The sequence below is a fragment of the Lepidochelys kempii genome, chromosome 9 (assembly GCF_965140285.1).
Source record: "Lepidochelys kempii isolate rLepKem1 chromosome 9, rLepKem1.hap1, whole genome shotgun sequence".
NCBI lineage: Eukaryota > Metazoa > Chordata > Testudines > Cheloniidae > Lepidochelys > Lepidochelys kempii.
The window spans coordinates 30,113,698-30,253,067 of record NC_136388.1 but is presented as its reverse complement, the minus strand read 5'-3'; the positions used below and the strand labels follow the sequence as shown (position 1 = coordinate 30,253,067).

At 42.3% G+C, this 139,370-nt stretch overlaps 2 protein-coding genes and 1 long non-coding RNA gene across 5 annotated transcripts; 1 reads left to right on the top strand and 2 right to left on the bottom strand.

The window, feature by feature from the left end:
• Positions 1–29,937: 29,937 nt before the first annotated feature.
• Positions 29,938–85,625, bottom strand: LOC140917284 (phospholipid scramblase 1). Of its 3 annotated transcripts, none has more exons than XM_073359740.1 (9): positions 85,576–85,625; positions 67,301–67,330; positions 66,365–66,466; positions 57,751–57,920; positions 56,782–56,824; positions 55,075–55,295; positions 47,219–47,380; positions 45,829–45,990; positions 29,938–35,066 (listed from the first exon to the last, which is right to left on the bottom strand). In XM_073359740.1, exons 2-9 carry the CDS (start codon positions 67,308–67,310, stop codon positions 35,007–35,009), a joined length of 930 nt encoding a protein of 309 aa, XP_073215841.1. In that variant the 5' UTR covers positions 67,311–67,330; positions 85,576–85,625; the 3' UTR covers positions 29,938–35,006. The 3 variants fall into 3 exon arrangements, with proteins under 3 accessions (XP_073215841.1, XP_073215840.1, XP_073215842.1); XM_073359739.2 differs by lacking the exon at positions 85,576–85,625 and adding an exon at positions 85,254–85,535; XM_073359741.1 differs by lacking the exons at positions 47,219–47,380; positions 85,576–85,625 and adding an exon at positions 85,254–85,544.
• A 106-nt stretch (positions 85,626–85,731) lies between these two features.
• LOC140917287 (uncharacterized) lies at positions 85,732–106,056 on the top strand. The gene is made up of 3 exons (XR_012160782.1): positions 85,732–85,889; positions 100,730–100,928; positions 104,910–106,056. It is a non-coding gene; the product is annotated as an uncharacterized LOC140917287 (long non-coding RNA).
• A 586-nt stretch (positions 106,057–106,642) lies between these two features.
• Positions 106,643–138,539, bottom strand: LOC140917286 (phospholipid scramblase family member 5; the record flags this gene model as incomplete). The annotated part of the gene is made up of 7 exons (XM_078854419.1): positions 106,643–107,156; positions 121,393–121,445; positions 125,242–125,324; positions 126,514–126,675; positions 129,907–130,068; positions 131,477–131,697; positions 138,470–138,539. Coding segments are annotated over 5 exons (654 nt in total), but the record flags the coding sequence as incomplete, so codon positions are not given.
• Positions 138,540–139,370: the final 831 nt, after the last annotated feature.

Here is a 139,370-nt window from a genome sequence, read left to right as displayed (position 1 = left end):
CTCTAGGAATTTTTTTCCTGATACAGATAGATCATATATAAAAGTGAAAAGCAGTGCCATAATCACAAAGGGTTGTTATCTGACAAGCATCATTTTATAGCTGCTATTTAGAATAATCGACATTGTCCATCTTTTCTGACGGAACGAACATGCATTGATGGACTGATATTTGGTAGTAAAGCCGGAGTAGAATCATCCTCTTGCTTTCATTGCCCTCTGGTGTACTGATAGCACAGGGGTCACCAGGGGATTTTAGGCACCTAACTGCCACTTCTCGGAGCAGAGGAAATGGAATGTGGGTCTCCCAGCAAAGTGCCCTACTCCTTGAGCTGTAGCCTCATCTTCACTTGCTCTGGCCCCCTGAATATTTAACTGTTTATACACAGTGGAACAGGAGAGACCTGCCCCAGAATATCCCAGAGCTAGGGCCCTCCTGGGAGACCCTACAAATCCCTTCTCCACATCATTTGGGGGAAATTGATCACAGGTTTCCCACATCCTGGGTGAGTGCCCTAACTGCTGGGCTAAAAGAGAGAGAATGGTGCACCACTTCCTCCTCCACCCTTCGTTAACAAGGACTGAATTGGTTTAGGTGCCTGCGGCCAGAAGGTTCATGGTGGTGGTAAAACTAGAGAGCAGATATGGCACACCCTTTCGTACTATCTAATTTGGGTGGCTCTCAACTCAGTGTGCTGCCTTTTATGAATTCCATTCTTACACACCTAACTCTTCCCCTGCATTGTATGGGGGGGAGAGGGCTGACACATCACTGAGGGGTGTGAATGCAGCTAGGCAGTAAAGGACCTAAAAGTTAGGTGCTGCGATGCTGAGCATTGCAGCACTTAAGGGTGGGATTTACAAAGGGACTTAAGACTCATTTTTTCTTTTTGAGCCAGGGTGGATTTGATTTAAATCACTAGTCAGGAAGACTCAATTTAATCATGGATTTCTACATAAAAGTGAATTCTTGTTGGTTGCTATAACCTTAATACATATTTTTCACAATGCAGAGATAGATGTGGGTTTCATTTTTGGAAGGTATACACTATACATTTTTAAAGTGATTTATTTTGAAAACTTTTCAGATTAGTCTTACAGCTGTATCAGAAAATGAATGATTGTTTTGTTATTTCAATTGAAGCAGATATTTATGAAGTCATTGGGTAGTGAACTATCTCCAATTCAACAGGTTAATCAATATTTGGAGGATTTTCTTGCCATGCTGTACTAGGAAGAGAACGTCATCAGACAGACATTTAAATTCTTTTTTTAGTTAAATAAAACAATGCTATGTATTCTGGATTTTTTTCTTCAACAGCAAACATATTAACAAAACAAGCATATGAATTTTTGAATGTAATTAAACATTAGGTCAGACCTAGGTACCACATCTCGGGGAGGTAGATTTACTACAGCAATGGGAGAATAGCCTCTATTAAAAGCTCTCAAAGATTGTAACTGAAGTCCCTATTGTTTGCTTGTGTTCTGTTTAATGTTTTATTTTACTTAATAAAAAAAGAAAGTTAATTGTGATTATTTTGCTTATTTTTAGTTGTGGTGTCCCTTAAGGCATGGCAAGGAACCCCAAAAGACAAAAATAATGGGAGCCATGTCCCTGAATTGGCATTAACAGAGACCGTTGTTGAGATTTGGCCCTGCCAATGATCATTTCTTGTTTTTTCTAGACTACACAATTTTAGTATAAAATTACATGGTACCCGCTCCCTTGACATTTTATTGACCCTTAAAGACGCTTTTATACTTAAAACATTCCCTTTCCCCTCTTCCTTTTGGAGGGAAATTCCTCCCCTTCCTCTGCACTGTGGAGAGTCGTTCATACATCAGAACCAATGCAGTTCTGCTGTGCAAAGGCATCAGACTGGAGAGGGGCAATGCAGGGATGCAGACTACCTTATCACATCAAGCCTTGTTCTATAGGATGCCACAAGCAGCCACACACGAGAGGGTTTAGGACCATAGCAAAAGAGAGGATGCAATGTGAGAACCAGTCATTATGAGGATCCTCCAGAAATTGTCCTCCAGGGATATGTGGGGCAAAGGCAGCAAGAGGGGGGGTCTTTGCAACTGTTGTAACAGTAACTGTGCAGTTGGGTGAAAGAATTTCTCTTAGCGGTTCAAAGCCTTCCACTCAACCAGAGTGCCAGTTCCCAGGATTGCAGGTGTAAGACTTTTTTTTTTTTAAGTGTTTTGCACAAACGTCACTAGTGATATTTAGAACTCAAATGTCAAACATTCAGGCCAAGCTCTGTTCCTTTCCCTCTCCTGCAGGACCATAACAGGATCCTCCTGCCCTTCCCGCAGCCCCCATTGGCCTAGAGCGGCAAACGGCAGCCAGTGGGAGCTGTGATCGGCCAAACCTGCAGACGTGGCAGGTAAACAAACTAGCCCGGCCTGCCAGGGGCTTTCCCTGAACAAGCAGTGCCTCTAGTTTGGGAACCACTGCTCTAAGGGAACTGCGTTCTTGACTTTTGGGTAACCAGGAAGGTATTATAGAAGCTGTTTTGTGCTGGCTTGGTAAATTGGAATATCCTATTGGAATATCCACCAGCTTTGGGGATTGTGTGCCCCATTCTTTGCAGTTTGCTCTAATTTAGTAGCCTCAGTGTGGTTCCCCTGGGACTCTGCTTACAGAGGTATATAAAGTGAGTTACTGATCCTTTACCCACTTTTTCCCCTTTTATAAAAAAAAAGTCAAAGGATATGTTGCAGGCTAAACTAGAGAGCCATACACAAGAAGTGTTTTTTTGTTTTTTTTTTACAAATCCCCATCAAAGACTTTCCTTGGTGTTTCTGATATTAGCACAGCCCCTCCCCAGAGAGAGCTGATGCAAAGCCTCTCTTTTCAATGTATGCTCTGTAGTTAGTATGGTTCTCCCACTCATACTCACTCAGAGGTCCATCTCAGTCCTTTCCTACAGGGAAAGGAACTAGACAACAGTGTGTGGGGGCTGGTTGCTCCTTTTTTGCAGGAGAGGCTTCTCAGTTCCTGCAGCTTCCCCCTACCTCTTTGGGAGGGGTGACAGAATTTATACAGTCCCTTCTGCCAGAATGCCTTGCCTACCTTGGGACTGCACGTGGCTGCCAGAGCACTACTGTTACCAGAAACTCCATCACACTGAAGGAAGTGGAGGAGAGTTACAGCTCATCTTACATTGTGATTGAAGTCTACAGGGCCCTAACCGTCAGTCTGCATGTCTCCTGCAAATCTTCAATTACCACTTCAAAAACCTCTTGTACTAACGAAGCCCATGTCCCACAGATGCATCTTTTCCAGAAACCCCTGAAATGGGATAGTGCTGGCCCCAGAAGCTTCCCTCACTAGCCGTGAAGGACTGATGCACCCCATTACACAGTAATAAAGCACAGGAGAAGGGGGAAATAATAAGCCTGTGGAAAACAGAGTTATAAAGTGTCGTCATCAGTTCACCAACAGCATTGTCGAAAGAACAGAAAACATCTCATGATGACAAGCTACTTTAAAACCTACACATCACCCAAGTGCTAGGAAGATTCTTCTAGCAGATGACAAATTTGTCATGTTTGGCAGAAGGCAATAGGTCTGTTTTGTCTGCGGGTGCGTGAATCATTCCTCATGCACCTTCAGCAGCAATCATAGTGGCTTTATAGATGACCAATCATTCTTCTCCTCTTCCACACCCCTTCAGTTTCTTCTCCCCATGAGAGAAAAACATTTTGAATGTTATTAATATTATGGTCCTATGAAATCACTGGTTGGCTCCAAGTCACTGAAAGTCTAGAATTATGGCTGAATTTTGTCCACAGCCAGTTACGTACTTGATCTAGTTTATTACAGAAGTGTTACAACTTAGTATACGTTTATTTTTGGATATTTTATTAGTAATGCTACTTGGAGTTAGTCATGTCTGTTCTCCCAGTTTACAAATCGCTTTCCCTGTGTAATACCTGAAAATAAGACAAGCTTGTTTTAAATTATATATTAATTGGTGCATCTTAAGACTTAGATGGGCCAGAAGAAGTGCAGTAAGAGCTGAAACTACCAAGTATGTTTTTTTTTTTAACAAAGCAAATAAAGAGTAATGGTCGTATATAATGGAAAGTTTAAAAAATCCTTCTTCAGTCCAAAAGGAAAAATACATGTTTTTCAAAAAAATATTTCATTCAGGTGCTGACATTTTTAGCCAATTTCTCCATAAGCCTGCGAAACACATTATGGCCTGTATTAAAGAAACGGAAAGCATTTATTTGGAAAAAAAAACCACACTAAAAATAGTGCCAATATGATTTCAAAGGCACAGCAAACAGAACACAGCATTAGAAGACACAGTATATTTGCATGCCTCAGTAACCGAGAATTAGAGGCTCAATGGTACATATCAAATAAGTATTTGATATTTCAGTCCTAACAGTAAATTATGTGCTAAACATCTCATTTTAAAGGAGTCACTTTAACCACTGCCATAATTGTACTCTGGTTTCTGAATATAATTTCTTTGGTTACCTCCCTTCAATTTTATCTTTAACCTCAATCAGAATTTCTCCTAATTGTTGCCAGATATGATCCTGCCAGGTGCTGAGCATCTCCCAAGAGGTGCTGAGCATCCTCACCCGCTACTGAAGTCAAGTCTCATTGAAGGTGGAGGTCTGTGGGAACTCACAGGATCTGAATCTTAGTGTACTTCTTGGACTACGTTTATAGCTTCTCTGCAAACCTCCTTATAAGTATTTACTTTGTTTCTCATTATTATCTGTAATCATAGTTATAACATCCAGTCTTTAGGAACAAAAGATTGATGGTGTTGGCAAGCAGTACCAGGGTATAATCAGCTATATTACCCATAATTACTCAAAAGAATGGCTTCCAAAATTACAAGGAGAGAGATTTTCCCTTACTCCACAGGCTCCAGAATGGAGTAAGATGTTGGTGGCTGTAAGCGTAATGTTAGGTTTTCCTTGATGGTCCTCCCCTGGGTATGAAACACATGATGTCTCATCTATAGCCCCAGACCTGCAACACTGAAGTCATAGGAAAGGTTTGCCAGTAACGTCAAAGAGTGAAGGATCAAGCCTGAAAAGGACAAATTCTAATGCCCACAGTGCTGTTTTGGCCTGAAGTCAGAACCCCTTACCTCTTTCCTAAGCTAAATCCAGATCCAAATAACCTTCCTTACCTGCATCTGTTCAACACAAAAGCCTGAGCACCTTGTTTTGTGCCCATAAGAAACATTCATGCTATTGGGATTTACATAGGTGTAGACAACTGATAATTGAACTGTGGGGTCCTGCTCCTGGAAAGTGCTGAATACTTTCAACTCCACTGTGCTGTAAGAGGTTTTGAGATCCTCAAATACAAGGTGTTAAAGCAGATTATTATTAATTCAAAGCTTTTCCTCTGCATAGTTTAGGGATGGCAGAAAGGAGTATAGTGGAAAATGAGCAGATTCAGAGAAGTGGATTAAAAGCCCAGGTTTCCTGGACTCTTACTGGGGAATTAATAGGAGCTCGTGGGCAAAGCTGTTTACCTAGAAGTCTGAAACTAGGAGTCTGTTTGGTTTTGTACGTCTGTCAATAAACCATCCTAACAAAAAATGTTCCTCTGACATAAATGCATGTTACTAAGCAGACAGAGATGTCACATATATTTAACCAATGGAGAGGAGTGGGTAAATGCAGGGCCATCTGGGGGTGGGGCAAGTGGGGCAATTTGTCCCATGCCCCCGGGCTCCACAGAATACTGTAGTATTGCACTTTTTTTAAATGGAAGGGGCCTCCGAAACTGCTTTGCCCCAGTCCCCCTGAATCCTCTGGGCAACACTGGGTAAATGTGATTTTACAGCTGTTCAAGCTCAAGCAAGAGATAATGCCTACTTCTTAGTCATCCCAGAAAGCTGGCAGAGTTGGAGGAAAACCACTGAGAATAGGGAACCTTCCTCCTACAGGCCTTGCCCCAGGACAAGGCATCCTCTTTCACATTCTCTAGCCGTGGAATGTCGCTCCCAGACTAAATTTCTTTCCCTGCCCCAGCTCTAAAATTTTTATAGCCAGATTGCTCATCCATGATGACCTCATTCCCTCCAGCTTATTTAGACAAAACACATCTGGGCTGCTGTCTGACAATTAGGGAATGTGCTAGCTGGTTCTTGCTAGAGCATGAGAAGCTCTAACTTGTTCACAGTGAGGGGGAGCTCACACCGGTCCCACTGCCTATTTACCCTGTTACCTAAAGAGGCATCCCAGTTTGCCTTTGAACCATCTGTTTCCAGCATTAATAGAGCAAGTAAACCTAGACAAAAGTGAGACATTGCAAGAAGGTTTCTTCTCTATCACACGAAGTCCAGCAAGGCAATTTGAATAAACTTTTCTCCAGGCCTCCAGCAAGCATTTTGGATCTCTGTAACTGAAGATGACCACGGGAAAGGTGAGGAAGAACGACAAGAGCCACTAGTAGTCTAGTTTGATGCCTGTGTGACAGGGCAGAGTCCTGCTCTTGTCTTTTCAAGTTACAAACAGCTCAGAGGCTATTTTCTGGTAAGCACCTCATGTGGTTTATTTCACATTGTCCTTCCCCACACACCTTTACAGACTTGTGCAACTCCTTATTTACACTAGGACCCAATCCTTAGCCAATGAGGGAAAGGGAAGGGAGCTTTCCCCTGGGAGATCTCTGTAAGGCTAGGCTCGGACTCTGAACTTTTACATTTCTTTCCTACCTTCTGCCTGATGGTCTAATTAGCCCCTTAAGTGGGGATGGGCTGAGGAGGGCTATCAGGTAGGCACAGCTCTTCTGAACCACGTCTACTCTAATTAAAGTTACAGTGACAAGAGTGCTGGATCAACTACTGTTGCTCAGCACTCTGTCACAGCCTCTGACCCGTGGGCCAATATTACATCCTGACCAGCCTGTTTTTCCACAAGGAAGTGTTTACAGTGTGGGATTTGGCATGCAAAGCCAATCACAGGGAGTCTAAACTAGGGAGGGAAATGGAGTTAAAATAGATTTTTAATTATGTTTGCTCAAGGCAATATGAATCTTAGTAAAGGGGACCATGACTGAGACTCAGTCAGTGGTTTTTATGACTGAATCAGTCAGAGAACATTTTTTACCCTTAGGGACTTTAGGAGTTGAACTGCTCCTTTTGTTGCCATGGTAAAAAACATACATGAAGCAACCACCACTAGGTTACCATCATGGGGAGAGAACTTTAAAAAAAGGTATTATTTTTCACTTGGGCATATGTGAATGCTCAGAACTATACTCAGATCCATTTTAGGTAGGAAGTCTCCTTTGCAAACCAGCCCTCTTAGATCATGTAAATCAATAGTACAGGAGAAACTACAGTGGAGAAACTTCAGTGTAGGAGTGGGATGAGAGCAGAATCAAGCCTCATAACTTTTACATCTTTGATACCAACCATGTGATATGGCCTGGACAGGGAGTTCTAAACCATTGTAATGGTCTTAGATTTCAGATAGGGCAGTAGCCTCAGCACATCTGGAGACTGTACATGTGGAGTTTGTTCAGATATCCTGAATGTTTCTTTTCAGTCCCACTTCTAAAGCTGGTGAATAAAAAAAAATATGAAAAATATTTCCTCCTTCAGGACCAGGTAGGTAGCTTGAACTCTGCTTATTTGGGAGGGGGTACAGATGGTGCATGGTTTGAACAGAACACTAGTTCCAATCATGCTGATGCCCACCTAAGTCAGAACAGGAAGGGAGCATTTTAGTGCTTCCCAGACAGTAACTGAGCCTGCCAGCTGCTGCAGTACATGAGGGGGAAGACTGAGAACTGCAACAAATGCCTGCAAAGGTTTCAGAGTAACAACCGTGTTAGTCTGTATTCGCAAAAAGAAAAGGAGTACTTGTGGCACCTTAGAGACTAACCAATTTATTTGAGCATAAGCTTTCGTGAGCTACAGCTCATTTTTTCGGATGCATACTGTGGAAAGTGTAGAAGATCTTTTTGTACACACAAAGCATGAAAAAATACCTCCCCCCACCCCACTCTCCTGCTGGTAATAGCTTATCTAAAGTGATCACTCTCCTTACAATATGTATGATAATCAAGTTGGGCCATTTCCAGCACAAATCCAGGTTCTCTCTCCTTCCCCCCCCACCCATAAACCCACTCTCCTGTTGGTAAAGCTATCACTTTAGATAAGCTATTACCAACAGCTTGGGTTTATGTGTGTGTGGGGAGGGGGGAGGGGTGGGACGGGACCTGGATTTGTGCTGGATATGGCCCAACTTGATTATCATACATATTGTAAGGAGTGTGATCACTTTAGATAAGCTATTACCAGCAGGAGAGTGGGGTGGGGGGGAGGTATTTTTTCATGCTTTGTGTGTATAAAAAGATCTTCTACACTTTCCACAGTATGCATCCAATGAAGTGAGCTGTAGCTCACGAAAGCTTATGCTCAAATAAATTGGTTAGTCTCTAAGGTGCCACAAATGTCTGCAAAGTGGCTGCTTTCAGAGGGTTGGAACAGTTGTAGGGTTTTTTTGTTTTGTTTTGTTTTTTTAAAGTCACCCAGCATCAAAGTGTGCTTTACCTTTGCCAGGACACCAAAGCAGGGAAGTAGGTGAGATGAGAGAGCAATAACTACGCAGAGAGTAGGAATCTGCTTTTCAGCTTGAAATTGAAGTTCTCAGCCACAGACTTCAGTAATCTGCTCCCTCTTTCACTTCACCTTTTCAGGAAGGGGAGGTCTCCAGGGTAGATAACTCGGATGGGCTTTTCCAGTTCTGCCAACTGAAGTGCCTAGGCCAGTTTAGCAGCATGCCCATTACTGGTGACCTTTCAGCTCACATTCCAAAGCCCTTTTGTCTAGATATCAGAGGGAGAGTGCCAAACAATAATTGCTTGGTGCTATCCCAGACAGCCCAACACGGAGAAAAGTAAGCCAAAGTTGTCAGACACCAGAATTCTGTCACATCGTCCAGGCTTGAAGTGAATCCTTTCCTTTAGATTTCTACGTATACCAAATTCAACAAAAATATCTTCTGGACTGGAGGTATGTAGTCAGGGATCCTCACTACCCCTCTGAGATCTCTCTCATGATGCTCTATTTTAAGATTATGAAGCATAGGAAACTGGAGTTTAAGACGGAGCTAGCAGCCTTCCCATTATATTATATTGGCTCATAGCCAATATAGATCTGTGATCAAGAAGACTGTGTAATTTTAGAAGCTCTCTTCCATTCTCTTCGCAGAAAGCTTTGTGCTCACATTCAGAACCCATCAAATACAGATATGCAATTTCCTTGGGTTTCTTATTAAATAAATTAGAAGATTAAATAAAGGGGTGGGAGAAAGGGCTGGTTTCTGTCACCTGTCATGGCAAATTTCAGCCCTAAGCCTCATTCAGTGGGATAAGTCATCATGAGTATTGCCAGTCTCATGAGATTGTTTCAATGAATCTATTAGGATTTTAAAATCAACATGAGATTTAAAAATATGTATTGATCCCAAACTTTTGATTTTAGACCTCTGAGCAGAAGTGTTTGCTGACTCCCATTTGCATATGTGAGCATTTCAGGTTGAAAATTCATCCTGAAACAAGACAGGAGATGGAAATAGCTGTCTGTCTCTAACCCTGTTTGTGATAGCCTTTCCTCATCTTCTCCAGCAGTCTCATGCTCCCTTTTCCCTAGCACAGAAAATAGAGGATTTTACAAACAAGAAGCCCTTATGCTTTCACCCACATTCAGACTGGTGTTAGCTCTTAAGTCACATTCCTTTCCCCTTGTCCTCCCACCAAGCAATCTTCTGTAGCTGGATGGGGGAGGAGGTATATCTTTCCCTTGCTCCCTTATTTCCTAAGGTCCTACTTGGATAGCCTCTCTTCTCACACTCTCCTCCTTTCAGGGGAATTGAAACCATTGTTGCCATCCTTGGCATTCTCCCTTCATGGTGCTTTTTCCAAGACTCTCCCAAGCTGCAATTACTGGTGACACACAGGAACTGCAGGGCAGCAATCAGTTCCAGTAGAGAGAATAGCAGACCATAGTGGAATTGCAGCCAACCCATCCAGAATTCCCAAGCCACAAGCAAGTACTTGTGAGATCAAAAGCAGACTGAAGTACATGGCCAAAATTATGGCATTCATGGTACTCCAGTGTTGGTAAACTTGGGTCACAGGGTGGAAGTTGCAGGGTATTTCTCCTGTTCCCCTGATTCTCAGTTTCTTATGTGGTCAAGAGGATATACTCAGGATGGGGATACTCAAAGTCATTTACATTTTGTTTCTCAGAAGAAAAAAGTATGCCTAGTGACCACTTTATGCCAACTAGGCTGGCACAAAAGGATCCTCACATAAATATCCCTGGAGAATAACCCTAGAGTAAAGGTCTCTACAATTGGCCAATTGAAGCAGAGGAAAAATTTGTTAGGGGCAGGAGAAGGCATTACTGGGCAATTTTGTGCCTCAGTAGCGGGCAAATTAAGGTAGCCCGCTTTCCTGTGCATAACTGTTCCCTGTAGCCAAGGAATAAAGACACAATCCACATGCCTCAGTACCTGAGCCAACATAAGGATTAATCTTGCCCTGAACAGTGTTATGACTTGGTTAAACCTCATTAAAGATGGTGGGTATAACAGCTGCCCTTCACACAAGATAATTGTTATTTACATTTAAGTTCCTTTATGGAACCAGGTAGCTAGTAGTAGCTTCACCCAAAACACAGGTACATGTTATGGTCCAAAAAAAGCACATGAGAGGCTGCTCAGGAATCTGAACTTATCGGCTAGTGAAAACCCTCTGCCTGCAGATTGATGGAGCTGTGTGTCTGTTGGGTGTCAGAAGCAGCAGAAACACCACAGAAGGACTGAGAGAGAAATGGCAGAAAGCCAAGAACATAACCAGAACAAGCACAAGGAACATGGCCCTTAGGTAAAAGCCTACAGAGGGAGCTTTTAGGCTAAGTACTGGCTGGAAAGGGGCTTGGAAGTTGGAACTCTGAGCAAAGAAATTGTCTTCTTCTGTTTGACTTCTGCAGTGTTCAGGGAAAGAACTTTGTACATTCTTTGTAAATAAACTGCACTGTGTCAAAGAAATACCTGACTGCAATATCAGTTTCTCCTCCTAACCAAAACAACCTTCCAGACCAGGGGTGGGCAAACTTTTTGACCTGAGGGCCAAATCAGGGTTCCAAAACTGTATAGAGGGCCGGGTAGGGAAGGCTGTGCCTCCCCAAACAGCCTGGCTCCCACCCTCATCTGCCCTCTCCCACTTCCCGCCCCCTGACTGCCCCCCTCAGAACCACCGACGCATCCAACCTCCATTGCTCCTTGTCCCCTGACCGCCCCCCTCCTGGGGCTCCCCACCCCTAACCACTGCCCTGGGACCCCACCCTCTCTCCAATCCCTCCTGCTCCCTGACTGTCCTGCCCCCTATCCATACACCCGCCCCCTGACAGGCCCTCCAGAACCCACACCCGATACAACCACTCCCTGTCCCCTGACTGCCCCCTGGAATGCCCTGCCCCTTATCTAACCCCCCCGCTCCCCACCCCCTTACCATGCCGCTCAGAGTGCCAGGACTGGCAGCCATGCTGCCCAGCCAAAGCCAGCCACGCCATTGCACAGTCTAGAGCATCGGGGCAAGCAGGCAGCTCTTGCAGCCACACTGCCCAGAGCGCTGGTGGTACGGCAAGCTGAGGCTGCAGGGGTGGGGGTACAGCAGGGGAGGGGCTGGGAGCTAGCCTCCCCAGCTGGGAGCTCAAGGGCCAGATGTGGCCTGCGGGCTGTAGTTTTCCCACCTCTGTTCTAGACACCTAATTCTGGCCACCTGTTTTGGTCAAAAAGGGGTAATGCTGGTGTAGTGTTACATTTTAATGCAGTTCTCCAATATACATGGAAATAAATTAGGGGGAAAATTCTTTTGCTTTTATCTGACTCTGGCATACAGTGGCTTAGTACATCATCACTTCTGTAAATCCCTCAATTATGGGAAAGTCTGTTTATTACATTGGTTCACAGTAAGTAGTTATATCCTAATTTTAAAGGACAATATCCCTGAAATCAGAATTCTCTTGCTGTATTCCATTGTGTATTCATGGTAGTGACCAATATGGTGGTTCTGTAATTTTTCTCCATTTAGAAGGAAATGTATTTTTTTGCTATAATTTTGGCTCCCAAAGTTACATATCCCAGTTTAAGGGGAAAAAAAAGTTCCCTGAGACTAGAGCAAGGATAAATATGTATGTTGTATATTGGTCCTCTACTAGTGCTTAGAAAGGTTTCTTAGTCCTTAAAAGATTTCCTCTGAAGTATTTCTAGCCCTGATAGGTCATGGGACAGCCAACCTTAAAAACGAAAGACAAAAATCAGCTAAGTCTTGAATTATACTCTTGATATTTTCCCCGATTCTCCCTTCAGTTTTAAGATAATTTTGAAAGCTTGTTATTTCATGAACCACTAGAATAGGGTCCCAATCCTGCAAAGCAGTTAATCACTTAAATACTTTAATGCTTAATTAAATTAACATACAAGACAATTGAACATACTTAGACATATGTTTAAATGCATTGTCGGATCCAGGCCCTTGAGATTAATGCCTACAGAAAGATTTCAAGCCTTCAGATAAGGTAAGAGTAATCGTTTCCAGTTCTAGAAATTGTGGCCATTAAAGCCATTTTGGACTCGTAATATGTGGGAGAAACAAGGAAATACCAAGGACATCAATACTTCCTAGTCCCAAACCACAACTCTCTGACCTTGTTGTGCAAAACACCATGTAGCACATCAATAATAATATTTTAATTCATCATGCACACCACCATGGAATGAGATCCTAAAAATAGATATAGAAAGTAAAATGATAATCTGAATTATGAAATTCTAATGTAAGATATAGTCTGAGCTACCAGGGATCCCAGAATTACAGTGATGTGATATAAAGCAGTCATAAAATATTGGAACTTAAATTTGTCACAGGTCACTCATTATAGCAATGACATTTTAGCAGCAATTCAGTAGTCAATGGAGTTCCAAAAGGCCAACCTATACCTCAGGGCTCTGTGCTCTGGAGTAAAGCATCCTGAACTGCAAATATTCTACCCTTTCCTGTCTGTATGAAGGGACAGCTTTAAATCTGTACTCCCTAATAAGGCCAGTTCCCACTCCTGTTGTCACAACCCTTCCCTATTTTACCAGCTCAAGGCAGGAATTTGAAAGGAGTGAAACCAATAGACCCAAAGTTACAACACAACAGAACCCCCTAATGGCATGGCACCCACCTCCCACAAACACCCCTTTCTGGTCAGGTGTGTCTGCATTCTTTAAACCCGCCCTGCTATTCAGCCATACCCCCACAGCTTCCTCCCTGGAGGCAATGGTTTCACATTCTTAGTCTGTTCTGACCCCAGCTGGGCCTCCTGATAATTCAGTCCCCTTCTAGGGGTGGAGGATTTACTGTTGTCCAGCTGTAGGCCCTTCCCCAGTGGCCTATGGTGGGTGGGACCAGGAACCCCAAGAAGAACAGACATGAACTGCTGTGTCCACTTAGAAAAACTGCCTTCAGTTCCCTGGTCCACTTCCCCACAGCCCCAACCTTCACTGATACCTTACCCTTAGCTCAGGGCTCTTCTAAGGTGAGGCCCAGCAGCCAGTCAGGAGCTCCTCCTCACTCCCCCAGTCCTTACTAGCACTGACTTGCCCATTATGCTGCAATTCCATTCAGCCAGCCAAAAACACCAGCTGCACTCTTTTAACACCAACAATGAACTGCCTGTCTCTGGCTTTCCAGCTCCTTTTTATAGGCCATCTCCTGGGCCCTGATTGGATGCTTCCCTTGTAGCCATTCTAGCCTCATTGAGGATCTCTCCATTGCTCCTTTCTTGGGCGAGTGTGGCAGGGGCCTCTGGGACTAGTCCACCCCTCACAAACCCCTAATTGGGCTATGTCTCAAGTAATTATGAAATCCAATCTCAGCACAGTTTTGTGATTTCCAGAGGAAGATAATAATCCCTCTGAAGATAAAACCAATCTACCACAGGAGAAAATTCTGTCCTGAATCCTAAATATGATGATCAATAGAACCCTGTGCAACCAAACAAAAGTCATACACAATCCAAGCCAACACTCCACAAATGCCGAACCACAGCCTATGGGCCCATTTCATGTCCAGGTGGCAAACCCAAAACTTGTTGATGGGTGATCTTACAAGTTAGGGTGGGAGAATGGGAAGATTCTTATTGGTCTAACAAGGTGAAGCTGATGAGTGCTACTCTTCATTCTTTCATCTCCTTTCCTCATGCCAATCCCAGTACATGGTGTTCAAACTATCCAATGGTGGAACCACTTGCATTGCAGTGTACCAAAATAAGCCCATTCTGTTGAGCAATTAGGGAAGGTCCTCCTGTCTTCTTTGGCACCAGGATGGAAGACGTGGTAAATCACGTGCCTATGGCAAGTAAGGAGGCACGATTTTTTGTGGCTAATCAGAATAAATAAATAAATAAATCAGTCCAGGCAACCAGAAAAATAAATTACAAATATAAAGAACGAGTTGTTGATCTTCCAATGCCGTAGGGTTAAACATTTGTCTGTAGAGTTGAATATAAAACTACCATAAACAAATGCTATTCATCTGAACCCTACTGCATGTAGGCCATCCAGACACTTTTTTCCATTTCAGCTGCTTCCCCCTGCATCCAGTTGGGGTTGTCATTCTGGACCAGACTCAGTTTACATTACTTAAATTTTCAGTCTCAGAGTGATGAAAAAACTGCTGGTTAAGAAGCAAACTTATTTTCAGCCAGGATTCCAGGTATCTCAAAAGGGCATGTTCATTTTTTAAAAAAGAATCTGTACTTCTTGTTTAGTCTTCTGAGTAGGGTTTTTTTTTAAATAAGAATGTGCATTCTCTTCATCTCTTGAAGAGAGTGAACTTTTTGCTGCCCTAGTAATTTTACTGGTTCTCTTTAGCAGATTGCTTTTGATGTGGTGTAGGCATGAATTTGCTTTACAATTACCTTTCAAGTTGTTTTTCCTTTTTTCTTTCAGCCCCAGAGAAACCCAAGCTTTGTCCTGTGGAATTTCTTTAGAGAAGGGTCACATGAAACACTTGTTGCTCAGTCACTTTCAGGGAAGACAGATTCTGATTTTGTTTATATTTCTAGTAAGCCTCTAGAGTCACAGCATATGTCTGGATGACTACATTGGATCATCCCCTCCTTGTTTTTTCCCACCAAGTGGATGAAGCCCCATGTGAATTGTCAGTTTGTTAATAGGAGGGGGATTGAGTGTAGGTCAATCGCCCTCCCTCCAGCTCCACACAAGCCGCAGTCTGTGATCTCCAGAGGTTTGGAATGCCATGACTGGGTAAGAAAGAGGGCTTTGGTACATGGGTGATAAGCAGCTTTGAAACAACTAACGTTGGTAATATAAAGATGAATGGGTAGACGATAATTAGATGGATGCAAGGGTGGGGACAGAGGCTGGGGATGGCCATTCCCCATGGCATCCTTCTCCTCCAAACCCAGAGAGGAATACTGTTGGAATTAGTGCTGACCCTGCCAACATTAATAAGCTCGGACTGCTCCTCCATGTATGCAAACACTCACTGAAGCGGGACCTTGTGACGCGCCACTTGGTGGAAAAGCCATGCTGGCACAGAGGGCTCTGGAAGTCTTGTGAAGGCAACAACTTCTGCACAACCATCCTGGCCTTCAGTAGACGATGGATGTTGGGACTTCCATGAGTTAGGAGGGCTACCTTTTGTCCACTCCATAGTTGACAGGGTAAGTATATTCTGCCTTTGATGGATGATTCCAAGAAACATTTGGAGTTTCCTTGCCCTTCCACAGGCTTTTTCTAGTTTGGGGCATATGATTTGGCTCTTCCATTGCATACTCCTCAGATCTGAAAAGTGATAGTGCCCCATGTGTACACTGATCTGCAAACTAGAGAAAGTCTTTTGTTGCTTTTGATATTTGTCTGTTTTCTGACAGTTGCTAACAGAAGCTCATCAAAACCAGCATTAGCTTCAGCTTCCCACAAAGAGGAATCTCCATGAGAACAAAATTTCTATTTTAAATTAATAAAATACCTCAGTTAATTCAGGTATGTTGTTTATATATTGTATGATAAATCAAGAAAAGGAAAAAAACACTTTCACAGATAAAGCTCTAAAAGTTTTTGATTTTATAGGAATTTAACATCTTCACAACTTGTTTTTTTCCCTTCCGTTTCCTTAGCTTAAATTATCCTCTAAAACATAATGTGCCAATGAATTTTGACCAGTGTATTAGATAATCAATAAAACGTAACAAAGGATGTGGTTATGACACATATCCATATGCCTTGGGTGCATTGTGAGATATATGATCCCCAATGCAGGTTGCCTGCAACCACGTGAGAAGCATGAGTATCATGTAATCCAAACTTACAAAACTCTACTCACCTGGGGCAGGTAATTTTTTTTAAATGGGCAAGTTAATTTTAAATTATCGCTATGGTGGAAGAGGGGCCAGTAGATTTTGTGCCAAAGATGATAAATTTATGAAAATTTTGCAAAACTGGTGTAATCAGATTGCTTTTGTGATGTATATTTTAACCCTTCTTATCTTGATGCTTAAACATAGTTGGTTTTAAAATATAAGGCCATACCCATAGATATATGAAATTGGTAGCTGGAGACTTTAACAGGTAAGACCCAATTCTGTGAGGCATTGAATGCCACCTGCAAGGTGCTAAGTCTCAATGGTGCTAAACCACCATTCTGCATCTTACAGGAGGTGCTCAGCCCATTGCAGAATTGGGCCTACAATAACAGTGTTCATTCATTCCTCCCTCTCCTTCCCCACCTTCCCGCCCCAAACAACAGTTTTCTTGGGAACAGCGTTCAGAACAAAAGCATTGTTTTAAAAGCCTTAATCCAATTCCCCCTGACTTCAGTGGGCTTTGGGTCAGACTCTTAAAGTCAATTATATATTTCATAAACCTTAACTTTATTTTCACCCTTCTGACAGAGCTAGACAAATAATTTTAGTGAAAGATTTGACCAATTTAACTTGTTTTCGGTTTGAAACTTGTCCATTAACAAATTATTATTTTTCTCAACTCTACTTGGTATTCAAAATCATTGGTGAATAAACTTATTTTTTAAATAGTTACTGAGTTGTAGGTTCCTGTGCAAGTAGCTTGTTGGAAGAATTAGATATTAACAATTGATTAATTTTGATTGTACATTTTGGTTACATAGCATTGTTCTGCTCTTGGAGTGAAACATCATAACTCTTATAAGCACATTACTGAGTGAATATGTACATTTATGGTTTCGAAATTTGCTTTTCATTAGTTTTCTCCAATATTTGCTTATTGTGTAAACATTCCTCTGTTAAACTTATTGATAAGAATATAACTGGAAGGTGAATGCTAAAATGGAGCATATACAGTACAAACAAATTTAGTGGATTTATATCAAGGAATATTCTCTCTCCCCACTCACCTCCCGCCCCTTCCAAAAAATTTAGCTATTTGATCAACTCATCTCTCCATGGAAAAATAAAAAACAGAAATCTAAAATGTGAGGTCTTGTTTATTTCAGCTGCTGGATTCCAGTTCCAGTACTTATACATTTTTGTGTTAGTTCACCGCTGCTCTCTGTCTTTCTACAGGTTGTTTACTGGAAAAGGAGGATTGGACACAGTGAGCCCTTGTCTGTGTTCAACAACTTTGCTAGACTTGCTTTCCTGCATCCCCTCCTCTCTGGTTTGGCAGTCTACAGAATATGAACATAAACTCAATGATTGTAGGCTGAGCTCCAGTCTACTGTAAGGCTCACACTTCCATGTATCCACTAATCCTGGATGCTGAAGAGTGGGACAATACTTCTTGGTGAAGCAGGAAAATGTTGCATCTTACTTATTACATAGCATTCCTGTGTTTATTACAATAAGAGAAAGGCAATGAGGTAAAGTCTTCCCTGTTATTCTTGTACAACTCCATTTATAATCAGTTCTTAGAAATGGAGCTGGTTGCATGCGTTAACAGAGGCCAGAGCTGACTTTAACTGTTAGCTTGCAGTTCTGTTGTGAGTTTTCATCAAATTTAGAGCATTTAGAATTCACTTTGTTCAAACTCTATAGGCAAAATGCTGCTATTATCTACGCTGGTGTAAATCCAGAATATCCCAGTTGAAATCAAATTAGCTATTCCACATTTACACAAGTGTCCCTGATGCCAGAGTTTGACCTGAAAAACTGAGATAAATGAAGCGGAAACAGAGTACAGATTCTGAGCTGAAATCTGTCCTACTGAAGTCAACAGCATTTCAGTGGAACTGGGATTTCTCACTGATAACTGAAGAAAATACAAAAAGATGTCAAGAAAGTGGGCCAATTTCAGCAGTGATCTAGTCAGTATGCAGTTTCCATATTTTGGCGTAAATGAGCCAGAAAATAGGCTAGATTCATAAGTAGTAGTGCAAGGTAATACAAGTTATAAGGCATATGAAAGGTTGGTACACCATTCAAACTGTAAATAGTCACTATTTGCAATGTTGCTGTAGCCATGTTGGTCCCAGGATGTGAAGGAGACAGGGTGGGTGAGGTATTATCTTTGTTGGTCCAATAAAAGATATTACAGTTCCCAACTTGTCTCTCTCTAAATAATCATAGCTATGTAGTGCAGCAGTATGTACATCAGAGGTTGAATTGCAATCTGCTGTCTACATGATAGACAGATATATATACCCTCATGATACCAGTAAAATACTGATGTAGGGCCACGCCTTAGGGCCCTAAAGTAGTTAGTCTCTGCCAATGGCACCAGCGGGTCAGGAAATTATATTTAGGTCGTTTAAATTTGTGCACTGCTTTGTTTTTTTCCTAGTTCTCAAGGACAGTTTTAATTGTAGCTTTAGACCATAAACCTCAGCTTCTATAGTTTGTTTGCGAGTTTCCATGTACAGCATATGCCACCCACTGCTTGCTGCAGTCCTGTAATGAACATTTGCATGGATGTTATAGTTTTTGTGCCTAACATCCTCTCATTTTTATACACCATGCTGTGGCAGTTTAACAGCATTTGCCCACTTACCTATGAAATATGCCTTTTTTGTTGCCCCTTACCCTATGTCTCTGCCCTACAGCCTTCCTGAACCAAGAATAAGGGGGTACAGGGCAATCCTCTAGTGACTAGTGGAATGCAGTGGCTCATGTGAATTATGAACAGCTTTTACAAGTTGAAGTAAACTATGATAACACTGCCCCCTATTGTACATTGAATGTGCAGACACAGTTTGACTTCAAGTGAATGAAAATGTTGCCTGAAGAGGCTTTATAGACACTATCATTATTAGTCACTAATTGCTTTGGTCTCTCTTCCCATTATGGTTTACCCTTGTTTCTGTGCATTTCTCTTTGCTTTAGTATAGAATGCTGGAAGAAAAATAAGTGTAATTGGGATTAGGATAAAAGTCACCTGTGGAACAAAGATCAAGGCTTTCAAACAGTTAAGCCATGTTTTGGGGCTATATGTATTTGGGGGAGAGGGGTGGCAGAAGCCAGCTGTAAAAATTTGACCTCTGTATTGCCTACATGACAGGGAAGAGCTTCCCATAGCAGTCTCAGCAATCCAGGACGGGAACAAGCCCAGGAAAGGTCATGGGATCTTCATTTACATATATCCAGTAGCCCTAGCCCATGTACAAGTCATACAAAGGTGCCTCAATTGTTTTTGCAGCCCAAAGACTGAAATTATCCATATCAGGTAGGGGAACTGTGCTGCAGACATATGTCCCAGCTCTGCGATGGGTGGATGGATTTCCCCATCTCCAATCCTCTCCTCTATTCTGCACCCACATAAAACCTGGGTATTTAGGCTATATGCAAATGAAGTTAAATTCTCCCTCTAATCCAGACAGCCTAAATAAGTGCATCACTGAAGGTTTTTATGAAAGATTTTAGTGATATTCTCAGGTACCCTGGTGCAGGCCCTCTGCACTGGGATGGATTTCATACTTGGAGTCATTGGAGTTAGTTAAAGGTTAACGACAAAATAATCTTCAAACAAAAGACCACCTCAGTGCATACTATCGTTAAATGCTTTTCCTAAAACTCCACTAATTTATTATTTTTTCTGGTTGTATCTCTTCCAAACAACCTTTTTTATTACATCATAATGAGTTGTGGTAAGTATTAGTTTCATCTCATCACTAGGTCGTGCAGAACCCGTTTGAAGTTAATAGTAGCATAACAAACTCAGAGCAACCACTATCATTTACACTGTCAAATCAAAAGGAAAAAATAAATGGTGACATTATAGCACCTGCTGCTGTGGTGACTGGGAGAAGGTTTTGTATGCAAGTTGTATCTTATATTGATTTGGGGAGACAAAAGCCAAATGCAAAAAAACTGATCAAATACCATTAATGGGAATTTTATTTTCACTTAATTTATTCTATAATGGTATTAATGTGTCTTAGTAGTTCTAAAAAGTGAAGTTTAAAAAGACAAGTAACTTATTTCATGATTCTCTAAAAATAAGGGCATTTAGACCTTAATCTGTAATACTTTTGTCCTAAAATAGAATCTGCCTGGATGTAGCTTCTAACAGAGCTTTCGCTACAGTCTGGCCTTTTCTTAGTTATACTAGAACATCAGCACTGTAAGACTGGAATAGCCCAATGCTCCATCTGTTCTGGTATCTTGTGCCTGATAATGGAATCATATAAAAAGCGAGATCCATCGATGTAGCATTACACAGCTTGGTGTAAGAATTTTTTCTTCACCACTGCTGGTGGGCAGTTTATGTACAGAAACACGAGAGCTGATCACATTGGAAATTTTATCCTGCCAGTATCTGTGCAGATACTATTCTTGTTTATAAAATGCCTAGTCATTTCCAAATATTAATAGTCTATTTGCTTCAGTATCTTCAAGCAGCAAATCATACAGTCTTGCAATATAGTATATTAAAATATATTTAACTTTACCTCTCATACATTTGTTGTCTAATTTCATTAAGTGCTCTCTGATAAACATATACATTACATTAGTGCCCGTGGGTCCCAGTGAGGCAGGGACTCCATAGTATTAGGTGCTGTACAAAGATAGATAATAGTCCCTGCTGTGGTCATTTTACAATTAAGACCTCAATCCTGCGAACACTTACACTTACTCAGCTTTAACCACACAAGTAGTCCCACTGAGCTGAGCACCTGGATAAGATTTTGCAGAATTAGGGACAAAAAGACAAAACACAGACAAAAGGTTGTGAAGACAGCTGGGGAGCAAATGAGTTTCCTGTCCCACAAAACTATGTAAGACTCCAAAAATTTTTCTGTTCTGCACTGGGACAAAACGGACACCTTTTAATTTTTTTAAACTAGGGAGAAAAAGACCCATCCCAGAACAGCTAATTGGTTAGAACGCTCACTTGGGAGACCCAGGTTCAAGTCCCTACTCTGCCATTCTCCCAGGTGAATGCCCCAACCACCAGGCAATTGGCTATGCTGGGCTGGGTCTCTCAAGCTTGCCTGTTGAAGCTGTTCCACTTGTAAAATTAAACATTCATTGGAGCAGAAACTTCAGCCTGGGCCTCGGCCTGCCAGGTGAGGGCCCTAACCATTGGGATATAAAGTCAGTCTCTCTCTGGCCCAGTGCACAGTTAATTATTTATACAGTATAACAGCTCCAACAGGACACCTTAAGGTGAAAACAGACTCAATAGCCTGGTAGGTAGAACGCACAGCTAGGAAAACAAGGTTCAAGTCCCTGCTATGCCCAATTCAGAGCAGAAACCTGAAACTGTGTCTCCCACATCCCTGCTGATTATCTTGACCAGTGGGTATTCAGCAGTCCCTCTCTCCTCTTGCCAAGCCCCCCTGTTCCATTCTTGAGCTGAGGGGACCTTTCCTGACAAGAGTTTTGTTGAAACTGGCACACTCCCAAAAAAGTTTTGGTGTCAATGAACTGGCATTTTCTGACAAGTTTTGTGAAAAACTTCTCAGCTAGGGAACAGAGAATAATATGCAAATCAATGAACCTGGTGACTGGCGTTATGCTGTTAGCTATGTGTTTTGTTGTTGTTTTTAAACTGGGGTTAGAGGCAGGGTGAAGCTTCTATGAGGCAAAAGGTATTTCCAGGAGCAGTTAGCCTTCTCAACTGCACCAGTCATTATTTTAGATCTTTTATGACAAAATTAAGTGGTGGGAGGCAGGGTTTCTCCCCTCCACTGCAGCTGGCTGGGGGAGAATTCCCCATGTGCAGGCATGATGTAGGAGTGCTACACCATCTAGGGTTGCCAGGTGAACGTCAAGTCAAAAGGGAAACTGGCAGCGTCCGATGCCAAAAGTCCAGTTACGTGCAGTGACCAGTCCCCGCCACTACGGGGCGGGAAAGAGCAGCTGCTAGAGCCTGGAGAAACTGCTCTGCTTAGCAGCTGCTGCTCTTCCTGCCCCACAGCCTGACTGAGAACTGGCTGGCTCCTGGGCCCAGCTCCGGTTGTGTGCTGCCTACCTGCCCCACGCTGCCCCGCTAGACCCTGATTTTCTCCAGCCCCTAGCTCCAAGGACCGACACACCCCACTTCAACTGCGCTGTGGCACCCTTCCCCTACCTAGCCCCTCGCTCTGGGGACCATATTAGTCTTTCTGAGTAGAGCCAGATTTATGCGCAACTTTATGATCTTTAGAAGCCTCCAGAAAAAATGGAACAAAACCATAACTTTTTTCCCATTCTGGAGAAGGGATCTTTAGAAAATATTTAGGGATGTTAGGAAGTATGTTAAGTATGTTAGGAAATTAAATTGCTGAGCAAAAATCATTTAAAGTTTTACCCTTTTACATAGACTGAGCTTTAAATTTTTCCATCTTCCACTATTAACTCATATTTGTCTAACAGGGATCCAACTGCATCCAAGTTTGCTGTTTAAACCTGCATTTTACTATATATGAACCACATCCTGGAAGATACTGAGTACCAGCAGCTCCCCTTGAGGGCTTGATCCTGCAAAAGCTACTGGTATTAGAGTTTACTACTGTGACTAGTCCATAGAAGTCAACTGGGCTACTAATGGTACTAGCTCTACATACCCTGTGAACGTTTTGAATTTCTGCCATACAAGATAAAGGTATGTATATTAAATTTAGTGGTGGAGTTTACAGGTGTGCATTTTACATGCAGGTGCTCTTGTTGTATATGTTCAAAATTTGAGGATCTTATTCTATGTATATGCCATTAAACTCAATTGGGATTTTGTCTGAGTTAAAGATTGGTTACAAATTAAGTAAGGAACTCAGATTTGACTCTCCGTATTGTGCATATTGTACTAAGGGCGTAGGGGAGGGGCTTTACTTTTGCAATTGGTGCTCATTTGGATACTTCCTCTCCTCATCTTAACAGAGAAAAGCTTCAAGTCTGATGTGGGGGGTTGAAGGCGTCAGACCATTTCCCCCCCTTTTATGCAGCCAGGCCCACACAAATCATACCAGTCCTAGCCTCAGGGTAGCCTTCTTTAAGAGGCCTTCCCTCATACACCCTCATATTCAGAGTTGCTGTGTACCAATCACTCCCCTTGAAATCAATGGGAGTTTCAGGTGCTCAATCTATTTGAAAATTGGACCTTTATTGTTTAGGGATCAACAAAATCAAACCTCATTTGTCAGAATCCTGAACTTCACAGTCACCTTAAGCCTTTCAGTTGGCTAATCAAAAGAAAACAGAAATAAGTTCAGTTTTCTAATCCCAAGCAATCAAAAATAATGAGATACCTTCCCTCCCCCTGCACACACACAAATCATGACTGGCTTAAAAATTGTGTGGTTTTTTTTAAGATACATTTTGGGTTCTGTGGTATATTTACCACTTGGGTTTTGCACCTTTAGGTCACACACAAGTCACATTTTGAAGTTTTTCTTCATACTTTTAAAATTTGAGAGTTGAGATGCTTATAATTCCAAGAGGTGAGGCTTTAAGAAACACCGCCCCCCCCAATGTTACAGTAGTCACAATAAAATCACAAGTATTAGCAACACTGCATGTTCTAGATATTTGTCTACCACTGACAGCAGGATTCTTCTCTCAGATACTTCCTCTTCCCTTGGGCTGAGCATTCATTTCTTGATAACTCCAATGATTCATAGAATATCAGGGTTGGAAGGAACCTCATGAGGTCATCTAGTCTAACCCCCTGCTCAAAGCAGGACCAATCCCCAATTTTTGCCCCAGATCCCTCAATGGCCTCCTCAAGGATTGAACTCACAACCCTGGGTTTAGCAGGCCAATGCTCAAACCCCCGTGAGCTATCCCTCCCCTACATCAGCTCTGTCTTTCCATGTACTTTACAGAGACTGTGGTTCCATTAAATGATTGTATTTTGGCCTATACAGCTGGAGATAAAAGTTTACACTCATGATACAGCTGGAGAGGTCATTAAAAGATCTAGAGAAATCCATCTGTGACTCTCACTCTATAAAGGTTTTATGTAACAGTTTTATCTAACCAAGATGGAATTGAATAACACATTGCAAGCTGAAAATCTTATAATGCTTTCCAAAGCCTGGATTTATGAACAGGGAGATAAAATAGATTGCTTTATGGTCTGGCTGATAAGAAAGAGAAGAGCTCTAGATTTGCTGGTGATATATTAAAGCTGGATGTGGTTAAAGGTTTTCCCCCCAAATTAAGTTTGTAAAGCATGATAGTGTGATACCTGGGATGAATTTGACCTATTACTTTCACTGGAGTTATGTCAAGGATGAATTTGGCCCTTTTTGCTACCAAAAAGCTCTGTAAGAATTTAAGGAATGAATATGTTTTAACAAAATTATTGGAGACCAAAGGGTGATTAAGAAATAAGCATTGTGGAGAACTGTCATTTCTGCCTCTGAGAGTCTTCACACAGGGAAAACCCAAATACTGATTTGTCATTTGGCTAAAGATCTGTTCTTTGTCTATTTGCGATATACAGGAAATAAGTAGAGACTCATGTCTTAGGTAATTTAGTAGTCTCTTAGAACAGCTTTGATTATGCCACTTGTGCTTACACATAGGCTTCAAAGCTAAGGCTACTATAATCCAGTTGAAGTCAAGAGAGTTACACCAGAGATAACTTTTACCTCTGATATCTTCCAGGAATGTTGGGGAGTAATAAATGTATCAATCATTTGTATTATAATGGTATGCATAAATGTATTCCTGTCCGTATATTTATGAGTTCAATAAATGTTCTTGATATTAGTCTAATATAGATACAGTGGTCTAGCTAGGAACTTGGATATTTGGGCCCTTTATTCTCCTTATATGGAAAAGCCATTGCCTACCTTCTGTGTGAGAGGATATTCTGCTGCCCGCTGCATGCCCCATATAGAATAAGGAATATTCTAACAACATAAGCACCCTGAGCAAGTGTTTCTCAGAAGTAGCAGGGCTGCAGAATAGGGTCCTTAGTTTGCTGTTACTTAGGGTCTGATTGTAATGCCCTTATTTATATGGAGTAGCACTTCACTCCACAAGTGGTCCAGTAGGGCTAGTCATGAGGTAAGGTGTTACCCTTTCTTGTGTTGACTATCACAGTCTGATCCTTAGCAAACTGTTATTTAGCCAATGTTCTAGCAGGCATAACAGAGAGAATTCAGGTGAATGGAACTAAGAATATAGCAGCAGAACAAATTTAGAAGACAGTAAAGGATTTAATTAGATAATGGAGGGGATTTTCAAAGGAGCCTAAGGGAGTTAGGTACCAACCCTTGGTTCCTCTGAAAATCCTAGCCCTTGACTACTTTCTTGGGCTATAAAAGGAACTGAAACAGTTGGATATGAGCATCTGTGGGACAACACTGATGTATTTAGCACATGAATCCCCATAAGTCTGTCTGTATGTACATGACCTAGTTCAGGCTGTCATAGGGATTGTGCCTACTTCCACTGAAGGAACTGAAATTTTTGCCATTAATTTCAATGCAAACAAGATTGAACCTTTAATGTCCTTTTAATTTCCTGTTGCCAATTCACATAATACTTACAAAATATAACATCCCCTAAAACCAGTAACTTACAACAGAGTGAAAATATATCTCCGACAATATTATGTACAGATAAAACTACAGTATTATAGTATCACACCTGAATTTGCCTCCCACCAAAAAAGTAACTAACTTTAGACGATATACTTCTCAGGATTTAAAGTTCAAGCTACACAAGATACTCAGCGAGAGACACTTGCCCATAAAATGAGAACCTAAGTTTTCATGGTAGTGCATAGGGAGTATGTTTAACTTGGTAACTTTTGCTGATAGTCGTACCACTACATCTCTGTGCATTGCTTTGAAAATGTAACCTATTATAAAATTCAACATCACACCTTTTGTGCCATAATGTTACTTTATCAAAATAGAAGATTTTGTTATTTTATCACCATCTTGGGGTAGATAGCTCCCAGCATCCGATGACTGCACAGGATAGCTGTATTATCACCAGTCTCAAGAATGTTCAAAAAACATCACGTCCTAGAAGGAAACATACATTAGAAAAATGCCATTAGATGTGTTTAGATATACACTATAGGTCCTTTCCCTGAACAGTTATATTATCATTTTAGCCATTGCCACATAGTGCTACTCCCAGTTTGACTGGCCATTGTTGGTATGTGTATTTGTAGTGATCATAGTTATTACATAATGTTTGTACTGCTATTAGCCACCATAAGTAAGTGGCAGTGGCATTCTGAACTCTCATGCAGGGCACAATTTTGCACAAGTTTGTGATTGCAGCACAGGCTAGTGGAGATACTAAAGTGGTTGATCCTACATTCAGATATTTTACACCATGGAGGGCAATATATGTTCCAAGATTGGAAAGGCAGAACCAACATAGCATCTGAAACCTTTATTAAATGACTGAGTTCAGACTGTAAGATTTTTGGGGCAGGGACTGCCTTCTGTGATGTGTTTGTATAGTTCCTAGCATATTGGTGCCCCGATACACAACTGGCATTCTGAGGCACTACAAATATATAAATAAATAATAATGGGAGATAATTATTAGGGTGAATTTTCTGATGTAATGGAGTCATTTGCATTGCACTGACAACATAAACCAGCCCTGACACCAGCTTAACCAACCCAGGGACAATCACCCCACTGTAAGAGCCAACACAGAGCTTCATATACCTCTCAATTTTGCTACTGCTGGCATAGCAGGGAAAGAGGAGAAAGGCTGGCACTCCCTGTGCTACACTGAAACTCATTGGCGTTTTGGTTCCTGTGGCTCTTGCAGCCAGCATAAAGTGATGTAGTGGACAGGGCCAGGCAATGCAAAGGTAAGCTTAAAGCCACTTTTGCATACACAACCCATGGCCCTCTACGCAGCTTAGACACACTTCAGCATCGAGCTCTGTTGTTTTGAGTGTGTGTGTGTGGGGTGACGTTCCCCTCTGGTGTTGTCTGGACCGGTGATTGTTGGGTCGCCCTCAAAGTTATATAAGTATGATAGAATTATAATTATGTAGTGGTAGAAATAAAGATAGTCAAAAGAGTATATAGGTATTGTAAAAAGCTATGAACATCAGTTCCATGCTGTTGAATTTCACTCTGTAACAAATGCAAGGCCAAAGTGCTAATTATTTCAGGCCGGTACAGGACAAAGAGTCTGTGCTGGAAAGTGATAAGTACTTTGAGGAAACAATGCTGTTCTTTAAAACTATACTCTTCCCCCGTGGGGGCCCCTTGTCATGCCTATGTAAATCTTGGTATCCAAAGAGGGAAAAATAGATAGTGGGATAAAACTTGTTAAATGAATCAAGAGTCACAGATTGTGTTGTTAAGTAAAAGAATGAATGATGCATGGAATTGAGAGCCTGAAGCAGGGAAATAATTGGTTAGTAAATGGTGCCAGCCTAATGCTAAGAATTTCAACCTTGATATCGATGGGCCGAAGAATATGCAAAGTGGAGATAACCGGATGACCCCCGGAGGGCTAACCGGAATCCACCCAAAACGCATCAAGGAAGAACAAGAAGATAACACCTAGCCATCATGGAGCCGTCATGGATGTACCACCTGCTGATTTAGCTGATGGATGGTCATGTCAATTGTAAATTCAGCATGATGAAGCAACTTCCATAGACTTGTATTGAACCAGAGACCTATAAAAATTGGGTCCAGGGACTGTGTTCTTTGAGTCTGGTTCTACGACCACCCTCCAGGAGCATCGGATGCGCATCTGACAACGACTCAGCTCCACTCTCGTGTCCAGGCCACCTGGCCAGTGACTTGGCACGAGCAACATCTAGGCTAGTAACTATAACAACCTTTATGTAGAACCTGTGTGTGAATGGATCTATATAGAAATTGCATATAGGAATATTTTGTTGTATTTACAATAAACGTGGCAATTTGCCTTGTCCCTCTTACAAGATGTCATGGTTCCTCCCCCACTCTGAACTCTAGGGTACAGATGTGGGGACCTGCATGAAAACCTCCTAAGCTTACTTTTACCAGCTTAGGTTAAAACTTCCCCAAGGTACAAATTAATTTTATCCTTTGTCCTTGGAATATCCACTGCCACCACCAAACTCTAACTGGGTTTACTGGGAAACGTAGTTTGGACACGTCTTTCCCCCCAAAATCCTCCAAACCCTTGCACCCCACTTCCTGGGAAAGGTTTGGTAAAAATCCTCACCAATTTGCATAGGTGACCACAGACCCAAACCCTTGGATCTGAAAACAATGAAAAAGCATTCAGTTTTCTTACAAGAAGACTTTTAATAGAAATAGAAGTAAATAGAAGTAAAGAAATCACCTCTGTAAAATCAGGATGGTAGATACCTTACAGGGTAATTAGAGTTTGTGTGTGTGTGTGTGTGTGTGTGTCCCCGGGAAAAGGGGGGGGGTGAGAAAGCCTGGATTTGTGCTGGACATGGCCCACCTTGATTACCATGCACATTGTAGGGAGAGTGGTCACTTTGGATGAGCTTACCAGCAGGAGAGTGAGTTTGTGTGTGTATGGGGGTTGGGGGGGGTGAGAACCTGGATTTGTGCTGGAAATGGCCCAACTTGATGATCATTTTAGATAAGCTATTACCAGCAGGACAGTGGGGTGGGAGGAGGTATTGTTTCATGATCTCTGTGTGTATATAAAGTCTGCTGCAGTTTCCATGGTATGCATCCGATGAAGTGAGCTGTAGCTCACGAAAGCTTATGCTCAAATAAATTGGTTAGTCTCTAAGGTGCCACAAGTACTCCTTTTCTTTTTTCAAAACACAGAGAATCCCTCCAGGCAAAACCTTAAGTTACAAAAAAGACACAGACAGAAATAGTCATTCTATTCAGCACAGTTCTTTTCTCAGCCATTTAAAGAAATCATAATCTAACACATACCTAGCTAGATTACTTACTAAAAGTTCTAAGACTCCATTACTGTTCTATTCCCAGCAAAAGCAGCATATAGACAGACAGAGACCCTTTGTTTCTCTCCCTCCTCCCAGCTTTTGAAAGTATCTTGTCTCCTCATTGGTCATTTTGGTCACGTGCCAGCGAGGTTACCTTTAGTTTCTTAACCCTTTACAGGTGAGAGGATTTTTCCTCTGGCCAGGAGGGATTTTAAAGGGGTTTACCCTTCCCCTTATATTTATGGCACAAGATCCTGTTGGTATCATTTTTATTAGTGTACCATGATCTGCTAGGCCACTCCAATCCTTGACTCTAGGAGCCAGCCTTACCCTGCTCTGCCGCGAGAACCCCCACTCCTGGGTGTTCACACACAGCCTCTGGCATGTAAGCTGCTCCCAGCTACTTGCAAGCGAATGACACTCGCCAATATCTCCGGTCCCAGGAACAACCCTACGAACCTCCGTCTTTCAATGTCCAGTTATGCCCACTGGATGCTGCAAGATTATATAAATTCATCAATTTAACAAAGAAATCAATATGTACCAGGCTTGTTCTCCCAAGGGAGTCTCTGACACACTGCAAACCAAATGCACTGCTTCAGGTAGAATAAACAAACAGATTTATTAACTATAAAGGTAGATTTAAGTGATTACAAGTCAAAGCATAACAAATAAGATTTGGTCACATGAAATAAAAGCAAAACACATTCTAAGCTGATCTTAACACTTTAAATGTCCTTACAAACTTAGATGCTTCTCACCAGAGGTTGGCTCTTCAGCCAGGCTCTCCCCTTTGATCAGTGGTTCAGGCGCTTGGTGGTGGTGGTGTCTGTAGATGTAGGTGAAAGAGAGAGAGCATGGCAAAATGTCTCTCCCTTTTATCATGTCCTTTCTTTCCTCTTGGCTTTGCCCCCAGCCCCACCCTTCAGAGTCAGGTGAGCATTACCTCATCACAGTCCCAAACTGCCCAAAGGAAGGGGGTGACTCCCTGGAAGGTCTAACAGATTCTTTTGATGCTGCCTAAGCCAGTGTCCATTGTTCCTGTGAAGCTGGGCTGGGTTTGTCCTATCCATGCCCTTACGAGGTGTAAACTACCTCTCTGTTCTTGGAGAGTTTTTGCATGGGCTTGCTGTAAGCCATGAGGATACATTTTTCAGCCTCATAACTATATACATGAAATTATAACCTATAACATTACTATAACATTTCTATAATCACCATGCTCGGTGCATTATGAGCCTTCCGAAGACACCCAACATGACAAACTTTGCATTGGATACCACATAATCATTTTATAAAGATGAACATGGAGGTGTAGGGTGTTCCCCCAAGGTACAGAGCATCATGGGGGAGGGAGGGGAGGTTGTTTCCTTGGTTGTTTTTTGTTTTAAGTTTAAAGCCAAACAGAAATAGAAAAGTTGGGAATCATGAAAGGGTTATTTAAAAGGGACTAACACTGCTAAGGTAAAAAAAACTGAAGCGTAAAGGCTGTAAAAAGAAGTCAATTATATTGGGATGATAGCTGGCAGAGCTCAATAAAGATGTAATTCAGATTGAAATTGAAAACAATTAACTGGAGTTTGACTTTCATTTAACATAAAACAAATATTTATGAATATGATAAAATTGTAAAATTATTTGCTTTGGAGGTGCACTCAACTGGTGCTTCTCCACTTTATTTTATGGGAGCAAGTATCAACCCTTAGTTAAATAAAAAGGAACTAAATACCCTGTTAATTCAGAGAACCAGTGGAGGGAAAACAATACTGCATTCAGTAAACATTCTTTTCAATATTACAGATAATAGAAGTCACAATCAAGAGAAAAAAATGCTGCAGTTAACAGACGAATGTAACAAAAATGGATGAGCTACAGAAGAATATTATGAATAGTCCTACTAGTGAACATGCAATACAGGTATGATTCCAGAACTATCACACTGTAAAACCACCTCTCAGGGCTTGCCAAATAGCTAGTTAATTTTTAAAAAGATATTTAAAAGAAAATTTGCCACACCGATACTGGCACTAAATCAGAGATACATTAGGTTTTTTCCAGTTTGTTTTCCTCTCTCCCTCCTTCTCCTGAGATGAGCAAAATCATCATTTTTTCTAAAAGGAGGAGAAATCCAGCAGGATCTAAATCCTGTTGCCCACGTCTGTTACTACTGAATAATGAATAAGAACAATTGTACATAATACAAGCCAGGAACCTGGATCTTGCCTTTATATCCTCTGTGGATGGAGAGTTACATTTCAAGTACAGCTGGGGATGCTTTGATGTAGAGAAAATTCCCAGGTGATGTTGTCAGGGTTCCCTCCCCACTCTGATCTCTGGGGTACAGATGTGGGGACCTGCATGAAAGATCCCCTCAGCTTATTTCTACCAGCTTAGGTTAAAACTTCCCCAAGGCACAAATCCCTTCTTGTCCTTGGACGGTATTCGCTGCCACCACCAAGTGAGTTAGACAAAGATTCAAGGAAAAGAACTACTTGGAGTTTCTGTTCCCCAAAAATATTCCCCCCAAACTCCTTCACCCCCTTTCCTGGGGAGGCTTGAGAATAATATCCTCACCAATTGGTACAGGTGAGCACAGACCAAATCCCTGGGTTTTTAGGACACTAAAGCCAATCAGATTCTTAAAAAAATCAGAACTTTATTATAAAGAAAAAAAAGTAAAAGAAGCACCGCTGTAAAATCAGGATGGAAGGTAATTTTACTGGGCAATCAGATTCAAAACACAGAGGAGTCCCCTCTAGGCAAAACTTTAAAGTTACAAAAAAACAGGGATAAACCTCCCACTAAGCATAGGGATAATTCACAAGCTAAATCAAAAGATACTCTAACGCATTTCCCTGCTATTACTTACTATTCCTGTAATTTTAGATGTATCATTCAGAAGGAGCTGGATTACTTGCTTGGTCTCTCTCTTTGTCTCAGAAAGAGAACACACACAGAGCACAAAAACAAAGCTTTGCTCCCGCCCCCAGATTTGAAAGTATCTTCTTTCTCCATTGGTCCTTCTGGTCAGGTGCCAACTAGGTTAATTGAACTGATTAACCACTTACAGGTAAGGGGATTCTGTACCTCTGGCCAAGAGGGATTTTGTATTACTGCATACATAAAGGTTGTTACCCTTCCTTTTATATTTAGACAGATGTAAAGCTGGTGGTTCCTTCACTCCTGGGAAGAAATGAACTGAGATGGAAAGCAGTCCACTCAGGCAATCCTCACACAGCAGAATGATCCCAAGGGGAACACTCCATATGGAGTGATTTAGAACAGCCCTTAAGCTGCTAAAAATTATGAAGGGGAACATTTTGTCCTCCAGCTAACCCCAGAATTGAGAAAGCTTAAAGCCACATTTCCCCCAAACCTCTGTGGGTTGGCTGGACCCAAGTATCTGGTCCTATGATTTAAGCATCAGAATATATATTACCTTGGATAATATAGCAGTCATGCTTTGTTTTGGCACCATCAACAGCAATGCTGAAAGAGGTTATTACACATTTTTAATGTGACGATGTTTGAAGTGATGCTTGTGCAGCATCTTCACTCAAAGAGGAAAAGGGACTGGGGGAAGTTAGGTGTGGCTACCTGTTGGCTGTGTTAATCAGTAATGATTGCAGGGAATATTTTTATAAGTATATATTCTGGCTCTCATGCAGGAGTTAAAACAAATATACACTCATCAGATGTAAACATCTGCAAAACTACTTCAAACCTCTTCATCCTACTTCAAAATCCTTCTTGAAACTCTTATTTACCATGAAGCCTACAAAGAATGGCTAGGTTATGGATGTGCTGAGATCACAACCTATCATGCTGACAAGCGCATTCTCATGGTTTCCTTGTACTCCCACCTCAGTCTGTCTGCATCCTCTGTGCCTTGTCTTATATGTAGATTGTCAGCTCTTTGGGGTAGGGACTGTCTTTTTGTTTTCTGTTTGTATAGGACCCAGCACACTGGCATCCTGGTCCATGACTGAGACTCCAAGGCACAACGGTAATGCAAATAGTAAAAAATAATAATATGGGCATTATGCAGAGGAGTCCTATGGCTCATCGGCCTTTTGTTATTTCAGCGGAGTGATTGGCACATTTAAAAAAGGTTGAATAACTAAACAAAAGGAATGTATTTTGAGAAAAGTGAACAAGTAATTAGAATAGACTTGTCAACAATATCACACAGATGGAGGCACTCACACAAAAATGCCACCCTTAGCATGTAATAAGCATCTGGGACTGAGAAGCAAGTGTGTGCTTGTGAGAATAGGGGCTGGGAACTGACAAATGTATTCATTTGTTTACCCAGTTCAAATAAAAATGCTTATAAACCATAATCAAAAGGAGAAGACAAAACAGTTGAAAACTGATTATATAAAAATAGCGTCATGGGGTCTTATGTCTGTTTCTCCCTATTTCCATACTAATTTGCTGAGTTTACAAATAAATTAACCTACCAAGTCTTCTTAAATACCTCTGATAGCTAGTGCCTAGGCCAGTGGCCAGGAAGAGGAGTAATGATATTACCAGAGCAAAAAGAGAGGGAAATCATTAACTGTTCCGACTTTTTTCTTTTCTCTCTAAATATGTTTACCTAACTGCCTTGGTTCTACGATCAACTGTAATTACTGAGCAAGTGAAAGAGGATTCACTCTAAGGTACAAGCCGCCATACAGTTATGTTTCCATCATACTACAAAGAATCAAAAGTTCATAAAAAAAAAAGAGTTTAAAGGCCACTATATGATCCAGCTTTTAAAAGAGTTAAAAAGTGGCCTATCAATAACTGTAACAAATTTTAACCCAGAACACCAAAATCTCCCTCATGTTCTAGGTAAGTGGGACAAGTCTATTTTTAAAAAGGGTTTAGGTCTGCTTTAATCTTGCTTGGGTAAACTGTTAATTCTGAAAGACTACCAGCTGTATACAATGTCTTTAGGAATCACTTTTGCCAGTATCAGTTAACACATAGTTAAATTACAGTGAGGCACTCTACTTCTGTTGGGCAAATTTGCATCTGGATTGTGAGATGCGGATGAAGATAGTGGAAAAAACAGACCTTTCATTTACACCTCTGCTCTCATATAATATTTTCTTTTATATAGTTGAAATATATTATAAACATCAAAATATGAATGCTAATATCTATTTTATCATAATTAAACAAAATATAGGATTACAGTGTTTAATATACAATATATAGATATTACAGAGAGAACTGAATTTTTTATATATATATTTAAAAATAAAACATTGACAAAGTTAAAAAATCTGCCCTTGTTGTAGGATCAACTGTAGTTTTGTGCAAGTGACAGAGGATTACTCCCAGTCTTCCAGTACTATAAAAGATCTTCTACAAAGTGCTCACAAGAATAAAGAAATCATTTTTGCAGTTCATATTCTAGTCAGAGAAGATTCACAAACATTTCACATTATTTATACAGATCTAATCTATATTATATCAGAGGTATAGAATTGTATTTGCAATATCAAAACAATAAAATAGGGCAATAGAAACTAAGTTACAAAAGAAACTAGCAATAAGCAAAAGATCCATACATGTTCTATATATACTGGATTTTTTAAATATATTTTAGAAAAAGAGCACAAAGCCGTGTGAAACTTTTCTCTGTAAGCACGTTTTAAGCCCAACAATAGATTCTACTGCCACACTCCTGCTCGCTGGTTCTTATTCCCAGTTTGTTCAAAAAACATGAAATCCTAAACAGCAAAGAAAATGAACATAGAATTAGATAGTTCTAAGAGGCCAGGTATGTAGATCAGAGTCATCTTAATGCTTTTAGAGATTATTCTGAGAACTAAAACTTCATGGGGGTTTTAAATTCTATTTTGCAGAAAATACAAAATAATGCTCTCTTCCCCTTGGGTCATTTGATACAACCTTCAAAGTTTACTTTCCTAAGAACACATGCTGTGTCAGTGATAAAAGTACGAATAAGGATTTCTGAACAAACATTGTTGCTGTGTGCCAAATAAAAGTAGCCAAACATAAAAAAGTTTATTTTTAGTTTACCATTTAAAAAGTGAAAATTGACGATTTTTTTGTACTAAGAATAGGAAAAACGATCTGAGCTTACCTGAAAGTGTACTTTTTTTTAGGTAATATCCATATATCTGTTATTTACATACTCCAGCCTGCTTGCAGGTTGGGAACAGAGCCAGACCTGTCAGTCATTAGCGGAGTTGGGGGAGGTGGGGATGGGAATGCCCCACCTCTTAATTTCTTTCTTGTTGAGACAACTTTTACACAAGCATAATTCCATCTTTCTTTCCTAAATTACAGATGCTTTAATTATATTCTCCGTGTCGTGGTGGTGAGTTTCTCCTTGTAACAAGGTGTGTAGAGAGCCAGGCGGCCTAGTTGCTGGAGCGCCTGATGTCCGGCCCCTTATTTCCTTGGTTAAGGTACCTCAGTCTTTCAGGCAGTGGGGCTAGGAGGACCTGGGCACCCCCATTTCCACCGAGTCCCAGCCCAGGGCCCTGTGTGAGCGGACCACTGAACAGGGGGTTCTTTGAGGAGGGATTCTAAATCCACTGCTCTGGGCTACTTCCTACCAGAGTCCATTTAGTTTGGGGCATGGCCCCCTATAGTCCAATATGCTAGGGTGGCTTGCCACCCAGGTCACCCTCTTGCGGATCTTGGGTGGTGCCCTACTGCAGTTCCAAGCTCTTTCAAGAGGGGCAGCCATCAGTTTGGTACTGCCAAACTCCACAATGTCTCTGGGTTGCAGTCAGACAGATACTTCAGTCGCCATTACAGTTACTAAAGGCTCCTAGGTCTCCTCCGCTGTCTCTCTTGGCTGGGAGTCAGAACATGCTCCCTGTTGGCTGCCTTGGCCGGCAGGCTACTGCTCCTTCCTGTCTTTGCCAGTCAGCCCTGAACTACGCTAGACTCTCCCTTTTTACCCGCTCCAGGCCTGGCATTAGCTGCAGGTATAATAGGGTAGGGCTAGCAGGGCTCAAAGGTTCTCCTTAGCTCCTGCTGTGCTGGCAGGCAGTTTCTCTGCATTATCACACATTCCCCCATCCCCATAACCTCATCTGGAATCTGACCTCCCCAATCTGGTCTCCTCCACCTTGTGAAAAGAAGTCAGCATTCAGGTGTGCTCTGCTAGCCTGGTGTTGGATGTAGAAAGAAAAGGGCTGGAAGGAGAGGTACTAACGCATAATTCAGGGATATTATCCTTCATGGCCTGTAGTCATTGGAGAGGGGAATGGTCAGCGACTAGCATGATGTGAGCACCCCAAAGGTAGTAGCAGAGCTAGTTGATAGCCCGTTTTACTGCTAATGCTTCCTTTCCAATCATGGAGTAAGCCCTCTCTCTTGGGAACTGCTTCCAGCAGATATATAGGATGGGGTGCTCATCACCTTCCATTACTTGGGATAAAATGGTCCTTATGCCCACGTCTGAAGAATTGGTCTGCAGCAGGAACAACTTGGTGAAGTCGAGGCTGTAGAAGACGGGTTTTCAGCAAAGCTGGGCTTTCAGGGTTTGAGAAGCCTCCTCACAACCTTTGGTTCTTCTTTGGACTACCATTCTTGAGAAGATCGGTAAGAGGGGCCACAATGGTTGAGAACTCAGGAATAAAATCAGTGGTATCACCCAGTCCTAAAAGACGGCACACCTGTTTCCTCGAGGAAGGCATAGGGCATGTCTGGAGGGCTTGGATCTTATTGACCAAGGGTTGCACTTTCCCTTTTCCTAAAGTGTATGAAAGGTAGGTTATTTCATCCTTGCCCAGGTGACATTTCCTTCTTTACTACAATCCAAGAACGATCTAAAGCAAAAGGGAAGGAGGGTGGGTAGTGAAATACATATAGGGATCTCACATCATGAAGAACCTCTCTTTGTCTTTGAGTGTTGGTCCCTATGTGTACTCCACTGTGGGTGACAGACAAGCAGTACTCACGTAGGAGGAGGGTGCAAGGTTGCAGGTGGCAGAGCTGTCTGAATCCCCATCATCCCAAAAGATGTGTCAGTGGAGGAGTCCTGTACTAAAGCATATCACCTCACAAATGTGTGGTTGGAAATCCAAGTAGCTGCTCTGCAAATGGGACGCAGAGGTACTTCTAGAAGCAACAGCACCGATGTTGCTTGTGCTCTTGTAGAATAAGCCCACACCTCATGAGAAGGATGAATATTAGACAGCTTATAGCAGGGTAAGAAATAGACCAGGATCCATTTAAATATCCCCTGAGAAGACATAGCTTGACCTTGAACTCTTTCTGCTACAGCAATAAACAATCTGGGAGATATTCTGATTGGTTTTGTCTCTTGCAGGTAAAAGGACAAGGGCTGGTCTACACAGAGTTTACATCAGCATAACCACTTCTCTCAGAGGTGTAAAAAATTCACACCCTTAAGAGACACAGTTATACCAACCTAACCCCCGGCGTAGACAGCGCTAAGTCGATAGAAGAATTCTTCTGTCAATCTAGCCACTGCTTCTCGGGGAGGTGGATCAACTACAGCAATGGGTGAACCCCTCCTGTTGCTATAGTGAGTGTCTACGCTGAAGTGCTACATAGGCGCAGCTGCATCACTGTTGCATTTTAAGCCTAGACATACCCTAAGGCTCATCACGTATCGAGGGAATGAAGTCTCTTCTCTTCTTCAAAGGCATGTGGTTTGGGGGGAAAAAAGAACAACCACAGGTAAGCGAACTGACTAGTTCAGATGAAACTCTGAAACTACTCTGGGGGTGAACTTGGGATGTAAATGCAATGGGACTTTGTCTTTAGGGAATATAGTGTAAGGCAGATCTGCCATCAGTGCTCTGAGCTCAGCCACCCTCCTGGCTGAAGTGATGGCTACCACAAATGCAATCTTCTTCTATCCATGAGACATGGAACACATATCTAGTGGTTCAAAGGGATAGCGAGCACTGAAAGAACAAGATTTAAAGTCCATTGAGGAGTAAGTTTCCTTATTGGCAGAAAGACTCTGAGCAGACCCTTCCAAAAACTGGTAGTCAATGCAGGAGCAAAAATTAAGTAACCATGTGAAGGTGGGTGGTACACAGTGATTGCTGCCAGGTGGTTCGTAAAGAGTTGCTGGAAAGACCCACTGTTTTGAAGAGGGGGCGGCGGGGGGGAGTCCAAAATAAGGGGAATACCTGTAATCTCTGGGGATATATGTTTTTGTTGCTCCCACGAGAGAAATGCTTCCATTTGTCAGTGTAGCATTTTCTAGTGCAATCTTTTTTACTGGTAATAAGAATGCTTTGCATAGCTTCAGAACACAAATGCTGTATTATTTACACCTATCCAAAAACCAAGCCCTGAGATGGAGTGCTTGGGAGATGGGATGCTTGATGTTGCCTTTCCCCGGGTCAGGAGATTGGAAGAAGACTGAATGTTGATCAGCGACAGAGACAACATGCATCAGAGACTTGGGAACCAAAACAGTCTGGGTCACTGGAGGCTGATGATGATGACTTGTGCGTTGTCTTGACAAAATATTCCATAAGACCTGAGGTGGGAGTGGTAAGGGAGGGAAGGCATAGATGGTTTGACCATGGAAAGAGGAGATTGTTGCCCTGAGAGAAGATGACTATGGCTTCTCTGGAGCAGTATGTTGCAATTTGTTCATTTGAGAGGCAAACAGGTCCCTTGCAGGGGTTCCCCACAGAGCAAAAATACTGTCTACCATGGAGCCATGTAATTCTCATTTGTGATTCATAGCAAAGTGTCTGTTGAGGGAGTCCACCGGCGCATTCTGATCCCCTGGAAGGTAAGTTGCCAACAGGGTGATTTGATTGCTGTTGCGATATTTCCATAGGGTGACTGCTTCTGCACACAGGGGAAAGGATCTCACTTGTCCTTTCTTGTTGATGTAAAAATCAGTTGTCATATTGTCCGACATGATGAGGATATGGATATCTTGAATGAACGGGAAAAAGGCTTTGCAAGCTTCCTGGACTCTCACTTTCAGATTGCTGATGTGAATCCTGGTCTCTTGTGAAGTCCAAGTGCCCTGCGCTGCAAGCCCCCCAGCCTAAGAGATGCATCCATAATGATATCCCATCTAGTGAGGGGGAAAGGAATGGCACACTCATGCATACCTGCTGGGGATTCCTCCATCATAGCAGAGATGATGTAAAGAAATAAGAAGCGATGGATGGAAATGGACAGAACAGAGTCTGTCTGGGCAAAAATTACATTGGGGAAGAAAACTATTAGAGCCTCCCCGGGATAGTGCTTGGGGTGTGCTATAGACCGCTGGGATTTAATTTGGATATGGATAGAGTCCTTTTTAATGTTTTTAATAAAGTAAATACTAATGGAAAATGTGTGATCACGGGAGACTTTAACTTCCCAGATATAGACTGGAGGACGAGTGCTAATAATAATAATAGGTCTCAGATTTTCCTAGATGTGATAGCTGATGGATTCCTTCATCAAGTAGTTGCTGAACCGACTAGAGGGATGCCATTTTAGATTTGGTTTTGGTGAGTAGTGAGGACCTCATAGAAGAAATGGTTGTAGGGGATAATCTTGGCTCAAGTGATCATGAGCTAATTCAGTTCAAAGTGAACGGAAGGATTAACAAAAATAAATCTGCAACTAGGGTTTTTGATTTCAAAAGGGCTGACTTTCAAAAATTAAGGAAATTAGTTAGGGAAGTGGATTGGACTGAAGAATTTATGGATCTACAGGTAGAGGAGGCCTGGGATTATTTTAAATCAAAGCTGCAGAAGCTATCGGAAGCCTGCATCCCAAGAAAGGGGAAAAAATTCATAGGCAGGAGTTGTAGACCAAGCTGGATGAACAAGCATCTCAGAGAGGTGATTAAGAAAAAGCAGAAAGCATACAGGGAGTGGAAGATGGGAGGGATTAGCAAGGAAAGGTACCTTATTGAGGTCAGAACATGTAGGGATAAAGTGAGACAGGCTAAATGTCAAGTAGAGTTGGACTTTGCAAAGGGAATTAAAACCAATAGTAAAAGGTTCTATAGCCATATAAATAAGAAGAAAACAAAGAAAGAAGAAGTGGGAGCGCTAAACACTGAGGATGGAGTGGAGGTCAAGGATAATCTAGGCATGGTCCAATATCTAAACAAATACTTTGCCTCAGAATTTAATAAGACTAAAGAGGATCTTCGGGATAATGGTAGCATGACAAATGGGAATGAGGATATGGAGGAAGACATTACCATATCTGAGGTAGAAGAGAAACTCGAACAGCTTACTGGGACTAAATCGGGGGGCCCAGATAATCTTCATCCAAAAATATTAAAGGAATTGGCACATGAAATTGCAAGCCCATTAGCAAGAATTTGTAATGAATCTGTAAACTCAGGGGTTGTACTGTATGATTGGAGAATTGCTAACATAGTTCCTATTTTTAAGAAAGGGAAAAAAAGTGATCTGGGTAACTATAAGCCTGTTAGTTTGACATCTGTAGTACGCAAGGTCTTGGAAAAAATTTTGAAGGAGAAGGTAGTTAAGGACATTGAAGTCAATGGTAAATGGGACAAAATACAACATGGTTTTACAAAAGGTAGATTGTGCCAAACCAACCTGATCTCATTCTTTGAGAAAGTAATAGATTTTTTAGACAAAGGAAACGCAGTGGATCTAATTTACCTAGATTTCAGTAAGGTGTTTGATACCGTGCCACATGGGGAATTATTAGTTAAATTGGGTAAGATGGGGATCAATAGGAAAATTGAAAGGTGGATAAGGAATTGGTTAAAGGGGAGACTACAACAGGTCCTACTGAAAGGTGAACTGTCAGGCTGGAGGGAGGTTACCAGTGGAGCTCCTCAAAGATCAGTTTTGGGACCAATCTTATTTAATCTTTTTGTTACTGACCTCGGCACAAAAAGTGGGAGTGTGCTAATAAAGTTTGCGGATGATACAAAGCTGGGAGGTATTGCCAATTTAGAGAAGGACAGGGATATCCTACAGGAGGATCTGGATGACCTTGTAAACTGGAGTAATAGTAATAGGATGAAATTTAATAGTGAGAAGTGTAAGGTCATGCATTTAGGGATTAATAACAAGAATTTTAGTTATAAGCTGGGGATGCATCAATTAGAAGTAACGGAGGAGGAGAAGGACCTTGGAGTATTGGTTGATCATAGGATGACTATGAGCTGCCAATGTAATATGGACGTGAAAAAAGCTAATGCGGTCTTGGGATGCATCAGGAGAGGTATTTCCAGTAGGGATACGGAGGTTTTAGTACCGTTATACAAGGCACTGATGAGACCTCACCTGGAATACTGTGTGCAGTTCTGGTCTCCCATGTTTAAGAAGGACAAATTCAAACTGGAACAGGTAAAGAGAAGGGCTACTAGGATGATCCGAGGAATGGAAAACTTGTCTTATGAAAGGAGACTCAAGGAGCTTGGCTTGTTTAGCCTAACTAAAAGAAGGTTGAGGGGAGATATGATTGCTCTCTATAAAAATATCAGAGGGATAAATACCGGAGAGGGAGGGGAATTATTTAAGCTCAGTACCAATGTGGACACAAGAACAAATGGATATAAACTGGTCATTGGGAAGTTTAGACTTAAAATTAGACGAAGGTTTCTAACCATCAGAGGAGTGAAGTTTTGCAACAGCCTTCCAAGGGAAGCAGTGGGGACGAAAGATCTATCTGGCTTTAAGATTAAACTCAATAAGTTTATGGAGGAGATGGTATGATGGGATAACATGGTTTTGGTAATTAAATATTCATGGTAAATAGGCCCAATGGCCTGTGATGGGATATTAGATGAGGTGTGATCCGAGTTACCCAGGAAAGAATTTTCTGTAGTATCTGGCTGGTGAATCTTGCCCATATGCTCAGGGCTTAGCTGATCGCCATATTTGGGGTCGGGAAGGAATTTTCCTCCAGGGCAGATTGGAAGAGGCCCTGGAGGTTTTTCGCCTTCCTCTGTAGCATGGGGCACGGGTCACTTGCTGGAGGATTCGCTGCTCCTTGAAGTCTTTAAACCATGATTTGAGGACTTCAATAGCACAGACATAGGTGAGAGGTTTTTTGCAGGAGTGGTGGATGAAATTCTGCGGCCTGCGTTGTGCAGGAGGTCAGACTAGATTATCATAATGGTACCTTCTGACCTAAATATCTATGAAAAAAAAACCTTGGTGGACGCAGTTATATGGCATTCATGGACTGTTTGTTTGGTGAGTACAGTTTGAAGCCACGCTTGCAAGAGGGATTCTACTTCTTGTTTGAGAATCTCCTTATGAAAATGGCCCCTGAAAAGGGGTGGGGATGGAGTGTTTGGAGGAGGCAGGGAGGTAAATTCGATAGTATAGCCAGAATGGATAATGTTTAGTACCCCCACTTGCCTGTTGTTTTTGCAATCCAGATGTGGAAAGAGTCCTAGAAAAATTCCCGCAGAGTGTGGGGGAATCGGCAGGTGTTGGCATCACTGGTTTGCAGCTCTCGAACTCCCATCAAAAATATCATTTCAATGGAGGCTGGCATGGGACCGATGTTGTTGCCACAGAAGGTCTAGGGAGATGGGACTTCTGAACCTTTTGCTTTTTACACGTTAGTTCATAAGATTGTTGGTTGTAAAACTGTTGCGCTATTGGTCTAGGCTTGTATGACTGCCTGAGCAACTCTATGGCCTTAAAGTTGAGGCCAGGGAGGCTAGAAATAAGTTAACGGTGGGCCAACCATTTGTTTGTTCACATCTGGACTGTTCTTTCTTTTGTCACTCCACCATCAGCCGCAGGGGAAGCGGAAATGGCAGCTGTGGTAGGGTATTGTAACTCAGTGACAGTTGGGAATGACAGCTCAGCACTTTCCTAAACTTCTAGGTGTGGCTGAAAGCACTTCTCACATTCTTATGATATCGTCCCAATAAGTACAAGAAGAAAGATACAGCTATCATTTGTTTAGAGTAGCCACAGACCTCCTGAGCACAGTTTCACAGCACTGTTCCTCAAAGACTGTTAGGATTATTTAACATATATGTTTTATTACTTTGATCATTTTTAGTGTGTATAGAGGAATCTGCTCAGGTCTGCGGCTTGGTCTTTATTGGGTTTAATCTGCCATTCTGTACTCCTAAGGTAAGCAGGGGTACCAGATGTAGATTTTATTTATTTCCCCTTTGGAAGATTGTCCCTATGATTCTGCTTCAGAAGGAAGAGTGAAGTTGTGCTAAGAAAGATTTCAGATTGTCCCAAAAACATTTCAGATGATTAGGGCTCTCCCTACCATCAAAGGGAGACACTGTCAGCCTTCGAGCACTGGGGCACTTTCTCAGCCTCTCCGGAGGGAGTGAGATTTGAGAACAGATTTCCCAGAAGTCAGAAATTTCACACTTCTCTTCCGCAAAGCAATCAGAAGAGTCTGCATTTCTCTTGGAGGTGCCAGCTTAGGATATCCATTGGAAAATCTTCGGAGGCTTGTTACAGAGCTGGTAGCATGGGAAGTGGTCTAGGCTTGAAGTCCCCTTACCACAATCCAGCATCAGCAGCATCTATGTTGTGTACAAAGCCCTCCATCTGTGGTCCAAGGAGAGGTGGAGCGGGAGAAAGTGGCTGACCTCCACAGACAGGGGTGTGGCTGCTGGTGCAAGTTCTAGAGATCATCCCTTTTATTTGTCTTGGGCCTGTTGATTTGTCCAACCCCTGATACACTGAGTTCTAAAGCAGAAGGGAGGGGCAGCTGCAGCTCTAAACTACTACTCTGGGTATCCACAGGCCTGAGCGTTTTTGTACCTTTGTCAGCTTTTTCAATCTTGCCTCTCTCTTTAGCCTGGGGGATAGAAGCAGAGGGGTCTTCAGCCAGAGTGGGCAGCTGAGACCAGTGCCTTCATTATGTCCAGCATAACCAGGTTCCCTAATCCTTCCTGGCTCCTCTCCTGCCCAGGTAAGTTGCACTGTGATTCCACATATAATGGGGCTAAGGGGAAAATTCACTTCTGGCCACAGATGTGGCTAAACTTCCCAAAGAGAAACTTGATAAAGGAGGCACTGGGAGAGAAGAGACCGTGGGTTAAAGCACCAGACTGACTTTTTTCTTTTTCGCCTTTAAGATTCCTTGGTCTAGTTTTCTCTCTGGAGCCTGCAGGTGCACCAATCAATGTAGCATCTCAGAAGGGGAAGTGAAGCTGAGGGGGAAAATTCACCAAAAGATAGAACAGTCCTAGGACATAGCTTGGAATTAAACTGAATTGTTAAGCAGAAATTTGAAATAAAATGTTGTTGCCATTTTCTCCAGGAAGGAAATCTAGTTAATCTTGCCTGTCACTGAGGAGATAGAGAAAATTGGAGGAACTACAGGGACAGGACATCACAGCTGTCATTTTGCCCGCAAACTAAAGTGCCCACAATGAAGAAAAACAGCTTTTTTTATTGGAGGGGGGAAGGTCAGTGTCTGTGTTGGAGGGGAATTTAGTAGCTAAACAATAGCTGAGCAACAACTCTAAGAAGCATGTGGATGAGGTATTGGAGTGGGCACTTCCTTAACTTTCCCTCACTTCACAGAAATCTGAAACCTCGTTCTTTGACATGGCCTGGAATTTAAACATTGATTCCCATTCTTTAACTTCCACCAACCCTTTTTTTTTTTTTTGCCCACCCACAATCAGAGAAATCGACTAGCTACACACATGCAAAACATAAAAACCCAACAAAAAGACACAGCACACACACGCAAACAATTTATTTGTGCTTTATAATGCCTTGTGCATTTTGGGCCCATTCAGCAAAACACATAAGCATATGATTAATTCCATCCCTGTACCAATCATTTGATTAAGTTCCATTAAAATCAATGGGACTTAAAATACATGCTTGCGTGCTTTGCCAAATTGTTGTCTCTAAGCAGGGCTGTTTCCCGTATTTTTATCTGCATGACAAAGTCACACAAAACAACATAGCCAAGTAAGAAAAGGCTCTGGTTAATCAATAATGGTCTGATAAAGATTGCTGCTACAGAGCAAGGTGGATTGTTGACGTTTCCATCCCTGAGCTGATGCATATGCCTCTCTCCTTCCTTCTAGTTTTCTTCCCCATTTTCAGAAAACTCAAGCTTGACAGTAAACATCTAGCAGAAACCAGACGTGTCATGGTTACAGTAGTCTTCAAGGGAAGGGACAAGTTGCTCTGCTCTTTGTTTAGTAAATGTCAGCTAATTAATGGAATGGCTCCTACAGCAGCTTCAGAGAAGCCATGCAGTGATAACTGGTTCCTTATGGCATAGAAATGGTGTGAAACTTTACAAGAGCGGGCATATCAGCAATAAATAAGTGTATTCCTAAATGTAATTTTATACTTCCAATTGCACCAAATGTAATTCCATTATCTGAAATAATTCATTTGTCATGCCTCCTAGGAACCTGATCCTGCACCCTCAAAGTCACTGGGAGCTTTGTTGTTAACTTCAATAAGCCCAGGATCAAGTCATATCCCAGTACAATTTTAACATATAGATGAACAGAAATGAGCATATATTCATTGTTTAAAGTTAGTGGATTGGCAGACTTACAATGAGGAAGCAGGCACCAATCATGACAGCTTTCATCTTAACATCAAGATCCAGTGGAAACTGGATTCCAAAATTATCAGCATCTGTAAATGCCTCTCTCACAAATCCACTCCACTGCTTAGAAATTCTTCCGACTACAGAACTTTCATCCATCGACTTCACCTAGTTTGAAATAAAACAAAGAAAGTCTGCCACTCATAATTAAAAAGATTTTGTGTGATCATTTTAAATGCTCATTCAAAAACTTCAGGATATTCACATTTATATTGGTTGTTATATGTACTACAGCATGTGGTATTCAATATTGTGGTAATCTCAACTCTACATCAGTAAATCATGGGCGCAAATCCTAGGCTAGAACTTGGGCTCATATCAGTGCTAACTACACAGTACAGCACAGTAATGGAGAAGGTTGCAGGGCAGCACTGTTAGAAGTGCTGTAAATCAAGGTTCCTTCACCCAGTGACAGGTGTCTACGTGGATATTAAAAGATTACATGATAATTTTCCAAAGTAGGGGAGAAGACATATGTCAACATTATGTCTTTTGAAAACTGGTTTCAGTGTTCAAAGCCATGTAAAATGGCTATTCTGAAGAACATAGTGGCTACTAAGCCTGCTTAGAATGATCTTGCAAACCCTTGCTTATGATTACTATACATTGTTTTAGAATAAACTAGTATCTGGAATATGAAAATAGGATTCATTAACTCTTCATTAGTTTAAGAATTAATTAATTACAGAATTAAATAATGTACAATAAAATTACATGATCCACTTATGCTGATCCATTTTGATCATTTACATCAAGTACTGAACAATTAAGTCAGTGGCTCTAGAAAGTTGTCATTTAATTAATATACTTAAAAATACAGTACTAAGGGAAAATTATGTATTGAATCTATTCAAAAGTGTATACTGAATCTATTTTTACTACCTAAAGTAAGATAATGTAATGATATTTTCCACTGTTAATTCAATAAACATTAAAGAGATTTCAACACCACCACAGTAAAACAACTGCAATATATGCAAGGTACACTCTAATTGGCGCTAAAAGCTTCACTCCAACAGGAAGAAAGGGAAAAAAAAGGATGAAATATTATCTAAACATTCAATATCTCATGGTTTGGTAATCTGAAAGTTGATTTATCATGACAATGTTTGAAACCTGGGTTATTTACTAAGATAACTGTTTTCAAAGATTTTCATATGCAAACAGTTGGACTATCTAAACACCAAATGTTATTACTGAATGCATTACAACTTAGTTTTGTGGGAAATGGTCCATTAGTAACAATAAGACCAGTTTGAGATATTAAACTATTAGGAAAACCAACTAATTAAAAATAGAAGAGAGGAATACAAACACTTTAAACAATGTTACCTACCTCAAAATTAATATCCTCACAACAGCTGCATACAACGCATGGGCCAATGATTTTAAATACATCAATTTTTGCTTCATTTTGAATAGTAAATTTAGGCAGACAGGGATGCCAGTTTTGTTTTATGTAGCCAACTGGTGTACCTGGAGGGGCCTGAACTTCAAGCTTCAAAAGAAAAAAAAACCACAACACAGAAGTGGTATAAAAGTTAAGTATCTGCATAATTATTCCAATTTGTTTTAAATGCTTGTAAAATAATCTTCAGCATAGAGAAATACTGTAATGCAGAGAACGGGTTATATATCCTACAGGAACTGTAGTACTTTAAGATGTCAACACAGATTACATTCTTGGTGTGCATGCGCCCACATGCTCACAAAATCAAATTCTTTTGAATAGCAGTGTCCATTGTGGCAGATAGATTCCAAGTTGGCAAAATCGTAACACTGTTCCTATAAATTTTATGCTCTGTCTCAGAGTCAGTGTTGCTTTATCCTTGTTGATGATGAGTAAGGCTATAATTTAGCCAGAGGTATTTTTAGTAGAAGTCATGGGCTGCCTGAGCAACAGCCAGTGTGGCTGGCCCCAGGGACTGCCTGAGCAGCGGCTGGTATGACTGGCTGCAGGGCTGCCCCACTGGCTGGCTGCAGAGCTGCTCCAGCAGCAAAGCTGCTCCAGCAGCGGCCAGTATGGCTGTCTCCGGGACCACCTGAGCTGCTGTCTCTGGAGCCAGCTGCTTGGGTGGCCCTTGGGTCAGCAAAACTGGCTGCTGCGAAGTCATAAAGGTCACGGAAAGTCATGGAATCCGTGACGTTCACGACCTCCGTGACAAACACAGAGCCCTAATCATGAGGCAGAGGGAGGCAAAGTGGTTTAAGGTGTTCTGCCTAGAGTTTGACTTGTGGAGAAGAGCCTCGTGTCAGCCAAATTATCCAAATACACCAGGACTTCTTGTCTCCTTAAATATACTGTCACCACTACAGCGAGGACTTAGTAAAATCTTGTGGCTATGGACAAACCAAAGGATAGGACCCTGTACTGATAATAGGATGTTTCTATTATAAACACCATTAATTTTCTGTATGCCGGGAGTATTGAGATATGGAAGCAAGCATTGTGTAGATTGAAAGCCATGAACCAGTTCATGGGATCAAATACAGGAATGATGAAAGCTAGGATGACCACCCTGATCTTCTTTGGGATCAAGTAGTAATGGGAGTAGAAGCCCCGCTCTGAATTTGAGGAACCTCCTCTATCACTCCCAACTGTAGCAGGGAGTTTACTTCTTGTTGTAGAAGTATCCTGTGAGAAGGGTACCTGAAGAGCAGTGGGAAGGGAATTAGAACAGCCCCAAAACCTTCCTTATGGTCTCAAGGACCCGTCACAGGTGATCCCAGCCCAAGCTTATTTAAAATAATAAAGGTGGTTGTCAAACAGAAAAGTGGATTGATTCAGAGATGGTCCAGGTGGGCTCTTGACTGTCCTGTCAAAGCTACTTCCTTCACACTTGTCCCTGCTGTGGGGACAGCCAGAGTGAGGTTGATGAGCACCACTGGTGGAACTGTAGGCCTTTCCTCAGTGGTTCTGATGGACACAGTGGGAACTGTTGCTGGGATCTGTAGCAGAATGAGGACTGAGGCCTCAGTTTCTAATGCTGTTTGTGCCTGGGCTCTGTTTTTTTAATGAGTGCAAAGCCTTGTTGGTACCAGTGCTGAACATGTCTTTCCATTGAAATGGAAGATATTCAGTGGTCACTTGTACTTCTTGGGGAATGCTTGACATCTGCAGACAGGAGGAGTGTCTTATTGTGTGACCATGGACACCATAGTTCGTGCTACTGTGTCTTACATATCCAGTGCAGCCTGGCATGCTGTTCTCACAATGAGCCACCCTTCAGCCAAGGTAGATGTTAGTTTTTCCTGATATTTGTTGGGAAGCGTATCCATCAATTAACAGAATCAGTCCCAAAAAGAGAGAATTGTATTTAGAGAGGAGCACCTGTTAGTTCACAACTCTACTTTGTAAATTCACTGATAAATACACTTTGCATCTGCGGAGATCCAGTTTGTTTGGATCCTTTTCTCTCAGAGTTCCTCTGATCTGATCTTTAGACTGGGGTGGGCAAACCTTTTGGCTCGAGGGCCACATTGGAGTTGCAAAACTATATGGAGGGCTGGGTACGGAAGGCTGTGTTTCCCCAAACAGTCTGACCCCCACCCCCTATTCCCCCCTCCCACTTCCCACCCCCGACGACCCATCCAACCCCCCCTGCTCCTTGTCCCCTGACTGCCCCCTCCCGGGAGCCCCTATCCAACCTCCCTGCTCCTTGTCCCCTGACTGCCCCGCCCCCTGACAGGCCCCTCAGGAGTCCCACACCTATCCAGCCCCCTGTTCCTCATTCCCTGACTGCCCCCCCCAGAACCGCTGTCCCATCCAACCGTCCCATGCTCCCTGTCCCTTGACTGCCCCCTGGAACCCCCACTCCCCGCCCCCTTATCATGCCAAAGCCAGTCACGCTGCCGTGCTGCCCGGCCAGGAGCTCAGGGGCCAGGCAGGATGGTCCCGCAGTCCGGATGGGGCCCGCAGGCCATAGTTGCCCACCTCTGATTTAGACTGTTCTTGTGCAACTTGGATGATCAAAGATCCCAGAGTGGGATGTTGGAAAGAATAGCCTAAACCCCTTTGTTGTTATCTGATACTTTCTGTCCACTTGCTAGCAGGTGACAGTGAGCCAAATGATCTCAGCAGGCTCTAGAAACGATTTATCCTTTCATTAATGGGCAATTGCCCGACTCAGAGGGCTAAAGAATGCCTGAGAGCTTGTGCTGCTTCTCCTGAATGTTTTTGAGGAGTCTGTCAAGAGCACTGCCAGATGCCTCATCAGGTCCTGAAAGATCCTGAGCTCACCTATGGAGGGAATGGATGGAGAGGTTGATTGCTTCATCTGGAGGCAACGAAGATATGGCCAATAGTTGCTGGTGCTCTGAGGAGAGTTCCTCCCTGCTGAACTTTTCCTTTTCCTTTGCTACGGACAGTTGGGGAGTCTGTACTAGAGTTATTGTACATGCTGCCTCAGAGATGATTTGAAACTGTCTGGGCAGTTGGCTTTCTGCCATATGGGATGACTCCAAGGGGGCCAATATGTGCAAGGCTTAGATAGGACCATTTCCGCATGGCAAGGGAGATCTAAGTTTTCCCTAGTCCGTGGTATGAGTGTCCTTGTGGACTTTGTCTCACACCAATGTTGAAGCAGGAAAGGAACAGGATATGTAAGAGTGTGTCCCCAGAGCTCAGGTTGGCACAGCAGTTTACAGGAACACTTGAGAAAAGAGATTGACTGGTGGGAGGTGGCCTCTTAGCTGGCTTGCCTGGGTTGGATAACACACTGAAGTCTCCAAAAGATTCAACTTCAGTCTGCCCTCTTTGGATTTTTGCACGTACTTTGAAAAAGCCTTGCACTCCGAGCAATGCTTAGGCATACACCCCTCACCTAATCAAAGGAGGCATCTAGCATGACCATTAATGATGGACATTGCCAAGGCTCAGAAGGAACAGATCTTGACTCCTGGAGCTTTGCCTTCAACCAGGTTGGTCTTGTGTACAGAGGGAGAAGTGGGGAGCATTGGGTCCTAGATATGGAGGTTGGGAGGAAAACTATCAATGCCTTGTTTCCACCGGGGAAATTACACCCCCCCCCTTCAACAAAACAAAAAAAAAAAACAATGTTGAAGAGACTTGCAAACCACATAGTCCAGCCTGAAGGAACTGTGAAGCGGTTGAGACCACCTTGCCTCTCATACTCTAAGCCACAGTAATTGCAAGGGATCTCGCAACAGACACTGCTATTCAAAAGAATCTAATCGCATGCTCATGAGCACCAAGAGTGGAATCAGTGTGGAAAAAAATCACTTGAAGACTACAACTGTTTCTTAAATGATTCAAGGAGATTTGTCTGAACATTCTGTGAGAACTGTCACAGATGCTACCATCGTTTAATAAGAAAAAACACATGTTCCCATCCCCCCAAACCGCCAACCCCCAAAGTTGCTGGACCCATAATACTACAAAAAGCAGCGAGTTAAGTTAAGCCAGTGTAAGCTTTAACTTTGTCCTAGTAAGAGATTTAATAGTGTTTTAATTATAGGAATTTCAATATTGTTTTTATCTATCTGAACAGTATTAAAACTGAGATTTTGCTTAGTATAAAATAATTTTACATTCCAAACTCATGTAGTGTTTCACTTTATTTGCATATATATATAAAAATTTGTAGTGGAAATGAAGGGCAGATTGTGACTCTAAACAGAAGACACCATCCTACTGTGTAGCCCATAGAGCTAGCTTAGCTTTTTATTTTACTCAGCAGTAACACAAGAAACCTACAGGCCTGTATTCTATAAGACACTGGCTTAAGCAAGTTAGCATAAGTAAAGTAGGTCTTGTGATTCTGTGTATAAGAAAGGTGACCATTTATATCACTGTTACCACTATTTCAGAATTTCCATAAGTCTTGTACAAAGTATGTCATGTAAGATACCAATAGAAAAGTTATGAATTGGCAAGTATGATTATCTTGTTTATATTCATGTATCATCTGTGTAGCTGAAGTTCTGAATATGAGTGAGTACTTGTATCTTACACATGTGTTGTATTTCTGGGTGACACCCCGCAGATAGATTTGCATCAGACAGCTAGACTAGACAGATATGTGTTGATGGCCCATTAAGGACACTCAGCTCACAATGGGCCATTGAAGAAATTCATGCCATCCAGTAAGTTTTTCTTGTGGACACCTCAGAAAGAATACAGGCAATGTCTGCCCTTGTGAGTCAGTAAAGCATGTAAGGACTTGTGATAAGGACATGTGACCCTGGACTCCATCTTGGTCCGATAATTTTCCATGCACCTGGACTGTGGGCTTTGTTTGGGACAGTAAATTTCCATGCACATGGCAAAGGATATAAAAGACCTCTGAGACACCTCCATTTTGCTTCTTTCCTACTCTAATTCGCTGGACTGTGGATTTACAACAAAAAGGAGCATCTTGAACTACGGACTGAGGATCTTCCAATCTTTTGGAAGTTACCAGACTTTACAAGCAAACAGTCTATTCATTCACCGCTACAGACCTGACATAAGGACTTTGCAATCATTTGTATGCATATGATCTATTAACCATTTATCATTCTCTTTTTTATTATTATTAAATCTTTAGTTAGTTTACTAAGGATTGACTGACAGCATGATATTTGGGCAAGATCTGAGATACATATTGACTTGGGGTATGTGTCTGATCCTTTGGGATTAGAAAGAACCTCACATATGGTAAAATGAGTTTTCGATAACCTCTCACTATATTAGATTGGCTTGTCTGGATGGGAGCCAAGTGCTGGAATGCCTAACGGGGACTGTGTTTGGCTTCTGGTTAACCAGTGTGGTACTGGCAGAAGCTCTTTTGTTACTGGTTTGGTGAATTTGATTATAGAATAAACCACCAGTTTTGGGGGACTGTCTGTCCTATTTCTTGCAGTCTGCCCTGAGTGTTGCACTCTCATTGTGGTCTAACCCAGGCACGTGGTCACAGGTCCATGACCCTTAGCATAGATAAAATGGCCCAACAGTTATCCTAGATTTTGGGGAACTGGGAATAGCTTGCTCAAGAGAAGGAGTTGGTACATAATGATACCAGGCAACCATAGGAACACTGAACTGATACTGGGATTGGGTATTTTAGGATAGAATCATTGGTAGATGTTTAATCACAAACCTGCTTTAGCAATAGGTGACATATATGATAATGAGTTAGAAGGCATTAATATGTTAACCTATATGATAAGGGCACCCCAATATTAGGAGGGTAAGGAAGTTAGATTTGGATATGGAAGACTGGGCATCTGAATGAATATTCATGATAGTGCCCAGAGAATATAATAACTAAGCCACCATGTAGCTGGGGTAAGCTTTCCATCACCGATAACAGCGAAGAGCTGAAGGGTCAATCACCAACCTTTGGGGTTCTGGACCATCAGATTCATTTGGCATGCCAGGGACAGGGCTGATCCTTTGTCTCTCACCATGTTGGATCATATTAAAGAAGTTCTGTATTAAAATCACAAATGAGTTTGATTCCCCAGAGTTTAAATTCCAGGGTATTACTAATGAAGAGGTCTCTTGGTTTTTGGTACTGTTTCTCTCCCTCTATGTATGAAACTTGCAAGCTGCTAATTGTGTTAGTACATTCTAAGACAGAGTCTGTTCTCAAAGCAATTCACAGAGAGAGAGAGACTCAAAGCAATACTCTAACAACAGAAACAGCACCCAGAGACTCCCCGCCCTTTTGTTGTATTAACAATTGTGATTAAAATAGAGATAGAGGATGTATGTGGATGGATGCTTGGTGTGGATAATAACTGAATGATCAGGGAGGTGCCAGCCTAAGAATCCAGTGTCCATTGGCTGAAGAAGGTGTCAAGTGGAAATAACCAGAGGACCCCCCCCCCCCCCCCGGAGGGCAGACTGGAATCCACCCAACAGCCTCAAGAATGGGAGAACCAAAGAACAAGATAACATCTTGGAGCTGTCAGGAATGTGCTATCTGCTGATTGATTCAGCAACAGCATGATGAAGCAATTCCCATAGACTGGCATAGGAAGAAATTCCTATAAAAATAGACTCTAAAAAGTGAGAACTTTGGGGTCTGATTCTGCAAACCAACTTCCAGGAGCATCAGATGAGCATCTGACAAGGCCCTGCTCCCTCCTCATGTCCAGGCCACCTGGCCAGTGGCTTGGCATGAGCAACTCTAAGGCTGGTAACTATGATAACAACCTTGCAGAACCTCTGTGTGTGTGTGTGTGAATGAATGTGAGAATAAATTTGAGATTGAATGGAATGTTATAGCTATAACTAACTGCTTACTATGATTCTTTCTGTATTCACAATAAATGTGGTATTTTGCCTTTTTCCCTTTAATAAGATCCTGCTGGTTTTTATTTTATTGGTACAACAACCACAAGGTTCCCAAGGAAGGATGAGAATATATACGAAGGATGTACATGAGCAAATGCAGGGAATGATACCAAAGATATCCCTAATAATGTGTTACTACTACTTGTGTATGTGGTTTGGAGCTTTGTCTTTACGGATTGTTTTAATAAAAGTGGCTAAGGCTTTGCTTTGCCTTCAGTGTGCTTTGCCATACATCCTGGGGTTCCCTACAAGATACTGAACTTGTTAGTTTTAATTCTGTGGAGCCTAATTCTGGGATGAGAACCCTATTATCTCCAGCTCATTAAATCAGTATCAATTGGCAATCAATACAATTGTTATTAATCATTAAAAAGGATCAGGCAACAACTATACATCATTCAATTAGTAGTATCAGATTCCTACAATGAGGGTCAGGTCAAAGGTTTATGAACCTGGTACCTTTTTCTCCTCCTTTACTTATCAATATTCAGAAAGCTAAATTCTTTAATATTCTTATTCTTTAATAAGCTAAATATAATAATCAAAATTTTGAATTAAGTTGGTTCCTCATTTGGGTCCAGTCCTAAAAAAGTATTGAACACCCACTTTTCAGGGAAGCCACTGTTGTCTTGAGGAATTTATGTCACTTCCCGAAAGGAAGGATACAAGCATTAAGCCCATAGCAAAATGTCAAGAAATTCCATCAAACAGGAGACAAAAATCATGAAAGAAATTTTCAAAAACCCTCAAAGAACAAAAAACAAAACAAAAAAATCACAGATCCCCACAAAATTACAGATGAAGTTAACCTTGTCCCACCTGACCTCTTGACACAAAAGAAAATCTCTGAAAACTTTTAAAGGTGCAGGAAAGAGAAAGGAATATCTCACCTCTTGCAAGCAGCAAGGACAACAACATGCAGAGCATCTGAGAGGTCTCTGCAGTGTTATCACTTCTTGACCCATATTGTCAATGATCCTAATGGTGAAAGATCGTGATGGTCCACAACAATTTCGAGTACAACAGTCATTTTCCTCTGCTGCAAAATATACTCTTTGCCCCAAGCTGTTTTTGATTTCATATTTGTTGTTAGTTTCAAAACCAGTAAGAACTGAAAATTAACAACATTAAAAAGGTATTCAGTTGATACACTAAATAAAAATATTAATAGAAATAGCAGAGGCCCCAATCAGGGTCAGGAACCCACTGTACTAATCCCTACATAAACATATAGGAAAACATGTCCCTTTCCCTGAAGATCTTACAATCTAATAAGGTTACTAACATATGGGGGGGGGGGAGGGGGAGGGAATCATAGAAGAGATACATACATATTTGCAATGTATTATTTTATTGTATTATTTTTTCGTTATGAATAAGTTGCTAACTTTTCCCATTTGCCCTTCAAAACTAATTAATGTGAATGGTGAGTTCTTTTAGATATTATGGCACAGCTGAGACTTACGGTATCTCAGGATGGAGAAGGCCTTATGATCAGTTCAGAAAGGGCATTCCACGGGTGAGATGCAACAGAGGTGTTTGTGTGAGAAGTGACAAATGAGCAGACAAAACATGCACCACTGTCACAGTGGATGTGGCAGTGGGGAGGAATGCAAAAAAGTAAAAAACAAAAGTAGACAGCGAGGGAGGGGTAGAGTTGTGAAGGGCCCTGACAATAAGAAAAAGAAGCTTTAAGTTGATGTGAAACAGCTGGAGCCAGTGGAGGGATCTGGAAAGTAGCACAATACTGTCAGAGGTGTAAACCAGCAAGATTATTTTAGCAGATGTGTTTTGAATGGACTGGAGGGGGAAAACATGCGTGGAAGGGAAGCCAATGAGTAGGTGGTTACCATAATTGAGATAGGAAATGATAAGGACCTGAACAAAAAACAACAGATCAATCTTAGAAATGTTATGGGATGAAAAAGCAGCAAGATTTGGGTGTAGCCTAGTTGTAGAGGGTAAGAGAGAAGGTGTCAACAACATCATCAATATTAAGGGCCTGAGTAACATCAGGATCATGATGTTGCCAAACATGGCAAAGAACAAGCAGAGTGGAAGGGATTTGGGAGAAAAGATCAGTTAGCTAGCAGCAAGACTTCCAGGAGGAGATGTCAGAGAGATAGGCCGAGATATAGGATTAGATTGAATTAGACAGGTCAGATGTAGCAAAGGAGATCTGTACAAATGACAGTTTGAAAATCACATGAATGAGTGAGATTAGATGTAAAGATTATACTTTTAAATTAGAAATTGTCACTTTTAAAAAAAAAATACAAATTGAAATATAAAAAAGTTCACATAAATTATATTTTAAGTTTGAGATACTGAAAGTAACCAATATTTTAAGAATCAGTGTCACCCCCTCTCGGCTCTCCAAAATGTACTATGGTAGAGAATTGATTAAAGATATAAAAGACAAAAAACAAATCAATAAAGACCCCATCTTTAAAAGGCAATGAATAAATGAAGAATTTCTATCATTAAATAAGACTGGTGTTTAACAGTCATGTATAATTACTTGATATAGGACCAAAGTCATTTAAAATATCTCCAGCATAATGATCTTCCATTTAGCAGTATAGCAAGGTACACACCTTCCAGAAGCTCAATCTGCTGATGAACTAATATCTGGTCAATCTGTTACAGTGGTAAAAAATAGTTTAGAATAGAAGTTAATAAATAAAAGTTATAATTAAATTTCAAAAATAAAATCTACAAGTATGTCGGTTTTTATTTTTCAAAAATTAGATTTCAGGACACAAAATTATGGATCAATTCATAATTTTAACATTAGATCATCTACATTAATTGTGCTTTAGAAATGGTCTCTCTCTCACACACATAGATGATCAAAGAGATCATTCAAACACTAACATTCCAATTTTGCGAGCTGATCTGTTGTGCACTACATCTAATTGAATATACTTGGAGGTGGAGAAAGGGAATGAATACTAGTGCTCAGAAAGAGTACCACATTGAAAGTCATGACGTCTGATGTGCTACTGATGACCATATGGTCATATAAGCTTTTGCCACACCATACTGCCCTTACCTAGGGTCACTATTTCTGATACAACAACGTACAATAGAACAATACCCATTCTCATTTAATCTTAAATTCTTGGCTAAAATTGCCAAATTGGGTGTCAATTAATGGTGGACACTTGTCTGCTAAAACTGGAACTATGCAGTGTTGTTGCAGCCATGTTGGTCCCAGGATATTAGAGAGACAAGGTGGGTGAGGTAACGCTTGTCTCTCTCCCCAACAGAAGTCGGTCCAATAAAAGATATTATCTCAGCCACCTTGCCTCTGTAAAACTGGGACTGACAGTACTTTTTCAAAATGGGCCACTGAGCAGCCATAAAATGGTAATATGCTTCAATTATGATGGTCCTGAGATAGATTTTTAACCTCTGACCTAAATGTAAATGGCTCTGTATCCCCAATACCAATCATGTAAGCCACTTGATTTCCCAAAGTAGATAAAAAGGTACTTAAATGCACAGGTATCTATTAGTTTTGTATTTTCATGGGAGTTTAAAACGGAGAAGAATATAGGTACCTGACTTAGGTATTCTAATCCGGGTGAACAGTTGAGAGTGGGAGGAGGTGCTGGAATCCAAGCTGCCCCACTGGTCCCAGAAGGCTGATTTTGGACTGGAGGGACCCCAGGTCCATATGGAGCTCCTGCTGGGTAACCCTGGAAGGCATAATTAGCTTGTTCTGGAGCATCTAGTTTGTGGCAAGATAAACAAAACACACACAATTCTGAAAAATCAGATATTAAAAACATAGTTTCAACACACCAACAAATACACTTCTGAAGTTCTAGCATTTTTAACTATTGAGAGTTTCATACTGAAACTACATTAGATAATTAGGCTTGGCAGAAATCAACTTATTTTATAATTTCAACAATATTGACATTTATTTTAAGCATTTTTAAATTATTAATAATTTACATTTTCACAGTTGTGCAAAATTATGGGTTGTAAGCTTTTTTTATTTTTATCTATTTAAATTTTTGGCAGTTGTGGGAAGTTATGGGGAGGTTAGACACTTACTTAAATGACAATAGTTGTTGAGATTCAAAAGTTAAAGCTTTATAACCATTAAAACATAAATTGAAAAACTCATGTCAAAATATACAGAGTAAACATCCTTAAATCAAACTCCAATAAGTTCTCAAGGAGCATTTTTCTTATTCTGCCTATCTGCACATTTCTATTATTATAGATGGAAATATTTTGTCATCAGTTTGTGTGCATAGGGTAAAACTGATGTTTAATAATAAAAATCTAATACTTCCAAGCTCACCCATAATTCAGTTCAGTGATCCTCAAACTCTGAAAGCTGGAGAGCCACTACAACAGCAAAGTGAGTAGCCAGGAATCACAAAGCTGCAAACTGATGCCGTCACTCTGTTGTAACTTTCACATCATGATAATGAATCACATCAACAGGTCATTATTTACCACTGCAACTCCAGGGCTCAAACTTCACAGTAACGTCAAAGACACTGCTTAACTATTTTTTTGTGGCTCTTTGACTGACATAGTAGCTCCCCTCTCCCTATCTTCCTTCTGGCTGTTTGCAGCATAGACAGGTCACTATTCTCTCTCCTTTCTAAAAAGCTGATTCTCTCTCTCTCCGTCTTCCAGCACAGCAACAACCTGTATCGGTATAACTACATCTGTACAAGAGTCATTGTATGGCTTCAACTATATTGGTATACTTAAAGCAATATAACTTACGTGTAGACAAGGTCATAGAGTAAACAGGACTTACAGGGAAGCCACCAGAGGATAGAACACTGACAGGGACTCAACAGACCTAGCTTCTATTCCCAGCTCTGCCACTGGCCTGCCTGGGTGACCTTGGGCAAGTCACTTCACCTCCCTGTGCTTTAGGTTCCCCATCAGTAAAATGGGGATGATACTGACCTTCTTTGTAAAACAGTTTGACATCTACTGATGTAAAGTGCTACACAAGAGCTAGATATTTTTATTATAATAAGACAAAATATCTGGAACCAGATATTTTACACCCTTCACACTAATATGAAAAGAAACCCCTCTCCCACACATACAAATTTCATATAGTAAGATATCTATAAATAATCTACAAATTAAATGTAATAAAAATGAAGCTGCTCATTTGATCTCATCATTACAATTTAAAAGTAATATACAGCAAATGAAAATAGAGTATATTTGAACATGGAGAGGTATTTGATAAATGACTGTCATACTGCCATGTTGTGAATAGCAATTTGAGAACTTTTAGAAAAAGATTTTCTATAGTTACTTATTTTCACTTATTTTAGAGATAGTGTGTCTCTAGAAAAATCAGTCTGCAGCTTTCAAGCACGTACTATACTCTCTCTATATATTTAATTAATTTTGTCTAAATAAAGAGTGTCAAGAAGTTTGTCATACTGTTAATTCATACACAGAAATAATTAAATAACTGCATACTGATTTTAGCTATATTAAATGAACTATCTCCCATTTACTTTATTTGCCCACACAGAACTCAGTATAAAATTAGATTCAAGTCACGCTGTTTAACACTTAGCATTGTGATAGGCCCACTAGATGGCGTACACAGTATATATTTATGTTCATGGATTAAGATCTCTCTCTAAAAAAAAAAGGAGGACTTGTGGCACCTTAGCCCTGGTCTACACTAGGACTTTAGGTCGAATTTAGCAGCGTTAAATCGATGTAAACCTGCACCCGTCCACACAATGAAGCCCTTTATTTCGACTTAAAGGGCTCTTAAAATCGATTTCCTTACTCCACCCCTGACAAGTGGATTAGCGCTTAAATCGACGTTGCCGGCTCGAATTTGGGGTACTGTGGACACAATTCGATGGTATTGGCCTCCGGGAGCTATCCCAGAGTGCTCCATTATGACCGCTCTGGACAGCACTCTCAACTCAGATGCACTGGCCAGGTAGACAGGAAAAGAACCGCGAACTTTTGAATCTCATTTCCTGTTTGGCCAGCGTGGCAAGCTGCAGGTGACCATGCAGAGCTCATCAGCACAGGTGACCATGATGGAGTCCCAGAATCGCAAAAGAGCTCCAGCATGGACCGAACGGGAGGTACGGGATCTGATCGCTGTTTGGGGAGAGGAATCCGTGCTATCAGAACTCCGTTCCAGTTTTCGAAATGCCAAAACCTTTGTCAAAATCTCCCAGGGCATGAAGGACAGAGGCCATAACAGGGACCCGAAGCAGTGCCATGTGAAACTGAAGGAGCTGAGGCAAGCCTACCAGAAAACCAGAGAGGCGAACAGCCGCTCTGGGTCAGAGCCCCAAACATGCCGCTTCTATGATGAGCTGAATGCCATTTTAGGGGGTTCAGCCACCACTACCCCAGCCGTGTTGTTTGACTCCTTCAATGGAGATGGAGGCAATACGGAAGCAGGTTTTGGGGACGAAGAAGATGATGATGAGGAGGAGGTTGTAGATAGCTCACAGCAAGCAAGCGGAGAAACCGGTTTTCCTGACAGCCAGGAACTGTTTCTCACCCTAGACCTGGAGCCAGTACCCCCCGAACCCACCCAAGGCTGCCTCCTGGACCCAGCAGGCGGAGAAGGGACCTCTGGTGAGTGTACCTTTTAAAATACTATACATGGTTTAAAAGCAAGCATGTGAAAGGATTACTTTGCCCTGGCATTTGCGGTTCTCCTAGATGTAGTCCTAAAGCCTTTGCAAAAGGTTTCTGGGGAGGGCAGCCTTATTGCGTCCTTCATGGTAGGACACTACCACTCCAGGCCAGTAACACGTACTCGGGAATCATTGTAGAACAAAGCATTGCAGTGTATGTTTGCTGGCATTCAGACAACATCCGTTCTTTATCTCTCTGTGTTATCCTCAGGAGAGTGAGATATAATTCATGGTCACCTGGTTGAAATAGAGTGCTTTTCTTCAGGGGACACTCAGAGGAGCCCATTCCTGCTGGGCTGTTTGCCTGTGGCTAAACAGAAATGTTCCCCGCTGTTAGCCACAGGGAGGGGGGAAGGTTGAGGGGGTAGTCACGCGGTGGGAGGAGGCAAAATGCGACCTTGTAACGAAAGCACATGTGCTATGTATGTAATGTTAACAGCAAGGTTTACCGTGAAAGAGTGTAGCCACTGTTTTATAAAATGTGTCTTTTTAAATACCGCTGTCCCTTTTTTTTTCCTCCACCAGCTGCATGTGTTTCAATGATCACAGGATCTTCTCCTTCCCAGAGGCTAGTGAAGCTTAGAAAGAAAAAAAAATGCACTCGCGATGAAATGTTCTCCGAGCTGTCCTCCCACACTGACAGAGCACAGACGAATGCGTGGAGGCAAATAATGTCAGAGTGCAGGAAAGCACAAAATGACCGGGAGGAGAGGTGGCGGGCTGAAGAGAGGGCTGAAGCTCAAATGTGGCGGCAGCGTGATGAGAGGAGGCAGGATTCAATGCTGAGGCTGCTGCAGGACCAAACCAGTATGCTCCAGTGTATGGTTGAGCTGCAGCAAAGGCAGCTGGAGCACAGACTGCCACTGCAGCCCCTCTGTAACCAACCGCCCTCCTCCCCAAGTTCCATAGCCTCCACACCCAGACGCCCAAGAACGCGGTGGGGGGGCCTCCGGCCAACCAGCCACTCCACCACAGAGGATTGCCCAAAAAAAAGAAGGCTGTCATTCAATAAATTTTAAAGTTGTAAACTTTTAAAGTGCTGTGCTTAAAGTGCTGTGTGGCATTTTCCTTCCCTCCTCCACCACCCCTCCTGGGCTACCTTGGTAGTCATCCCCCTATTTGTGTGATGAATGAATAAAGAATGCATGAATGTGAAGCAACAATGACTTTATTGCCTCTGCAAGCGGTGATTGAAGGGAGGAGGGGCGGGTGGTTAGCTTACAGGGAAGTAGAGTGAACCAAGGGGCGGGGGGTTTCATCAAGGAGAAACAAACAGAACTTTCACACCGTAGCCTGGCCAGTCATGAAACTGGTTTTCAAAGCTTCTCTGATGCGTACTGCGCCCTCCTGTGCTCTTCTAACCGCCCTGGTGTCTGGCTGCGCGTAACCAGCAGCCAGGCGATTTGCCTCAACCTCCCACCCCGCCATAAACGTCTCCCCCTTACTCTCACAGATATTGTGGAGCACACAGCAAGCAGTAATAACAGTGGGAATATTGGTTTCGCTGAGGTCTAAGCGAGTCAGTAAACTGCGCCAGCGCGCCTTTAAACATCCAAATGCACATTCTACCACCATTCTGCACTTGCTCAGCCTGTAGTTGAACAGCTCCTGACTACTGTCCAGGCTGCCCGTGTACGGCTTCATGAGCCATGGCATTAAGGGGTAGGCTGGGTCCCCAAGGATACATATAGGCATTTCAACATCCCCAACAGTTATTTTCTGGTCTGGGAATAAAGTCCCTTCCTGCAGCTTTTGAAACAGACCAGAGTTCCTGAAGATGCAAGCATCATGCACCTTTCCCGGCCATCCCACGTTGATGTTGGTGAAACGTCCCTTGTGATCCACCAGAGCTTGCTGCACTATCGAAAAGTACCCCTTGCGGTTTATGTACTCGGCGGCTTGGTGCTCCGGTGCCAAGATGGGGCTATAGACGGAACCCATATCCCCACCACAGTTAGGGAATCCCATTGCAGCAAAGCCATCCACTATGACCTGAACATTTCCCAGGGTCACTACCCTTGATATCAGCAGATCTTTGATTGCGTGGGCTACTTGCATCACAGCAGCCCCCACAGTAGATTTGCCCACTCCAAATTGATTCCCAACTGACCAGTAGCTGTCTGGCGTTGCAAGTTTCCACAGGGCTATCGCCACTCGCTTCTCAACTGTGAGGGCTGCTCTCATCTTGGTATTCATGCGCCTCAGGGCAGGGGAAAGCAAGTCACAAAGTTCCATGAAAGTGCCCTTACGCATGCGAAAGTTTCGCAGCCACTGGGAATCGTCCCAGACCTGCAACACTATGCGGTCCCACCAGTCTGTGCTTGTTTCCCGAGCCCAGAATCGGCGTTCCACAGCATGAACCTGCCCCATTAGCACCATGATGCATGCATTGGCAGGGCCCATGCTTTCAGAGAAATCTGTGTCCATGTCCTGATCACTCACGTGACCGCGCTGACGTCGCTTCCTCGCCTGGTATCGCTTTGCCAGGTTCTGGTGCTGCATATACTGCTGGATAATGCGTGTGGTGGTTAATGTGCTCCTAATTGCCAAAGTGAGCTGAGCGGCCTCCATGCTTGCCTTGGTATGGCGTCCGCACAGAAAAAAGGCGCGGAACGATTGTCTGCCGTTGCTCTGACAGAGGGAGGAGCGACTGACGACACGGCTTACAGGGTTGGCTTCAGGGAGCTAAAATCAACAAAGTGGGTGTCTTTACATCAAGGAGTATTTCAGGCAGGACTTCACGGAGGGTTCCAATAAGAAATGGTGCACCTAAGTTATCGTTCTTATTGGAACAAGGAGGTTAGCCTGGCTAGATTTACATGGCTAGATTTACCTCGCTGCACCTTCTCTGTGAGTGACTGCAGTGTGACCTAGAGGAATGAGTCCCCTAGACAGGGGAGGAGGCAAATGAGTACAAAACAAATCTGGTCTATTTCTTGTTTTGACCCACTCCATCTATCTTTTACATCTTTGGCTGGCAGCAGACGGTGCAGAAGGACTGCATGCCATCCACATCTCATGGCTGCTCGGCAGAAGATGGTACAGTACGACTGCTAGCCATCCTCATCTCTTGCCTGCCTGGCAGAAGATGGTACAATACGACTACTAGCAATCCTCATCTCTTGCCTGCCTGGCAGAAGATGGTACAGTACGACTGCTAGCAGTCCATATCGCCTGCCCGCTCACCATAAGACGGTTCAATAGGACTGACTGCAGGACTAAAGAGAATGACCTGGTCAAGTCACTCCAAATTTAGTCCCTGCGCCCATGTCTGCCCAGGCGCTCCCAGCCGACGTGGCCAGGAGCACCTCGGACACGACGAGGACGACTACCAATCGTATTGCACCGTCTGCTGCCAGAAGGCAATGGGTTGCTGCTACTGTGCAGCAAAGCCGTACCGCGTCTGCCAGCACCCAGGAGACATAGGGTGACGGTTACCTGAGCGGGCTCCATGCTTGCCGTGGTATGGCGTCTGCACAGGTAACTCAGGAAAAAAGGCGCGAAACGATTGTCTGCCCTTGCTTTCATGGAGGGAGGGAGGGAACGGGGGCCTGACAATATGTACCCAGAACCACCCGCAACAATGTTTTAGCCCCATCAGGCATTGGGATCTCAACCCAGAATTCCAATGGGCAGCGGAGACTGCGGGAACTGTGGGATAGCTACCCACAGTGCAACGCTCCGGAAGTCGACTCTAGCCTCGGTACTGTGGAAGCACTCCGCCGAGTTAATGCACTTAGAGCATTTTCTGTGGGGACACACACACTCGAATATATAAAACCGATTTCTAAAAAACCGACTTCTATAAATTCGACCTTATTCCGTAGTGTAGACATACCCTTTGAGACTAACCAATTTATTTGAGCATAAGCTTTCGTGAGCTACAGCTCACTTCATCGGATGCATTCAGTGGAAAATACAGAGTGAGTGCATCCGATGAAGTGAGCTGTAGCTCACGAAAGCTTTTGCTCAAATAAATTGGTTAGTCTCTAAGGTGCCACAAGTACTACTTTTCTTTTTGCGGATACAGACTAACACGGCTGCTACTCTGAAACCTAAGATCTCTCTGTATCTGTAATATAAATTCTATACTACCAGAGGAATGTGTTATCTATAGCAGTGCTGGTAGTATATAAAATTTATTTATAAAGATTAAAATTGAACAAATGTGTACAATGTTCATGGAAGTTATATGTAAGAACTAAAGAAGATTCAAATTTAGCATGAATTCAACATCAAGCTGGTACAAGTTTCTCCACCTACAGAAAGTAAAAAGTTTAAGCTTCCTCCTCTACAATGAAGCAAGCATTATACTGAAACTATAAAGAATGTTCATGCAGTTATTCACGCACTCTAACATTTGCAAGAGATATTACCACAAACACAGCCTTAGTAATGGCTGGTCCACCCAAATGTTTTGCACAGCTTTTTATAGGATTTGAAAAGGGCATCTTTTCCAGTGAAACTGGATTACACTACAGCAAATAGCAAATAATTACAGTCTACAGAGAAGATTCTTAGCTAGTGTGACTATGACAATGTGTGTTTGTACTTAATATCAGGCTCAAACAGTGAAAGTGCAAACTACTTTGAGCTCAGAATTTAATCTTTCTTGTTCTGAAAAGAACAAACTTTTTTCAGTCTCCACAATGCATAATCATTATTGCCAAGTACTGACAGTGTTAACAGAATGTGAGAGTACAGTTGCACTCTGCCACAAAGTGCATAAAATCCAAAAGACAAGCAAGAAAGGCCAATACAGGACAAACATAACTCAATACTTAAGACATACACGATATCACTGAGTGTGAACGTTCAAGTCAGAGGCTTTCTTACATTTAAAAAAGCTAAATAAAAATGTCAAACATTCATATTTCAGCAAATTATTACTTAAAGGGTTATTTGAAGTGGTGTGTTCTGGAGGAAAGGCTTGAATGTAGAGAGGAAGGTCACTCAGCAAAGAGGGAGAGATAACAAGTTTTAAGTTTCTGTGACAGTGTGGAAGAAGGGGCAACAAAGTGGGAAAAATCATGAGGGTATTCAGATAGGAGGCTGGTAAGACAGAAACAGTACAGAGATGGAGACTATACCTTCTCCAGTTTTAACTCCAGTTCTAAATTGCTAGAAAAAATTAGTAAAATATTTTTATTTTAAAAGACACTATTGACTGAGATGTAGAGTTCAAAAGCAAAGAGCTGCCATGCATGAGCTACTTCTGCAACTGCACCAGCCTCCCTGCCTTCGCCCCTACAGGGTTTTCCTGCAGACAGGAGATTTTCTGACTATTTAATTTTCCTTTATAGGTAGCATGTTACCACAGTAATACCAAATAAACGAAAGAACAACCAATCTTTCCTACAAGTCTAAAGATTTCATCCTGGAAAATTAATAGCAGGGGAATTAGTTCACAGATGGCTGCCATTTTGGAACCCAAACTATTTTTTCTGGGGACAAAACAGATCAGTTAATTTGTACGGCATATCATAATCAAATAACTTACTTTGGAAAATTTGAGGTGCGTACTGAGGATATCCATGAGGAACTTGATTTCCTGCATAAGTTGGAGGGTAAGTGGGATTTGGAAATTCAGCAGCTTTATTTGCTGGAAGAAAGAAACAAATATTCATTTTTTTTTGTTTTGTCAAATTAAAAAACAAATCTATAAAATGAACTTATTTCATTGTAGATAAGATCTATATGAAAATTAGACATTATGACAAGTTTGCTGTATTTAAACAATATGAAATGCCCTTAAAAACAGAAGGCTTGTTTTAAAAAACGCTAATGGGAAATTTTACATTATGAAAGAATCAGAACAATTTAGATGCATTCAAATCCAAAAAGTGCTGAAAGTAAACAGGTACTGTAAACTGTATCTAATTAGGAGGTTAGTTCATGCTTACTCCATACCAGCACCTTCCTTTTCTATTTCTCTTGTAATACTCAAAATAGAAAGTTCTTGGTACCATTCTAATTCAAATAATTACTTGTGAACACAAGTCAACATTCTCCTCCATAGAGAAGGAGAATTAAATGATTCTCCTAATTAATTTTGGTATAATTTTTTCTCACTTAATTAACAAACAGCTTTACAGGTTCAAGATCCTTGAGATTTTTTTTAAATAGTTCCTGCTCCTGCGTTGTATCATTTCACTCACAAGGGACCAATTATCTGCATTTAAATCCCTATTAGCTCATCCTGATAATTTAGGCCTGGTAACTACTTATACTGATCAATGTAGTTGACATGTGGCGACATGTCATAAGGATGTTAAGAGCGATTTAAACATCTGTGTTGAAGCGCATTTATTCTAAGAAGCCCTCCCACTACTACTGTAGCAATATATATCACTAATTTAGCTGTTTAGTTTAGACTCCTGTAAGTGATCCACATTTAGAAGACATTTAACCAATGTTAATGAAATATTTTACTCACGTATTTCCATGGTCCCGTTTACAAGTGTATCTGCAAAAAAGACATTTGTTTCACGCTTTGAAAACAAAAAAAGCCCTCTGTTACACAAAACTCACATTTATGGTTTTCTATTTATAAGTAATTAGCCACGAATACCTTCAGACTATGTATTGAAAGGGAAAGGGTACAATTTTTTCCATTTTCTTAGCTTAATCGATTTAAGTATTAAGATGGTTTTTCAATCATGTTAAGACACAGACTGACAAGGCTGAAGCAGTGTTAGCTGGCTATTTTGTAGCAAGGAGTCAGCCTAAGTTACAACACAGCCAGCTAGCATGGCTTCACATGTGTCACCCTGAATCTTATACAATGCCTTCACTCAAGTTACCCTTGTGACACTGCAAAATAACAGCTCAAGTCAGCACAACTTGTCAGCTGCAGCCCACATCCCTCCACAGGCCAACCAACTTGAGTTAAAAACACCATCACATTTGAGTGAAGGATGTGTGGGGAGGGAGCAGGACTCAAGCTAGGAGCAATACTTTGGATTAACCCTGCAGTGAAGGCAAGCCCTTAAAAGGCATGTTTTTACCAGAATTAGCTGAGCCTAGCCAGGGTATAGCCCCTAAACCTTTCTCCATTCACATGGAAAGACCTCTAACCTGGGCTTGAGGGTGCCTGACGCTCAAACTAGCAGGCACAGATGAAGGTAGAGGCTTGAGGTCATGTTTGCTTTAGCCTGGGCTGGCAACCCACACTTTGCAGGGAGAATGCACCCTAATCAAGCCCAGGCACTGCTAGTTCTCCAGTGCTATCCCACAATTCCACCTGGGCTGTATTTTCTTGTTATCTTTGGACTTTTCTCATTATAGCTGACCCCTTAGGGTCACTAGGGAATGTCAACACTACACTCTAAACACAGCTCTGTGGGACCCACAGTTGTGGACTCTGTGTGTTGAAACCCATACTTGAGCACTCACACTGCATTGTAAACCTGGGTTTACAATTGCTAGAGTCGAGTCACACAACCATGATAATACATCCATACTGAACTATGCAAACCTTCTGACTCAGGACTAGGTTGAGCTGTGTCCACACTGCAAAATAACAGGGTTTGGACCTGAATTTCAGCAGGACCCAGGTTGGTCCTATGACCCAGTCCTGAGTGCTTGCTGACCCAAGTCAGATTTTTGGGGGGGAGGGAGGGGGAGGGTCTGGGCTCCAACCTGAGTCTGAGCCTGTGTTTACAGAGCAGTGTAGGCATACCCTGAGAGGGTGGAGGCAGAAATATCATTAATGTAAGGTTGGGTATTTGATCCAAAAATAACTGGTCAATTGATGAGTCAAATAATGTCAAAAATGGTCAGATATATTAAAGCACTAATTTATTAGAACAGTAAGAAAAAAAGAGTAAGGCTATATTGTCTCCATAAAGGCTTATCCTCAGATAGGTACTTATGCTCAGTCAGAAAAACCAAGTTACTTAACTGAGTTAAAATAACTCAGAAAAATGTGAAACACAAGGAAATGAAGTGCTAAAAAAATGAAAGAATGTCACCATGAGCCAATCAAAAAAATAGGCTGCCACCTACATCAGGGAATTGTTGCTGGAATATTTGACTGTAGTCAAATAATAGGCAATCAACTGAGTGGTCAATTGGTCGGCTGGCCAACCTCCGTTTAATCTTCATGGGTTTAGCTGGTGTAGAAGCATGTAAAGTGCATGTGCACACACTCCACATCCACCTTGCTGAATCTGACACAGTGTTTTGAGAGGTGACTTAGCATTGTAAGATGCACAGTGTAGAAAAACTAAAAATGAATAAATAAATAAAAAGCAACTAACTGGGATGTGTCCGTTTTACAGAGTTTGACTGCCATTCCTAGAATATGAACAGAGTGATACCACTAAAAGGAGCAGAGGTAGGCTCCCTTTATTTTGATACAAAGTGTAACACAAACATGTACAGTTCTGAGGGATTGGGGTGGAGGAAGAAGAAAGAAAGAAAGAAAGATATCCAGACATCTGTATCACCCTGCTGCTCCTATGACCAAATTTCAATAAAATTGCTAATGAGGAGGAGAGACTGGGAAATGAGTGGGCATGTTTGAAGTATGAATAAAATGGGGAAAAAAACCATTTATATTTGGTCCTGCCTCAGCATAGTGGGATGGACTAGTTGACCTCTCAAGGTTCCTTCCAGCCCTATATTTCTATGATTCTGTCTTTTTCAGATAATATACTATGAAGGAGGAAATTCCTGCCTGGCTGAATCCACGATAAAGAATCCATTCTAGAAAAAAGGGTGGAAACTTGCAAGTAATTTGTAAAACCCTTCTACTATTAGATAAGATATTACTGAATTTAATGGTAGTCCCTTTCATAAGTATAGGGAATACATACTCAAACAGGCAATAATTTACCTTCCTGTGAAGGACAATGGAAACTTTAATTACACCCACTGTAACTTGAAAGGGAGGTAAATATTATTTTTTGTAAAAAAGGAATTCCTTCAACAGAATTAATATAACAAAAAAGTTTCAGCAAATAGGATTCCACTAGTGAATGAACCTGGCTCCCACAAACACTTCACAATTTGTAATAGTACTGATACTAATCTTTCTATTACATAAGCCACTTCATGAACTTTGGACTTGTGATGTAAATTGTAATAGCGACTTTATTCCAGTATTTATATGTCCCTTATCATCATAGTATCCAAGATCCTAATAGTAAAGAGCATTATATAATCTTGATATCTTGGCACTGAGGTTCCCCAGGAAGTGGAGGCTGGTGGAGCAGGGTGGGTATTAGAATATAGATATTCAGGCCTGCCTGTTAAGGCCTATACTTTAAGAACGTAGGTGTATTTTTATCACTTAGCTAGTTACCAGGTGTAGCAGGGTGCTGGTGCAAAACCACCTAATTAGCCCCTGCCCAGTCAGCTCCAATCAGGGGAAGCCAATTGATGGAAAAGGCCTGTTGCTCCTGGCCTGACAGGGAGGGAGGGAGCCAGAAGGCTGGGGGGCAGCCAGGAAGAAGTCAGTCAGTCAGGGAGGAAACTGGAGGTCTCCTAGCTGAAGGCTGACTCTGCCTGTAAAGGAGGTGACTAATCCTGTCAAGCTTGTATATAGACACTGGTGGTGGGATAACTTTAAGTAAATAAAGGCATGGGTGTTGCACAACCCTGAAGCCTCTCTGAGCCTTATTGGGGGCAGCAAGCGGGCCCCTGGAAGAGGGGTGGGTTGTGAACCCTGTTACATGTGGGGGCTTGTCCGGGATACATTGCCAGTGACACAGTTTGGCGACCCAGAGATGGAGGGCACTCTGCAGTGGCTCATGGAGCAACACAGGGAGACACAAAAGACACTGCAGGCCTTTCAGCAGTCCCACCAGCTGGAGAGGCAAGCTTTACTAGCTTGGCAGGCCAAGCAACAATGGACTTTGCAGGACTTTATCAAAGATCAGGAGACAGTGCAGCAGCAGCTCCTGCAGAGGCTGGTAAGTCCTGCGGGGAGAGATAGCACCTGGCCCCTGGGCCTTAGTCTCTGTAAGATGGCCCCGATGGATGACCCTGATGCCTTTTTGGGTACCTTTGAGTGGGTGGCCCTGGGCATGGGATGGGACCAGGTAACCTGGGCTCTGCAGCTAGCCCCATATCTTGCTGGGGAGGTGTAAGTGGCATACATGGCCCTGACGGATGCCCAGGCTAGGGACTATGACACAGTGAAGGCAGCCATCTTGGACTGCCTGGGGCTTTCATCAGGGAAATACCGGCAAAAGTTTCGGGCAGCCCAGTGGGCAGGGGGTGTGCAGCCCCAGGCCTTCGTCCAGAGATTGACGGACTGGGCGACGTGGTGGTTGAGGCCCAATGCCCAAACAGTGGGGCAGATTATGGATCAGGGGATCCTCAAACAGTTTGTGCAGTGCCTCCCCGATACCATGCGGGTCTGGGTGTGGCGACATCAGCCTGGCACTATAAAAGCCGCTGCCAAAAGGACAGAGGAATATGCAGAGGCAGACTTCCCCGTGAGGGAGCACTGGACCCTGTGAGATACAGAGGGAGGCAAGAAACACCATGAGCACCCTGCTGGGAAGCTGGCAGACAAGCAACGGGAGGAGCACAAGGGAACCCCTAGCCATCCGGGACGGATTTTATGCTGGTGCTGTGGACAGCTGGGGCATAAGAGCCATGACTGCCCAGTGATGGACTGTGGGGTTGCTGAATTCTGTGGTTGGACCAAGGTTGGGGGGCTGAAGAAGTGGCGTGGAATAGCCACTATCCCCGTGTGGGTGGGGAGAAAGTCCCAGAGAGGTCTAGTCTAGATACAGCCTCAGCCCGCTCCCTCATACAGCAGCGCTTGGTAAAGCCGCATTGGCTTATCCCTGGAGAAAGGATGCTGGTGGAACACATCCACGGGGATGGGGAGTATTGTCCCGTGGCCCAGGTATCCCTGGAGGTGCAGGGAAGGTTTGCCTGGAAGCGGGTGGGGGTAATAAAGGGGTTGCCCTACCCCGTGGTCCTCGGGTTGGACTGGAACCCTTCCTAAAAAGGGAGAGAGGGTATGGGGAAGAGACCAACAGAGAAAGCAAGAGGGAGGACCCTGGAGGGTGGGGGCAAGGCCTGAGACCCTGAGAAGAGGGAGTCCCCACAACCTCAAGGGGAGAAAGATACAAACGCTAGACAACACAGCCAGGATAGGGACCCTACAAGAGGGACTGATGAAGGAACAAGTGTTCCAGAACGGGACCACCCAGGGGAAGGAATCTCTGTGATAGAGGCAGAGAAGCTAAAGAAAGATCAGAATGTAGAAACCCAAAAGGGAGAGGCCCAAACTCCAAGAGGCAGAGGGCCCAAACCAGAGACACGGAGCAGCCTCAGGGCAGTTGACGCCGAGCCGTCTCCCCCACCAGGGAAGGAAAGAGAACATCTAGGGCGACCTGCTCAAGGGTGCGACTGGTGTGACAACCTCTGGGTGGAGGTGGACTTGTGGGGTGGCCCACCCCCTACCCAATGCACCTTTTGTGGGTGGGGCATGCCAAAACCCTACAGGGTTGAGCCCAGGGACCACCCCGCTGGGCAGGGAGGCCGCCCCCAGAGTAAAACCCCAGGCCGAGAAAAGCGGCACCAAGGAAGATCAGGCCTGGCGTCGGCTTAAGGGGGGGAGGTGTGTAGCAGGGTGCTGGTGCAAAAGCACCTAATTAGCCCCTGCCCAGTAAGCTCCAATCAGGGGAAGCCGATTGGGGCTGATGGAAAAGGCCTGATGCCAGCCTGAGGATTGGCAACACCTGCTGGCCAGACAAGTCAAGGGCTATAAAGGCTGGGAGGGAGCCAGGGAGAGGTCAGTCAGGGAGAGAACTGGAGGTCTCCTAGATAGACACTGGTGATGGGATAACTTTAAGTAAATAAAGGCATGGGTGTTGCACAATCCTGAAGCCTCTCTGGGCCTTACTGGGAGCAGGCAGCGGGCTCCCGGAAGAGGAGTGGGTTGAGAACCCTGTTACACGGGGGGTATAAAAACAAAGAATCAAAATCACAGTCCACCTGTGTATGGGCCTTCTCTCACTAGGATAGTCCAAGGCCTTCTTCTTAGGCTAAGCCTTTTGGTTAAGCAGCAGGGGTAGCCATAAGCTGGGAAGCCTAAAGTCACATCCTCACATTCTAAACCAGTCACATTGAAATAAGGTGGTATTGGGCTGTTAGAATACAATCCTGTCCTGATAGTGCCTATCACCACCAGATAAAGATGGAAAGAGAAAACTTAGTTTGATGGCATCCTGTCTGGCAAGAAATCATTTATCATTGGTTGGTTGTGAAACCCTCATTTCTGTACTGTTTTCTCTTTACGGCCTCAACTTTTCCATTGTAAATCTGTCTGGTTCTCTAATTGTTTCTGTCTGCTGTATAATGAATTTTGCTAGGTGCAAGTTAATTAAGGTAGTGGGATATAACTGGTTAGCGAATTACGTTACAATATGTTCGGATTGGTTAGTTACATTTCAATAAAACGATTGGTTAAGGTATAGCTGAGACTATTACTGTATAAACTGGGGTCAAACAGGAAGTGGGGGGGAAGGCAAGTTGGAATCATGTTTGCTAAGGGGACACTGGGTAAATGCGCTGCGGCATCAGAGCTGGGAAGGGGGACACTGGGGAACAGACTATCAGAATATAGAGATAAGCCCGACTGGTTTGAAGGGCTTCAGAATACACTTGCTTGGAAACTAACCCCAATAAACATGGCATTGTCTGCGCTTCGGACTTCTGGTCTCTTGCTGCTTACTGTCTGCGTGACAAGAACCAGGGAAGTGGGAGGGTGAAGGGAAATCCCTCTAACAATGTGTATGGAAGAAAAGGAGTCCCAAAAGCATCTAGTCACTAACTAGACTCCTTCGAGAAAAACTCTGTTACTGAAGGAGGGGATTTGTGGCAATGCATCGCTCTCTCTTTCTCTCCAGGGTTCCATTTTGCTCAGAGAAGCAGTACCCATTCATTCAGACAAAGCACCAAGTGCTATTGTGTGAGCTGGAATCCAAGCAGAGGGCTTCAGTCCCCACTGCCTTGCACAGCATGTAGTCTTTGACACTTGTATAAAACAAGCGTAAAAGTGCTATCACTTTGCACAGGTGTAAAGGACTAGGCAACATGGAAGGCAGAGATTCAGAGCAAGCAGAGTGCTACTCAGTGAGATTTCCCATAGTCCTGGTGACAACAAGCACCAGATGAATAAATTAGATGATCCCCCTTTCCCCCCGTTTCAGAAGTCCCTCTGGTCTTTGTAGTTAACCACACTACCACTTCCTTCAATGACAATACTATTGTTCCTGTTAGCGTTGAACCATCGATTTAAGCAGATGATATAGATCCATGTAGTAACTTAGAACTACACATACATCTTGAGAAAATTTTACAGCTCATTTGTTTCTTCTCCTACAAAAATTAAATATCTCTAGACAGTCTGCACCTGGACGAAACTGAACCCAGGCAAAAAAGACAGTGTTGCTAGAAAGATGCCATTTTGCGTAGTGTTAGGCACATGTCACCACTGTTCTTGTGAGAAAACCGTTTAGGTGCCTGACTTCAGGAGAGGGTTCCTGAATGTGGACCCCAAGCTGAGACAGGATGCCTCCCTTCAACCTAGACTTCGGTACCTAACTCTGGGAGAGGAGTGGGACTTAGGTGATACCCCTCCAGTCAGCATCCACTATTGGCAAGCTTAGGTGGCTTTTATTCTTAGATGTCTATCTCTCCCCATTCATTGTATAGGGAGCTAGATGCCTAACTCAGGATTTGTGGATTCCACTGGGTGGCTATGCACCATGACTGAGAAAAACGCCAACTTCCACCTGAGGCTGCCTAGAAGACTACATCCAATCCTATCACAGACAAATCTGGCTATAGAACCCTATACTTTTGTGGCCTCCTGGCTGAACGTTGTAATTCAATCTGGGAATGAAGCCATATAACTTTAATAAAACAACCAACCAAATAAGAGTATTCAAAAAGCTTTAACGGGTACAAAGTGCAACAGACCATTTCCTTAAAAAAACAAAAAAAACCCCCCCAAAAACAGGTCATCATGAACACATGACCCTGGTACTCTATTTCCTACACTGGCTCCCAACAAAACAGAGTCCTCCCCATCATCTTAATATTCAAATCTCTCCATAGGATCGGCCCTAGCTGCCTAAAATATCATCTCCCTCTCCATATCCAGGGCCTCCATCTACAGCTGTTCACTTCCAGAGATGTAACTGTTTTGTGACTAGAGGATGTCAATTCATGGCTACTAAACATGTCAAATTTTGGATTTTATTTTGCCACTACCAGTTTATTAAGGAACCTGCAAACACTAATCTGGAACAGGTGAGTTAATCATAAATAACTATCCCATTTTCTTTGAATCTTAACATACTGCTTTGAGTCAACTAAGAGGACTGATACAATTTTCTAGATATTGAATGAGAGATTAGTATACATATTTGAAAAAAAAATATTTGAAGTGCAGTAAATATTGTAACATGAATGACACAGATAAATATGAAGCCAGTAACCTAGGATATGACCCCTCTTCTGTCCAAAGATACGAATCTTCTTAGTTCAGGCTCATGTGTGCTCATCATTCAAAATTAAAAAAGATAAGTCTGATGCACAAGTATTTAAATCCCACTGTCCAATAAAGTTCACTGGTTAGCCTCCAGCTGTGAATTTCTGCTTTCTACCATTATCCAGCTTGTCAGAAAGGTATTAGCAAATCTCCTCCTCTCCCTTAAAGTGTGTTTGTAGCTAGGGAGGGCCGTTGCTAAGAAACAGATTGGCTCTAATCAAGTCCTGCCTAACAAGCTGAACTGGCAGAACAACATGCCCTTCTGCTTCCCATTGCAAATTAAAACCTCAAGGCACCTGTTTAGTTCCATTGTCTTACTCAAGCAGAAACATTATTGATGTAACGGGCAGTATCAATTAGTACCAATATTGTTCTGCTACCATTGGAGGGATCCACACTTCCAGTACTTAACTATATGTCCAATAGACAGATTAGCCCAAATGCCTCGGAGACATTCAAAACATTTGTAAGAACAGTGGAGGAAACAACTGCTTTAAGAGAAATCAGAAGAATGGGATGGTGGTATTTTTAGTGTATTATGAAATTTATTAAACAGGGAAATAACACCCCCACATTCTTTTCCCCATTTCCTACTCATGAACTGCACTTGGGGAAAAAAAAAACTTTCAGCAAAACATTTTCATATATGTTTCCTCAGACCATTGTTTTATGATTATTATGTAGACAGATTCTGATTTCAGTTATCCTGGTTTAAGTCAGGAGATGCACTCTCTAGGTTGACAATAGCAAACATAGGATCAGAATCTAACCCTAGATGTATGCAGTCAGGTGCACTACAGGATTTTTCCATGGGCAGAGTGTCTAATAGGCAGGGGAAGGCTGTGCCTCCCCAAACAGCCCTATGTGGCCCCACCCATGCTCCATCCAGAGGCTCCCTCCCCTCTTGCTGCTAGTTGGCCCCAGGTCCCTGCCCACCAGGCAGGCTACTCCTCTTCCAGGAAGCGAAGCCTGCTGGGGCTGGGTCTAGTGCGGCTGGGACTTGGGGTAGCTGGGGCTGCCCAGTGCTGGGGGGGACGCCCGGCACTGGGACCGTACTGCCCAGTGCTCCAGGGCAGGGGGTGGGTGGGTGGGTGGGGAGCTGTGCGCCGCCTGCCACTCTGGGGCTGGGGCATGGCTGCACGCCTGGTGCTCCAAGGCTAGGGGATGTGCGCCCGACCAGCGCTCTGGGACTGGGAAGGGGGCGCATGCCTGCCCAGTGCTCCGGGGGGGGGTGGTCTGGGTTTGGGTGGGGGAAGCCTCAGGCAGAAGGAGTGGACTGGGTCGGGGGCTAGCCTCCCTGAGCCCGTGGTTCACCCACTGCCCATGGATTTTTCTATTTTGTTTTGAATATAATTTAAGGCAACTGTCATCTCTCTTCATGATGAGGTCTAAGCAGCTTTATCTCTTTCTGGTTATGTCACAGAAAATACTGACATGAACATATTTGCTTAGGGCCACAAAAGTAGTAACACTATGCTCAGCCTCATAGAAGAAGCAGGCATTAAAGCAGACCATTCCTTGGAAAGTTTACAGTGTAGAAAGCAGACTTACAAAGACAAGCTGCTCTGGGGGATCCAGAAGGAACTTTATCTTAGATATCTGGGAGTGACTTTTGTTTCTTTTTCCACACACATTATGTTAGATCAGTGGTTCTCAAAGTTTTGTATTGGTGACCCCTTTCACACAGCAAGCCTATGAGTACAACCCCCCCTTAAATATGAAAAAATGTGTTTTTAATTTATAACACTATTATAAATGCTGGAGGGGAAGCAGGGTTTGGGGTGGAGGCTGACAGCTCGTGACCCCACAAGTAGTAACCTTGTGACTCCCTGAGGGGACACGACCCCCAGTTTGAAAACCCCCATGTTAGATTGTTTATATAAATCCTAACCTTCAGCCTCTATTGCTGACAAGCCAGCACATTTCAGGAGGACTAAATTAACATGAAAATCAAAAGCATAATAATTAAATAATCAAAAGGGGCACCTCAAAAACCTCTGGTCCCTCCACAAGCAAGTGAACAACTATTAAAAAAAAATCTAGATACCCTCAAAAGAGTGAAACATCCAAAGGAAATATCTTATCACTCCATCAATGTCTCTGCATAGAAACCTGTGACGAGAGAAAGCTGAAATGCCAAACTGCCCAGCTTTACAGTGTAGCTGTAGCCATGCTGGTCCCAGGATTTTAGGGCAACAAGGTGGGTGGAGTAATATGGTCCAATAACAGATATTACCTCACCCTTCCTGTCTCAGCTTTACAGAGTAAAACTAAGACCAGATTTTTTGTAAATATATATTGTGACACTTTGTATCCCATGTGATACACTGTACCCCATATTCCTCACTTTCATATGGTTATGATATATGTTGTACAAAGTATATTTTCTGAAGAAGCATTTGAAAACTCATAATCTGCTGAATATTATCATCTTGTTGAAATGTGTGTAACACCACTGCATGTAAAATTGTGAGATTTTACTATATGATTGTTACTAAAATATGCTGTAGTTCTGGGTCACACCCACAAACCAGTTTCTCAACGACAAAGATACACTAGCACGCCAGCAAGGTACTAATGGGCCAGGAAGGTGTAAACAAGAAATTTACATTGCATCACAGGAACATTTCAACCCCCACATCTACGAGGGACTACATGTTGTCTACACCCCAACGGGGGGTAATCCTCCAAGAGGGGAGAAGGTATGAGAATGAGTGACCATGACCACCCATCTCTCTGCTTATGACATCAACAACTTTAAAAGAACTGAACAAAGGTTGGAGTGGTTCCAGGCTTGAAGAAGACCCAGTCTGCACTGCGAGGTTATGTTGAGAAAGACATTTTGCTTTTAATTTCATTAAGTATTAGCTTTTGTTTTTATCTTTTTATTTCTTTTGTAACCAATCCTGTCTTATATACATCTATACTTATAATCACTTAAAATCTATCTTCTGTAGTTAATAAACTTATCTTATTGTTTAATCTTAACTAGTATGAGTTTGGATTAAAGTGTGTGGGGAAACCCCATCTGAGATAGAAAGGCTGGTGCACATTTTATTTCCTTTGATGAAATTACAGATGTACCATGAGCTTGTACTGTCCAGGAGTGTACTAAGCAGTACAAGATGCACATTTCTGGGGAACAAGGCTGGGACTAAGAATTTGCAGGTATCACACTATATGTAGTTCATGAGTGGCTGGGAGAGCATTCATATATTTAGCTGGGAGTGAATTTACATGCTGCAGGCTGCATGTGAGCAGAACGGGGAGAGGTTGTTGTTCACCACTAAAGCATTGCAAAAGGCACCCCAGGCTAGAGAGTTCAGGGGACACCGTTATTCAACAGTCAAGATTTTACCCTAGGGACATCTTCCAGGTCAGAGCATGCATTTGATATGTTTCTTCACAGAATTTACATCTCCAACCTTTAAGATGAGTAAATAATTGAAAATGTCCCATAGAAGAGATAGATAACAGATTAAAGAAGTACATTAAACACATGGGGGTTTAGAGATAAAGAAAATAAACAAATTTGGAATTTGCAGATTTTAAGACCAGAAGGGGCCAATAGATCATCTAGACAGATCTCCTGTATAACACAGGCTATAGAGTTTCACCCAGTTATCCCTGCATTGAGCCTAATGACTTAGACTCATAGGCTTTAAGGACGAAAGGGACCATCATGATCTTCTAGTCTGACCTCCTATACGTTGCAGGCCACAGAACCTCACCCACCCACTCCTCTAATAGACCCAGAACCTCTGACTGAGTTACTGAAGGCCTCACATGATTTAAACACGTCAAATTACAGAAAAATCCGTCATTTATGCTAGTTTAGGCCTGCAAGTGACCAGTGCCCTATGCTGCAGAGGAAGGCAAAAAGCCTCAGGGTCTCTGCCAATCTGACCCATGGGAAAATTTCGTCCGGACCCTAAATATGGCAATCGGTTAGACCCTGAACTTGTGGGCAAGACCCAGCAGCTAGACACATGGGAAAGAACTCTCTGTAGTACCTCAGAGCTCTCCTCAGCTAGTGTCCCATCACTGGATGTTGGAGATGTTGGATATTAGCAGTTGCATACTGGCTACATATCATTGTAGGCAGTCTCATCATATCATCCCCTCCATAAATTTATCAAGCTCAGTCTTGAAACAAATAAGGCTTTTTGCCCCCACTGCTTCCCTTGGAAGGCTGTTCCAGAACTTTACTCCTGTGATGGTTAGAAACCTTCGTCTAATTTCAAGCCTAAACTTGTTGATGGCCAGTTTACATCCACTGGTTCTTGTGTCCACATTGGTGCTTAACTTAAATAACTCCTCTCCCTCTCTGGTATTTATCCCTCAGATGAATTTGTAGACAGCAATCACATCTCCCCATAGCCTTCTTTTGGTTAGGCTAAACAAGCCACACTCTGAGTCTCCTCTCATAAGGTAGGTTTTCCATTCCTCAGATCTTCCTAGTAGCCCTTTTCTGCCCCTGTTCCAGTTTGAATTCATCTTTCTTAAACTGTATACAGTATTCCAGATGAGGTCTCTCCAGTGCCTTGTATAATGGTACTAACCCTTCCTAGTCTCTACTGGAAATACCTCACCTGATTCATCCCAGGACTGCATTAGCCTTTTTCACGACCACATCACATTGGTGGCTCATAGTCATCCTGTGATCAACCAATACACCCAAAGTCTTTTTCGTTCTCTGTCACTTCTAACAGATAAGTCCCCATCTTATAGCAAAAAATCTTGTGATTAGTTCCTAAGTCAGTGTCCTTGCACTATTAAATTTCATCCCATTTCTATTACTCCAGTTTTCAAGGTCATCCAGATAATCTTCTATGATATTCCAGTCCTCCTCTGTATTGGCAATACCTCCCAACTTTGTGTGACCTGCAAATTTTATTAACACACTCCCACTTTTTGCGTCAAGATCATTAATAAAAATCTTAAATAAGATAGGTCCCAAGACCGGTCCCTAAGGAACTCCACTAGTAATTTCCCTTCAGTCTGACAGTTGACCTTTCCATATGACCCACTACAGTCTCCCCTTTAACTTATCTATCTTTCAATTCTCATATTAGTCCCAATCTTCTCAAATTTAACTAATAATTTCTCATTGGAACTGTGTCAAATGCCTTACTGAAATCCAGATAGATCAGATCTACTGCATTTCTTTTGACTAAAAAAATCAGTTATCTTCTCAAAGAAGGAAATCGGTTGGTCTGACATGATCTACCTTTGTAAAGCCATACTATATTTTACCCCAATTTCTGTTTACCTCTCTGTCCTTACTTACTTTTTCTTTCAAAATTTGTTCCAAGATTTTTCACACAATTGAGGTCAAACTAACAGGCCTGTAGTTTGCCAAATCACTTTTTTTCCTCTCTTAAAAATAGGTACTATATCAGCAATTTTCCATTCTTAGGGTACAACCCCCGAGTTTACAGATTCATTAAAAATCCTTGCTATTGGTTTGCAATTTCATGTGCCAGTTCCTTTAATATTCTTGAATGGAGATTATCAGGCCTCCCCTTTTACTGCCATTAAGTTGGTTGAGTTTGATTTCCACCTTGGATATGTTTCAGAGTAACAGCCGTATTAGTCTGTATCCGCAAAAAGAAAAGGAGGACTTGTGTCACCTTAGAGACTAACAAATTTATTTGAGCATAAGCTTTCGTGAGCTACAGCTCACTTCATCAAATGCATTCAGTGGAAAATCCACTGAATGCATCCGTTGAAGTGAGCTGTAGCTCACGAAAGCTTATGCTCAAATAAATTTGTTAGTCTCTAAGGTGACACAAGTCCTCCTTCACCTTGGATATGGTAATCTCTGCTTCCATATTATCATTTCCATTAGCCACCCTCCCACTATACCTAAGCTCCTCATTGTCCTGATTGAAAACTGAGGCAAAGTATTTGTTTAGGTGTTGGGCCATGCCTAGATTATCTTTAATCTTGACCCCATCCTCAGTGTGTAGCAGTCCCACTTCTTCTTTTCTTGTTTTCTTTTAATGAATAGGACTATAAAACCCTTTACTATTGGTTTTAATCTCCTTTTCAAGGTCCAACTCTGCTTGGCTTTTGGCAGTTCTCATTTTTTCCCCCTACACTTTCTGACCTACAAGAGGTAGCTTTCCTTGCTGATCTACCGCATCTTCCATTCCTTGTAGACTTTCTGCTTTCTCTTAATAATATGTTTGACATGCTTGCTCATCCATCTTGGTCGGCAGCCTTTCCCTACAATTTTTCCCCCCTTGCTTAGGATGCAGGCTTTGGACAATTTCTTCAACTTTAACTTGAAGTTGATTCCAAGCCTCCTCCACATTCAGATTCTTGAGTTTTTCAGTCCAGTCCACTTCCTTAACTAATTCCCTTAATTTTTAAAGTTTGCCCTTTTGAAATCAAGGACCTAGTTGCAGGTCTATTTTTGTTTATCTTTCCATTTATTTTAAACTAAATTAGCTCATAATCACTCAGACCAAGGTTTTCTCCTACAACCACTTCTTCTATGAGGTCCTCACTACTCACCAATACCAAATCTAACAATGGCAACACCTCTTGTTCGTTCAGCAACTAGTTGGTGAAGAAATCTGGAAGCAATCTCATCCAGGAAAATCTGGGCCCTACTGTTATTAGCAGAACTTGTCCTCCAGTCTAAATCTGGAAAGTTAAAGTCTCCCATAATCACACAATTCCCAGTAGTATTTATTTCATTAAAAACATTAAAGAGGTCTTCATGCATATCCAAATCAGATTCTGGGGTCTATAAGGTACACCAAGCACTATCCTAGGGGAAACTCTGGCAGCTTTCTTCCCCGAAGTGATTTTGACCCAGACAGACTCTGTTTTATCCATTCCATCACTTCTAATTCCTTTACAGTCTACCTCATCATTAATATACAATGCTATTCCACTACCTTTATCTTTATTTCTGCTTTTCCTGAACAGCACATGCCCTTCAATCTCATACTCCAGTCATGACTGCTATTCCACCATGTTCCTGTTATCCCTATAATTAGGGCCCTACCAAATTCACAGTCCATTTTGGTCAATTTCACAGTCATAGGATTTTAAAAATTGTAAATGTCATGATTTCAGCTATTTAAATCTGAAATTTCACAGTGTTGTAATTGTAGGGGTCCCGACCGAACATGGAGTTGTGGGAGGCGGTTGCAAGGTTATTGTAGCAGGGGTTGCGGTACTGCTACCCTTACTTCTGCACTGCTGCTGCTGGTGGCCCTGCCTTCAGAGCAGGGCAGCTGGAGCGTGGTGTCAGCTGGCTGGGATCCCAACTCTGAAGGCAGAGCTGCTGCGAGCAACAGCACAGAAAGATGGCATGGTACAGCATTGCCACCCTTACTTCTGCACTGCTGCTGGCGGGGCACTGCCTTCAGAGCTGGGCACCTGGCCAACAACCGCCGCTCTCCAGCCCCCCCCCGGCTCTGAAGGTAGCGCAAAAGTAAGGGTGGCAATACTGTGACCCCCCCCCTAAAATAACCTTGTTAATAAGGCCCAACAAAGAAAGTAACAGAACGCCACTAGCTGTCGCCTTCAGCCCCCAACTAAAACCTCTCCAGCGCTTCATCAAGGATCTACAACCTATTCTGAAGGACGATCCCTCACTCTCACAGATCTTGGGAGACAGGCAAGTCCTTGCTTACAGACAACCCCCCAACCTGAAGCAAACACTCACCAGCAACCACACACCACTAACCCAGGAACCTATCCTTGCAACAAAGCCCGTTGCCAACTGTGTCCACATATCTATTCAAGGGACACCATCATAGGACTTAATCACATCAGCCACACTATCAGAGGCTCATTCACTTGCACATCTACCAATGGGATATATGCCAGCATGTGCCAGCAATGTCCCTCTGCCATGTACATTGGCCAAACCAGACAGTCTCTACGCAAAAGAATAAATGGACACAAATCAGACGTCAAGAATTATAACATTCAAAAACCAGTCGGAGAACACTTCAGCCTCCCTGGACGCTCAATTACAGACCTAAAAGTCGCAATTCTTCAAAAAAACCTTCAAAAACAGACTCCAATGAGAAACTGCAGAACTGGAATTAATTTGCAAACTGGACACCATTAAATTAGACTTGAATAAAGACTGGGAGTGGATAAGTCTTTACACAAACTAAAAACTATTTCCCTGTGCTAATTTCCCCCCTACTGTTACTCACATCTTCTTGTCAACAGTATGAAATGGGCCATCCTGATTATGACTACAAATGTTTTTTTTCTCCTGCTGTTACTAGCCCACCTTAATCGATTATTCTCGTTTGAGTTGGTATGGCAACCCACATTTTTTCATATTCTCTGTATATATATATCTTCCTACTGTATTTTCCACTGCATGCATCTGATGAAGTGGGCTTTAGCCCACGAAAGCTTACGCTCAAATAAATTTGTTAGTCTCAGAGATGCCACAAGTACTCATCGATCTTTTTGCTGATACAGACTAACACGGCTACCACTCTGAAACCTATCTTTCAGATAAGCATCCTGAAGACCTCAAGAGGGGGAGACTCCACTGCTTTCCTTGGTAGTTTGTTCCAACAGTTAATTTCTCTCAATGTTAAAAATATGTGCCTCATTTTTAATTTGAAGTTTTTGTTGTTAACATCCAGAGATTGCTTCCATTTATGCCTTTCTTTACTAAATGAAAGAGCCCTGTAGTACCTGCTATTTTCCCTAGTTAAGGTACTTATTATGACTCACCTCTCAGTCTTCTTTCTGGCAAAGCAAACAGATCAAGCCTAAAGTCACATCCTCACATTCTAAACCAGTCACATTGAAATAAGGTGGTATTGGGCTGTTAGAAATACAATCCTGTCCCGATAGTGCCTATCACCACCAGATAAAGATGGTAAGAGAAAACTTAGTTTGATGGCATCCTGTCTGGCAAGAAATCATTTATCATTGGTTGGTTGTGAAACCCTCATTTCTGTACTGTTTTCTCTTTACGGCCTCAACTTTCTATTGTAAATCTGTCTGGTTCTCTAATTGTTTCTGTCTGCTGTATAATGAATTTTGCTAGGTGCAAGTTAATTAAGGTAGTGGGATATAACTGGTTAGCGAATTATGTTACAATATGTTAGGACTGGTTAGTTACATTTCATTAAAACGACTGGTTAAGGTATAGCTGAGACTATTGCTACATAAACTGGGGTCAAACAGGAAGTGGGGGGAAGGGAAGTTGGAATCATGTTTGCTAAGGGGACACTAGGTAAATGCTCTGCTGCGTCAGAGCTGGGAAGGGGGACACTGGGGAACAGACTATCAGAATATAGAGATAAGCCCGATTGGTTTGAAGGGCTTCAGAATACACTTGCTTGGAAACTAACCCCAATAAACATGGCATTGTCTGCGCTTCGGACTTCTGGTCTCTTGCTGCTTATTGTCTGTGTGACAAGAACCAGGGAAGTGGGACCTGATGATCACTTTAGATAAGCTATTACCAGCAGGACAGTGGGGTGGGAGGAGGTATTGTTTCATATTCTCTGTGTATATATAAAGCCTGCTGCAGTTTCCACGATATGCATCTGACGAAGTGAGCTGTAGCTCACTAAAGCTTATGCTCTAATAAATTGGTTAGTCTCTAAGGTGCCACAAGTACTCCTTCTCTTTTTGCGAATACAGACTAACAGGGCTGTTACTCTGAAACCCTCTAACAGTGTGTATGGAAGAAAAGGAGTCCCACAAGCATCTAGTCACTAACTAGACTCCTTCGAGAAAAACTCTGTTACTGAAGGAGGGGGTTTGTGGCAATGCATCGCTCTCTCTTTCTCTCCAGGGTTCCATTTTGCTCAGAGAAGCAGTACCCATCCACTCAGAGGGGGGAAGCAGACATACAGACCTCAGTCTACAGACAAGCCGGGTCCGGAAGCTGGATCTACAGAGACGACAAGGGTCGCTGGCGCCGTCACCCGCATCCCTTTCAGGCGCAGAAGAAACGAAAGTGAAAGCTGTCGATTGCTGGGGAGGGGGCAAGCCGCGCCATCGCCATCACCCGCATGGGGCACCGGCCCCCTGCAGCCGCCCCTGGGGCGAGCAGGACCCCGCCCCGAGCACCATGGGGGGCAGCTCCCCCCATTTGCCCCGGAGGGCGGGAAAATCCCCTCTGGCAACGCCGGGGGCGGGGCGGGGCAGGGCAGTCGGCTCCCCTGTCACCCCCTCACCTTCGGGTCCGGGTCCGGGTCCGTGGAGCAGCGCAGCGCGGGCACCCCGCTGTCCGTCTCCCTTCTGGCTCCACCGCCCCGCGACGGGCTGGTCTGAGAGGAAGCGGAGAGCGGCCGCTGAGACCCGCCCCCTCCTGCGCCTAGTGGGCAGGGGACGGGAGAGGGGCCGGTGAAGCGGAGAGGGAAACGTGGGGCAGGGCTCTGCCCCGAGAGAGATGAGGGAATGGGGGGGGGGGGGGTCTATGCGCCGGGGACACCTGCCGAGCATGCCTAATTATTATAAAGCAGCCAGCTCCACTGCAGCTGCCCCAGAGGTATGCAAATATATGTTAATACGTGCATTTGTGGCCTGTGTGACCTCGGACCTTGAAGGCCCAGTATAAGCCAGTCTCCTTGGATTGCCTGCCCCTGGCCTCCCACCCGTCTTGACCCCCAAGAGCCTGCCCCACAGGACAGCCAGTGTGGGCTCCTCAGTCCTACCCCCTTCCGAACCATTTGCCCAGGCCTCAAATTGTAAGCCCTTGGGGGAAAGACTCTCTCCCTCTCTCATTCTACCGCTTTTTGTTTGTACAACACCTAACACCCTGGGATTGCAGTCCTGATTATGATCTTTAAAAGAGCCAGTGAATCCAGGAAGTCCTCTAGAGATTTTGTTATTGCTATGAATTTGGGGTGGCATGTGCTCGCATACTATGGTGATGGACAGCAACACAAACTCTAAAAAAGGTACTGTAATATATTGGATAATTACAGGTTTCAGAGTGACAGCTGTGTTAGTCTGTATTTGCAAAAAGAAAAGAAGTACTTGTGGCACCTTAGAGACTAACCAATTTATTTGAGCATGAGCTTTCGTGAGCTACAGCTCACTTCATCTGTTTAAGCAACAAGTTGGTAACTGTTCTCATTGCTAGAAAGGCTTCAGAGAAAGCACCTAAAATACTGTCAATGACTTTCTTCACGGGTCACTTCCATTAGTAGTGCAAGTACACAATGCTTGTACAGAGGAGGAGGAAGGTGATATGATTTTGCAAGGACTATGGAAACCATTGAGATTTACTATATCTCTAGAAAAATATTGCTTTTGAGAGATTTTTGTTATTTGTAATAAAAGGGCAAATATATGTGACTGGAAATGCTCAAAGATGTGAATTTGGGTCATTTTGACTCATTAATGAACAGACAGAAAAGCATATGGAATAATAAAATTAACAGATTGAGACACTGACTGCTGCAGAGAGCATGAGTTAACCTTAATCTGAACCATATACATTGGTAGAGGCAGTAAAATACAGCCAGGGGCTCCAGGTGATCCAGCAAGCAGCAATTCCATGAGGCATCATTTCAGAAGGGGAAAAGTACAGCTGAAGGAAATAGCAATCGTAATCAAAACAGAAGTAAAAAGCTTTCTGAAAGTCAGATTCCTATTTGATGGATGGATGGATGGTGGTGAACGTGAGCCATGAAATATCAAATACAAAGAGACAAAAATCATTTTTCAGAGGTATATTGTACAGTTACAAAGTCCAACCTAATCTTGGAGAACAGCAAGGTTTTGAACAGATCTCCTTGTAGATACACTCACTGTACAGCAAACTTCTTCACCTTGAAAAATACAGCTAAAGATAAATGGCAGATGTAGCCATTAAACAGGATATTGATGCACAATGGAGTGTTAGTCCAGGAAAAAAATATATAAAAAAAGCTCCACCTTTTTTAAACTATAACTTCTGATATCATATAATATTTACTAGGTCGTAAATCGGCCTTCTTTGGGAGAAGGCTCAAGCATTTTTATGAGCTGGCACCTCAGATTGAGACTGCTCAGGATTCTGAAAACATCTGATTCTCATTGGGCATAATTAAAAGCATAGCAGAGGTGTCAGCACAGTTATTCTCGTAAAAGTGTTGCATAATCTTATTTGCAGAGTGATGCTGTAGTTGGAATACGATACAATTTGTAAGAACAAGTTCTTACAAACTGTTGTCATCTCTAAGTATTGCTTAATTTAGTAATTTCTAACATGACTGTTTTACAGAGTGGCTTTTTTGATATGAGAAACATTTCATATTGATGTCAAACCGCTATAGTTAAGGATGAGAAGGTCTTTCATTTCCAGAGCACTTTTTTGAGTGACTTATCTAAAAACAATTATTTGTTTATATTATAAATGTTTCATGAACCTTCTTTTATACTTGGCTAATGTACTGTGGCAGCATACATATCAACAGTGGTATCTATAGCAGTAAAAGCACAGGTCTTTCCTTGTCACAGGGCAGCTCCGTTGTAACCCAGTGAACCACGCTGCCTAGTCAGGTGGTATCACAATCACAACCACACACCAGGCTATTTATCTTTCACCAAGGTGTGTATTGATTCTTCTCTTATGCACTAATACTGTGCAATGCAGGTTTACAGCAAGGGTAGGCTTCCCCACAGCTCTCTCTCCTCAGCACAGGCTCACCCTCTGAGCTGCCCTTGCTTCCTTGTTTCCTCCCCTGATATTCTCCCAATTATCTCATTAGCCCAGGGATTGTCACCCCATGCTCACAATCCCCCAACAGAAAGTGTATAATTGCCCTCAGCTGAGCCAGCAGTCTTCCCCAGGCTGCAGCAATATCAGTGATCAGGGTGCTGCTGATAGCACCCTGTCAGACTCTTGCTTGAGCTAAACAAGGTAAAAATATATTGTGGGGAGAGACAAGGGACAGACCCCTTTTCTCTCTACCCCTTGAGGTATCTTTTTTTGTCCCTCCCCTTCCACTGCAATCAAATTGTCTAGATTTTAATAGCCATTTGGTAGAAAGAGCTGTTATTGCCAAATGGAAAGACTTGTCTACTGAGCTTCAGTTTATCACTTTCCCCATTTTCTTTCTTTCTATGATGTTTAAAATTAATGCAACAGCAGGTGGCTTGAATAATTTGTTAATTGTGCTGTATAAATAAACCTTTGATCTTCCACTTTGAGTAGAGGAAGAAGTATGGCACGTTTTAAATGCTAACAAAGCAGAAGGCTAGCCTTGACAAGCTTAGTGTCTTTGCACCAAAGTCAGAATCTCACACAGTAAAATGAGGATCTAAAGGTTTTCTTTCTCAGACCCTATATTAATAAAAAGAGGAAGAGATTTTGTTGTTGAATGGTTCATGTCCTTTCCAGGTTACATATATATATTTCTATGAAGGGCTGAATTGCAATCAAGGGATAGGAGAGAATGTCCTGTGTGGAATATATCCATGAGCCAGAAGCAAAGCAGCAGCGTGCGTATGGGATTTTGTCATTTCAGCAATATAGAGTGGGGGAAATAATCTAAAACATTCCTTCTAGCTAGGAGAGGGAAGGGGAGAAAAGCTAAAAATAGACAAACCTCTTACAAACAGTATTGTGTAGTCAGGTTTTCCTTGTTTAAACAGTAGACATCTGCGATTTTACTGGCATGTGATGGATGAGAAGGGCAAACAAGTGTAAATATATTTTCTGAAGATATAGTCTATTGACCTGGCATTTAGATTAGAAAACTATATAGTGCAGATGGAGAGGAGAGGGTTAGGAGGAGAAGCAGGATGGTCATTACTACTCATAGTAGCTCTAAGGAAAAAAAAAACCCACCCCCAACACTAAAATACTTGAAGTAGTTTGTGAATTTCACTAATGCACCTGACTAATGGAGGAAGGAACATGCAAAGAAATCTCACTATCAGCAAACCAAAGACAATCATCAGGAAAGTGAACCTGATAATGCTGGCTTCCAGAAAGGCTATCTGGGTGTCCACAACCTCTCTTTTGATTTTATGAAATCATTTATTGCAAAAATTTAGGCATATAGGTATATCCCTTTTTATGCTGCAATGCCTCCACCCCTTAGTAAAATAAACAACACTTCTGTTTGAAACAAATGAAATATTCTGGATGTTAGAAACTCATGACATTTGCAGTTAAGAAACCCAACCTTAACTTTGCCCCTTTCCATCTCTACATATAAGTTGAAGACCACATCAGCTGCCTCGAAGGAAAGAAAGAAAGAAAGTTGTTAGTTTTGAGTTCAATGCACTGTGCTGCAACTCAGAAGACCTGGATTCTATTCTGGTCTTTGCCACAGACTTCCTGTAGACACTGGGAAGTAATTCCAAATCTCATTCAAACTGGTCAGAAGGCAGTGAATTACTCTGTACTGCTTGTGCAACATGCAGGACCCAAATTGAGTAGGCAGAGAAATGGAAGATGCACTGGTTGAATTGGAGTCCCTCAGTTTGTGTCATAAGACATGAGGAGTGCACTGAGGAGGCTGCCAAGTAGAGCTTATTTAATCCTGGATCTCAATAGGTGACAGAATTTGTAACATCTATGGTTTTGGTTCTTGGGGGACTGGGTGTTACCAGTGTGAACAGAGTCATATCTGAGGCCTCAAGAAAGCTCCAGGATTTGCCAGTAAAAACATTGGAATCACTATGAAGCTCACTTTTCAGATTTCACTGATGTTATGAACACCACCAGCATACTCCATGGGGCTCTTGGCAGTTACAGGACCCACCGATGTGCTGCTGACAATACTTAGAACTTTCTGGAAGAGTTCAGGTTTTAAAAGACTCCATATAATTCAGAATTTGGAAACCCCTATTGGAACCACTTGGATATACCCTATTCTCACTCTGCACTGCACAGTGTATCCTGAACATTTGATTCTAAGGACAGAGGGAGGCTTTGAATGCAGATAGGCAAATGGTGGAATAGAATTTTTGTTGAAAAGTATTCTGTGTAAGATCAGGGCACTGCCATTTTGCTAATCATTGTACATATCCAAAAGAAACTGTCTAAATCTAAATTTGGACAATCTAAATAGACAAGACAAAGGATGAAAAAATAATTATTCCTTTTATTATTATTATTAGAGAAACTGAGGAACAGAGACGTGATCATACTGGAAATCTGTGTCATCACCAAGATCTCCTGAGTCACAGTCAAGTGCACAAGACTAATTTCCATTTTTCAGTAAAAGTGTCCGGTCTTTGTCACTATGATAATCACAAATCTTGGGAGACAGGCTGTTAGCCGACGGCCAAGGATGTTTGGTGAGGTGCCAGCTATGCCCGTTTATACCATCCGTGACTTTAACCGCTAGGACGCACTGTCCCTTCGCGGCAGGCAGCCCGGGCTAGGCTGACGGATGCCCCAAGGTCCTAACCACCCGTGACTTTAACTGCTAGAGCTCAGAGCTCCTTCGCAGCGGGCAGTCAATACTGACTGACAGGTGCCCCAATGGCAGCACTAAGAGCCTCTCCACACCCGTGACTTTAACTGCTAGAGCTCAGAGTTCCTTCGCAGCGGGCAGCCAGGATTGACTGACAGGTGCCCCAAGAGTTTGCCCCGTGGAGGCGGCACAACTCAACGCTAGGCTCTTAGTACTCTCACCTAATGGCCAGGCTTTAGAGCCAAAACGGCTGAGGTTCTTTAATTGTGTTGGCTGCTTTACAGTAAACCAGAGAAAACAAGTCAGGCTTATGCATAAATGGTTACCAAAATTTATTAAGCTAGATTCTAATCATGTGGTTACAAAATTGCTAGTGCCTACTTATTTAAATGTAGAGATGTTACACACACAAACAAGTTACAAAACTGAAGCCACAATCCCAAAGAAAGAAAACAAAATATAGAGCTCTATTTCAAAATATGTGTACACTAAAGATAGGAGATCAGGTGTGGGTGCTTCTTACCCTCCTTGCATCTCTCGATTCCAGCGGTGCCAAGCCAGGATCGGTCACTCAATTCCGCGGAAAGACGAATAAGGGACAAGGCGTAGGGACCCTCTTAGCTGCAGAAGCCTTGGGAGGCTGTCACTTATCTGACCAGCAGATAGATAGTGAAAAGCACTCAAAAATCATGGTGCTGTAGGTCCCCTACTTATACCTCTGTACTCCTTTATTCTCTTTCTCCTTTCTTATACCAAATTGAGGCTGGTCTGTCTGGGTGACGCCAGCTTTCGCAAGAGTAGTTTACACTTGCAAAGGAGAGAAACAATAAGTTTCGACTACTGGACATTTCTTTTATCAGGGTAAATATTTTCCCACCTAGGATGTTGGTGTGTGTGCATCACGCTATTTAGTTGGGGCTAAGAGCCATGTCTGTCACAGGGCCTCTGCCTGCTGTGAGCTTAATCCTTGTATCTGCTCCCAGAGGCACATTGTAGCAGCACACCTGTGCTTTCACAGCTTCAAAGGCTGTGCTGGAATATATGTTAAGTGCCCTGTTCCTGCTTCCTCCTGTGTTTCCAGCAATGCTGGTCTGGGGGGGGGGGGGGGGGGGGGCTGGCTGTCTGGCTACATTCCACCCCCTGATGCACCACACTACATCCCAGATTGCAAGGTGGCGGTGATGCCAGCACCTCTTGCCCTCCTTGGGGAAATCTAGAAATACCCAACAACCAAATTAGAGGATGAGGGTTCGCGGAATTGGGTAGGATCCCTTTTTAGCTCTAGGTATCTGATTTGTGTGGAGGACAGAGCAGTTTGAATCAAACGCTTCATAATACATAAAGTTACACAAAAAACAATTACAATAATTAAAATGGTTAAAACAGTATTCACAACCGAATGTAAAAACGGGGAGAGGGAGAATCCCAAGTGTTGAGCTAACCATTGCATCCATGAGGTTTGTCCATTCTCAGCCACTGCATGTAGTGGTACAAATTCAATTCCCAGTCCATTGGTTGAATCTAGCAAGGTGCACATCCAGCAATTTGTAGCACCAGCAGCTGAGGCGATGGTTTGGATTGCTCCCCGAAGAGGATGTTCTGGTATTGCCAAGGTGACTGGAGCCAACAGAAGGATCATGAGGGCTTGCAGGAACATATCTCTGGTGGGTCGTGTTGTAGCTAAAAAAACTTATTTTAAAACCAAAAGCAAAAATTACACCTGCTATTATAAGTAATGGCAAATATATCAACAGTCCATAGTAGTCTCTAGTGATCAAACAGGTCTGCTGCATGATCCATTTTGCTGACAGGTTAGCTGGCAGGTTGCTCGGAACCATGGGACCATTCCTGCAATAAATCACATGGTCAGCCGGTCTTGGATGCGATCCAAGCCTCTGTAATGGTTATTAGCCTTTTATCAGCATTTAAGGCACTCCATACACCTTTCTCTTTATAGGCGTGCAAAACGCAGGTAAAGGTTCCCAGGGCTGGGTGTTTAATCACAACAGTATCTCCGGGAGCATACTTGGAACTGTGCAGTGGTGTTCTGGCAGGGGAGATAGCTTTCCCTGTAGGGAAGAATCCCCTGCTGATTGGACTTCCTGTAGGAGTCTGTCTGTTGTTTAATCTCTGCACCACTTCGTCCAGTCTGTCTCCCCATGTGCCATCAGTAGGCTTCAAGTGATTCTTTAGCAACCCATTCCAGCACTCGACCATGCCATTAGATTGAGGTCGATATGGAAGGTGGAAGGTCCATTGGACTCCATGGTTAAGGGTCCATTCCCTTACAAGTTTATTCTTAAAATGCGAACCATTATCTGATTGGATTTCTTGAGGCATTGGGACAATTGCTGTTAAGCGGTTTAGTCCCATAACTGTGGACAGCCCTGTTGCCAATCGGGTTGGATATGCAAAACCAATCCCTGAAACAATTTCTACCCCAGTCAAGATGTATTTCCACCTCTGCCTTGTAGTGGGCAGTGGTCCGACATAGTCGACCTGCCAGGTTGCCCATAGTGTTTTTCCATCTCTTAGCCTGGCAAACCTTTGTCCTTCTACTATATGTTTTCTAGTCTCAGCACAAATAGTGCAGGCTTGTACCAGGTCTCTAGCCTGTCTGTGGGTGATAGGCCACCCCCTGATATGTGCTTGCCGCACTAACTCATCACTTCCTGTGTGTCCTAAATTATCATGTAACCATGAATATAAGCGTTCCCATTCTACTTGTGTGGTAAAGAGCTGGGCAGCTGCATCGGCTAAATCGTTTAACTGTGCAGCTGGGGTATTATTCCTCTGATGAGCTGAGACATGTCCTATAGACAGGGGTTGTTGCAGGGCATGCTGATATAACCACTTCCAGTATTCCAGTCCCCAGACTGGTTTACCTCCTATTTCCCAGTGGTTATTTTTCCAGTTAGTGATCCACTGAGTGGCACCTGCCCATACCGCATAGGAGTCCGTATATACTGCGGTGGCTCCTGCTTCACAGGCCAGTTTAATTGCAGCTAATTCTGCAAGTTGTGCTGACCCATCAATTTCAGCAGTTAGGGGTGCTGCAGAGGTGTCTGCAGGCACTGCTGCAGCTTTTCCCTTCCATTTTCCTTTTACCAGCCTGGCACTGCCATCAGTGAACCATACTCCCTCAGGCTTAGAAGGATCAAATGGGGCAGCATCCTTAATGGGAGACTGCTGTGGAGGTAGGCGGTATTCATCAGGCATTCCTACTTTCCATAGGGATTCCTGAATCATAGTGGGGTTTTGTGCAGTGTCTGCACTCCCTACCCTGTGGTGTATGTAAAGTGCCCATCTTTGGATAGTCATCTTTTGTGCTACACCAGGTGGTAACTTTCCCTTCCAATACAGGTTTAATGATTGGAAGAGGAGTGTGAATTGTGATGTCCTTATCCTGAGTTAATTCCTCAGTTTCTCTCAAGGCTGTATAAGCTGCCAGAAGCACCTTCTCATAAGGCGTGTAGTTAGCCTGTGACCCTTGCCATGACTTGGAACCAAACTGAATTGGTCGTCTGGGAGCAGTGTTACTGTCTTGCCAGAGAGCATAAGACATTCCAGTGGCTCCCACAGTTAGGTACAAATGGAATGGGGCTTCAGGATGTATGGGACCCAGGGCCTGATAGGTGTGTATCTCCCCTATCAGTTGCCTGAGGGCTTCCTCATGGGCAGGAGCCCATTCCCAGGCAGCACTTTTCTTTAACAAATTGTACAATGGTCTGGCTATAATGGCAAAGCCAGGTACATGTTTTCTCCAAAATCCCAAGGTTCCCAAAATCTGTCTCAATTGATCTTTACTTTCAGGGGAGGGTGCCTGATTTAGCTCTTGCACAGTGTCATTAGGCACAGACCTCCTACCTCCCATCCATACAGTACCTAAGAATTTTATCTCTTGGGAGGGACCTTGGCATTTCTCAGCTGGTAACTCTAAATTAAGGGCTTCTAGTGCTCCTTTGATTTGATTCATAGCCTCCTGTACCTCTTCTGAGGTTTTCCCACCTATTAAGATGTCATCAATGTATTGCACAGTTTGTACATTGGGTGGCAGGATAAGGTCATCTAGGACCTTTGCCAGTGCCCCATGGCAAATAGTGGGTGAGTGTTTAAACCCTTGTGGCATTCAGGTAAAAGTGTATTGTATACCTTTCCAAGTAAAAGCAAATCTTTCCTGGTCAGCTGGTTGCAAAGGGACCATGAAGAACATGTCCTTTACATCTAATACTGCTAGCCAGGGTTTATCCCAGGTTTGTATGGTGTTTACAATATCTGTTATGCTAGGGACTGCTGCAGTTAATGGTCCAGTGTTACTGTTTAGCTTCCTATAGTCTATAGTGAGTCTCCATTTGCCATTTGGTTTCTTGATGGGCCACACAGGAGAATTAAAGCGAGAGTGGGTACGAAGTAAAATTCCTCGCTGTTCCAAATCTTTGATCAGGTCAGTAACAGGGCTTATGGCCTCAGCTGGGACATTATACTGCTTTATGTTTGTTACTGTTGAGGGCGGGAGAGCAGGCGTGCTGCTAAGTAAGTTTACAGAATAGTGGGGAGGGCTTTCCTCTTCCAGGTGGGTGGCATGAGGAACAGAACTGACTCCAAAAGCCCATCTTTCCCCATTAATCCTTCCCTTCTTTCCTCTTAAAACATCCATGCCCAGTAGGTTGGCATTGCCCAAAATCACCTCATATTTTCGGGGCTGATGGTGGGGTTGCAAGGGGATATCCAGTTTTATCTTAACTAATGGGTAAGTTATGGTACTGCCATTTACTCCTGTATCAAGTACCTGCTTTCCGCCAGTAGGTGGCGAGCCCTGAAAACTTTCTCGCTTAATCATGGACATTTGAGCCCCTGTGTCCATTAAGAAAGGAATAATGTGTTTGTCATTTACAGTTACATGTATCCGGGGGTCTTTTGCTGTTGTTTTCTCCTCTTTGGATTTAAGCTGGTTTATTAGGAGAGGAGATTGACCCCCGCAAGCTAGTTTCCCTGCTCTGGTAACTCTTGTAGTTGCTGCAGCAATGGAGTATACCGGGTGTCTGCAGGTGGGGAAAGAGGAGAGAGCTGCAGAGGTGCACTGGGAGTAGCATTAGTTGTCTCCCAGTCAGCTCTTTTAAAGGTGGTGAATAATTTTAGCCGCTCTGTGGGCAGTCCATTTATCACATCTCTGGGATAACCTAAAGCCAGACATTGTCTCCACAACTTGGCTCTAAGCTCCTTTTCCTCCTGGGTTGGCTCTCGCTTGTTTTTATGTCCTTTAGATGGTGCCCCCTTGTTTCCCTGAAGGGAACACATCTTAGCTTTGCCTGTCAGTGCTCTGATGTCTCCGAATTCTCTAAAGTATGACACCAGAAGGTTTAGCAGTGCCCGAAAGGTACTGTTATGTGCTGCAGCTTCTGATCTAAGGGACAGTGCCATAGCCCTGTGGTTACTCGGAACTCCCTTAAGCAGGGGTCTGAGATCATCTACATCTACCTGACCCTCCCATGGGCTTTCATAGGCTAACTCTTGAGGGTTTTGGCCAAGCATGCTAATGACAGCCACAGTTAATAGAGCTGTTTTTACCTCATCTATGTTGGTCCCGTGCATTACTGTGGGTTCATCTCGATCTGCTGGGTAAATTCCTCTTGCCCATCGACAAGCCAGAGACCAAAGTGTTTTAGGGGTGTTCCCCTCTGAGTGTTCCAGGAATATTCCTGCACCTAAGTTAAGGCGCTCAGTTTCTTGGGCTGTTAGGCGTATATATCCACCCCCAGTGTCCCAGAGGCGGACCAGCCACTCTATTATACCTTCCTCAGGCTTTTTAGCAAAATCTCCCTGGATTGTTTTTAACTCCATGGGAGTATATTGGCGGGTGGTAATTTTGGTAAAGTGTGTTGGAGCTTTACTCCCTTTTCCCTTTTTACCTCCCTTCTTTGTTTTTGAAGAGGTGGATGGATAATAGTCATCCCCTTCTTCATCCAGCTCTGCCCCACTCAAATTTTCCTCATGTTCTTCTGATTTGTGTTGTGTGATAGCTGGTCTTAATTTTACAGAGGGACCTTCCTCCTCAGAGGAGGGGGACTCATTTGCTGAATCCCAAATGTCTCCATCCCATTCCTCAGGGTCTAGCCAGAGAGCAGTCTCAACTTTAGCCCGGTTGATTCTGCGTGTTTTAGTCTCCAGCTTTTCCCTTCGTTCTATCCCTTCTTTCTCAATTAAGGGAAGTAATCTTTTCTGAAGATGTTTCATATCCCTATTCAGTGTTCTTACTCTGGTATCTAAATTCTGGCATTCCTGGCGCAGTGTGTCCCTTTCCTGTTGCAGCCTATTAAATTCTATTGCCAGACTATGATAATCCTTACAGGCAGCTTGCCAAATGTTAGTAAGCAGCCATATACAAGCACCTTTTCCTTTCCCTTTCTTCATCTTGCAGGCAGTTCTCCAGTTACAGAAATGCTGCCAGATCTCTGCTGGTTTTCCCCAATATTTCTCCAGCAGTTCTTTGCTCCACAGGGGATTTCCCCATCCCTCTTGGGTCAAACTTTTCTCTAGCTCAGGGAATTCTGTGGTGTTTATCATGACTGGTTTCATTGTGTTACTGTAGTGCAGCCTATATCACAATCCTGTTCGTGATGCCAATTTCTGTTAGCCGACGGCCAAGGATGTTTGGTGAGGTGCCAGCTATGCCCGTTTATACCATCCGTGACTTTAACCGCTAGGACGCACTGTCCCTTCGCGGCAGGCAGCCCGGGCTAGGCTGACGGATGCCCCAAGGTCCTAACCACCCGTGACTTTAACTGCTAGAGCTCAGAGCTCCTTCGCAGCGGGCAGTCAATACTGACTGACAGGTGCCCCAATGGCAGCACTAAGAGCCTCTCCACACCCGTGACTTTAACTGCTAGAGCTCAGAGCTCCTTCGCAGCGGGCAGCCAGGATTGACTGACAGGTGCCCCAAGAGTTTGCCCCGTGGAGGCGGCACAACTCAACGCTAGGCTCTTAGTACTCTCACCTAATGGCCAGGCTTTAGAGCCAAAACGGCTGAGGTTCTTTAATTGTGTTGGCTGCTTTACAGTAAACCAGAGAAAACAAGTCAGGCTTATGCATAAATGGTTACCAAAATTTATTAAGCTAGATTCTAATCATGTGGTTACAAAATTGCTAGTGCCTACTTATTTAAATGTAGAGATGTTACACACACAAACAAGTTACAAAACTGAAGCCACAATCCCAAAGAAAGAAAACAAAATATAGAGCTCTATTTCAAAATATGTGTACACTAAAGATAGGAGATCAGGTGTGGGTGCTTCTTACCCTCCTTGCATCTCTCGATTCCAGCGGTGCCAAGCCAGGATCGGTCACTCAATTCCGCGGAAAGACGAATAAGGGACAAGGCGTAGGGACCCTCTTAGCTGCAGAAGCCTTGGGAGGCTGTCACTTATCTGACCAGCAGATAGATAGTGAAAAGCACTCAAAAATCATGGTGCTGTAGGTCCCCTACTTATACCTCTGTACTCCTTTATTCTCTTTCTCCTTTCTTATACCAAATTGAGGCTGGTCTGTCTGGGTGACGCCAGCTTTCGCAAGAGTAGTTTACACTTGCAAAGGAGAGAAACAATAAGTTTCGACTACTGGACATTTCTTTTATCAGGGTAAATATTTTCCCACCTAGGATGTTGGTGTGTGTGCATCACGCTATTTAGTTGGGGCTAAGAGCCATGTCTGTCACAGGGCCTCTGCCTGCTGTGAGCTTAATCCTTGTATCTGCTCCCAGAGGCACATTGTAGCAGCACACCTGTGCTTTCACAGCTTCAAAGGCTGTGCTGGAATATATGTTAAGTGCCCTGTTCCTGCTTCCTCCTGTGTTTCCAGCAATGCTGGTCTGGGGGGGGGGGGGGGCTGGCTGTCTGGCGACACAGGCCAGTCCTTGCCTACAGACAGCCCCGCAACCTGAAGCAAATACTCACCAACAACCACATACCACACAACAGAACCACTAGCCCAGGAACCTATCCTTGCAACAAAGCCCGTTGCCAACTGTGCCCACATATCTATTCAGGGGACACCATCGCAGGGCCTAATAACATCAGCCACACTATCAGAGGCTCGTTCACCTGCACATCCACCAATGTGATATATGCCAGCATGTGCCAGCAATGCCCCTCTGCCATTTACATTGGTCAAACTGGACAGTCTCTTCGTAAAAGAATAAATGGACACAAATCAGACGTCAAGAATTATAACATTCATAAACCAGTCGGAGAACACTTCAATCTCTCTGGTCACGCAACCACCGACATGAAGGTCACTATCTTACAACAAAAAAACTTCAAATCCAGACTCCAGTGAGAAACTGCTGAATTGGAATTCATTTGCAAATTGGATACTATTAATTTAGGCTTAAATAGAGACTGGGAGTGGCTAAGTCATTATGCAAGGTAGCCTATTTCCCCTTGCTTTTTCCTACCCGCCCCCCCCAGACGTTCTGGTTAAACTTGGATTTAAACTTGGAGAGTGGTCAGTTTGGATGAGCTATTACCAGCAGGAGAGTGAGTTTGTGTGTGTTCCCCGCCGGGGGGGGGGGGGGGGGAAAGCCTGGATTTATGCTGGAAATGGCCCACCTTGATTATCATGCACATTGTAGGGAGAGTGGTCACTTTGGATAAGCTATTACAGCAGGAGAGTGAGTTTGTGTGTGTGGTTTTTTGGAGGGGGGTGAGGGAGTGAGAGAACCTGGATTTGTGCTGGAAATGACCCACCTTGATTATCATACACATTGTGAAGAGAGTGGTCACTTTGGATGGGCTATTACCAGCAGGAGAGTGAGTTTGTGTGGGGGGGATGGAGGGTGAGAAAACCTGGATTTGTGCTGGAAATGGCCCAACTTGATGATCGCTTTAGATAAGCTATTACCAGCAGGACAGTGGGGTGGGAGGGGGTATTGTTTCATGGTCTCTGTGTGTATATAATGTCTACTGCAGTTTCCATGGTATGCATCCGATGAAGTGAGCTGTAGCTCACGAAAGCTCATGCTCAAATAAATTGGTTAGTCTCTAAGGTGCCACAAGTACTCCTTTTCTTTTTGCAAAGACAGACTAACACTGCTGTTACTCTGAAACCTATGAAAATCAAAACACTTATTCATGGTATTTAATCAGTTCTATATTTATAAAACATTTGTATCTCTGGTAACAAGGATTAACTTGGTTTGTTTCATTCACAATGTCAAGTCACTCACCTAGCCTGCAGGCAACAGATCAATTACCTGGTATAAGTATTTTTTAAAATGCTCTTTTGAAAAAAAAAATAGATGAAGCAGAGGTTTAGTTTTGTAGGTCATTTTGTAAAAGCACCTGGATAATAGAAATGTACAGCTTTGAATTCCAAACAACAAAACACAGAAGCCCTTAGTTTTAAACATACACTGATCTTTAATGCTCCTTCTCAACTGCTACTAACCAACTAGCAGCAAAAAGGGGGTTTGAAAATAATCACTTAAATTAGAGAAGTAATCACAGCTGCAAACCTCACCCAACTTCAATCTTTTTTCAAGGTACAGAGTCATTGAATAACGGCAAGGAAAAACAACTAAACAAAGCATCTTTGAATGTTTTTCAGCAACTAAGTTTTTGCACAAAGTTGATTTCAAGTTTTGACTTGAAAAGAGGTGTTGGGAGGGGGGAGAGAGAATGTTACCATTGCCAATCAGAATCTATTTTAAAATGTCAGCACTGCAAATAAACCAGAATAAGCTGCTTATTGGAAGGGAGGGGAGAGGAACAACCCAACATAAATAATAAGGGACATTACAATTTACAGCATTTAGGATTAACACATATTTGGCACCAAGACTTGAAAATGTAGCTTGTGCAAATCCAGTTTTCTGCTAACTGGCTATTGATGTTATAAATAAATATGCAAAGGGTAACCTATTGTACTGGAGTATTTGAATAAAGTGTTTCCTTTTCCTCTTTTTTTATTTTGACAGCATTTTTTGCTTTTTGTTGTCTTCTATCCAATATGTACACAACTTATATCAGAAACAGGAGAGGTTGTGATAAGAATGCAGCTGTTAGCATAACTAGGAAAGACAGGACCATTCTATTATGTTAAGAGATACCAAAGACCTGGATCCCAGGTTTGTCTATAGAAGGACACTGAGGAAAACTAAGACAACTCAACTAAAGGTATGATGTCAATACATGTAAATTAAAGCACATTAATTCTCCCCCAATGTTGTTATTAACAATATCCCTTATTTTCTTTCCCCTTAGCTGTGGAGAGCTGGGGGGAGATAGACTACAGTCTTTTAGATGGTATTAAAGATAGTAATAACTGTCCTTTGTGGGAAAAGAGAAAAAGTTAGTTCAGAGGGGCTAAAGCTGCTATTGTTGCTGCTGTTGTGAAAATCTTATCCCGTTTCCTAGAAAAAAAAGACATACACAAAAGGGCAAAGAAAGAAAAATATAGCTTCTGTCTTTAGTGCTGATTCACACTTGCAAACTTAATGCTGGAAAAACACAGGCACAATACAGAGTCTTATCACCCCAATTAGGGCCAGGTTACCTCCAGCCAGCTCTAATTTATTCCCCTAAATGGGAGCTAGCATGACAGAGGGCTGAATCAGCAACGCTTTGCCTAGCACCCTATCACATAGTGCTTCTTATTTACAATGTTAGCTGAAAGTGAGAACAGGAGTTTGCATGGGACTGTTGTGGCCAATGTTACAAGGTCTTTACGTGCCAGATGTACTAAACATTTGTATGCTCCTTCATGCTTCAACTCCCATTCCAGAGGACATGCTTCCATGCTGAATTTAAATTGGCATTTTGGTATTGTTTAACAGTACTATTAAAACTGTGATTAATTATGACCTTTTTTTAAATCTTGTGATTAATTGTGATTATTTTTTAATTGTTTGACATCCCTACTAATAATATCAAATGTCTTAGCTGTCATGAGGAGTCAGTGCTCAATCTGAGCCCCAAAGTCTTTAGTATGCTTCTTAGATGATGGCTGGTTGTGTTCCTGAGAAAATAATGATTTTCATGTTGCTGAAATTTAATGTAATTGTATTTATAGTATAATTATGTTTGTCTTAGATAAGCATCTTTTATTTTAAATCTAAATAAATAAAATAAAATAAAAAATAGCAGGGCAGTCACCAATAGGAGTACATCACCCTACCAATATTCTTCTTCAGTTGATAAAATATTTTCACTGTCTTCCTTGTTATAGTGTGCAGTTTATGTCTCTCTGCAGCAACTCTGGTAGCCAGGCTGACAAAAAATTAAAAATAAACAGAAGTATAAAAGTACCAGTCTAAGGTCCATTTAATTAGCACCGCTGATATTGCAGATAATTCCTTTGAGTGTGTCAACTATAACTGGAAATGTTTAATATGGTATTGGAAAAAAAGACAGATTAGAGTGTTCCATGAGTACCAGTATGGTTCAATGCAGGCATCAGATATGCTGACGCAACCATTTCCAGTCTCCATGGTGCAAATATGCTTTTTCTATGTACAAAATGACACAAATACAAATGGGAAAATTACTATTTGCCAGCAAAGCCACAATTGCCATCCAATTTTCAAAGGGAAATTGCCCCACATAAATTTTTCTAGCATATCAGATTAAAAAAATGGTGACAGCCCAAATACACGTACTTATCTGTTGATACTAGTAACCATCTATCCCATGTTTGTCAGGAGTCTACTGAAAAGGTGAACATGCAGCCTTAGTCAGAGGGGAAAGAGTTACATTTATGTCCTGACACCTCACTGCATCCTTCTCATCCAGAACTTCCTCCCCACCTGTGTACACATGCGCACACACAGAGAGATAGGGAAAAATACAGGTCTCTATATCCTGATCCAACAGGCCCATCTAGCAATTAGTGAGCTATTTAGGGGGCAAATCTCCAAGGCATGTCCATGCCATCTGCCTCCAGAAAGCCTTCTTTTTGAGCATTTACAGAGGAGCTAGTGATGTGATTCCACAAGGACAACTATCCAGCAAAGATCATCTTCACATGTAGATAGATCCCTTCTATCCAATAGTTATTCTATGGAGAGCACTGAATGTCTGGATAAGGGATTCTAGTCTGCCTTGCCCCCATCTCCACGTCTCTTTGCATATGTGGACAATAGAAGTAGAGGAAGATTTTCAACAGCCCAATGGAAAAGATGAAGTGATAACATTATTTATTTTCTGCTACACCTGGCACGGGGGGATGGGAATGATATTGAAGGATCTGCCCTAGGAAACAGGTCCATTCCTTAGTCCCATTTGTGGATGTTGAAAGACCTGGTAGCTTAATATCCAGCACAACCATTCTGTCTGATGCATGCACAGTTTGAGCCAGGTAGACTCCTGGATACAGTTAGGAGCATTTTGGTATAATACATACACTCTAAAGAGCTGTTTGTAAGCCTGACAATGTCCCATGACCTGGTCTCCCTTACTTCTATCTACAATATCATTGGGGGTATTTGCATTATTTCAATGCTGTTAATTATATTGATTATACAGTATACAGGTATTGGGGGGAAAAACAGCCTTTAACTCTCTACTCTATCCAGCCTTTAACTCTCTGCTCTCAGACTGATGCCTTAGAGGCTTGCGGGTTTGGAGGGGTGTAATAAGGGATGGATCTACAGTTGCACAAGGGGTGGTTTATAAAGGATTGGTTTTATATATTTGATTACATGAGTCAATACTCATTTACCTTATCATGACTAACAATGTCATATTATATAAGCCATCAAGGGTCAGGTGGAAAACAGGATGTTGGTAAACTTCAAAAAGTTAAAGTTCATGTATTTCACAATAGGCTCAGCAGATAAAAATGTGCTGGGTATATTGAGAAAATGTTATAAAGGCAGAAGAACCACCACCGACAGACAGACCTGCAAGAGTTCAGGATTTGAACTCAAAGACTAATACACACCGTGATAATAAGGAAAATATGGTACCAGTTAGGGGCTTCTCACAGTGACGGCTGTGAGCATGTAGGAGATTTGGAAGCTAGGAAGGGAAAAACATTAGGCATGCATAAGCTTTAGCTGATGAATGTGCATTTGTTTCCTTCTCTTTCCACCCATTATCATTATGTATTTCCAAGCATGTGGAGGACTGAAAGCAATACACATCACGCTTAAAGGACTCCTTACTATATACCTTTTTGACTAGGAATCACAGACATGCTTCACCATCTCTTCTTCCAGAGTGAAAGCTGGTTCACCTTTTGAGTTGGTCTCTGTGAAATTCCCTAACTTTACAATAAAACCACAATGGTTGCACTAAAACAAAGCTTATTAAGAATGGAGAGACAGAAACCAAATAAACAATAGGCATAATAGGCCAGATCCTCAGTACCTCAGTGGGTACTTGTGTGTTTGAAAATTGGTCTAGTTATCTTCTAGATCAATGTAATCAATTTACCTCCATAACATAGATGGAAGTTGCCTGGACTACTTCACCTATGAAACTGGTTCCTTCATGCACTTAGCCATAGCCTGAGTTGTCAGATTTCAGGTCAAAATGAAGATGTATTTACTGTGATCTTTTAGCCGTTAACTAGAAATTTTATTTATTACAGAAGAGAAGGGATGATAGGTCAAAACAGCTATTCCCCATAGGAATATTTTTTTGGCCTGCCTAATAGGCAGCTTTATTGTTTATACATTTGTTTATGTTTGAATTACTATCTAATTGTTGTAATGCCTCGGAGCCTTAGTTATGGACCAGGACCCGATTGTGCTTGGCACTGTACAAATGCAGAACAAAAAGATGGTCCCTTCCCCAAGAAGTTTACAATCTAGGGCTACACTAGAAAGTTTTACTAGTAGCATTTCTGCTGACATTTAACAGCTAACAATGCAATTTTGTTATTGCATGTGCACATTTGACTGCCTTTGCTGGTACAGCACGTCCTCACAGCAAGAGGTTGTATTGGTAATGGACATCCTGCATTATGGGTGGGCAGAGCAGGGTATCCCACACCACTGTCCAGTGCACTACCTTCTGGGATATTTTGAAAATGCATTGTGGGATACTAGCACTCCTTTTGGGGAATTTAGAGAGCCTGGGGTCAGTTTTCCACAATTCCCTCTCTTCCATCCCATGATCTTTTCCTTTCACATGTTTTTTTTTAAATTCCCACAGTTCCTGATACTGTTTTTCAATCTCTCTGTCATCTCATCGACAGAAGCATGGATGTGAAGCAGATCAGCAGAGTGCTTGTGTCTGTGTTAGAGACAGGACAGAACTTCTGTATTTGCCATTCTTCACCAACTACAGCACCTGGTCCTGCCACAGTGAAGAAACAGGGGAGGAGAATATGATGCAGACACTGAATGATGGTTGCCAGCTGCTGCAGGCATTCATTGACCAGTTCCCACAGTGTTTCTGGGCCTGTGAAATGAGCACCAAGTGATGGGGGATCTGTGCGTGGAGCTTGCCCTGCCCTCTAGCACTGAAACACCAAAATGAGAGGTGCTTTGAGAGTGGAGAAACAAGTGACAATCACACTGTGGAAGCCTACACTCCCAGATTTCTATTAGTCAGTGGACAATTAGTTTGGTGTTAGATAATCTACAGTGCAGGTGGTCATCATCCAGGAGTGCAAGGCCATTAAGCCTATCCTGCTGCACAAGATTGTGACTCTGGGGCACTGCCAGGAACAAGTTGATGGATTCAATGAAATGGGTTTCCCTCACCAGGGTGGGGTGACGGATGGGATGAATATGGGAAGGTGTATGATGCTTGTATTTTTAGGAACACAGGACTTCTTGAAAAGCTTCATGCTGGGACATTTTTCCTGACTGGTACATTCATGTTAGTGAGAATGCAATGCCAATTATGATTCTTGGGGACTCAGCCTACCCTTTGCTTCTCTGATTCATGAAGCCATACACCAGATATGTAGCAAGGGGAGATTTAACTATCACCTAAGCAGGTGCAGGATGACTGTTGAAGGTGCATTTGGTAGCTTGAAATGATGCTGGAGATATCTCATGACTAGGCTGGATCTCAGTGAGCCAAACATTTCTACTGTTATTTCTGCATGTTGTTTCCCCCTTTGTTTTGCAAATATGCAAAACACATTACTGCCAGGATGGAGGGGGGAAGTGGAAAGTCTGTTTTTTGATTATGAACAAACAAACACAAGAACAGTTATAAAAGGAAGCTAAGGCACTGTACAGCTGTAGGAGATCTTGAGAGCTCACCGTGACAGTATACAATAGTCAATGTACTGCTCTGTGTTCATTTGTGTCACTTCATGATTAAACTGCAGGTGGCTTGGTATGAATGAATTGTTCATGTATTTTATTAATCTAGTGACGTATCATGGACCCAGCCTTCTACTCACCCCACCTTAGGGTGAGACAAGTACAACCCTGTACTCACGGAAGGTCAGTAGTACAGGTCAAAGCACGGATGTCTCATGAGTTTACTCCTTGTGAGGTTATAACGGTCCTCCAGAAAGGAGGGGGAAAACAAAACGAAACAGCAGTCCCTTGAAGGAGGCTGTAGTCTCATTCAATGCCCTTTGTCAAATCAGTAGAAAGGGTTCCAAGGTAATTGATCAGAGTCCTGTCCACCTTCCTCTTTGGGGGTCTCAGACTGGCTGTGGTCAGGCAACCAGTCCCTGTCCTGAACAACATTCCTCCACCAGAAATGAGATCTATTCCCCACTCAGGGTTGCTGCTAACTGAACTGGGCTTCTCCTGTTTAAGGCCCTTTCTCCAGGCCTGATATGTCTTGCAGTTGTGGCAGGGTGGAACTGCTTGAGCCCAGAGCAGCTCCTTAACCCTTACATGTTCAGGGCAGGGTTTGTATACCCCGTCATAGGACGTCACATGGCTTTCTTGCAAGACAAAATAAATAAATCTTGATTTTCACAAAACAAATCTTTACTGAGGAGTAATAGCAACAAAAATATTTCTACAAAATGTTTAAAGCCAATTAAGAAGGTACAAGGTGTTGACTGTTCCTGCATGACTCACAGCTCAGTGTAAGTATAGTCAGAGCTATTCTCCTTATTTCCCATGGGATTGGCAGGGATCAAATGGCATGCTCTTCTGGTGATGTGGCGGGGTGAGGGCTGGAGTGTGAATGGGCCAAGCCACAGAAACACAGAATTGTCCATGTAGTGCAATGGCTGCCGGGGTGCAATGTTTTGCATCTATGTTTGCCAGCTCAGGAGCTGTATAATGTCTTGGTGGCTTTCCCTATGCACCTTCTGGTCCTTTTACCTCTCCTTCAGCCCTTACTCCCTTGTTTCATGGGCCCTGGACTCTGAGCTCCTGAGGAGAGCTGAGAAAATATTCTTGTCTGTTTCTTCTTCCTCTTGATCAAGGTGAGTCTTTCAGCAGTTGCATTTGAGCTGGCCTACCCAAGCTGAGGCCACTGACAAACAATAAGACAGACAGGCATTGTTAGATTTAAAGGTGGACAGGAAAAGATAAGTGAGAAAAGTCCCTAAAAATATACTATAAGGATATTCATAAAAGTATGAACTGGGTTAGACTTGCTTCAGGGCAGCTTGCTTTTGGACAGTTCAATTGCTCTTAGCATGGTTAATAGATACGGGTCTTTTTCAAAACCTGTAGCCATGAGGAATGGTTGGTGGTTTTCCCTGTGTCCCAGATAAGTGGAATAATTAGCAATGTTTCCTGCACTAACTTATTACATCAGTGGTGATTCATAAGGGTGGCAAAGGCCCAGAGAAAGTAACTGTTCCATGTGGCTGGAGGCCGCATTTCCCCGTATGTGGCAACTCTCTTCACAGTGATACTACTGTCGGATCTCGTTGTGGAGTGGTGTGGGAAAGTTTCCTACCATGGCGGAAGAAACAAAACAGTCTTCCTGAGAAATGTTCAGGCAAAAATTAAAGAAAATCTGCTGACAGACCTTATCAAGATCGTGGCAGATGACAAATGGGAGTGTTGTGCCAAGATCAACTTTGAAAGAGAAGGAGGCTGCTTGCCACTGCCAAGCCTTGCAAGCTAATTCAAAGCCAAGCCCCCTGAGCCAGCAACAGACCATCTCTGTCTCTTTCTATCCCTGAATCCAAGCATAGCATGTAAGTTATTTGTTTTGGACTTGGGCTCTGGGACTGGAAAAATCAAAGCACTGCATTTTTGGGTGTTTATATAATACATGTTGTTTACATTACAATTTGAGCCATAATATAATAACAGGTTTCAGAGTAACAGCCGTGTTAGTCTGTATTCGCAAAAAGAAAAGGAGTACTTGTGGCACCTTAGAGACTAACCAATTTATTAGAGCATAAGCTTTCGTGAGCTACAGCTCACTTCCTCAGATGCATATCGTGGAAACCGCAGCAGACTTTATATATACACAGAGAATATGAAACAATACCTCCTCCCACCCCACTGTCCTGCTGGTAATAGCTTATCTAAAGTGATCATCAGGTGGGCCATTTCCAGCACAAATCCAGGTTTTCTCACCCTCCACCCCCCCACACAAATTCACTCTCCTGCTGGTGATAGCCCATCCAAAGTGACAACTCTTTACACAATGTGCATGACAATCAAGTTGGGCTATTTCCTGCACAAATCCAGGTTTTCTCACATCCCCCTCACCCCCATACACACACAAACTCACTCTCCTGCTGGTAATAGCTCATCCAAACTGACCACTCTTCAAGTTTAAATCCAAGTTAAACCAGAACATCTGGGGGGGGGGGTAGGAAAAAACAAGAGGAAACAGGCTACCTTGCATAATGACTTAGCCACTCCCAGTCTCTATTTAAGCCTAAATTAATAGTATCCAATTTGCAAATGAATTCCAATTCAGCAGTTTCTCGCTGGAGTCTGGATTTGAAGTTTTTTTGTTTTAAGATAGCGACCTTCATGTCTGTGATTGCGTGACCAGAGAGATTGAAGTGTTCTCCGACTGGTTTATGAATGTTATAATTCTTGACGTCTGATTTGTGTCCATTTATTCTTTTACATAGAGACTGTCCAGTTTGACCAATGTAAATGGCAGAGGGGCATTGCTGGCACATGATGGCATATATCACATTGGTGGATGTGCAGGTGAACGAGCCTCTGATAGTGTGGCTGATGTTATTAGGCCCTGCGATGGTGTCCCCTGAATAGATATGTGGGCACAATTGGCAACGGGCTTTGTTGCAAGGATAAGTTCCTGGGTTAGTGGTTCTGTTGTGTGGTATGTGATTGTTGGTGAGTATTTGCTTCAGGTTGCGGGGCTGTCTGTAGGCAAGGACTGGCCTGTCTCCCAAGATTTGTGAGAGTGTTGGGTCATCCTTTAGGATAGGTTGTAGATCCTTAATAATGCGTTGGAGGGGTTTTAGTTGGGGGCTGAAGGTGACGGCTAGTGGCGTTCTGTTATTTTCTTTGTTAGGCCTGTCCTGTAGTAGGTAACTTCTGGGAACTCTTCTGGCTCTATCAATCTGTTTCTTTACTTCTGCAGGTGGGTATTGTAATTGTAAGAAAGCTTGACAGAGATCTTGTAGGTGTTTGTCTCTGTCTGAGGGGTTGGAGCAAATGCGGTTGTATCGCAGAGCTTGGCTGTAGACGATGGATCGTGTGGTGTGGTCAGGGTGAAAGCTGGAGGCATGCAGGTAGGAATAGCGGTCAGTAGGTTTCCGGTATAGGGTGGTGTTTATGTGACCATTGTTTATTAGCACTGTAGTGTCCAGGAAGTGGATCTCTTGTGTGGACTGGACCAGGCTGAGGTTGGTGGTGGGATGGAAATTGTTGAAATCATGGTGGAATTCCTCAAGGGCTTCTTTTCCATGGGTCCAGATGATGAAGATGTCATCAATATAGCGCAAGTAGAGTAGGGGCTTTAGGGGACGAGAGCTGAGGAAGCGTTGTTCTAATGACCACTTACTGGATTGCTTGCAATGATTATTTTAATTTTTCTATGTATTTTATCTGAATGCTAACTTTTGGTTTCACTGTGTTTCTTTTTCTGTTTCTAGTGCATCTCTTGATGTTGCTAGAAATTCTATCTGCCCTCAATGGGAAAAGCATGCATGTGGGAAGGTTTTCGTGTTGCTTATAATATTCTCTCTCTTCTTCTTTGCCTAAGACTGCCAGTGCACCTTGTTCAAATAAATCAGCTACTTCAAAAGGCAATTCCTTTATTCCCCACCCATGTGCATTCAGGCACCATTCTGAGAAATGTGGAAGAGGGACAGGGAGGGAGAAGTTTCAAGGCCCATAAAAAAATTAAAAAAGCATTAATACACATATCTGATCGCCCTTCTTCCTCAGTGGGTTCCTCCTCTGGGTTCATCTGTGGCAGGTTTGGCTGGCTTTTGATGAACTCCTAGCTCTCTGCCCAGTCTGCATCCTCTCCTTCCCCCATCAGCTTTTTGTCAATGTGCATTTCTGGGGTTCCTTCCTCTGGGTTTCATGAGGTGTCCACAATTACTCACAGGATGGTTGTGGGGTCACTGCCTAGTACGGCATCCAGTTCCACAAAGATGCAGCAGCTATGAGGGGAGTCCAGATTTTCTGTAGGCCTCCCTTGCCTTTTGGTACGACTGCTGCAGTTCCTTCCCCTTGGCTGGCATTGCTACTTGTCAGAGTCATGCTTCAGCTTCTGCATTCCCTCTGCAATATCTGAATAGACACATTTATTTCTGCAATTAGTCTGAAGCTGGGCTTGCACCATTCCTTCTCCTGACAGGCTGAGGAAATCCAGGACTTCTTTCCTGGAGCAGGAAGCCGCATGAGGTTTACCTGTAGCTTTATGTGGATCCATACTTATGGTTGCAAAGGAAGACTTGCCAAGGAGGGATAGCAAGAAGTGAGACATTTCAAAAACACACTGGGTATTTTAAAGTGGGAATGGGCTTCATTCACCTTATTTTCTCCAGGATGATATTGTGTTAGATTGGGGCCTACTCCAGAAACTCCTCATGGCAATGGGACTATCCACCTACGTGACTGAAGAATCTGAGTGTTAGTCTAAATTTCAGCACTGAAATTCTGGCTGTTTTTAAAAAAAAAAAAAAAAGCAGTAATGAATGGCTTGTACTTGATTTCCTTAGTACAACACAGCCCTGGTGGCACGGTGCGCTTTTCTGAAGTGCAACTTTTTCTTTCTTCTGCAGGAAGTCCAGAATTTGATGAGTCATTGTTTTGATCTGTTCTGTAGCCCATCATAAACCTGCCATCCTATGCATGTGTTTCAAAATCTATAGTATCTTTAGTGCCTTTATGGTTTTAATCTCTTGTGAAATTCCCTTCCCATATGAGTTCCTGACAACTGAAACCTAACCCTACAATTTTGTCATGAATGTGTGATAAAGCTTAGTTAACTCATTTAGTATAATACATGTTTTTTTGGTCTTAAATTCCTGTAAAGGAGTGTTTGTGTCTTGACAAATGTTGACAAAAACAGTACTTTTTCTGGTAGAATCTTAGTGCCCAGTGTTAATAATGAGTCCATCCAAATCATAAAACGTATGACCCACCTCCCAAACTGGCAGTTCAATGTTTTGATGAAGATGAAATGGCAGCCACAAGGAAAGAAACACAGGGCTGGAGTATGTTAGGAGGATACAGTAGCACAATATTCTCTTTGCAGTCATACTGAACTGCCATATAATAGGTTACTGTTTTTCCTCTGATTTAGTTATTTTTAAATCATTCTATTAGATTAAAAAAAGATCCAGACTATTATTACATTTCCAGATCCTACTGTAATTAAAATATAATTTATTTAAGACAAATGGAATAAAATGCAAATCTAATGTGCAATATGCCAGTTTCAATATGACTGTAAAGAAAACACTATGTGCTTGAGACCTCAGCCATAACCACATTATTCATATGCTCAGCTAATGTAAAAATTCCTCCCCCCACCCCCCAGTCCATCCATTATACATTAAAACATGTCCATTTATAATCAGGTATGATGTAATTAGAAAGCAACAGAGAGACGTTGCCAGGAAAGCTGCTCCTACCCTTATGACCATCAAAATGAGAAAATCTCCTAGGTAAGATAGAATCATAGGACTGGAAGGGATCTCCAGAGGTCTTCTAGTCCAGTCCCCTGCACTCAAGGCAGGACTAAGTATTATCTAGATCATGCCTGACAGGTGTTTGTGTAACTTGCTCTTAAAAATCTCCACTAATGGAGATTCCACAACCTCCCTCGGAAATTTATTCCAGTGCTAAACCACCCTGACACTTAGGAAGTCACAGTAAAAGTAGCTGCAGTGATGCTTTTTCTCTTTCTGAGGAAGAGCACCCCAGCAACGCTTATGGCCTATGACATATCTCAGTGCAATACACATCAAGTCAGATACTCCTGCCCCTTTACATTACACTGGTGGCATAAAGAAACTGGAAAACCTACTGAAATATCCCCTGGGAAATACCCCTGGTGTAAGGGGGATGCTGCATGGTGTAGAGCTGCGGGAATAGCTTCACAGTACTTCCTCCTTCACAGCCCTCAGATAGGGGACTAAGGAAGTACGATTAGGATGCTGCTGGGAACGGCTTCTTTCTGTTCCTGTGGCAATCATTGCTCCAGAGGAATGGAGACTCTGGCCCAACTTCCTTGGGATTTTCCAAATACATGCTATTCTATACATACAGTACATTCCGTTGCTCTGATTCTGTCATGTGGCCCTTGAGTTTTTGGTATGCCATGTTTATTATTTATTTATTTGTTTCACGCAGGAGCCCAGACCAAGACTGAGATCCCATTGTGTTGGAAACTGTACAAATTACCAGTAAAAGATTGTTCATTCTCACATGACATGATGTGACACATAACAGAGGAAGGGGGGAAGTTCTGTTGCAGAAGACACACTCCCTGACTGCAGTGATAGAGTTCACATGGGAGCTATGTAACCCCATTTAAATATGGCACACAGAATGTGGTACTTGTAGGTATGTAGCTGACATTATGACTTTGTTTTTCTGCTTACTGCACCATTATATTTCCAAAGAGTCTGTCTGTCTGCAGGGTCAGATGACATTATGTGAGGCAGAGCTGATGCAGCATGTTACAAAGGGGAGACATGCTCTGCTTTCCAGTGGAGACTTTACTTTCGTTCTTTCTTGCTTCATTGCTCACTCTTGCAGGGATCTTTTTCTTCATTCAGGAGCAGCAAAACTTCAAGCCCCCAGCATTCTTTTTCTCTCTTTTTGACACTATATTTCGTGCTGTCTCTATTACATGTTTACACTGATAATAACTAGTCACTCTTGCAACAAGTCTATCCATCCATTGTATCTATGAGTTTCAAATGCCTCCATCTCTATATAACCTAATCCATGTCTCTGGTTGTCTTCTGTCACTTAAAATAGACCTCTAGTAGCATAGCCACTTCAGCATTTTACAGTACTGGTCCCAAATGTTATAACATGCGCTACAGTTTTGGGAATGTAGAATACTTTAGCGATTTTTTTTTTAAATGCAAGACCCATACCAGCTACTATCAACAGTAATTCTAGTGGTGGTCAAATTGTTTTGCACTAACCATTTTTGTTTTTTTAAAGAAAGAAAAAAGAACGTTTTCACAATTTTTCACCTTAGAATTTTTTTCAGTTTCTCTATGAAATTGAAGCAAACAATTTAACTTAGTTGTTGTTTTCAAGTTTTCAGTTTTTCTGCCTTTCTGTTGCCCTTAAGCCTTTTTCTTTCAGAATCCTACTTTTCTTTGCTAGTATTTTGTCTAAAGTCATATTTTCTTTTCTTGAAAACGTAAGGAATTTTTTTGAAATTTTTTTCCAAGAAACTTTTTTTTGGGAAAAAAATATATGTAGGGGTCTGTTTGGACCTCATACAATGAAGACCATATACCAATTTTGAAATTTTTAACAAAACTTTTTTTTAAACCGGATCTAACTATTTCCATGTGTATTCATGAAAATTAAGCTATCTTTATTTCAGAATGGTAACCTTTGCTTTAGGGCGATACCAGATTTTATGGGTGCCTCTAAAACATGAGCTTTGTGTTCTCGGAAGATAAGTGTACTAGCACGGGGTTCTGTGTATACATTGGTATGATAAAATTATTAACTTTTATACTGGTGTAATATAACAATCTATTATGCAAAACTGATTACAACATGTTTCAGAGTAGCAGCTGTGTTAGTCTGTATCCGCAAAAAAAAGGAGTACTTGTGGTACCCTAGAGACTAACAAATTTATTTGAGCATAAGCTTTCGTGAGCTACAGCTCACTTCATCGGATGCATGCAGTAGAAAATACAGTAGGGAGATTTTACATACACAGAGAACATGAAACAATGGGTGTTACCATACACACTGTAACGAGAGTGATCAGGTAAGGTGAGCTATTAGCAGTAGGGGGAGGTGGGAACCTTTTGTAGTGATAATCAAGGTGGGCCATTTCCAGCAGTTGACAAGAACGAGTGAGGAACAGTAGGGGGGTGGAAAATAAACATGGGGAAATAGTTTTACTTTGTGTAATGACACATCCACTCTCAGTTTTTATTCAAGCCTAAGTTAATTGTGTACAGTTTGCAAATTAATTCCAATTCAGCAGTCTCTCATTGGAGTCTGTTTTTGAAGTTTTTTTGTTGAAGAATTGCCACTTTTAGGTCTGTAATTGAGTGACCAAAGAGATTGAAGTGTTCTCTGACTGGTTTTTGAATGTTATAATTCTTGATGTCTGATTTGTGTCCATTTATTCTTTTACGTAGAGACTGTCCGGTTTGGCCAATGTTCATGGCAGAGGGACATTGCTGGCACATGCTGGCATATAGCCCATTGGTAGATGTGCAGGTGAATGAGCCTCTGATAGTGTGGCTAATGTGATTAGGACCTATGATGGTGGCCCCTGAATAGATATGTGGACACAGTTGGCAATGGGCTTTGTTGCAAGGACAGGTTCCGGGGTTAGTGTTTTTGTTGTGTGGTGTGTGGTTGCTGGTGAGTATTTGCTTCAGGTTGGGGGCCTGTCTGTAAGCAAGGACTGACCTGTCTCCCAAGATCTGTGAGAGTGATGGGTCATCCTTCAGGATAGGTTGTAGATCCTTGATGATGTGTTGGAGAGGTTTTAGTTGGGGGCTGAAGGTGATGGGTAGTGGCGTTCTGTTATTTTCTTTATTGGGCCTGTCCTGTAGTAGGTAACTTCTGGGTACTCTTCTGGCTCTGTCAATCTGTTTCTTCACTTCAGCAGGTGGGTATTGTAGTTATAAGAACGCTTGATAGAGATCTAGTAGGTGTTTGTCTCTGTCTGAAGGGTTGGAGCAAATGCGATTGTATCGTAGAGCTTGGCTGTAGACAATAGATCGTGTGATGTGGTCTGGATGAAAGCTGGAGGCATGTAGGTAAGCATAGCGGTTAGTAGGTATAGGGTGGTGTCAAGGTTCCTCCCCCACTCTGAACTCTAGGGTACAGATGTGGGGACCTGCATGAAAAACCTCCTAAGCTTATCTTTACCAGCTTAGGTCAAAACTTCCCCAAGGTACAAAATATTCCACCCTTTGTCCTTGGATTGGCCGCTACCACCACCAAACTAATACTGGTTACTGGAGAAGAGCTGTTTAGACGCGTCTTTCCCCCCAAAATACTTCCCAAAACCTTGCACCCCACTTCCTGGACAAGGTTTGGTAAAAAGCCTCACCAATTTGCCTAGGTGACTACAGACCCAGACCCTTGGATCTTAAGAACAATGAACAATCCTCCCAACACTTGCACCCCCCCTTTCCTGGGAAATGTTGGATAAAAAGCCTCACCAATTTGCATAGGTGACCACAGACCCAAACCCTTGGATCTGAGAACAATGAAAAAGCATTCAGTTTTCTTACAAGAAGACTTTTAATAAAAATAGTAGTAAATAGAAATAAAGAAATCCCCCCTGTAAAATCAGGATGGTAGATACCTTACAGGGTAATTAGATTCAAAAACATAGAGAACCCCTCTAGGCAAAACCTTAAGTTACAAAAAAGATACACAGACAGAAATAGTTATTCTATTCAGCACAGTTCTTTTCTCAGCCATTTAAAGAAATCATAATCTAACACGTACCTAGCTAGATTACTTACTAAAGGTTCTAAGACTCCATTCCTGGTCTATCCCCGACAAAGACCGAATATAGACAGACACACAGACCCTTTGTTTCTCTCCCTTCTCCCAGCTTTTGAAAGTATCTTGTCTCCTCATTGGTCATTTTGGTCAGGTGCCAGCGAGGTTACCTTTAGCTTCTTAACCCTTTACAGGTGAGAGGAGCTTTCCCCTGGCTAGGAGGGATTTCAAAGGGGTTTACCCTTCCCTTTATATTTATGACAGGTGGTGTTTATGTGACCATCGCTTATTAGCACCGTAGTGTCCAGGAAGTGGATCTCTTGTGTGGACTACCAACACTACAAAAAGAAGGATTCTGGGTGGACTCCTCCTGAAGGTCGAAACAACAGACTGGACTTCTACATAGAGTGCTTCCGCCGATGTGCACGGGCTGAAATTGTGGAAAAGCAGCACCACTTGCCCCATAACCTCAGCCGTGCAGAACACAATGCCATCCACAGCCTCAGAAACAACTCTGACATCATAATCAAAAAGGCTTACAAAGAAGGTGCTGTCGTCATCATGACTAGGTCGGAATATGAACAAGAGGCTGCTAAGCACCTCTCCAACACCACATTCTACAAGCCATTACCCTCTGATCCCACTGAGGGTTACCAAAAGAAACTACACCATCTGCTCAAGAAACTCCCTGAAAAAGCACAAGAACAAATCCGCACAGACACACCCCTGGAGCCCCAACCAGGGGTATTCTATCTGCAACGCAAGATCCATAAACCTGGAAATCCTGGACGCCCCATCATCTCAGGCATTGGCACCCTGACAGAAGGATTGTCTGGCTATGTAGACTCCCTCCTCAGGCCCTACATTACCAGCACTCCCAGCTATCTTTGAGACACCACTGACTTCCTGAGGAAATGACAATTCATCGGTAATCTTCCTGAAAACATCATCCTGGCCACTATGGATGTAGAAGCCCTCTACACCAACATTCCTTACAAAGATGGACTACAAGACGTCAGGAACAGTATCCCCGATAATGTCATGGCAAACCTGGTGACTGACCTTTGTGACTTTGTCCTCACCCATAACTATTTCACATTTGGGAACAATGTATACCTTCAAATCAGCGGCACTGCTATGGGTACCCGCATGGCCCCACAGTGTGCCAACATTGTTATGGCTGACTTAGAACAACGCTTCCTCAGCTCTCATCCCCTAATGCCCCTACTCTACTTGCACTACATTGATGATATCTTCATCATCTGGACCCATGGAAAAGAAGCCCTTGAGGAATTCCACCATGATTTCAACAATTTCCATCCCACCATCAACCTCAGCCTGGACCAGTCCACACAAGACATCCACTTCCTGGACACTACGGTGCTAATAAGCGATGGTCACATAAACACCCCCCTATACCGATAGCCACACTATCAGAGGCTCGTTCACCTGCACATCTACCAATGTGACATATGCCATCATGTGCCAGCAATGCCCCTCTGCCATGTACATTGGCCAAAGCAGACAGTCTCTACATAAAAGAATAAATGGACACAAATCAGACATCAAGAATTATAACATTCAAAAACCAGTCGGAGAACACTTCAATCTCTTTGGTCACTCAATTATAGACCTAAAAGTGGCAATTCTTCAACAAAAAAAACTTCAAAAACAGACTCCAACGAGAGACTGCTGAATTGGAATTAATTTGCAAACTGGACACAATTAACTTAAGCTTGAATAAAAACTGGGAGTGGATGTGTCATTACACAAAGTAAAACTATTTCCCCATGTTTATTTCCCCCTCCCCCCCACTGTTCCTCACACGTTCTTGTCAACTGCTGGAAATGGCCCACCTTGATTATCACTACAAAAGGTTTTGTCCCCCCCCCCACGTCCTGCTGGTAATAGCTCACGTTACCTGTTACCATACATGCTCTCGTTACAGTGTGTAGGGTAACACCCATTGTTTCATGTTCTCTGTGTATATAAAATCTCCCCACTGTATTTTCTACTGCATACATCTGATGAAGTGAGCTGTAGCTCACGAAAGCTTAAGCTCAAATAAATGTGTTAGTCTCTAAGGTACCACAAGTCCTCCTTTTCTGATTACAACATCTGATCCTTACTGCTTCCTTGTGGGTTAGTTTTGATTTTTCTAATACAGTTATGTTTGTTTAACCTCCTGAGTGCCACTCATTTTGTATGTAGAGTACAAATAGCATGGCACAAAACTTCGAAGACATGAGCATTCTATTCCAGAGCTATATTGCTGATATTATTTTAGATATATGTCTATCCAAAGAACACAAATGGCCTGTTTTAAAGCCCATTAAAAGTTAAAGGAAAGACTTCCATTGACTTCAATGGGCTTTGAATCAGGCCCTAAGGGTTCAATCCTGCATTATACTGCTGTACCACTTGGACTGTGAGGGTCAGCTTGCAGGATCAGAACCTGGTGGCACTCAGATGTCATGGATGATGGATGCAATTGAAGACCCTGAAAAGAACAAAACCATAGCCAAGGAAATGCACGGCAGCACAACACAGTGCAGTACAGCAGGATCATTTTACGGTCTTTGAGACAAATCTAGGTCTTAGATACATATTATTTCAGAGTAGCACTAACTCACACAACTGAGACGATAAGATGGCCTCTGTATTCTGCACTGATGCTTAAAATAATCATTAAAAGCCAACCATTCAGAGCTCAAGTACACAACAAAACACAAGTAATACCTTTTGGGTTGCCATTGAACTCAGAAACCTAGTATTTGAGACAGGGGAATCCCAAAAGCTCTGACTAATTTAGATAAAGACTCACACCAAAAAAGGTTTTGATGAAATAATTATTTAAATTTAACAGCTAAGACTCACATGTGGTGTATTTTGCACATGAGTTAAATTTGTGGGTGAAAGCTGTGACTACCTCCCCCGCCCCCCGACCTCCACATTTTTTCCATGCAAGGGAGTTCAATTTTTTTTTTTAACTCTTGAATGATCTACAATACTAAGTGCATCATGAAAATAATCAAACATGTCATGCAATAATTAAATACATAGTGTCAGTGCTGTTCAGATGCTTTTAGTTTACCTTCATTTTCCATTAAAACTACTTCTTTTAAAAAAATATAATGTCCCATAAAGCAGACAAAATCTAATGGAGCAGTATAGCTTAAATTTACTGGCACTGTTTTCATAATACTGTGGCATCCCTAAATAAATTTATACTGTATGTAAGGTTCATAATACTCTTCATTCCACTGAGCACATATTTGTCCATGAGCCCTGTAAACTTTAGTTACTAGAAATCATTTTGCCTCTCTGCCACATTTATAGTCAGCTCTCTTAGTGCTAAGCAGATTTTACGTTCCCGAGAGCAGTCCAGGCAATATCTTGAATGGTATGGATAGACCCCCCTGAAATGGGGTTTTGAAATATGCTCTCCCTGCAGCTATAACAATGCATTCATGGGAACTAAGGGCAACTTCAAATTGGTCCCTCACAACTACTTTTAAGCACACCTATTTCCATGCTCTGTCTCTTTTCTTATCAGCACAATTACCCCTTGGCTCTGCAGTCACTCCCCATCATTACTCTCCACTCCTCCCCTTTTTTGGGGGGGCCCAAAGAAACACAAAACCCCTCTCCTCTCCTCAATAACCACCTCTTCCAGTGATCACAGGGTAACTCTTCTTGATCACAAGTGAAATAGTCCACATTGCAATGAAAATATAAGGCTTCAGTTTGACTTAAACAGGAGTTAGTCATATCCAGGGGGAGAGAATTGGGCTTCAGGACTTTACTATGAAAGAAATTATGCTTATGCTTTCACAAAGTGCTGTTTCCTTAAAATTATATAATCTAAAGTCACATCACATCTACACTTTTTGTTTATTTTTATCATGAAATTTGAGATCATTTCTAGATCACAACCACTAATCTCAAAGGCCTTGTCTATACTAGCCTTATTTCTGAAAAACTCCCTATAATTCCTAACACTTGTGGAGCTCCGCTAGGCATAGCAATGACAAAAACAACAAGGAGTCCGGTGCACCTTAAAACTTTTGTGGGTAAAAAGCCTAGTTCTTCAGATGCATAGAGTGAAAATTACAGAAACAGGCATAAATATATATTGGCACATGAAGAAAAGGGAGTTAACTTACAAGTGGAGAACCAATGTTGAAGGCCAATTAGGTCAGGGTGGATGTGGTCTACTCCCAATAATTGATGAGGCTGTGTCAGTACCAAAAGAGGGAAAATCGGTTTTGTAGTGAGCCAACCACTCCCGGGCCCTGTTCAAGCCCAAATTGATGGTGTTAAGTTTGCAAATTAATTGTAGCTCAGCAGTTTCTCTTTGAAGTCTGTTTTTGAAGTTTTTTTGTTGAAGAATGGCCACTTTTAAATCTATTATTGAGTGTCCAGGGAGACTGAAGTGTTCTCCTACTGGTTTTTGTATGTTACCATTCCTGATGTCTGATTTGTGTCCATTTATCCGTTTACGTAGAGACTGTCCCATTTGGCCAATGTACATGGCAGAGGGGCATTGCTGGCACATGATGACATATATCACATGGGTAGATGTGCAGGTGAATGAGCCCCTGATGGTGTGCCTGGTGTGGGTGGGTCCTATGATTGTGTTACTAGAGTAGATAGGGGGACAGAGAAGGCAACGGGGTTGTTGCAGGGATTTGTTCCTGGGTTAGTGTTTTTGTGGTGTGGTGTGTAGTTGCTGGTATTTGCTTCAGGTTAGGGGGCTGTCTGTAAGCTAGGATTGGCCTATCTCCCAAGGCCTGTGAGAGTCGGGGATCGTTTTCCATGGTAAGTTAGTCTTTAAGGTGCCACCAGACTCCTCGTTTTTGTGGATACAGACTAACACTGCTACCCCTCTGATACTTGATAGCAATGACAGGAATGCCAGCATAGACAAGACCTGACTGGCCTCTAGTGTATTAACCAAGTTCTGAGACCTGATATGAGCAGGCTTAGATGACACCATAGATAAAATATCAGCAGCTGCTGCACTAGTAGAAATCTTTCAGAAAAAAATAATCTAGTGTAGAAACAGGCAAAAGTTTCAAAGAACTGATTAACTTTGGAGAAGTATCCAGTAACCTCAATGTTTATGCACAGAACCACTGGCAATGTAGAACAGCCAGCCTTTCATGTAGCACCTTGGCACATCTGGTTCTGAATCAGTGGTTTTCAATCATTTTTTCATTTGCAGACCCCTAAAAATATTTTAATGGAGGCATGGACCCCTTTGGAAATCTTGGCCATAGTCTGTGGACTCCCTAATGGTCCATGGACTACAGGTTGAAAACCAGTGTTCTAGATTAAACCCAGGGGGAAAGAAACTTATCCAAATGTTTCAAAAGTTTCAGTTTGAGTTCTGTCTATAAATGGGTGAAGGCTTTATGTCATGTATGCTAGGGATTCAGATATTTTTTCCCATGCTGACTTCCTCATTCTTGTGTACAGTTGACATTTAGAAGGACAATTATCAAGGCTGCTTGGTGCAAAATTTGACGCAATGTTTTTCTTATATCTGTTTGCAAAGTCAATGTAATTCTTCATGTCTCAGATAAGCATCAAATGGCAGTAACAAAATAATAATCATTGTAATCATTCACCTCGTTTTTTTCTTTCTTTACATATAGCTGTGCCAGCGGCTCATGAGCAAATCCTATGATGGAAGAAAGAAATTCAGGAATCAATACTGCAGACGGAATTTCCACTATATTTGCTAATTTGAAAGTACAGTGAAACACAATTTCCAAGGATCATTTGTTGGTACAAGCAAGGAGCAGTAGTCACCTGCAGAGTCCATTTAGGAATGTGAGAATAATTTAATGCAACTACAAGGTACATAGCCAGTGTACCTTGTGTAAAACTAAACAGGAACTAAAATAACTTTAGAGTAATTTCCTTTTTAAACAAATAAAGATATGGAAGCCAGATACTACTATCAGGAAGAGCCTTCCATAATTCTGTCTTGAAAACATAAGCATTCAGTGCATTTCCCGTTGTTTAAATTCTGGGAACTAATACATACCATAGATGAGAGACAAAAAGTTCAGATACATTGATGGATGCACTGTGTTATACATAAAGTGTGTGTGTGTGTGAGGGAGAGTGTTTGCAACCTTTTAACCAATAGAGCTATGATTAGGGCCCTACCAAATCCACGGTCCATTTTGCTCAATTTCACAGTCATAGGATTTTTTAAATAATACATTTCATGGTTTCAGATATTTAAATCTGAAATGTCAGGGTGTTGGAACCACGGGTCCTGACCCAAAAGGGGGTGATGGGGAAGATCTGCAAGGCTGTGGTAGGGGGGTCATGGTATTTCCCCCTTACTTCTGAGCTGCAGCTGATGGCACTGCTGCTGTCAGAGCTGGGGAAGCCGCAGAGCAGCGGCTGCTGGCCAGGCACCCAGCTATAAAGGCAGCGCCACCGACAGCAGCAGTGCTGAAGTGAGGGTGGCCTGGCATGGTATTGTCACCCTCACTTGTGCACTGCTACACAAGTGAGGGTGGCAATACCATGCCAGGCCACCCTCACTTCTATGCGGTTTCTGGCAGCAGCGCTACTTTCAGAGCAGGGCTCCCAGCCAGCAGCCGCTGAACTTCCTGCTGCTGGGGACGGTTCCCAGAGGTGGGTCTGAACCGGCCCCAGGAGTGGCCCCTGCAGAGGAAGAGGAAGTCCCATCGCTTTCCAGCCTGGCTGGGACTAGCAGCTGGACCCCGGCGTATGGTAGGAGCACCCACCCCACCCCCTCTACGCTAGCCAGATTTTATGGGGGAGACCTGGTTTTCCGGGGAGATCAGATTTCATGGTCCATGTCGTGTTTTTCATGGCTGTGAATTTGGTAGGGCCCTAGCTATGAACCTACTATTTGAACTGTTTAAAAAAACAGTAATATTCTCACAATATGCCACCTTGTGGTATGCTAAGATTATTTCTCATTACCCATTTTTCTGTGGTACTCCCCCCGCCCTCAGATTGAGCCTGATCTTTAAACCTTCAATCAAGTGAGGAATCTCACATAAGCAGTGTTCATGAAGGCAATAGGACTGCTCAGTGAGCCAGGACTGTCCACTTGATTAAGGTTTTGCAGGATCAGTTGATGAGTTCCTGCTGGCGTAGCTCCTCTTCTCAATCACTTGGTTGCTCAGGGCTCAATTCTGCAAGTTGCTGAGTTCTCTGGCCTTGATGCACTTATGTGCATCCCGAACTTTAAGCATATGAATAACCTCAATTCTGACATGCTTAAAATTAATCAGATGTTTAAGAGCTAAGCTTCAGGGCCAGAGTGCTAAGCAAAGTTCAGGACTGAGCTCCCAAACTGTGCAACTATGAATAGATTTCTGCAGGAGTGGGAGATGTGGGAGCCGGCACATAGAGCAGGTACTTTTTCTCTTTCCTGCCAGTCAGACCCTCAGACTCGATCTGAACTGGATACCCTCCATTTACGGAATCAGCACTGATAGTCAGGGGCCAGGCTAGGTATTTCCAGGCTTGATCAGAAAAGCTCACCCTATGGTATGCTGAATTTTCCCTAATGGATGTGAAGGCAAGCAGCTACAAGTTTCCGTTAGAACGTCCCCAGTTACTGAGAGTTCAGTGGCAACTTGCAAACAGTAAAACAGTCCCAACATCTTGTGTCAAAGGTTTAATATCAAACAGCAAACAAAGTAAAACTGTTCTCTTCAAAAGGCTAGAAATCAATTGCAGGTTGAAGCGGTCTCTGGTGAAGATCATGCTCTGTGGAAAATAAATATTGAATGATGAAATGTTGCTGCCACCTACCGAACATATAAAGCACATAGTTTTACTATTTGTATAATGGTTGGTAGTGAAACTAGTCACCTTACTAGATAATCTAAAAGATGTGTTAGCTATTTGCCAGCATTCACTGCCCATTTCATGCAAACAAATCTCAGCCAATGGATGTTTTGTAAACGGTTCACTCAGACTGAGCACTCTGTTATTCTTTGTGTGTGATTTGTCACCTATATTACATGGCATTGTTTCTGTCACCTGAATGCATCACTGAAATTTTTAAGCAAGAGAATTATGTATAACAATTGACAAACAGCAAATAATGTTCAGTGAATGGTTTTTTTTTTTGCACAACTACTCTTGATCACATATAAATAAATATACCCATATATAAATATGGGTATTTCAGCAAGGCTGGACATTCCCCGAACAATTGTATAAGCAAAAGCCTGAGAATGTGAATGTTCATGAACAGTAAGTAGTAATGTATATGAATATGGTACAAATGAACAGCCATTAAAAATCTGAAAAAGTAGTAGTGAACACTCTTAGCAGGATGTGACTACCTCCAGCCTTAAGGAATATTTCTATATTGCAATTTACATCTGTGTCTGAAGTGCAGCTAGAAAGCTTCTACTGCACAGTAATATCACAGAAAATATCTGAGTCTGCCTGTTCCCAAAGGGGAGGTATAAAAGGCTGACGCTTTGGTTCAGTTGGGTTGGTGTTTGGTTTATGTTGGCTTCAGAAAAGTGCAGGCTTGAATTAAAAAGTTAACTGTATTAGGGTATGATGTGGATTAAAGCAAAGGATCTTTTCCACAACAACAAGGTGGGAGTAAACTTCTTGAGCACTTTAAGGCATTACATACTTGAAAGTGTTAGTTTTTTTCCTCTCTCTCTCTTTCTCTTTTTCTCTCTGTAATGTGGCCAAGAAACTCAAAAACGCTTGCCTGACTTCAGTGAAAATTCTGGATGCTCCAAACTTTTGAAAATAGGTCACTTATTTATGTGACTAATTATGGACTCAGAAACTTAACTTGGACTCCTATTTTTGAAAAATCTTTGCCATAAAATCACGTGATTTATAAACCTTAGCTGTGTTAAATATCTCTTAAACCCAAGCAGGTAGTTTCATCACCTCCACTGTCCCCACACAAATATATACCCATTTTAAACTTCCCCATTGGACAATGCCAGTACATTGTTACTGTTATATTCAGTTTGTTACTCTTAGTTAATAGTAGATCTGAAAGCTACTTCAGAAATAATGGGAAGTCCCACCTTGTTTGGTTAATAACTAGCACCAGCACTTGCAAAACTTCAAAGGGTTCTCTAAATATAGACTTTTCATCAGTGATGCTGCAAGGCTTAGTTCTAATCTTTCATGCTTTACATGAAAAAACATCAAAAGAGAAAAAAGAGAGAAGCAGTTTCCAAAGCAACATTGCTCTGTCGAAACCTGTATGTTTAGCAATACATACAATTCAAATGGGGAAATTATTATTTACAGAAGAAATATTTTAATAAATACTATCATTAATTTTTTCCTCAAAAAAAAAAAAAAGATTTGTGCAGTAAAATATAATGCCCAAAGCTCAAGGGATTTGTAGAAGAAAATGAAAAAGAATCAGAAAGTGTCGAATGTAGAAGCCTTGAAAGCAAGAAGATCAATTTATATTCTCTCTTACTTACTGAAACACATTCTGCATATTTTATTGTTTCTGTCATCTTGCTTGTTATAATCCATCCAATGAGTTCTCAAAGAACATTAAATCCTACAAATAAATGAACTGTGAATGTTAAGGAAGATACAAAAAGGCAACAATTAATATCAAAAGCCAGATTTGAAGGCTCTTATTAAATAAAATAAGTATATTAGGCAACGACTCTCTGCCACTGAGCAGTGAGAGTTATGTAGGAGGAAATCTGAAAATCTTAAGTGTCATGAGAATTGTATTTCTAAGCTTGTTGCAGCCAAAAACTAGAATAAAATATCAGAATCACTGTTGTGGGGTTCTTTTCAGAAGTACAGTTAAAATAGCTCTGCCTGTCTTCCTGTCTCCTCTGATCAGAGAATCTAAACAGTTTTTTGAAATCATTATGTGGCCATCATTGCTGTACCGATGTGTAGCGTATTAGATATAATGCATAGGGAGAAATAAATCAAGCAAGAACAGGCAAAGATATTGATTTGTCATGATAGTTGTGCACCTCAAATCTATGCACACCCCTCTTTGCCCCTGTTCTTGAATGTTTTAAGATTCAATGTTTTACAATAGAATCTGTAAAGGAAGAAGAATATGGGCTAGGGAAAACATTTTGACCCATTGGGCAGAAATATAGATAATGCTGAATAAAATGAGGAGCTGTGGATAAAGCAAAGGATTCACCTTTTCAGAGCCCTATTCTGCTCCTCAGGATACACATAAAACTCTCCTGTGAAATCAATGGGAGTTATTTATATCCTGCAAGGGGCAAATCAGGCCCAGGATCTTGAAACACCAATAAAGAATCAGTGTAATTGCTCTTCTCTCTTGGTTCACAGACATGGTAACACGTCCAAATTCAACAGTTTTTCTCATTGCCTCAGATTATCCAGGGTTCTGTTAGGTTCTGCGAGGATTAAAATATTTGATCGCATCTTTTGTGACACAGGACAACACATGAAAATATCATTTAAACTGACAGGATGTTGGATGTGGTGTAACTTTATGATAAAATGAAGCAAATTTTAAAGAATTCCATATCACTAAATGATAAAAGAAAAACCCATTAAAGTTACAGGTTTCCCAGCTAATAATCTTTTAGGTATTGACAATTTTAGGTTGGGTCCCAATGCTGCAACAGGATCTGAACATACCCAAGGGTACAGTCATGTGGATCCTGTCGTAGGACTGAGGTCTTACCACAGATAGTGGGTGCTTTGGCTCCACTTTATTTTTCCCTCTGGTTTTGTGTACTTACTATGAGGAAACAAGCTCCGATCATTATAGCCTTGATTTTCACGTCAAGATCTACAGGAACCTGGATCCCAAAGTTAGCAGCATTGGTAAAGACATTGTTTACAAACCCAGACCAATATTTGGAAATCTTGCCAATTGTTGACATTTCATTAACAGTTTTTACCTACACAAGAGAAAAGAGGGATTAAAAAATAGCCACACTAACATATAGCCCCCTCCAATCCCTCCCCCCAAACAATAATTTAATGGATTTGTTATGATCAGTACCCTGTAACAGACAAGAAAGTATTCTATTCTTAGTGGGCCAGATCTCAGTTGGTGTAAATCAGAATAGTTAATTTATTCCATTGGTGTTTTTCCAGTTTACACAAGCTGAGGATTTGGCCCAGAAGGTGAAATGAAATTCGCCAGAACCATTTATGTCCATGCTTACTAGAATGTATTATTATAATCAAAAGACAAAAATGTTTGCTATTTTGAACAGTTTTACAGCCTCTACATTTCACTTTTCTGGGAAATTTTGGGAAGCCTCCTCTCCCTCTAACCGGGAAAGGGTTATTCAAAGCAGGAGAATATGGAACACACCATCCTAGTGTTTTTATTGTTACCTCATCTCTCCCATCTTCACCTTGACTTGCTTGTCTCATGCAGTTATGTCTTATCTTTCAGACTTTAAGCTCTTTGGAGCAGGAACTGTCATCTTCTATGTTGGCACAGTGCCTAGCACAATGGCCCCCAGCCTTTGAAGACCTCATGGTGCGATCACAGTATAAACAAACAAACAAAGAATAAAGCCACCTTTCCTTGACCCTTCCTGCCTATGAAATTTCAAGTTGTCACAGAGAGAGGATTCATGTTCTGTCTGAGGTGTTTTAAATGGAATTCCAGAAAAAGATCAGCTTCTGACATGTGAAAAGCAGGCTATGTGGCCAACATCATCACCATGTAGCACATGCACCCCACTGTCTGAGATTACGATCCCCGAGGACAGAGAGAGGAGCTGGTCAACCATTCCCGTCATCTCACCTCCCTCCATTTGTACAATGAACTATTGTGCAGTTTCTAATTGTGGAAACTGCACATGCACAGTATGTCACCCTAATGTTGCCTTTGCAGAATGGATACCCTTCTCTACATCTAAGTGACCCTCCCAAAAGCTGTCCCAATGGCCATTCACAATCAGGCTGGTTCATTCCCACTGGTAATCAGGGGCAAAATCCCCATTAACTTCAATGGGACTGGTTCCATTGTTCCAGTGAATTGACAACTGGCAAAGGTCCTCATGTGATTAGAGCTGGGGCCAAAGCAAAACAGCACATCTGAACATCCACAAATGTTGGATGTGAATTCAAATTTTGTGGCTTAGACTCGTCTTTCATTTTGTTTGGAGGAAAATTATTTCCCCAGTTTTTTCCCATGGTCAGCAAATGAGAATCTCAGCATTTTTGTCAGTTTGGCATTGTTCTGGGCCAAGGTGTTCGAAGCACCGCAGGCCGGCAGAGGTACTCTGAGAAAACGAGACCCACACGCAGCTAAGCAGCGAGTTATTGGCTTTATTGAAGGTTAGTGACACACCTGCAATGGGGACTCCAAGCGTTGCTGTCACAGAGGCGGGGAACCCAGCACACCGGAGCTTTGCCTGGGACGGAGTCCGAAGAAGGGGCAATCAGCGAGCCATAATTAGCAGTACACAGAAACAGCTCATGAATATATAATTAGGTACTTCCCTAAAGGGGCTTTCCGCTACCGGCAACAGGCCATGCAAGGCAGACAAAACTGGCCTAAAACCGGTTGAAGTTGGTTCTCCGTGTCCTACAGTGACCGGGCGGCCTCGAGAAAGCGGAATTTCCCTACCTAGGCCGTAACAAAGTCTTCCGCAGTCCCTTACAGGCATTAAACAATAGCTTTGCGGGGCATGTGCTGAAACTCAGTTTACGGCAGGCATGCTGGACACGCATCTGCAGCATCATACCACAACAAAGACCTGCAGCACCCGCAAACTCAGAAAAGCAGACAAAATTCAACTGAAAAATATATGTGCAATTGCACACACACAGAGCAGCTGCTGCCACGGCATCAGATACAGTGGCAGCAGTTAGACACCTCCTTTTCATACCCCTATCCTCAAGCAGATTCTCACAAGATCATTGAATCTGGCCTATTCTCTGTACACAAAGAGTCAGAGGACTCTTGCTTCAGCCATGCTGCTGCTGAGAAGTATTGTGTCATCAGCGATGATGAAACAATGGAAAGAAAAGAGACAGCGACAGCAGCTACAGTAGATTCCGCAACAATAGCTTAGATGCATATGATGCTGATGCAGCTGCCTCTGACCAAGGGAGTTACTTGCTCCGACACAGAATACTGAGTCACAGAATACTGAGAAATTAGATGGATTCCCTTCTATCTCTTAGCTTCCCCTAGCCACTGACTTTGGATTGCCACCAATCAGTACCCTCATGTTTGTCATCACTTATATGCTCTGTGGCATCATGCTTATCTATATCCATGTGAAAGGACACACCAGAAAGATACTCTTCTAGAAATTTGGGATCAGCAGCAGCACTGGAGCTCATTGGAAACCAGGGAAAAGAAATTGTGGAAGTTCTCCCCTTCTTTGACTAGCTCTAAATAGTAGTAGCATCCAATGCACCCCTAACTTCTAGCTCAGACAAATGTGTCCCTGATTCCTTGGTCATTCCAGTTATTTGCTAAATTAAATCTACATTTGTGGGCAGAATCTCACTGAAGTCTTTTGGTGTGTCTGTTTAGGAGGAAGCCAGTGTAGACGATTGCTATGATCCCTTAGTGCTTTGGATTTCTCACTTTCTCTCTGTTTTAGCAAGGCTGTGATTGTCATAGCAAATTTTGTGCATGTTTTGCTCTCCCTCCTCCCCCCGCCCCCCCAAATCTACTGCTTCTCAGACTTAACTGTCCTGTAGAAGCAGCAGTTAAGTGGCTGTTCAATGGCAACACTACTCTTAGAATTGGTCTAAGGGTATTGAAGTCAGTGGAAAGAGTCCCACTGAATTTAGTAGACTTTGGATCAGAACTTTACTGAAGGAGACTTGGATGTGATCCTGGCCCTATTGAAGTAGATGGCAACACTCTCATTGATTTCAGGGGGTTCCAGGATTTCACCCCAGGACAATGTTTTTTCCTGCATCTATTGTCACTCCTATCCAGGAAATGCATGTGGTAGACTCAACTTCCAGCCTAAGGTCTGAGGTTAGAACCATGAACTTTGATTTGTCACTCTCTGCACCATTGACATCTGGTTCCTAAATTACGGTAGTTCATTGTTTTTTTTAAGTTTAAAACCTTCATTGAATGTGTCAGTCAAAATATTATATTACCTTTAAACAATGGGTATTCTCTAGTGTATGAAACATACCTCAAAGTCTACATCTCCAAAACAGCTGCACGTTGCATAGGGGCCAATTATTTTCAATACATCTTCTTTGCTCTCATTCAGTATAGTGAATTTAGGCAGCAGAGGGTCCCAGTTCTGGACAACGTAGCCGACTATTGTACCGGGAGGGGACTGAACTTCTAACTATCAGACAAAAGTGGCATACAATAATAACACATGTAAATTTACAAGATTAATTGCCCTATTTTTAAATGCAAAATTTTAAACCATAAACATAGTATGACAAGACTTCATAGGATAGTTTTAAATACATTGAATAATATTAATTTAATAACTGCTACTAAAGAATAAAGTTTTGTATAACATGAAAAACCATATGTATACAGAAGCTAATGTATTTACAGTAATTAGTTAATATACAAAGGTCTATTTATATAGAGATGTTGATACTTCTGTACATTGATCTACATCTCTAATACAAATCGTACTGCACCACTTGGAATGTACATGGGCGAGTATATAAAGCACTTGAATAAAATGATGAAATCAACATGCTGGACTAGAATATTCACCTTTCATAGTCAATGCAACTCAGAGTGAGAGTGCTTTATAGTAATGAGTGGTGCAATACAGAAAGAAAGTATCTGTGTTCTCATTCAGAGAGAGTATTTCTAACAGCAGAGCACGCTCTTAACACAAGACTGTGGATACTATGAAACTGTATAGGGGCGATATTAGGCACATGTAGCTCATAGGACTTATCAGGACTAATGTGGACATTTTTGTACTAAACATAGCAAATAGCAAGCACACTGCCACCAAACAGGGGTGAAATCTTGACCCTATTTGAAGTCACTTATTGCCACTGATTTCACCCATGATGTTTAATTTCTCATAAATACCAAAATGAGTGTTATGTAATCTGTAAGAAACGACAGTACTTTTACTATTCAGCTTGAAATTATGATACAATGTCTTGCATCAAACTGAAGAGTGGAAACTGAAACATACTGCAAAAACACATACATGTCAAATAAAGCAGGACTCACGTGCTCCAGTTGTATAAATTATCGCCCCAATCTTGCACTGAGGACTGACCTCTACATGGGCTTCATTGCAGCATTGGGACTTATCTGAGCAGTGCTGAATGCAAGTTCTCTAATCATTTGTGGGTCTGGACTTTCAGACTCCAGTCATATCACTCAAACCCTCTGTGTTAACATGGCAAAAACCCTATGGAACTAGACATGCAGCTAGTCTGCATCATACCCGTAATCTGAATGAAGGCCAAAGTCAGACCTTCCTTGCCTACCTGTAATTAATGGTTTCATTCATCATGAAGGAAGTATGTTCCTTTCCAGTTATGTGTCTTGACAATTATTATTTTTACGGATTTTTTTTTTAGAAAGAGGAAATATGGTCTAGCAGCCAGAGCCCACCCTTCTGGTCTCTATATCTCACCCCATGAAGATGGACAAAACACATAGTCCTTTCTGTGCATTTTACCCATCTGGTCTTGTGAGCCTTATTGAAAATTGGTAAATAATTTGAGATACATAAATGAAAGGTGCTGTTGTTATTATTCACTGACCTCTTGCATGTAGCAAGGGAACCAGCAGCTGTTACATCTCAAGGGTCTATTCACTGTGATCACCTCTTGACCGGTGTTATCAGTTATCCTTATGGTGAAAGACCGTATAGGTGAACAGAACTTACGATCAAAGCAACCATTTTCTTCCATTGCAAAGTAAACTCTTTGTCCCAAACGGTTTTTTATCTCATATTTGCTGCGGGTCTCCGTACCAAGTATGACTAATAAAGTAAAACAGTTAGCAAGTTATTTAGTATAATAAATTAGAATTAAAGGTGGTCCAAAAACACCTGATCCAAGTTTGGATCCAAGTTCACAGTCCAACCTCTCTCGCTAATATATATTATAAGCTCTTTGGAACAGGGACCATTTAAAATTCCTTTAAAGTAATGAAACTATGCAATTATGCAACAATAATCAGACATTGGATTGAATCCGAACACCATGGAATCTGGAAAAATTCAGATCTATATTTTAAACCAAATTAGAGAGTGCTCAGATCAGACTTTGGTTTGACCCACTATAGATTTATGAAGTTCAGATCTGGATCCCGACTTGATATCCAGAGTTGTGGTTTGGACTCATCACTAACTTAAATAGGTGAAAAGTAATGACATGATCCTGTTCAGTTTTGCTCAGTGGCAAAACTCCTATTCATATCAATGAAGCCTGATCAGGCCCTGTGCCAATCTGCAGTGAAAAAAAATATCAAGAAACATGACATTTCATTTGCAGCAGGTAATGTTTCTAGAGTGCTTTGCAATATTAAAGCACTATATACATGCAAACTATTATGCATTATTGTATCACTTACAGATACCTTTTGTTTCTTTAACTCATCTGATCAGAGAGCATTACATTATTTAGGAGCATGTGAATAATTGCTAAAGAAAACAACATCTTCCCAACTCCGGAAACACTTATAAACATAAGTAGCTTTAGGCATGTGAGCAATCCCACTGAACTCATTGGTGAAGAAATGTTATGAGACTCATTATTGACTTTTTCCTCTCCTTTTATTGTGATAGAACTGCCGTAAACAAAATGAACTTTCAGCATTAAACCTATCAGTGCATGGAGGACCTGATCAAATGCCCATTAAGGTCAATGGAAGTGTTTTCATGGACTTCAATGGGCGAAGGTTAGGGCATAATTTATGTTACATTTACAAAGATATCTACATGCTGGCATTGTAAAGATGAAACTCATACAGATGGTACCTTCAAGAAGCTCTACCTGCTGGTGAATGATTATCTGGTCCAGCTGTTAAAAAAATGAAAATAAATGAAAGTACATGGGGGCACTCTAATAATTTTAAAGAGATTTGGAGTTGCCACAGTAATTATTCTCATATACCTGTCAAGGATACCATATGTTCCAGCAGACCTACATTTCTTTGCTCCCAGGCCAGCAGGGGCTGGATACACTGGGGAGCATCCTGCGTCACTGTAGTCATCTTCTTGTTCATTCAGAAGGGTCCTGACCTGCTCAAGAAGGAGCTGGTTCTACTCCAGGCCAGCTGGAGGGACATGATATAAGATGTGATGGTTATGTATTGTATACATCCATTTGAAAGCAATGACCAAATGAGTTCCACTGGGATCATGATGAGGCCAGGTGTAATTGAGGGAAATGTACAAAAGACGCAGAATCTGATTCTCTCTCCCACTCTGTCTCCTTTGTGCTGTTCTGATTATGCAAAGGTATCTGGCCCTTTCTCCCCTGTTGAAGATTCACCTGATATGAGTGAGTCCCCAGAAGGAACAGACAAGGACTTGTTGGGGACAGGGAGGAGGCATGGCCAGTGCACACTGGGTTTAAGGTTATGCTGTAAAAAATCTGGAGATTCAGAAATGGTGGCCATCACATGGCATTCTAGGATGCCAAAATGAGCACACACACAAAATAAAAATAAAAAAATAGACTTCTCTATAAAGCCAACTTGTTGACCAAGGAGAAATTATCATATGATTGATAGATTATAAACCAGTGACAAACAGTGAGTATTTCCCATGTATTGCTGAATCTCTTCCCCAGAGCTGCTGTAATGGTTTATTATTGTCTCTCAGGTATTCTTTCTGTTTTAAGAAGGGGGTGCTAATGCTGTAAAACTGACTAGCTATCACTTCAATGTCATTTTGACCATAGGTCAACATATGAACAATTTAGCCTTTGGTCATTTCTTTTCCTTAAATTTCTGATGGCCATCAAATATTTGGTACAAGATATTCTCATTACTCATGGCTGAAGAAAGGAAATATGTGATGACCATATGGGATCATTGTGCCACAGCCCTCCACTATCTATCACTTCTATATTTGGCAAACCTTGTGTAATACATATTCAGAACAACTTGCAGCCATTTGGTTCAAGTCACTCTTGCAGCTCCTCCAGTTTGCAAACAGAAGCTGGTGAGACAGCCTCCATGGCCTGACACTTATCTCTGAAGTACACATGCATATAAGTGATTTCTGAATAAGTCCTTTGTACTTACAAACATTTTCCTAAGCACTTATGCTACTTGCAGCTTAAAGTTCAGGAGGCATAACAAGAACCTCTTGCATCTGAAGGGAGTTTAGTGTAGAGCTTTGCTACCAATAAAAGGGACAAATACTTTATGCAGAAATGTCCCAATGTTTGAATATTGGTTTTATATCCCAATTTGGTCTTTCACAGGACAAAACTGTCAAGCTGGTAAAGCCTGGAGCTATTTTAACTGTATAAATTAATTTATTATCAAATAAAAATATGTCTAAGTTTGGAGAGTGCAGTAAGGATAGCAACATGTTATGTGCTTTTTTGTTTTATTGGATTCTGTAAGAAGACTGTCCTGATCCATCATTTATCAGTGCACTCAAGGAGCAAAGAGATTTCTCACATTGCATCTCAAAGTATCTTAGCCCCTAAGATTTATAAGGGTCTATGCAACCCGCTTGACCTTAGTCCTTTTAGCAGGTTAATTCTCTTTTTTTTTTAAAGACGGCAGTTTTGGGTGTATAACCTAAACATATCTAGGCTATAAAGGCGCTGGCCCAACTTTTGAAGGTATAAATGTTTGCAAGACACTTTTCCTACATTTTCTTCTCTTTTGGGTACTGCCTTGTATATCTCCATAGGCAAAGCTCTCTTTGACTTCAAATACAGGTCCAGGAATGGTCCCCGCATTCACTTTTTGGGATTGTGAACAATGTATAAGGCTATGATATGAGAGACAATAATGACCTGCATGCAATGTGTAACTGTAGAAAACTAAGAGATCCACTTTTCCTGAATCTTTTAAATATATGGATATAGAAAGCATGATACCTATCCACTAAGGTGAAAAGCTGGCAAAGAAAAAGGAAAATATTTTCTCCCTACATCTTAGAAACAATTTCTGATTTCCCTTATGCATGCAGAGCAATAGATTACTCCTCAGCTACTCCCATTGATTTCAGAGGGTCTGCTTGCAGACTAAACCTCTACTTTAGACATACAAAGCAGATTGGAGGGGAGGAATGTCACTTCAGAACAAGGCCAGGAGATTGGCTGGCACAGGGCTGTGGCTAGAAAAGGAACACATACAGAGGCCTGAGCACACATTGCCATTTGCTGCTACTGCTGCTGAAGCTGGAAGGAGCAGGCCCAATTGCAGGCCAAACCTAGAGCTAGGGGATCAGCCGAGGGAGTAAGCCTGGGCCATGGCAGAGGAGTTCTGATTAGTATGACCACCATGGGGATGGATGACAAGCAATGCAGAAGAAATCAGGGCTCAGCATTCTGAGCTCGCACCAGGCCAAGCACCAGTGACCAGCATATGGGGCAGAAGATGCCCTGTTTGGGTCTGAGATGCTGGAACTGGGTGCTGTTTGGATTCAATTGCCTTATAGAGTATTAGCTTGTATAGCTCAGCATCAGGATTGCATACAATGTACAATAGCTAATATGTGTGACTCCTCAAAGGGTCTTCACTGAATTGTTCCTGGAACTGAGGGAGGATTTGTCTCTGCTCATAGAAAAGTATGATTTCGTTGCTGAATGCAGCACTTGTTTCTGGAGTTAGTTCCTGATCCTCAGAAGGACTGGGAGTGAACCAAAGGACTGGGGCCTAGTCAGACGCAAGTGGGGTTTTCTCAGGCACATGGCTTAGGATTTGGGACTCCCTTAATGAAGGCTGGGTTGCCCTCACCACAAATATGCCATTGGACAGACTGTAACCTGAAGTGATCCAGCATAGTTCATAGTCTACATTGCTTTGTGAAGTCACATGTCCTCACTGTACAAAATAATAGAAGCAGGTGATAAATACACTGATGAGAGGAGACATCTGAAAGACTCAGCATGGTCAGAATAAGCAATGCAAAGTTTGGACACCTCTCTGAAGTTTATCCAAATAACCTGAGAAACTGGCATGCCAAACCTGCCCCTGTAGCCTTCAACCTTCTCCCACAAACCACCCCCCACTCAATATGCTGAATAGCTATCTCTATTCAATACCCCCAGTGAACTCTATATTTTGCCTACGTCCCAGGAGAAAATGTCAGCTTGCTACAAATCTTGTACATCAGGAAAAGATATAGGGCCTACTCTCTCTGCAGACGTGAGGGCCTCTTCTTCTGGGAAGATAGCTTTCCCACATCCAATTAGGTCACATTCTGAATTCCACTTGCTCCACCACTTATCATGTTTGTGTTGTTAATCTTGCAAGAAGTGGGGGAAGCAGGGATTTCAAATCATTGCAGAACACTGTGGTGTGTAAACTCCAGTAATTCTAATCTGCAAATCAGGTGGTTTAAGTGGAACTGTAAATAGATCCCATGGTATCAACGCAGGGAATTGAGCTACTCCCAAAAGGTGATTACCCAACTACATTGTAGGAAAGTAAAGGGCTAGAAGAAACCAACCACTAGAACAGAGGTATGTCTGAATAGAAGACTACAAGGATTTTGGAGGCAGCAGCTCCTCAGCAGTTCCCCTGAATGGGAAAGGTTGCATTGGGTAAAAGTCTGCCAGCCTCTTTCCATGAACACAACACCACAGGTAAGGAATGCAGTGAAGACTGTAGAGGATCTGGGGGTCATTCTAGAACCTCTCATTTCAGTCACTGGGTTCAGTTTGATTCTCTTCAATGGCAAGCAAGTGTTCCGGGGAGCAGGGATCCTTAATTTAACAGAACAAAAGTTCATAGGTATTTCTTTGCTATCCTTTAATAGAAGCAACTACTTCATTTAATTTTCTGCTACTGGAACAGATTTGAAGATTTAAAGAAACAAGCTTTGAGATGCTCTCAAAAGCAAAATTGATTTATAGCTGGACTATACTGGTGAAATCAAACCTAAATGATGACTCCTTAAAACTCCTGCACACCTTCAGCGCACTTGGATCTAAGGGTTCTGCCTTAGAACATCAGATCTGATCAAATGCTTCCAAATGTACAGTGAAAGTGGCTAATAGAAAACCTACAGTTGTTCAGTGGCAGGTGCACAATTGTTCCAGAGAGGTAGAGAAGGTCTTCTCTTTTATTTCTCTAGACTGGGGAGAAACTTAAGGATAATCAGAGAGGTAATATACCCATTATCTGAGGAGGCCATGATGGGTTACATCACTCAGAGAAGCAGCCTGATTATTGGACTAAGCCTGGGCATGAAGTCCAGGAAGCTCAGAGCTCTAATAATGGTTCTAACAGTGATTTGCCGTTTGGCCATGTGTCAGATTGAAAATTTCTTTAAAATGGGGATCATATAATTTACTGTCTTACCTCACTGGGTAAGTGGAGGAATAATTAGTTAATGTTTGTACAGAAATTTAAACACGTAATATGCTAAGTATTTATTATTACCATCACTTTCAGTCCTCGACTGAAACTGCTTGCTCCACCATCCCTGAACTAATGCTCATGGAATTGGCAGTGTATGTCATTTCAGGCATGTGTACCATGGACTCACCATTACGGCTCTGAAGTAAAGAACAGTTTCTGAATGGGGTGAGAAACAATTACTATTCCCTTTAAGTGCCCAGTTTCATTAGCTATCTAATACTGACAGTGTTTTCAGTAACAAATAGACACTACACGGTAATTTAGGCTGCAAATGTAAAATACATCATTTTTCCTATCAAATCCTAATGTGGATAGAAATATTCTCATGTATTTATTTCAGTTAAAGCCTTTATGGATTGAAACATTCCTCAGCCCTGTTAGAATGTTGGGAGCCAAACTCAACATCTGTCTAGTGCATGAGAATCAGAGCTACACATTCTAAATTATCAGACAAGTTTCAGTGTCAAAACAGAGGGCCTGATTCTTTCCCGCTCCCACATGCTGATCAGTGGGAGTAACTGTGAAGTAAAGTACTACACAGTTTGAATAATGGTGGCAAAAGCAGGCCTTAAGTGAAGTGCAGACAGGACTCAACAGCATATGTGGCAAGGTGATCAGACTTTAAAATGTTTTCATTCTGAATAGTTTCAAGTGTTCATGGGAACACAGCTGAGAATTTTTTTGTCATATAGACTATTTAGTTTGAAGTTGCCTCTTGGTTATGAAGCTTAAAAGATAAAAAACAATTCATTGAAGTCTATTATACCAATCATTTTACAAACCACAATTTGCTAGAGGCAAGGATGGCTTTGGATACAGTCTGTATAGGTGGCCATCTAAGATGCTATGATGCAGGGATACCTATAGCCCTGGGAGAAGTACAACTATGGGCAGAAGTCATCTGGCTAAAAGACCTTCATGCTCCTCAAAATGTGGGCTCCATATTTCCATGGGAGTGGGCCCGAGCTCCTAATGAGCTGGAGGGAGATTGGGGAAAAGAAAAGAGAGGTAAGGCATGACAAGGGGACGGGAAAGAGACCCACTTTATTGAGTCATGGAGGAATGAAAGCGAAGGCAGAAGTAATCATCCTGTCCTTCATGCAAGTCTAAATTAATTTCAAAGTTTTGTTTCATTTCAACACAAACATAAGCTATTGAGGAAACAAAATGCTATTAAAGTTTAGAGACAACAGGACCTGGCTCAGGTATTCCAGACCAGGAGGCAAGATGTGAGGAGGTGGTGCATGTTTCCAGGCTTTTGTAGGTTCAACAGGTTTACTTTGACTAGGAAGGTCTGGAGAACCCGGGAGATAATCCTGAAAGATTTTGTTTATTTGTCCTTGAGTATCTGCAGCAAGGAAAAAAAGACTTAATTAAGATTTAGCTTATACAATTAGGATATGATATTGTTGCCTAGGTAACTTAACTGCTTACTTTTTCTATCATTTTTATGTAGCTGTATCTATCAATGAGTGTGTCAGAATTTTGCAGGAATGGGCTTTCTATCAACTTTGTGGTAGAACGTGGACACCGTACACAGAGACACAAAGAGAGCAAGAACATGCACATGTACATTGTATTATGCTGGGAGCGGAGAGATACCTCACTGGTGGGGCAATAGCTGCCCCTCATTCTGGATAAATGTAACACACACACACAACTGGTCAGAAATCTGAGCTGTGTGGGCAGAAGAGTTTCACTGAGGGCTGAATGCAAAGGCAGGGAGATGGCTACTGTTTGAGACAGCTGTGTGTCAGAGAGAGGAGCAGAAACACCAAAGCCAAAGAAGACAGCATCAGAGACAGTCTGAGAAGTGCTTGTCATGTGACATTGTGAGAAAGATATGAGAGAGCACTTTTGGGTAGAGTGCTGGTTGGAAAGGGGTTTGGAACTGTGAGCAGAGAAACTGTCTCCTGATCTTTGATTCCTGTGTGCAGGGAATCTGAACTTCATAGTCATTTTTTCTGTAAACAAACAGGATTGCATCAAAGAGATACCTAACTCTAGCATTAAATTTCTCCTCCTAATGGAAACAACCCCACAAGACTGCTTGGGTCAAATGGGGTAACCATTTATATACTGAGAGTGCCTGTGCAG

What these genes read in the sequence shown, in the direction of transcription:
- LOC140917284 (XM_073359740.1), bottom strand. An exon ending in GATTAGAATACCTAAGTCAG is followed by an intron (nt 56,825 to 57,750) that starts GTACCTATATTC and finishes CCACTGTAACAG; the next exon opens with ATTGACCAGATATTAGTTCA. An exon ending in GTGAGGATATTAATTTTGAG is followed by an intron (nt 45,991 to 47,218) that starts GTAGGTAACATT and finishes ATTTCAAACTAG; the next exon opens with GTGAAGTCGATGGATGAAAG.